Consider the following 129,332-nt stretch of genomic DNA (forward strand, 5'->3'; position numbering starts at 1 on the left):
ATTTCTGAAGTTAAGGTATTATGGAGCCAATACATTCTAATACTGTATGGAGTGCTTGCTCCGTACAGTATGGAAACAAAGTTTTATGCGAATCGACTTCAGATGTTTCATCCGAAGTCGATTTGCTCATCCCCAACTATGATCCTTTTGTATGTGTGATAAAGGAAGACGCACAACTTTTTTTTTTTTTACTAATAACTTTATTTAAATAAAGACACAAGAACTTCTATACTGAAAAAAATACAAAACAAAAGCCACACTCTTCATTTTTGTTTCGAAGCAATATTGTGTGGTAACAGGAATACTGTAAAGCACGTCGGCTAAAAATAACAGAACGACTATGTACAAATCTTTCATTGATATTTAACCAAAAAATAATAATTCTACGTTTTAGAATAGACCAAACGGGAGGATTGCTAGGACATGTGCGGAAAGTCGGGATAGATTTTTCTATAACCTTGATTTAATGAGGTCAAAAAAGAAAGGGACGAAAAAGAAAAAAAAAATGAAAAATTTGTAAAAGTTTGCATCTCGAAGGTGCATAAATGAGCGTTATTCTGCGCGAGTGACATTCATAACATGCAATGGTGTGATGGTTCTCATTGGGAAGCGCAGATAACTAAACATGAGCTTGGGAGGACAACAAAAAAAAATTTTTTTTTTAAATTGCAATTCGAGAATATAAATAATTATCTATCCACAGTCATGTTCACACATTCCATGTAATTTTATTTTAGTTTTTTTTTTGTAAAGACCTGAGATTAATTGCAATAAGTGCCATTCCTTTCTGCAGTGTTTTTATCTAAATACTGTAAGAACTGGCTTTAGCAACAAAAGAAAAAAAAAAACCCTGCTACTTAGGCTTAAACAAGTATAAAAATATAAATAGAAAAAATTAAATATCTCAATTGTCCACCTATGGTCATTAAGCTGAAAGTTTTTGTATTTTTTTTACAATCATTCATTCAGAAACAACGGCAACAAGGAATCATTGAGAACAGACAAAGGCAACATTGTACAGAAGGATCGAACAGAAGAGAACACATTAAAAAAAATGGAATAAAGTTTACGTTAAAAGTGTGCAAAACAAAACAGTACTACTTCTAGGAATTTTGGTACGGGACGTGGCGTGCTGGGCCACGTGTTACAAACATTGGCAATGCACAGGGTGTGTGGAAAGTACAGACAAAAAAAAATTAATTACTGATCCGATTGTAGGAAAAAGTTAATCATGAGCAATCAAAACTAGAAAAATAGATCTCACCTCTGGGGTGGGCTTTAGACTTTTTGATTTTCAGTGTATTGCTTGTGCTAGGTTTCAAAAAGGAGTTTTGTTTTCTTTGTGCAGTTATTTTGTTCTACAGAAAAACAAAAAACATTCTAATATTTTTTAATTTCAGTTGAGAATTTATTTTTATTTATTTTTTTAAACAAAAAGGTGATGATAAAAGTGGATGATCTTGAAAGTAAAAGGGGCACTCCGAAAATGAACACATGGCTCCTATTAGGTCTTGGTAAAAAAGGGTCTTTAGTTGGTCTGTAAAGCCTAATATATAGTTTGACGCTGCACCGTTATCCTGGTTCCAGTGCCGATCCAGGAAGCGCCATATTTGCATCTGTTCCGACACAGGCATGGAGCTCTCTGCTGCATTGGAGGCTTGCTTGAAAAAGGGGGGGGGGGGGCCCTGACAAACTACCGCAGTTATTTAAAGAGGATGGTCCATCTGAGACATTGATGGCACATCGCTAGGATATGCCAACAATGTCCAAAAGGTGAGGGTCCCAGATGTAGGACCCTCAACTATCTTCAAAATGGAGAACAACCGCCTTCCATTCACCACGATGGGAGTTTGGCTATTTCTGGCAGTCCCACAGCGGTGGCAAGAGTGCCCTCTTAATCCACAGTTATGGGACTTCCAAAAACAGTCAGGAGCGCTTGGATAACTTTAATCTAATAATACGTTTAACTAATATCTGCAAAGGAACCAAACAACTTTTTATGTCCACTTAACGCTAGCATCGCTGCTCTGGTTTTTTCACAACTACAGTAAGGAGAGAATTTTTGGGGTTGAAAAAATAATAATAATTACACAACAAAACCATGACTTTGGATATGTGATGGATCTTCTCTGTTAATGGGTTTGCAACAGATCAAAGGGTTTTTTCTGGAATTTTCATACCGATGACCCATCTTCAGGATAGGACATCAATGTCAGATTGGCGGGAGGTCCAACTCCCGCAGATTAGCTATATGAAAAAGTGGCAGCGCTCCATCAGCGCTTAGGACATGTGACCACACGGCTTCCTAAAAGAGCTGATCGGCATGAGTCGGATCTCTGAAGGTAGGCCATAAATATGAAAATCCAGAAAAAAAAATACAAAAAAAACACCCTAATACATCTGTTCCATGAGGACCTCCTTGTTAAAAAAACTAACAAAAAATAAAATAAAAAAAAACCATCAAGTAAAAAAAAAATTCTTAAACGAATTGCCCAATCCCACATTTTATTTTATATAAAAAATAAATAAAAATATATATAATTTTTTTTCAGCATATGCCGTTTAGCGCAGGTCCACATGCCCATGCCTTCTCTCAACGTTCAATTTGCTGCAAAAGACCCGAACAGGTCCCAGCGGTCAATGCATGAGCCCTTACCCTCTAGGACTCCTGGATGGGGATACACGGACCCCTATGGCAGTACTACTCTACATCTAAGGCCTCTTGCACACGAACGTTGTGTGCCAGTGGCCCACGGACGGATCACGGAACCATTCAAGTTGAATGGGTCTCGATCCAAATTGCGGCCCCCAATGCACGGAACGGATGCACAAAGTTCATGTGCAAGAGGCCTAAGGCAGAGCAGCAAGATTGTATTAATCCAGTTTAATTTCAAGGCTCATATTAGAAAATATGGCTCAACAATGGACAAAAACATTTTTTTTTTATAAAAAAAACATTTCCTATTTCCAAAGAAACCCTTTTAAGGCAACATAGATTTTTATTATTTTATTTTACTAGGAACCAGTAATCATCAGGTATGAACCATGACGGGCCCCACATTTTTATAACTCAATCCTGGTCAATAAATAGACCAGGCACTGGAGTGAATACAGATTTAACCAACACATGGCCCACCTTTTTGGTCATGAAGCCGATGGGTTTTAGCCTTCGGAACGGCTGTTAGAGATAAAAAAAATAATAATCTGTCAACGGGAAAGAAGGTCACGCGTTACAAAGACCCATCTTTGAAATACCTACCAAAAATTAGAATTGTGTGGGACAACATTCTAACAGTCTATAAGACCGCTCTGTATAAATGGTAGTGGTGCTGGGCGGTAGGGGTTGGGTCACGAGGCTTGACTTACACCACTGTACATTGATTCTACAAGGCTTGCTGGTTCTTCTGGTGACCCATGTCCTGGACATTCACAGTTTTGGAAACCAATCCAAGAGGGAATGTCACAAAAGGAAAAAAAAAAAATATTATAATAATCACGTTTTAAGATGTGGTTTACATTCCAAGTTACCTGAGTTTTAGACTTCAGCTGAAGTACCTGAAAAATAAGCCTTGGGACGGGCATCGTGCAACTGATGTGGCTTCTGGGGTATCTCTGCCATCATATGTTCTATTAACGTCTCCATGAGGAATTAGGGGTGTGTGGGGGGGGGGGGGGGGGGGAGGGGAGTGGGTCACATCCTACACATCAACCCTCCTCCCGCCTTATCTGATGTACATCTGCCAAAATTTGGCGGAATTGTAAACCTAATCCTCTAGTACAGCATTCCTCATAGGATACACCAAAAATAATAAAAATTATAGTGGATTTGTTAGAATATACAAAGCTTATTTCAGGTTTCGAGCGCAGAAAGCTGATGTTTTACCAGCTGTGACACTAAGTGCAGAGTCCACAGTGTTCTCCTTCGAAGAGATGGCTAGATTTGTGCTAATTACCAGTCTTCAGTTCGAGACAGAAAAGGGGGTCAGGGGACAGGTTTAAAGAAAAACAAACATTTCGGTCCCAATCCTGGATAAACATTGGCAGATATGCGAATTTAAGCGAAGCAGTAGTTTTTCTTCTTTAATTTTGAATTCTTAATATTGATCAGACAGCGTTAACCAAACCACATGCAGAAGTTGTAAATCTGGCTTCAAGTTCAGCGTGACGGTCACAGAGGCCAGCTCTGCCCCGGGTTAGATTACAACATGGTTGTGAGGAGAATGGGGAGGCGACAGCTGGTCTTCGGACAGCCGCTCCACCCCATTTTGCTGCTCTTGCGAGGTTGCATGTCCGTTGGTTTCAGTGTTGTCTACTTTGCTGGTGGCATTGTCGGTCAGGGAAGAAGAAGAGACCTGAGATGAGAGGTGCTCGACAGTCACTGCGCTCACAGCAGAACTCGGAGCGGAGTTTGGAGGGGTCTTCAAGGTTAGGTCTGGAGCTATGAGCAAAGAGCCCAATAATTTTACAGGACAGAATGCTGTTCCCGTGGGAATGAAGTTAACTTTGTTTTTGTCAGGGCATGAAAGGAGAGCTGTAGGGGGCGGCTGACGAGACCTGCAGAGCAAACATTACAGTACATAAGGTGATCGCCAGAAAAGACAGAACATTTCATGAAACCACCAAGATAAAACACAACTTCAATGTTCACAAAAACCTGATTAATAATGCCAGAACATGACACCTCCTGGCCTCAGCGCAGTGATAATACAGCATCCAACTGTAGAGAAGACGGTAGCGTCCAGGCCTTGCCAATCTCCAGCTAGGCACAATTAATCAGATTTTTCCATAAATTCAGATGAAAAAAAAAACAAAAAAAACACACCTCATGGCTTTTAATGTCAGTGAGATGAGAAGACTAGCCTGGTGGGTAACATCTTCAATATTTGCTAACTTAGTCCTTATTGAGGGCAGGAAGAAGCTGCACAATAAACTGGCGGCCATTAATACAATGGGATTACGCAACAAGTAATAGGAACCTAAGGCTGGTTTCACACGGGCGTTGCGGAAAAATGTGCGGGTGCGTTGCGGAAACACCCGCGATTTTTCCGCGCGAGTGCAAAACATTGTAATGCGTTTTGCACTCGCGTGAGAAAAATCGCGCATGTTTGGTACCCAAACCCGAACTTCTTCACAGAAGTTCGGGCTTGGGATTGATGTTCTGAAGATTGTATTATTTTCCCTTATAACATGGTTATAAGGGAAAATAATAGCATTCTGAATACAGAATGCTTAGTATAATAGTGCTGGAGGGGTTAAAAAAATAAAAAAGTTAACTCACCTTATCCCCATGATCGTGTAGATCCCGGTCTGTTCTTTAGCTGTCTGCTGAATGACCTTTGGTGATGTCAGATCACATGCTCCAATCACATGGTCCATCACCATGGTGATGGAGCATGTGATCTGACATCACCACAGGTCCTTTAGCCACAGCTAAAGAACAGACCGACCGGGAACTAGGCGATCATGGGGATAAGGTGAGTTAACTTTTTTTTATTTTTTTTAACCCTCCCAGGAGTATTATACTATGCATTCTGTAGTCAGAATGCTATTATTTTCCCTTATAACCATGTTATAAGGGAAAATAATACAGTGAATAGACTGTCACCTAGAACCCATGCGTGGAAATCGCACCGCCTCCGCACTTGCTTGCGGATGCTTGCGATTTTCACGCAACCCCATTCATTTCTATGGGGCCTGCGTTACGTGAAAAACGCTGAATATAGAACATGCTGCGATTTTCACGCAACGCATAAGTGATGCGTGAAAATCACCGCTCATGTGAACAGCCCCATAGAAATGAATGGGTCAGGATTCAGTGCGGGTGCAATGCGTTCAACTCACGCATCGCACCCGCGCGGAAATCTCGCCCGTGTGAAAGGGGCCTAACAAGGTCCGACCTGGGAAAGGGACCCTGTACAGAGCCCTAAACCACAAAGCAAAAGGGCAATTCGAGGTTCCCCGTGATGAAATGGAGACAGAACTTCTATTGCTACACTCAAGTGATCAAATAGTCATGAAATTTAGAATAGTCAATAAAAAACAAGGTCATCTATTATAATTTCTCAAAAACAGGCATCTTAAGGGTGGTTTATTTTTTATTTTTGATGCTTTAAACAATGTATTTTTTACAATTTGTGCAGGTATAGACTGGTCTTTCAGTTGGTACCAAAGCAAGATCAATATCTGCCCCACTACCATCTGCAATAAATGTGTCCGACTTTATACAAAAAAAAATAAAAAAAATTAACAATGCCCGCACTCTCTACCGCACTGAAGAACACCAAATATCATTGCTGTAATTCCAGAGAATGTATTTTGGGCTCGCTCTCGGTGCCAAGGAAATTTGCCTTTGTAAGTGGTGGCGCATTAAGATCACGTGCAATTTTGTTCACTTTCATTTGCGTCATAAATGGAAAAAAAAAATAAAAAATAAAAAAAAATTTCAAGAACTATTAAAATTAAAAGGGTTGTCCAGGGTTCTTAAGCGATAGCTTATCCTGAAGATGGGCCATCACTAACTGACCGGCAGAGGCCCGCTACTCCACACCCCACCGATCAGCCGGTCTGTGTAGCTCCACTGATGTAAGTCAGCGCCGGAGCTACACAGCAGCAGCGCGAGATCTCTACTACAGCGCTGCTCTCATTGACGTCAATAGAACACCACAGCTGGTTACACTGAAGTGAATGGCAGCAGTGCTGCAATAACCAGCTCTGTCTGCAACACAATGGACAGAGCCGTCTAGATCTGGAACCGCTCCTGAACAGCTGATCAGTGGGGTTGCCAGGCGCTGGACCCCCACGCATCAGTACAATTTAAAACAAAAACAGTTTAGTGCTTTTTAGGATAGGCCATCAATATCGGAGTTTTTATTACAGTAAACAAAAAAATTAAGAAAAAATACACCAAATTAGATTTTCTACAATAAATTTGTTCACTTTGAAAAAAATTTAAATGTAAAACGTTAAAAAGGACTGAACAAATTTCCTAGCATAGTCATAATTTAGGGTGATACAACATAATGTAGGCTTATTACCAAATGTTACTAGCTCACGCTATCTTAGGCCCTTGTATATATCTGGGACATCCCCTTCCTTGAGGTGGGGAAGAAAATACAAAACCGTAAAAAGCATTAAAAAAAACACTGAATAAATCATTAGGAATTAAATAATTAAAACAAAGTAAAAAAGGACAATTTTATTTATTTTTTCTAAAAAAAAAATTGTAATAAATACGAACGGAGAGTCAAAAATTACCCGCACTCTGGCTGTAGAATTTCCATTAAACAACTTTTAAGGACGGACGAATCCAGCATATTTTTTTGACATAACCTGCTTTTCAATACAGTTGGTCTGAACAAGCTTTCGTATTCCCTCAATATAAAAAATATATTAGGCTGAGCTGTGAGCCATGAATGCACCGCTGTGTTCGCCTCTTCATCGGATGTGAATCTTCGTCCTCGTAGGGCCACATAATCCACTGGCACTCATACATCCAACAGAATCGGTTCAGGTGTACGCTCAGTGTAGTCAGTCGTGGATGGGTGTCTGTCTTCTCCATGGCAGACTCTTGTGTGACCTTCCTTGTTCTTCTCTATCCATTCATACACACTTCACAATATAACATTCTTCATACTGTGCACAGAGTCCTCGATAAATATCGGCACCGGACAAACCTTCAGACCACAGAACTAATCACTGCACGCTGCTCTTTCATGTTACTCACAAGAGGGGCAGCCACTGTCAAATGTTAAAACCTGCACAGTAGAGACTGGCAACAGCATGTCGAAAAATGGATTTGTATTTTTTGAAAGTTGATTAAAATAAGTTCTACAGCCGGAGTGCGGATATTTTTTGACTCACTGATTTATTGTATGAGGACGATTCTAATGGTCACACTATGACCAAAAGTAAAATAAACTAAGAGGCCAGAAAGAAAAAAAAAATATTATACCAATAGTAAAAACATAACAGACCACTGAGTGCAAATAACAAATGATCACATTACTATAATTAATAGTAATATACTACAAAATATAAAAAATATATAACTAAAATATAAAAATAGAATAATCACATAAAATACTAATAAAAATAATCATAATACTTCAGAGGAAATCAGTCAAGTCGTATTTACAGCTGTACTACTGAAGCTGCAGGTCTGAACAAAGCAGTCGATAATGGAATAATTTAATTTCCAGCTACACTAAAGGGAATCGGTCACCTGTTTTACCATATGTAACCCGACAATGCGCTGTAGTTCCCTCAAACATCATTCAGACCGTAGCTCCGTTAGTTTTCTATGGAGTGGCTAAAGCTAACTTTAACCGATATACAAACGAGGCAGTGAGTGCCCAGCAGGGCATCAATTGTACAAAGACCTCCTCTCCTAAGCGTCAGATACCACCTCTCCAGTCGCTGCCAGTACCTCCTCTTTCTCCACTAGCGCTTACAACCCTGTCCCCTCTGCTGCAATGTCACTAGTTCCATCTCCCTCTGTCCTTCGCATCTTCTCTTGACCAGGAATATGACTGCACTTGCGCGCTGCCTTACCTGCAGTGGGGATCTGTACTCACTGTAGGTATAGCGCGTTCAGAGATCACTTTCTGGGGGGGGGGGAGAAACGTGGAGAACACTAACAAAGATATGGTCTGAACGATGTTTGAGGGAACTACATTGTCACAGGTTACAAATGGTAGAGATAGGTGACTGGTGAAGCAGTGGCGATGTCCTAGCATCTCATCAGCCGGGTTCCCTTTATGCATTTTTTAGATTTGCGGTTGAACATACAGGAAAAGAAAACAAAAAAAAACACAAAACTTTGCTGCAGAGGTAGGTAGGCCGCCCGCGGTTGTCCAGTGGATGGTTAGCACCAAGTGCGCGTAACCCCGCCCCCTGGACAGCCGCAGGGAACCTAAAACCCACCTTCACTTCTAAGGCAGCCGCCAGCTGACAAAAAGGCATTACTTACGAAATCTCCTCAAAGACCTTGACCCGCTCACATCCCTCTGGGGGCTCTCGTTTGAACATGTAGCTGTTGTTTGGTTTGGGAGAGGAGGCATACTTGGGCAGCGGTGAGCTATTCCCACTGTCTGAAAATTTAAACAGGGATATTACCAGTGATTGGAGGGCACCAGGAAGGGGAAAAAAATAAAAATCCAACTTGCAAACAATAATGAATGCCCTTTATTTAGAAAGATGGGGCGGCAGGGTATTTATATTTTTTGTAGCCCAGGATGAAAAGCAGAGGCAAAAAACAAGCAGAAGCAAAAAGCAGACGAATAACTGTATACAGTATAATTAGCAGAGTAATGATTAGTACAGGACATGCAGACGCCAGGGAGGTTACGGACATTTTATTAGTAGGTGGAAAATTTGGGGTAAATGTGTTCAGAACAGTTAAAACTTGAAACGCTTTACTAAGAAATGGAGTATCCCAGCAGCAGACCGGTCTTCCAATAGGGGATTTACAGAGTGACGAAAATCCATTCTGAAACATGGGTTAAAAAGTGGAAGATACAAGAACTTTTTTCATGTCATCGCCCCTCTTACTGCTATCTAGCGCCCTGCAAAGCCTCCAGTGACCCTAGGGAGGGAGAGCATGGATTTTTCTTCTTGTTAGCACCCCCTTTAAAAGCCTGTTAATGCCATATCTTTCTGTAACCACCTCCACAGGGGAGACAGGATACAGAAACTTTTCTTCATGTTATCACCACTTTGTCAGGGAGGATGTCTGCCCTCTAAGATCACCAGTTTCACATCTAATCACTCCCTAATCAGGACATAGGTTGACAAAAGACATGTAACTGCCTGGAGGGCCGAAACCCCGTCCATGGCGGACAACAGCCAGACGATTGTACTGCAAAATACAATGGACATTGGCTACCTGTGCGGCTGGGTGTGACTTGACTGCTCATAGCCAGATGCACAGTGTAGTCTCACCCTAGACCAGGGTTTCTCAACTCCGGTCCTGGGCACCCACCTACCGGTCAGGATTTGAGAGTATACCACAGAATGAATACCTGTGGTGAGTCCTGATGCATGGGCACTGATTATATCGCCTGCTCAATACTAAAGGAAATCCTGAAAACATGACTGGTAGGTGGTCCCGAGGATCAGAGTCGAGAAACCCTGCCCTAAACCCTTACTGAGCGGCCTGGACTCACTCATACTGATTAACAGGGATCGGTTTCAGTTGTGGAAGCAGGACCAGAATTTATGTCAGCAAGCACAGCTCTTGAAAACTACAAGCAATTTAACCACAAAGCATTTTATACATTGTCTCCCGCTGACGCTACCCATTCTGTAACTCACATAGAATTGAATGGACAGTACTGTGAACATGAGCGGCCACCAGGTGGGATGGGGATGGGCAATATAGAGATAGCCTCTCTATAGACCCGCATCTATCAGACATTTATGGCAAATACTGTAGATACACCACAAATGTCTAATGTGTGAATACCCCTTTACCTTTTATGCCTCCTAATAATGAAATGACTCTGCTCACCCTGTCCCAGCCTACATAACAAAGCTGACAAGCTACAGAAAATAATAATCCCCAACCACTGTGTCTGCACTACTGGTCAGTATAAAACTACAATATTTCAGACAGATTTGATTTTTGGGAAAAGGGACCTAAAAAAAAAAAATGATGGTAACAAAACAAAAACCCAGGTTAAAATAAAAAGTCATTTTCTAATTTAAAAAAACCCTTTCGCAGTCCACAAAAGACCGGGCAATATTCTATGGGGGAGCTCTTGGAGAAATATTTATGGTAGTTAAAGGGTTTTCCAGGATTAGAAACACCTGTCTTTGGGTTGCGTCCACAAGTGCTGCAATATCATACTTAGGCCTCTTTCACACGACCGTATGGCTTTTTCAGTGTTTTGCAGGCCGTTTTTTCCCGGATCCGTTATTCCATTTTTTGTTTCCATTTCGGTTCCGTTTCTCCGTATGGCATATACAGTATACAGTAGTTACATAGAAAAAAATTGGGCTGGGCATAACATTTTCAATAGATGGTTCAGTTGTTTTTTTTTGCCGACCCATTGACTTGAATGGAGCCACGGAACGTGATTTGCGGACAATTAAAGAACAAGATTTAAAATGTAGCGGAACGGAAATGCGGACATACGGAAACGGAATGCTCACGGAGTACATTCCGTTTTTTTGGGCAGACCCACTGAAATTAATGGTTCCGTATACGGAACGCAATAAACAGCCCGTATAAAATGTTTGTGTGAACGAGCCCTTAACCTGTGGTCAGGGGTTGAACTGTTTTTGGAAGAAAGCAGCCATGTTCTAATCCTGGATAATCCCTTCAGGCTGGGTTCATACGTGACGTGGAAAAATAAATAAAAATAAACAGTCACGTGTCAACCTGACCTTAAAAGGGGTTTCCGAGATATTATTAATGATGACCTATCCTCTGGATCAGTGGGAATTTGACAAACTGGACCCCACCGACGAGCTGCTTGAAAAAGCAGACGCTCGCTGTAGCACCGCTGTCTTCTCCAGCTTTTTCCTAGCCATGTGATGTCACAGTCATGACCTAGGCGCCGCTCAGCCTCATAGAAGTGAATGGGGTTGCGCTGCAATACCACGCACAACCACTAGTCAATGCATGGCGCTGTGCTTGGTGAGCTAAGAAGGACTCCCACCAATCAGATACCGATGACCTATCCAGTATAGATCATCAGTAAAAATATCTCAGAAAACCTCATTAAAGTAGCAGGAAATAAATCAGAAGCCACAACACTGAGAAACCAGGTGCCTAATGATTATCCAAAGTTGGGCCCTGGTTCTCCTCAGTCATTGCCCACAGTAAAGGACCTTGTGGGTGTGTAATTTGTTAAAACACACTAAAGGTACCTTTCCACACAGACTAATTATGGCATTCAACATTTGTGGTGAGCGCCCCCTAGTCTTCAGAGACACTCCAAAAATGTAGGTAAAGGCAGGGAGAGTCTTCCTCACCCGTCTGGTTTCCCTCTGCTCCAGTGTTCCCCCATGGTCTTTGTTTCCGATGCTGCAGCCACGATTTTCCAGACTACCCCAAGTGATCACTGCAGCCAATCACTGGCCTCAGCAGACACATGGGGTAGTCAAGGAGCACTACAACGGCCGGTATCAGGCAGATGAGTAAAGATTCTGAATAAGCACTGAGTTTAGACCTTACATTACAGTGGTTGTGGGAATGTATGGAGCAGGTTGCTGCAGAGACCTAGCTCTATATGCCGGCTATATCCCACAGCAGACACCCGGCCGCAATGACAGGGGATGATGATCACACCTGCAAGGATGCAGCTCCCTCTAACTTCCAGTCAGAGCCTCCACAGTCATATCGTGGGACTCCGATTGGTTACCATGGCAGCCTGGACGCTGTTGAAGCATTCCAGGGCTGTCAGGTAAGCACCCGCTGTGCAGGTGGCATAGCTCAGCAAGGAGTGTGGTATAATGCCATTCACCTTAACACATCTGTATTAGGGGGAATAGGCCAAGGGATGAAAAGATCCCAGCTTCCTAAGGGGGCTAATAATGATCAGAAAAAAAAAAAATATATAATATAAGGCCTGCACAATATATTGCCAAAGCAATCGCAATAAATCGCCAGTTGGCCGAACCCAAAATGCTGCAATTGTATTACCATATTTTTCGCTTTATAAGATGAACTTTTTCCCCCCAAAAGTGGGGGAAAAATGGCAGTGCGCCTTATAAAGCGATGGTTGACTTTTTACGTGGCTGACACGGATGTATCGCCAGCTGCTATGTTGCACAGCGCGGCCGGCGATGCATCAGTTACAGTGCGGGGAGGGAGGAGGGGCTGGAGGCAAGTCGTTATTTTAATGAACAAATGTTCTTCTATTTATCTGTTCTGTGCAGCGCTATTAAGAAAATGGCAAGTTTTGTATTTTGTAATTTTGCAGTAATGCAAATATGTTATTTAATTTAGTAAAAGATGTTTTATTTTGAAAAACACTGTGCATTTCAGTTCTTGAGTTAAGCATAACTACATTTATGCATTATCAGTAATTTCTGTGTGGTTTTGCCTTGAAAATCCAAGCAAATAGACCTCTAGCAAAATTCCATTAAAATATTGCATCGCATATTGTTATCGCAATTTTTAGAGCCCTAATCGTACAAAATTCCCATATCGTGCAGTGTGTGTATATATATATATATATATATATATATATATATATATATATATATATATATATATATATATATATATATATATATATATATATTGAAAATTTGGCAGCACTCCCTTCAATAGTAACCCAGGGTGCCCACGGTGGTCCCTCGACTCAGGACAGGAAACAAATGAAGAAAGTCTGCAGCACTCCTTGAAGAATAAAATGTGGTCTTTATTCACACATATCAAAAATCGACAACGTTTCGGTTCTCTCACAGAACACTCGTACACTCAGTCGGCTTCAGTTTCGCTACTGCGCATGCGCCCGGCATCTTCTGTAACTGCGCTAGTATGTAAGGCTGGCGGGCGCATGCACAGTAGCGAAACTGAAGCCGGCTGAGTGTACGAGCCGGAGCCGGGATCGCGCTACAGCAGCCCTTTACTGCGCATACGGGCTGGGAGCGCGGTCCCAGCACTGAGATCCGGCATGTCAATAAAGGCGGCGGGAGGCGGGGAGAGCAGGATTGGAGACGCCTAGGCCGCTGCCCCCTTGACTTCAAACCTGACTTGAAGCACGGGGCAGCGGCTGAATAAAACAGATTTCTCAAGGAGGCTAGATGCGGCTAAACGAAGAAAAAGTGCATTAGGACACTACTATGCAGCACTCACGATAAGGTACTATTAACAGCTCAGTAAGCGATTTTTTGGTGACAGGTTCCCTTTAAGTACCTGAAAAGTGAATCAGATTTTAATAAATCTCACCCAAAAGCTACAGAAAAGAAACTAATCTGACAGGGGGTACGGATTTTAAAAATCACATCCTGTCTATTTAAAGGTGTTCTCATGAATAGTGTAAAAATTTTTAATCAGACATCATATAGGACATGACAATATCTTTCCAACAAAGCTAGAACCAGCCCCGTACCTCACATGGATCCAGAGATCTCCCCATTAATTGCTCTAGTAGATTTATATCATACCGACAGCTCAGGGGAGTGTCTTTTCTGCTGCAGCTAAGGGGGAGTGTCTCAGCTCTACCTATCACAGCTCAGGGGAGTGTCTTTTCTGCTGCAGCTAAGGGGGAGTGTCTCAGCTCTACCTATCACAGCTCAGGGGAGTGTCTTTACTGCTGCAGCTCAGGAGGCGTGTCCATGCTCTGCCCATCACAGCTCAGGAGGCAGTTGAATGATGAAACTGAGCATGTGCGGCCATCTTAGTGAGCAGGTCAAAGAAATAAGAAATTAAAGGGATTCTGTCACCAGTTTTTGACCCCCACATTTAAAAATATGGTTATGTGCATGGAGCCCTTGTGATTCCTAATGTGGTCTTATAAGCTAAATCTGTAGGCTCACTTAGTGTAAAAAACGTTTTATCTAACCTGCCATTCATCTCAGTAAGGTGCCCAGGAGGATGCTCATGTCTCCAAGATGCCGCCCGCCGCCGCTCGTGCCCAGCTCCTCCTTTGCTGTCATCAGCGATGTGCCCAGCTCAGTAAGGTGCCCAGGGGGATGCTCATGTCTCCAAGATGACTTCATTGAGCGAAGTGCGCATGCGCCGGCACTTCGCTCAACCTCCCGATGACCTGAAGGCTGGCGCCAGCCTTCAGGTCATCGGGAGGTTGAGCGAAGTGCCGGCGCATGCGCACTTCGCTCAATGAAGCTGAACGGAGAAGTCCGCACGGGCGCATCAGGCACAGGCCTGTGCGCACGCGCGGGATGTTAGAGAAGAAGGAGGAGGGAGTGCCGGAGGCGTTGAAAAGGATTCTAAGGCGGCGCTGATGACAGCAAAGGAGGAGCTGGGCACATTGCTGATGACAGCAAAGGAGGAGCTGGGCACATTGCTGATGACAGCAAAGGAGGAGCTGGGCACATTGCTGATGACAGCAAAGGAGGAGCTGGGCACATTGCTGATGACAGCAAAGGAGGAGCTGGGCACATTGCTGATGACAGCAAAGGAGGAGCTGGGCACATTGCTGATGACAGCAAAGGAGGAGCTGGGCACATTGCTGATGACAGCAAAGGAGGAGCTGGGCACATTGCTGATGACAGCAAAGGAGGAGCTGGGCACATTGCTGATGACAGCAAAGGAGGAGCTGGGCACATTGCTGATGACAGCAAAGGAGGAGCTGGGCACATTGCTGATGACAGCAAAGGAGGAGCTGGGCACATTGCTGATGACAGCAAAGGAGGAGCTGGGCACGAACGACGGCGGCGGCGGGCGGCATCTTGGAGACATGAGCATCCTCCTGGGCACCTTAATCTGATGAATGACAGGTTAGATAAAACGTTTTTTTACACTAAATGAGCGTACAGATTTAGCTTATAAGACCACATTAGGAATCACAAGGGCTCCATGCACATAACCATATTTTTGAATGTGGGGGTCAAAAACTGGTGACAGAATCCCTTTAAGTGGCACTATACAGATACATTTTATTGAATGACAGGCTATGCAAAATTATTAATTTCATACAATTACAAAAGTATACAGATCCAGGTGCTGGTTTGATTTGGATTTCCATCTGCAACAAATCCTCCTGCGGATTTTTCTACTGCAAATTACATCCTGTGTGGATGTGCCCGTAAAAGAACCGTGCTCAAAGCCGAGGATGCTCCTTATAATGGGATTTCTACTGTATTACATTATTCTAGTAATGTTAGAAGGGGAAGACACTACAAGGCCTTCAAACTCTGCAAACAGATAAACCCACCCAACGTCAGGTTCACACAGGGCAGTTTGGCGCAGTTTTTTATGCATCTCCCCCTTAGCTCTTTATACGGCAAGTAAAAAAAATTAAAAATCCGTTTTAATTAATTACTTAATATATACTACAAGATACAGAGCTCCAAATCCCCTGCGTGGACATAAATATGAAAATATAAAGAGATAACCTTTCAACTACCTGCAGCCGCCACTAGGGGGAGCTAACCGCATACTGGGTGATCATGGAGTTTTGTGAGTGGGAGCGCAAAGCACGTTAAAACAAGGAAGATCCTCACCAAGATTCAATACAATCAATGTTCCTGATCTCTGGGGAAAATGACAGAACCTCGACATCTGCCACATGCACTCCCCAACCAGGTGTGATCTAGCACTGGAATGGAACTGGCACCAGAATACAGCTGGAAACCAATTACGAACAGTGCAGAGACAAGGAACGACACAATCCAAAATGTAGTTGACCACCACAAAGGCTGAAAACTACTTAAAGAATAACTATCAGCAGGGTCGACCCTAACAAAACCTAACATACTGCCAGTTGGGTTGATCCTGCTGGTTAAATCGATAACTGCATGGTCAAAATCCGTTGCACTGCTGACCAGGAATACAAAAGCATGGCTGCCTTCTTACAGAAAAGCGTCACTACCTGTCCATGGGTTGTATGTTCCTGCAGCTCTACTCCCAGGAAATGAATTGGGATGAACTGCATGCAATACCATGCACAACCTGTGGGGTAGTGTGGTGCACGTTCCCATGTTTCTCCAGTTCTGGACAACTGGTGGCTTCCTTTTTATAAGAGGATTGTGAGATATTAGAAAACAGCATCTCTGTTTAGCAGCTCCGCTCTGTTCACTTAAATTCTGCGATACCAAACGCCAACACTGGACAAGGGGGCGCTGTTTCAAACACAACCTCTTTAACAGACACCCGACTACAAATCATACATACAGCCTTGTGATGCATTAGGCCTCTAATGCCCTTAGCCTTCGAACTAAAAAACTAAAATCTGAGCTTTTAATTTCCAACGCTATTGTAGTGTGCAAGGTCTGAGGCTGCTTTCAGACCGCCAAAATATGGGTAAATGGGTTCGGTTAAAATATTAGGGGACCCACATTTTGGCGGTCTGAAACTGCAGACAGAAGGATTTCCAGCAGCAGAATGGATGGTTGGTTCAGGCGCTGCTGGGACCTCACGCTAAGAAAGGAGCGGAGAGCTGCTTCACTCACCGTCAGGACACAGAACAGTCATGTTTATACATTGTAGCTACAGTCTGACTTCCCCATCACGCACGCTTCCGTTGCTACTGACTGTCAACTAATTGCTGGGACTCTACAGAAGATGTTCTACAGGAAGCGATGGTAACAAAATGCAGAGGTGGAACAGACACAGAAGTGACAAAATGACAAACACCCTCCCACCCTGTACCTTGGCATCTAGGCACTTACCTTTATCCCGGTCGAAGAGCAGGTCGTCAGTGGAGCACGGGCTGCCTTCCTGCGACTCGGGGGGACATGAAGGGGATGCACAGGGTGAATGACTGCTGCTGCGCTCCTGGACTGATGGGGTCTGGGTGTCGATGCTGCGATTGCTGCTGCTACGGTAGGTGGAAGGTAACGGTGCTCTGCGCCCATCTGGGATCTCCAAAGGCTAGATAGGAGGAGAGAAAAAAAACGACATGTAAGTATATACCCTCATTTTGGGGCTGTACCCCGGCCCATTCACAGCACAAAAGAAACTGACGCAGCACCTGTTTTCAATGGGTGTTGCACAAAAATACTGGGTGGATGGAGGAGGCGAGGTTCTGCTATTTCCCTTTATCACAATGAGGAGGAGCACTAGGACACAAGGGTGTAGAAAGGGCTTGTCCACTTTAAGTACAGCGCCACTTTTTCCACAGGCAGTTTATGGTACTGCAACTCATTGTGCTATAAGAGGCAGAGCAGAATTAACAGAGAACCGCTGCTTCTCCTGCACCAATGTCCACTTAGCAAAATCTGGAAGCCTTACAACTGGCACCTGTGTAGTTTTTAAAAATATTTGCTTGTTATAAAATACTAGGGAGGAGGGGACAGCAGCGTCATAGGAGGAGGGGACAGCAGCGTCATAGGAGGAGGGGACAGCAGCGACTAGAGCGTCATAGGAGGAGGGGACAGCAGCGACTAGCGTCATAGGAGGGGACAGCAGCGACTAGAGCGTCATAGGAGGAGGGGACAGCAGCGACTAGAGCGTCATAGGAGGAGGGGACAGCAGCGACTAGAGCGTCATAGGAGGAGGGGACAGCAGCGACTAGAGCGTCATAGGAGGAGGGGACAGCAGCGACTAGAGCGTCATAGGAGGAGGGGACAGCAGCGACTAGAGCGTCATAGGAGGAGGGGACAGCAGCGACTAGAGCGTCATAGGAGGAGGGGACAGCAGCGACTAGAGCGTCATAGGAGGAGGGGACAGCAGCGACTACAGAGTCATAGGAGGAGGGGACAGCAGCGACTAGAGCGTCATAGGAGGAGGGGACAGCAGCGACTAGAGCGTCATAGGAGGAGGGGACAGCAGCGACTAGAGCGTCATAGGAGGAGGGGACAGCAGCGACTAGAGCGTCATAGGAGGAGGGGACAGCAGCGACTAGAGCGTCATAGGAGGAGGGGACAGCAGCGACTAGAGCGTCATAGGAGGAGGGGACAGCAGCGACTACAGAGTCATAGGAGGAGGGGACAGCAGCGACTAGAGCGTCATAGGAGGAGGGGACAGCAGCGACTAGAGCGTCATAGGAGGAGGGGACAGCAGCGACTACAGAGTCATAGGAGGAGGGGACTGCTGTGACAAAGAAGGAGGGAAACAGCGGCGACTAGTGTCGTAGGAGGAGGGGACAGCTGGGACAACTGGAGCAAAAAAGGAGGGGACAGCAGTGACTACGGCATCATAGGAGTAGGGGACTGAGGTGAATACTGAGGCAGAAGGAGTATGGGACTGCTGTGACTACGGAGGCAAAAGACGAAGGCAACTACAGAGCAGAGAAGGAGGGGACAGCTGTGATTAATGGGTCATAGGAGGGGGACCGTGGTGATTACAGGAGCAAAGGAGAAAGGGAATGCCGTGACTGCAAAGGGGAATGATTAGGACATAGTTTTTACTACTAGAGACGAGAGTGACTGATTTAAGTGGAACTCCGTTGGGGTTGCTGCAGGCTACCAATCTTTAACTCTGCCTCCTAAACATTTTGATATTTACAGTATACAATATATCTTCTCCAGTGAACTTATTTTCACCCCATCATTATAAAGTGGTGTCCATCCCCCGTAACGATACCAGATGGAGGCTCCACGTTCCATAAAGACAAGCAGCCGGTACAATGAGCAGATAAAGCGAGCGCTAAAATAAGGCGACTCAGCTGCAGTTTATATATAGAGCTGCTGTTTGCTTTATGTGGAATATTCTGCTTTAACAACAGTTAGGGAAAAGCTGTGCCGGCGGGCGGTATTTTTAGCCTGTACCAAGATACCGAGCACAATTTACTGCAGAAAGGAAAACTCCTACACTGAACCCAAGAGAAAAATCCCCGAGATCCCTCTCAGGATGTGCGGCCAATAGGGAGGGGGAACTGGCTTTAGAGAGTCTATGCAGGTTTAAAGGGTCTCTGCAGCATGTCCACAAGCACCCGAGTGGAGGCCATTTTGCTGCTCTCAGCCAGTCAGATTCTTCAGTTCAGGCGCGTGCACAGTAGGCAGACCTATTAAAGTGGTTTAACATATAGCTGTATAGCCAAATATCCCCCTCTAGCTGCCTGCAGCCTCCACTAGAGGGAGCTCAGGAGCTTACTGCGTACTCTTATTATTGAGTTCTAATCAGTATGCAGTAGGCTCCTAGGCTCCCTCTAGTGGAGGCTGCAGACAGCCAGGCTTGTACTATTTTACTCGGTTTCCATGCAGGTGTTTTAAAGGTCCAGATAAGAAAAATAAGACTCCAAACACTAAAGAAACCCAGTAAAATCAAGAAATTAAATAAATCAGAAGAAAAAAAAGAAACGTGTGCTGCAATCCTCCTCCCTACAGCAGCACTGCACGTGCTGAACTCCCCACATACAGCTGCTGAATGCACACTGTTAGGAACAGATCGTCTGCAGTTCACTATTCTCTGTATCTGTCAGAAGAGGAAGACTTGACCCAAAATTCAATACAATCAATGTTCCTGATATCTGGGGAAAATGACAGAACCTCGACATCTGCCACATGCACTCCCCAACCAGGTGTGATCTAGCACTGGAATGGAACTGGCACCAGAATACAGCTGGAAACCAATTACGAACAGTGCAGAGACAAGGAACGACACAATCCATAACCTAGCCGACAACTACAAGTGCAGAGGGGTACTAAAGAGCAGGTTCACCTTTACATTCTGTATTATACTCCAGAGCTGCACTCACTATTCTGCTGGTGCAGTCACTGTGAACATACATTACTTATCCTGTACTGATACTGAGTTACATCCTGTATTATACTCCAGAGCTGCACTCACTATTCTGCTGGTGGAATCACTGTGTACATACATTACATATCCTGTACTGATCCTGATTAACATCCTGTATTATACTCCAGAGCTGCACTCACTATTCTGACTGCCATTAATGGAAACAATCAGCAAGCTTATCAAAAGTCAAATGCCCAACTGTTTTTGCCGATTTTCGACAATACTCATCACTATGATGAAGAAAAGTCTGGGATCAGCAACCTCCAGCACTCACTGCTATGGTAGTTCTAAGAACAGCCGGGCAAGTCTGTATGCTGGGTGTTGTAGTTGCACAACTAACAGTAGACTATAAAGGACTAATGATAAGCAAGAATCTGTCAGAGTAATCCAGCGACTGCACATACAGACGATACCTTGACTCCGTCCTTCTCATTCGTTTCTTTTATAAAGACTTTTTCGAGTTCAGGACTTATCCCTTCAACATTATACGGGACTCTGGAGCCTAGGGATTTTGGTACCAGGATACTTGCTGTGGGCATAGGGATGGATCGGGACGTCGAAGCCTATAAAAAAAAAAAAAAAAAAAGAGAAGAATTATTACAAGTACATAATAGCCCACTCATAATTAGAATCTTCTAGGCTGAGGTATGAACACTGAGGCTGCACTACTGAGAGATTCTGAAGACACTCCCTTCTGAATTGTGCAGTACTGTCATGAAGACCTTCTGTGGGTTCAAGTCACCATCACAACATCTACACCCTACACCAGAGGAGTATCTTAAGTATGACCTATCAACTGTTAGATTGATAGGGGGCTGACCACAGGGACCCCCGCCAATTACACGAACAGGAGTCCAGTGAGCCTCACTGAACTGATGACGGAGCACAATCGCTCCATTTGTTTCTATGGAAACGCCGAGGATGGCCGCATACAGTGCTGATGAATGCCAAAGGATATAGAGAACTGTAATGGGGCAATTAATAGCACGTCTAGGGCACGGAGCCTCAAGTTTAGTTTAAAGGAGGCCAAGAGAAAAGTGTCAGAGGTTGCATCTGTGTCACTCAAAGCCGGTGCTAGCCAATAGGAAGGTGTCGCCTACTGATAAGACACAGGGCAAGTTCACACAAGGACACGGGTTCTGACGAGTGATACATGACTGTTAACTGCAGATTTTGAAGATCCTCCCCTCCCACAAATTTGTTAACTACTGCCCCCCCCCCCCGCGCTCATATCCTTCTATAGTTAGGAGGTTCGATTTATGTACCTCTACTACTGACCTAAGCACGAGCAATAGTAGTGGAAAAAGCAAACAGAAAAAAAATTTAAATAAAATGCTCTATGCTAATAATACTACATAAAAAAAAAAAACACAGGAGGGTCTTCTGTGATGTTTGGTCCTATGGTTAAGGTCCACAGTTTAGAGCAGGACTTGAATGCAAAAGCAATGACCAGCCGGGTCATCTTCTTGGTTTAAAAGCCCAAACAGAGTGGGACATGTCCAACTAGGTATTTTTGTTGGCCTAGGAGCTAGATGGTAGAGCAGGTAAAACTTCCAACTAAAATCATTTTGGGGGCCTAGAAGCTGGACCATAAAGAGAAGGAAATGTCCAAATGGATCTTCTTGTTTGCCTACAAGTCAAAATGCAGAGTGTGGACACTCCTGCGGGTGTATGGCCTTCTTAAGATTCAATTGGACATTTTCCACACGCTATGGTCCAGCTTACAGGCCAACAAGAAGATCCAGTTGGACATTTCCCACGCTATATGGTACCACTTGCAGACCCCAAAAAATCCAGTTGAACATTTTACACTCTATAACGGTATGACTTGTAGGCCAACAAGAAGATCCAGGAGGATATTTTCAGTGCCCAGAGACTAACTTCTCAATACATGTTCCCATTCAAGTTAGGACAACCACGGTCCTAGTTCTGGGTGGCTGCTGTGAAACAACCAATCAGCAGATACCACCTAAGTATCTGTTCAAAATCCAATCAGGAACCTCATCCAGAGATTCCATGCTATGTGATGGGAAAACTACCACAGCACGCAGCACTATTCTTTCCATCAAAATGACGGACATGGTGGAGGCACCCGACAGAGCCAACAGTAACAATAGAAGTAACGACACTCAGCGGTGGCAAAAGTATTAAGTAAGGAAATGTTGATTAGCTCTGGGAAAACCTCGGAGAAGCCGAACTACTGTAATGCCAACGCAAAATCAGCCGCAGCAGGGGAAGAAGGGGTGGGGAGCCGACGGGCTAAAAATGCCAGGCATGGCTTATTTAGGAGATTTACCAAGTGTGTTCAAACAGAGCGAGGTTTCCATACACATTACAGACTCCAACCCCCCGTCCTAGTGGAAATTATTCCTTCATTATTCATAGCTACCAGGCTGAGCAGCGCAGGGATTACATGCATTATTCATGTCGAATATATACACGCACGCTCCGGTATATGTATGTATGTAAACCTAACTTATATTCTGCCTCCACAGAACTACACTACTCAGACATGCAGGTAGGTACAAGCTGGGGGACATTGCCAGTTGGAGTAGCAGCATCAGCCATGCCGGATGTCACCCAGCTTTTACAGAAGGATAAACGCTTGTACTGTAGAAGTATTTAAGCAGCAGATTAGGAGGGCTGCACCCAGCTTCCTCAACCATAAACGTTAAAAAGGTGGAGTTGTTTATGAATATACTCTATGCACGTATGTATATCTACATGCAGGCAGCTATCATTTGAAGCGTCTGTAAAAGGGGAGAGGAATCATGGGAATTGTAGTTCTTCACATGATAATGCTGCCCACAGCAAGCCCTGGCGGCATAAAAACAAAGGTGGGCAACACAAGAAAAATGACTACTTCTGATTGATGGTGACATCACCCAGTACTTTTATTTATTTTTAAAGGCTATGTACACCTTCGGGGGCAATTTTTTTTTTTTAGGATTGCATTTTACTCATTTTGGGTTAAAATTTTTTTTTCAATTGGTCTTTATTAAAAATAATCAGACCTTCTGTCACAAAGGGTTAACGGTTTGTCTAGCTGTGCGAGTCGTACTTTCACTTTCTGCTGGTCATCTGATAAATCTCACCTCTAAATTACTAGTTCGTTAACACTTATTTAAGCCACATTCTTATCACCAAGATAAAAATTAAGCTATAAAATGAGTGAGTATTTAGGTGGTCAGAGATTCAGAGCAGTCAGCTGAGCTTCCTGACGGAAAGAGTAAAATTACAGAGCCGACAACTACAAGTGCAGAGGGTTACTAAAGAGCAGGTTCACCTTTACATCCTGTATTATGCTCCAGAGCTGCACTCACTATTCTGCTGGTGCAGTCACTGTGTACATACATTACATTACTTATCCTGTACTGATCCTGAGTTACATCCTGTATTATACTCCAGAGCTGCACTCACTATTCTGCTGGTGCAGTCACTGTGTACATACATTACATTACTTATCCTGTACTGATCCTGAGTTACATCCTGTATTATACCCCAGAGCTGCACTCCCTATTCTGACTGCCCTAAATGGAAACAATCAGCAAGCTTATTGAAAGTCAAATGCCCAACAGTTTTTGCTGATTTTCGACACTACTTATCACTATAATAAAAGACAAGTCTGGGATCAGCAACCTCCAGCACTCACCGCTATGGTAGTTATAAGAACAGCCAAAATTTAATGAAAATTTAACATTTGCCATTTTCTGAATTTGTATTTCATTGCTTTTATCACAGGTACTCATAGCTGACAAAATAATTAATATTTACCATATGTCCACTTTATACTGTCATTTTTTTGGAGAGGTTAAAAGGCTTACAAGTCTAGCAATTTAACCCATTTTCTAATTATTATTATTTTCTTAGACCAACTCCGTTATAAAGTGGCTTTGAGAGGCCCATATACTAGAACCTACCTTCCAATAACTCACCCCCTCCAAGGTACAGCTCAGAAGGGAAGAAGCTACATCTGGAAACATGGAATTTGCTAAAATAGTTTTTAAAGCCCAAACTTTATTTTTTGTTGACCGAGCAATGTGAGGGCTCGTTTATTTGCGAGACAAGCTGTAGTTATTATTGGTACCATTTTGGGATACATCTGACTTTGATTGCCTTCTATTTAATATTTTTGGAGGCAAGATGTGCAAAATTGCAATTCTATCAGCGCTATTTCTCTTTGGGATTCACCATGCAGTATAATAAAAAAATAAATAAAAAAAATCACCTGTATTTTGCATTGCCATCATATATGTTATATACTAACATCCATAATATTTTTTATTTTTCTGTCAATGTTTCGGTGCGACAGCATTTCTTTTTGCGGGACAGGCTGTAATTTTTATTGGTATTTTGGGAAACAATACCTTTTGATCTTTTTTTTATTGGGAGGCGAGGAGGGAAAAAACTTGCAATTCTGTACATTTTTTTGATGGGGTTCACCATACAGTATACATATGACATGATACATTTTTTCTGTGAGTTTATATACACTGCCTGTCCAAAAAAAAAAAAAAGCCGTCACCTGGATGTAACTAAGCAAATGGTTCTGAGCCTCCTATTGGATAACTACTGCATGGGCGATTATCTTTCAGCTGCAATAAGTTATTTAACCCCGACTGGTGCAATGAGTTGCTTCTCATTTCCTAAACAGCCATGTCGAAAGACACAACTCGTGGTCGTGGAAAAGATGTTAGTCTGTTTGAGAAGGGTCTAATCATTGGCCTGCATCAAGCAGAGAAAACATCTAAGGAGATTGCAGAAACTACTAAAATCGGGTTAAGAACTGTCCAATGCATTAGTAAAAACTGAAAGGATAGTGGGGACCCATCGTATTCGAGTAAGAAGAAATGTGGCGGGAACAAAAATCCTGAATGATCATGATCGGCGATCACTTAAACTGTGAAATCAAATCGAAGTAAAACCACAGTAGAACTCGGGGCTATGTTTAATAGTGAAAGTAAGAGCATTTCCACACGCACAATGTGAAGGGAACTCAAGGGATTGGGACTGAACAGCTGTGTAGCCGTAAGAAAACCACTAATCAGTGAGGCAAACCAGAATAAAAAGCTTCAATTTGCTCGGGAGCATAAAGATTGGACTCTGGAGCAATGGAAGAAGGTCATGTGGTCTGATGAGTCCAGATTTACCCTGTTCCAGAGTGATGGGCGCATCAGGGTAAGAAGAGAGGCAGATGAAGTGATGCCCCCATCATGCCCAGTGCCCAAAATGTGAAAGAGTGGTTCAGGGAGCAGGAGACATCATTGTCACACATGGATTGGCCACCACAGAGTCCAGACCTTTACCTCATTAAGACTTTTTGGACAGGCAGTGTATATTTCATGTTTTATGACATGCATCAAAATCACTTTTTTTTATTAAAATTCGTTTTGCATACTTTTGTCAACGTAGCAGTGTGAGCTTTTCTTCTGGATGGGCTGTAGTTTTTACTGGTACCATTTTGGGGTACATATGACGTTTTGATCACTTTTTAATGTCATTTTTTGGGGAAGTGAGGTGGGCAAAAATTGCAATTCAGCTTTTTATTTTTTGCATTTTAATATTTTTATATTTATATTTTTATAACTTTATTCTGCAGGTTGATACGAATACCTTTTTCTTATTTTTATGATGAGGTAGCTGTGTGAGGGCTTGTTTTATGTGGGATAGGCTGCAGTTTTTACCAGTTTCACATTGGGTGCTTATGATTTTTTTTTATTATTGCTTTTTATACCATTTTTATTGGTGGAGAGGTGAAAAAAATAAAAATAACCAGCAACTGTCATTGTTAGGGTCCATTCACACATCTGCAAAATGGGTCCACATCTGTTCCGCAGATTTGCGGAACAGGTGCGAACCCATCCATTTTCAATGGGGCCGGAATGTGCTGTCCCGATCCGCACTTCCATTCCGCACCAAAAAAAAATAAAAATAGAACATGTCCTAATCTTGTCCGCAATTGCGGACAAGAAAAGGCATTTTCTATTAAAGTGCCGGTGATGTGCATTCCGCAAAATACAGAACGCACATTGCCAGTGTCCGTGTTTTGCGGAATGGACCCTTAAGAGTTTTTCACCAGAAGGATAAGTAACGTTACCTTTTTATAGGTCAGGTAGTTACGGATGCGGAGGTACCAATTATGTGCAGTTTATTTTATTTTAACCAATTATAATTTAGGTTATATGAGAAAAGGCAATTTTTTAAAGGTCCCTCTAAGGGACTTGAACAATGGTCTGGTGGCTGGTACAATACACTGTAATAGTCATCTATTGCAGTGCATTATAGGTGTCTGTTTTACACCGACACTTGGCCCTACCAGACACTGCCTCTGGCAGGGCCTGACAGGCTTCTGTACATGGCAACCGATGGCACCCTGTGAGCCCAATGACTCTGTAAACCCCTTAGGTGCAAAAGTTGCTACTGACTGCAGCATCTAAAGGTTTAAACGGCTTAGATCAGCACTAGCACAGATCTCTGCTATTGCAGCAGGGCGTCAGCTGTACGTTACAGCTGACAGCCGCTGCCATTACTTTGCCATAGAGCATGATGCATTTTGGTAATAACTGCCATGCCATACAATTATGGTATGGTGCGCGATGGGATTAATGGATTTTCCCCCACTGGACAACCCCTTTAACGTGCATAAATTCAAGGACACTTAAATGCCTTACTGATAGTACGGTTAGATTTTTCCATTGGACTACTACTCTCAGCGCTATACTTTGACACAGGAAACAGTCATCCCACATGATCATTTAAAGGGTCTGACCATGATTAGAAAAACATGGCTGCTTTATTTCAGAAACAGCGCCACACCCCTCCATGGGTTATGTCCGATAGCTCAGTCCCAGTACAGGCGTGGAGCTGTTTCTGGAAGAAAACAGCCCCGATTATCTACACCGTGTACAATCCCTTTTAAGAGCTGCTCGTTCTTGACGAGTCAGTGGGCGTAAGAGGTATTCGTTTTAGTTTGACCCCCTTCCTCTTGTCGATACATCTTTGCCATGATGTGTACAGGGCACAATATAAGAGCAAGAGGTCTGTCAACGGCCGCTTGCCGATGGTTTCCATCTATTTCACTTTTAAATGGTGCACAAAACTAAAAATGGAAAAGGAAGTGGCGAAACAATCCACAACGCCTGCACTGCCACATGGAGCTTAGAGCATGGTCCGAGGCAAATGTGAAGGGAAACAAAAGCGCAATAAAAATAGTTTCTTAGGAGATTGAAATAAAAATATCCGACCGGTTAAACAGAAGAGGAATGCCAAGTATTGTCCTGGCTCCGCTCGGTACGCCAGGCATGTACCAACCGGTCTGGTGTAACTCAGTCAAGCGCAAAGCAATCGATTACACGGCATCAGCAAACATTCAGACAATCGGGCTGACTGGTCTACAGCTTCACAAACACGTTACCCCTACCACAAGCTTCTGATAACACGGCATGTGCCAGAACTCTGCTGTGTCTGTAGGAAAGGTGGGAAACCACACACACACACCGGCAGCACTAAGACAGGATCAGCAACCTCCAGCTGTGCTGAAACTACAACTCCCAGAATCCTCCTTTCACTTCCATTGGAGTTATAAGAACAGCCAAGAAAGTTTGCATGCTGAGAGTTGTAGTTTCACAGCAGCTGGAGTGGAAAAGGTTGCAGATCCCTGCACCAAAAAGAGTTAAGTCAGAGATAAGCCGCAGCTGGCGGGGGGATCGTCCCGGATACTGGCAGGCGAGGCCGCCATCAACCAGGCATTTACCCTACAGCGGCCTCTGCTGCAGAAATGTAGTATTTCACGGGGCCCATTCAGATTGTCCATGTATTACATGAAATGCAAAACGCAGGCGCAACCCGCACCGGTTCTGGGGTTAAACAGCTGGGATTAAAGTTTTCTTGGACTCCGGATGCTAGTGCAGGAGGTGCAGCTGCCCGACCACTCGATCGTGGATGGTGCACACGTACAGGACGTTAAATGGTAGCCTACCTGTATGACGGCAGGTCCACGTGGAGCCGTGCGTTACGTTGGGGGCACATTAGCTGTACAAGCAGCAGTGCATCGTGGGAGGAGCGGGCTCACCTGAGAATGACTGATTGCTATATGGTTTCCTGGGAGAGGCGATGAACTGTCCTTCTCCTTGATATGTCGACTGCTGTTCTTGGTTCGCTGGAGTTGTTGTCGCAGCTTGGCGATCTGCTGACACAAAAGTGCGGGCACAGTCAGCCAGGGCTTACAGGGCATGTCCATGGAATACCATTTTATACTTTACACACAAAAAACCAAAACACACAAATTGGAGTCACTTTATACAGTAAAAACATTGAATCATTTATTTTGCTGTTTATGTTCCTGATATCTGGGGAAAATGACAGAACCTCGACATCTGCCACATGCACTCCCCAACCAGGTGTGATCTAGCACTGGAATGGAACTGGCACCAGAATACAGCTGGAAACCAATTACGAACAGTGCAGAGACAAGGAACGACAACACATAACCTAGCCGACAACTACAAGTGCAGAGGGTTACTAAAGAGCAGGTTCACCTTTACATCCTGTATTATTCTCCAGAGCTGCACTCACTATTCTGCTGGTGCAGTCACCGTGTACATACATTACATTACTTATCCTGTACTGATCCTGAGTTATATCCTGTATTATATTCCAGAGCTGCACTCACTATTCTGCTGGTGCAGTCACTGTGTACATACATTACTTATCCTGTACTGATCCTGAGTTACATCCTGCATTATACTCCAGAGCTGCACTCACTATTCTGCTGGTGCAGTCACCGTGTACATACATTACTTATCCTGTACTGATCCTGAGTTACATCCTGCATTATACTCCAGAGCTGCACTCACTATGCTGCAGAGCTGAAATCCCACATCATGTCTTGCTCTAGTGATCTGCATTCAGAGAAGAAGTGTCACCTTTACATCAGACACTAAGTGGCTCCGTCCTTGCATTACAACAATTCAGCCAAGTTATTCAAGGCGTTTTATTTATTTATTTTGACCGGCTTGTTGACAAGTTTCCATTAACAACCAGAATAATAGTGAATGCAGCTCTGGAGAATGATACAGGACTGCGGTATGGACACCAGCTGACTCCAGGTCCTGTTATACTGTGGTGCTGTGCTGGGAGACCCACGTCTGACATTGCGCAGTGATGGTATGAGGGACGTTCTGCAGCCAAGTCCACGCCATTCTACGGGCCTCTAGTGCGAGAAGAGGATCGCTCAGCCTCCGATATTCTGGAAGAGTGAAGCCATTTTGGCCACAGATCTGTAGTTACCAGCTGGCTATTCTAGAATCCCTCCATATGGGCGTCTTAGACGGACGTGCCAGCGCTTCACAATATTGCTGTTCTGCGCAGCACGGGAAATGAAAACATTTGGTTTATGGAGAATGACGCTCGCTTCCACCAGTCACCCTCAAGATTTCCACAATTAGACTCTGGATGGGCACAGAGCCATCAAGTATCGGTTCCTGAGAAAGCTGGGTGATGACAGATCTGCCTCCACTCCATACAGATAACTACAACGAAACAGGGCGACACAGGCCGCGGCAGACATGTTGGCTTCTAGCACACAGCTTTGTAAATGTAAACTCCATTAGCGATCCATTGGGGGTTAAAAATACTACTTCACAGGTAAGGCTCCGCAATGGAAACGAGTAATGGGGCCCCCGGAGGCCTGGACCGCCCAATGCCGGATTAATAGTATGTAAAAAATAAATAAAATAAAAATAATCTCATATAAATTTTGACGGATTTTACAATCTTCTGGATTACCAGATGGCATGAAGATTGCACGGAACATTGTGGGGTACGGGTTCTGCACCCTCTAACTTCACCCAGCGCATAGAGCGGAATGCTCGAACCGACGCCATCTTTCGCGGCAGATACCGTCACTCATTTCCACAGACTTCTGATCGGTGGGATTCCTGATGCAGAGACCACCGCCTATCACTAAAATGAGGAGGCAGAAGTGCCCAGTAGAGTGCTGTGCCAATTGGTTGCTGTTCAGCTTGGCCCTGTAAGCACGTGGCGCCGGGGGGGGGGTCTAGCCTGCAGAGAGAAGCAAGAAAGAGTGTGCGTGGGGGGGCCTAGCCTGCAGAGAAAAGCAAGAAAGTGCGTGTGCGCGTGTGTGTAGCCTGCAGAGAAAAGTGAGGAGGTGGAGCCTGCTGTGAGTACTGGGAAAAGGGAGATGGGGCAGGGACACAATTTTAACTACTGCAGTACCCACCGTGGGGTACTCTGACTAATGACGGGCAAACCCTCAAGTGAAGTGTGAGGCCAAGCATGCAAGTCAATGTTGCAGTTTTCAGCATGCGTGTGGACCCAAACGCACGCGTTGTCCTAGGCTAAAATTTGCAGTTCCAAACTGGAGAATTAGAATTCCCGGCCTAGGGGACGGACCTGCACTCCACGACGATCCTCCCTTCTCAACCAGCATAAATAGACTGCGACAAGTGATAGAAGAAACCCTCATTAACGAGACCCCATCAGGCCCTTCCAGTGACGCGGAGGTGACATGGTGAAGACGCGCACATGCTCTTTGTAATTAAACCCCCTAGAACAATGGCAATGTCTAGGTTACCACGAGTGGGCGTCAAGTGAGTAGCGAGAAGTGTAAATCTTCGGGCGTGGGTGCGTTATGACACATAGTAATTTGCAACCTGTGCTTTTATTCAGACTGAGCAGCTCTTAGCGGAGATGACAGATTGGGGTTATTCTGGATTTTAATAGCTGCTGACCTGAAATAACATTCCCCATTAAGGAACATATCCGTAAAACTTTTTTTTTAATTTTTTTTCTGGGAGAACGGCAACTTTTCTCAGAAGACGTCGTAACTGTCAAGGAAGAAAATAAATGTCCTCAGACGTTCCCCCGATCAGCATCATATACTGAATGGAAAAGCAAGACTCAATCGATGGTGATAATATGTACTCTGCTCCAGTCACAACCAAAGCTGTATTCAAAATTTTCCTCCCCGTCACCAGGAATCAATCACTACTGGGCGGATGGATACATCACTAAGTGCAAGATTTCAGAACCAAAATGAAAGCAGTGAGTTTATAAAAACACTTGGATCGTGCCCAAACAGAAGACCAGGGAAGGCTGGATAACATCCAGGGAGGATTTTCCCGAGGTGCCGCGTACAGTTATTTTGCAGTCATGAGTTATTCCTTGTGTCTTTAAGCTGGAAAGGAGAAGAGTCATAGGAAAAATAGAGGAAAATATAACTGGATCAGACTACGCAGGGTTTGTTTGTAGTCTGTCACCATGGAAACACACAGGGCTGCATGAAAATAATGACACTAAATGGTAACAATTTAACCAAGGCTTTGTTGACATGAAATCTTTTGGAAAGGATGATATCTGGAAGTTTTCTGGTCTCTGTTGTAGACATGACACCACAAAAAGAGCGCGTACCTCTTTAAGCTGGTCGGCGCTGCCCCAGGACGCCGAGCGCTGATGGCTTATTTTCTTCTCGGTGCTCTCTTCTCCCCAGCAGCTCGGTGTCTACAGAAAAAGACAAGTAAAACAAATGGTTTTGTCTGTGAGTTTGTATTAACTTTTGAGTGGTCTCTAAAGGGATTGCCCAGTTAATAGAGGGGGGTCCTCATCTCTTGGAGAGAGGTTGTAGAGTCTCTCGCTCTAGAGGACATGTCCCGTATTACACAGACAATCCACTGATCTGAATGGCCAGTGTGTAATACTTCATATCCCCCTGTGGTGGCGCTGCAGGGGAACTCGACACTTACTTCCAGATTTCCCCACAGATCACAGCCTGGCTATGAGCTGTGCGCTGCGATTGGCCAGCAGTGCAGCAAGAGACACGCCTCCTACAAGAAATCAGTCAGAGGGAGCGCAGACAGCGGAGCCTATACCGGGCGAACGGAGCGGCGCCCAGACTTACTAGTAAGTGCAGGGGGGACCCTGGGCGCCGCTCTGCCCACTGATCTAGTTTTTAGTTTGTAGAGTAGTGAAAGGTCCTCTTTAAGCTCCATAGAAGTGAATGGAGCGGTGGCCACGCTTGCGCTGTGCGCTTCCCATTAATTTCAATGGGCCCTCCGAAAATAGTGTAGAGCCCTGCACGGATATTCCCCCCCCCCCCCCAATAGGAATGAACAGAGGGTGGCTGCGCATGGCGGTATCCTAGCGATATGCCCTCAATGTCTAAGATGGGAATACCTGTTAACGCTAAAATACGGCCACCCAGGAAGCACTTTCCCCTCAGATTTGCCGGGGATTTCACCCTATGCACTGCAACGGAAATTCGCAAAAAAAACTTTCCATGTCGGGGATTTACAATCTGTACTGGTACTGTAATATGCTCTGGATTTCCTGCATGCAAATCTGTGGTGGAAAATGCAGGGTATGTGACACTTGTGGACATTCCCTTACCCCCACCAACCCCAAGAATGGGGGGGGCTGAACCGTGGCCTAGCGCTATGTCACTTTTTGAATGGCTGCAACCAGGCACCTGGCTGTGCAAAACCAGTTGAAAAGAGGCAGCACTGTGGCCCCTATATTCTGAGGATCGTGGGAGTCCAAGAGGTATATTGTAGGTATATTATATCATTTATCTCCTTATGCTCCCATTACTATAGCTGGGCGGAGCTTGACTAAATGGGGTGCGGCTTCGCACTACTCTACTACAGACTCTTTGGCAGAAGGCTGCCTCTTAGCCAATGGTGAGGCCCAGGCATCGTCTTTATTCGGACTGGGGAGGAATCAACTGAAAAATATGGAAAAACCTTGGTCTAAACTGCAGCGCCTCGCATTGCGCCCGTTCAGGATGAGACATCCTTTGCAGCGCCTCGCATTGCGCCCGTTCAGGATGAGACATCCTTTGCAGCGCCTCGCATTGCGCCCATTCAGAATGAGACATCCTTTGCAGCGCCTCGCATTGCGCCCGTTCAGGATGAGACATCCTTTGCAGCGCCTCACATTGCGCCCGTTCAGGATGAGACATCCTTTGCAGCGTCTCACATTGCGCCCGTTCAGGATGAGACATCCTTTGCAGCGTCTCACATTGCGCCCGTTCAGGATGAGACATCCTTTGCAGCGTCTCACATTGCGCCCGTTCAGGATGAGACATCCTTTGCAGCGTCTCACATTGCGCCCGTTCAGGATGAGACATCCTTTGCAGCGCCTCGCATTGCGCCCATTCAGGATGAGACATCCTTTGCAGCGCCTCGCATTGCGCCCGTTCAGGATGAGACATCCTTTGCAGCGTCTCACATTGCGCCCGTTCAGGATGAGACATCCTTTGCAGCGTCTCGCATTGCGCCCATTCAGGATGAGACATCCTTTGCAGCGCCTCGCATTGCGCCCATTCAGGATGAGACATCCTTTGCAGCGCCTCGCATTGCGCCCATTTAGGATGAGACATCCTTTGCAGCGCCTCGCATTGCGCCCATTCAGGATGAGACATCCTTTGCAGCGCCTCACATTGCGCCCATTCAGGATGAGACATCCTTTGCAGCGTCTCGCATTGCGCCCGTTCAGGATGAGACAACCTAGCTGCGGCGGCGGCACATTAAAGATGTATCAATGTAGACTGGGCGCACTGTGAAGGTGCTCGGAGCGGCGACTGCTATTCTATTACTAATTGCGAGTCAGAGTGAAATATTAAAGAAGCCTCTCAAGTCACTAAAACATTAGCACCGCCGCGGGAAGCAACACCGGCCGCTGAGCCCGAGAGGACAACCCGCGGGGGCTACTAGTGATATGCTGCCTATACTAAGAGAAGCAACTGCTCTGTGACATGAAACTCCTGGGTTTGAAGGGTTAATCAAACCAGCAGAATATACTTTTGCGGCACTGTAGGGGATTGCACTTCTAGCAATTTTCTTATAGGCAGAGCAGAGGAGGAAGATGACCGCTCTGTTCAGCCTATCGTGGTGGCGCCTGTCCTCTCACCGCTCCCAGATGTGGCCATGTAGACGGCATCTTGAGATGCTACTTCGCTGTCTACACCACCCCTTTAATGAAGTTTGGCTGCAATCAGCTCGGCAGGGTATCACCAAATTCTGGCGAGCAGGGCGCGATAAATTCTCCCCGTAGCATTTTTTGGACTTTGCAAAGGTCCCTTGTAGAGAAGGATCTGGGCGTACTTTTAGATGGACAACATCAATCAGCTGCGTCTAAGGCCAGCAGGATATGGTCATGTATTAAAAGGGATTTTAAGAGTGTTTAACAGTGATGACCGTGGGGTCTGACACCCGGCACGCCCTGCCGATCAGCTGCTTGAAGAGGCCACAGCGCTCCGGTGTAGCACATACAGAATGCACTCTCTCGTCATTGCTGAGTACTGAATCGAGACGGGCCCTAGACTTGTAAGGATGCCGTTTCATGCAGCAAGGCGGGGGACCCGGTGAGCTCCTTGCAGCTTAATAAGCACAGCGCCGTACATTGTATAGTGGCTGAGCTTGGTATTGCAGCTCACAACCATTCACTTGAATGGGACGGAGCTGAGCTTCAACCATGTGACAAATTTTTGTGACATCACTGGCCTAGGAAGAGATCGCAGTACTCACCGGGGGCCTCTTCAAATGACTGATTATCAGGGGTGCTGGGAGTCGGACCCCCACCAGATACCGATGACTTATCCTGAGTTTAGGTCATCAGTATTAGCCTACATGCACACGAATGTTTGTGTTTTGCGGTTCACAAATTGCGGATGACGTCCGTATGGCATCTTTTTTTGTTTGTTGAGGATCCATTGTAACAATGCCTATCCTTGTCCGCAAAACAAAGAATAGGACAAGTTCTAATTTTTTTGCAGGGCTACGGAACGGAGCAACGGATGCAGCAGCGCACGGAGTGCTGTCTGCATCTTTGCGGCCCCATTTACGTAAATAGGTCCGCACCCGAGCCGGAAAAAAAAATAAAAAATGCGTGCATGTAGGCTTAAAGGGTCACTAACTTATAGAAAAACTTTTGGTATGTCGCATGCACACATTAAAAGTTTAGATCAGTGGGGGGCTGAGTGCAGAGACCCCCTAGAACGAGGGGAGGGAAGCACAGGCAGAGTGCGCACTCTCTCCTCGGAATCGAGACGGACCCCTAGACTTCTAAGAAGATGGTCTCATGCAGCGAGGAGAGGGAGCGCTATGTGCGTGCTTTTCTCTCCTCGTTCTAGGGGCTGTCTCTACGACATATCAAAAGTTTTCTGACAAGTTAAAAACACTTGCAACACCCCTTTAAACGAGGCATGGACTCGCAGGGCAGGGATGTAATACTTCCACTTTACAAAGCGTTGTTGCGGCCTCATCTGGAATATGAAGTTCAGCTCTGGGCACCAGTACATAGAAAGGATTCCCTGGAGCTGGAGAGAGTACAGAGGAGAGCGACTAAACTGATAAGGGGCCTGGAGGGTCTTAGTCATCAGGAGTGATTTATGAATGGCTAGCAGTTTGCAATGATGGTCCAGCTGGGTGCTACTGGTTTGGAGGGGGGTGTCCTTGCACAGTCTGACACTGGCAGCACTGATTGGATAGTGTAAGACTTGTGCAGGAACAACCCCACAACTGGTTACACCCTGCTGGAAAATCATTGGAAACTGCTAGGAATTCAGTCATAACTTATATCAGGCATAAGAAAGGCATAATAGAGGAATAATAACAGCACAGAGCATATTCTCCAAAATTACAACATGGGGAACGTCAGTAGTTACTAAAACAGATCTGTCAGGACAAGTCAGCTTTGTAACCACTGGAAGTAAACTACAAAGGTGATTTCGAAATGACAGCAAGCAGAGCTCTTGAAAATCATGAGGAATTTGATACGGAAACCAACCCAGAAAAATTGCACAACTTAAATCATACAAAGAATAACATTTGATAAAACCGGAACAAAAATGTTCATCCGTGCGTTGTTAAAGATGGCCCGCCGCCACTCCCGGACTCGCTGTTTCAGCAAATAATTGCATTCTATATGAAATTACAATTCTGAAGCATCTATTCTATCTCGTGCCACTCCTCCATTATTCCCACTAAATGTTTATGAATGAACTGCCAACTGGGCGATACCAGATGGGGGTTTGTCCTGCTGCTAGTGTCAGACTGTGCAGGCGCGCCCCCCCCCCAATTGGTTACACCAAGTTTGCCATTCACTTGTAAACTTCTAGCAGGAACAACAGAGGAATGACCAAATAGAATCATAAGAATAGATGCTCCAGGATGGTTATTACATGGGAAATGTAAGTAGTTACTAGACATGATAGGAGAGGCGACAGGTCTTCTTTAGGAGGGCAGCCCAACATTTGACAAAGTCGACCTAAAAGGGTGAAACGGTATAAAATAAAATTCTTACCCGTTAAATCTCCCACCAATCCCGCAAAACCACTCCGGTGGTTCCTGCAGTGAGGCCATCACATACATCATTCACGTGACCAATACATGTGATGGCATCGCTATAGGACCCTCAGGGCCCACCTGGAAGGATGACCGCTCAGTAATGGTTAATTTAATTTTATTGCCATATCTTGCACTTTGGTCAAATTTCTTAAAATCCCAGGTAAACCCTTTAAAAATTCTTGACACTACCTGATACGGTTAGATATTTCAGCAGCAAAGAAGTATTGTACGCCCGCCATACTGCACAGATGTAAAATCAAGGACATGCCCCCCGGGGGACAAATACCCTCTAGGGGCAGCTACTAACCCCACGACTGTACTGACACGAGGCACACAAGCCGGTACCTGAGTGGCTTTATCGTTCATACATGAGGGGTAGTGAACATGAGGGTCCCGAGGCCAATGGCCGCTCAGGTAGGGTCCAGTTATGGTGTCCAAGGAGGAAGTCCGCCTGATGGTGCTGGATGTTCGGAGGTGATGGGAATTTGACCGGTCAGCTGTGGAATTAAAGCAGAGATAAAAAGAACATTAGGTCATATTCGTAGATTTAAAAGGAACGTTCTATATTTCGTGGAGGCGGCACACGTCTAGCAAGATGCGCCAAACACATCAGACACCGGGATCAACTCCGCAACGTAGGACGATATTACTAGACCTGCCCCAGTGCAGTATACGTGCTGGTACCCACCATGTGAACACACCCTCGCACATACAATGGCAGCGGGTCGTCACCCAGCTTTCCCAGAAACAGGTCAGTACTTGTCCATGATGGGCATGGATACTGGTCTGAAGATATATCAAAGCAAAAGTTTTAAAAAAATAAAATAATGCTCCGCAATGTGCTGGGAGCAGTGACTCTGCGGATACTGGCGGAAATATCTGCAGCAGACAGAGGCGGCGCGCGGGCGAGATAAAGGAGCCAAACGACAGTATCCACATAGAGGAGGCTCAAGGGCTCGAAGAAAAACGCCCCCGAGCTGGTGCCAATCCTTTTGGGCTTGAAAGTGATTCCTATGGAAGTTCCTACCATTTGTTTTGTTAAATATAAAATAACTTTTTGTACAACTACAACTCCTGACCTCCTGCATGCTGGGAGCTGTAGTTACTTAATGGCTGGAGAACCCGGGAGCGCTACCCATAAGATGTCTTAGGAGCTCAGCTGCAGTTTGTGATCCAAGCTTTCTGGACTCCAGTTAAGGCCTCATGCACACAAACGTATTTTCTTTCCGTGTCCATTCCATTTTATTTTTTTGCGGACCATATACGAAACCATTCATTTCAATGGGTACGCAAAAAAAAAAAAAAAAAAGGAAGGTACTCCGTGTGCATTCAGTTTCCATATGTCCGTTCCGCCAAAAAAATAGAACATGTCCTATTCTTTTCAGCATTATGGACAAGGATAGGACTGTTCTATTCGGGACCAGCTGTTCCGTTCTGCAAAATACAGAATGCACACAGAAGTCATGCATATTTTTTGCGGACCGAAAAATACATATGGTCGTGTGAACAAACCCTAACCCTAAGTTCACACCTGAGCGTTTTTAGGAGGTCAGAGAGCAGAGATGAGGAGCCGTCAGCTGAGCTGCCTGACAGAACAGAGAGAGAAGACTCAGATCCTGCTACTAGCGAAACTCAGCCCTGTACAGAGAAAAGGGCTAAGCATTTTTAATAAAGGCCAATTTAAAGAATGATTTTAACTCAAAATGAGTACAATGCAATAAAAAATAAAAATTGCCCTCAAAAAAGGTGTCCATAGCCTTTTACATTTCCTACCGATTTGTGTGTACAGCTCCTCGGCAGACAAACAAATTCTGTCACCCGGCAGTATCAAACCTCCTTCCATTTGTCCCTACTTTGTACTAATGTTCATTTGGTGCAGGAGACATAGAAGGGACTGCAGCATCAGACTACACAGGCTCTTGTTAGAAGTCTGTTACCATGGAGATGCATTGTCTGAACTTGAGCTGTGCACAGAAACCAATAGATTTTTAAGGCTACTTTCGCACTTGCGGCAGAGTGATCCAGACACGGAAAGGCAATCTGCATGCAAACGGACAGCATTTGCCGTCCAAAACGCCGTTCAGTGACTGAACTGAAGACATCCTGAACGGATTTCTCTCCATTCAGAATGCATGAGGATATAACTGATCAGTTATTTTCCGGTAACTATTGAGCCCCTAGGACGGAACTCTGTGCCGGAAAAGAAAAACGCAAGTGTGAAAGTAGCCTAACACCTGTTGCAAGGTTGTTTCATTTTACATGCAATCAGATTCATTAAATATTAAAGGGGTTGTCCCATTACAAAAACTTTAAGGGTAGGGTATAAGTGACCACTGGGACGCCCGCCGATTACTAGAACGGGGGCTGCGTTCCACTGCTGTAACGGAGCTGCCGACACGTCTCCGCCATTCCATTTAGCTCCATGGGGTGGGTGGAGTTAGCCAAGCACAAGCCGATGCCTAGGTGCCTGGAAAAGCTGGGTGGCAACCCACAAGGGCCATCACCGCTTTCCTAGAAAGAAATGACCAAGTACTCTACCAAGACCATGGTCACATCTGCATACCAAAGTCCACTAACCAGGTGAGGTACGTTCACCTTACATAGAGGCTCCACAAAAAAAATCTGATTACTACAGCAGCCAGAGATATACAGAGTCTGTTATCTGTTCCGCCGTATAATTTATGAAATTTACAAATTTCTACAGATGCAAAAAAAAAAAAAAAGTTGCAAGCGAGCCGCAGAACAGGAAGGAAAGCGGGATTAGTCACTAGTCGAGCAGTATTTCTTAAATGCACCCACGACATGCAAAAAAATAAATAAAAAATATAGATAAAAATAAGTGTATGTGACATTTAAACGCCAAAACATTATACTGACTCATCCCATGCGTTAAAGGGCCGGCGCACCTTAATAGTGATATGTCTGGAGTAATCGGGGGGCAGGAAGGTTCCAAGTGCGCTACAGCTAGTCTGAGCCCAAACTGGGAAAGGCTGATAACAGGGACCAATAGACTGCATTCAAGGCACAAGGGTTTAGCGTCCCTTTAAGAATTCCAAGACTGCGTTTAGAAGAAAGCGCATGGATGAGGATCGCTAACTGCCATCTGCAATTAGCGGTGTGGAAAGCTGAAGGAGATCCACTGTGGCGGAGGTTACGGCTCCCACCCAACTTTCCCGGCCTTTTTATTGGAGTCCTGCAACTTTCTTAATTTACTTTGTGTATCAATTATTCACCATTCTTAGGATCTCTGCTTGCAGTCAGGGAATGGAAACATTCTAGACAACAAGGCAGAAAAAAAAATGCAAAGTCTGCAAAGAATTTCCTTCAGTTTACACGTCAGGGTGTAGTCCAGGATGTTTAAAGGGCGAGGAACTGGAACGCATTAAACTAGAAGCTACACAACTTTTCAGACTCTTCCCGGACCCGCAGCCGTAAACTGGATGCAACGACGCTGCGTCGGCCAGGCATGTCCGCCATTCAGGGGCCGGACAAGGAACCGCGAGGGAGCTGTAACGCCAGCCATAATGCTCTTCACCCAGCTTTCCCAGAAACAGGTGGAACACATTAAAGGGGCTCGGAGAGGCAAAGGAGTAATGTCCATGGGCACCGTTGGTCCGGAAGTGTGAGGCACCATCTACTGTGACCCCCGCCAGCCATTCAATGGCCTGATTGGTGATGCCCCAGGAACGGCACGTGACCGCTGATCCTCCTGCATAGGTCACTGCTGAGGCCGCTGACTGGCCAGCAGCAGTGATGGCACAGTTGGATGCTGGATCAGATACGCTTTAAAGCAATTTTTTAAGTCGCACCCACCGATTGATGACCTATCCTGATGATAGGCCATCATTAGGAAAATCCCGGGGAGCCCCTTTAAAGCATGGACATTAGTGCCCGATCTCGGAGAACCCCTTCAAGGGCACGGTCACACAGCGGAAATACTGACCTGCACCAGAAATCCAAACCAGAACTGACCCAGAATCCACTAAACGGGACCAATACACAGAGGCCACCCACAGCAGTTTCCATACATGCGAAGCAGTCCCATGTCAATACTTTCCTGTAATGTACAATTCCATTTTCCACGTGGAGAAGAAATAAAATACACAGAAATGGAGCATTTTCCTACTGAAAACAATTGGAAGCACGTCAAAATCCACGTCTATCAAATTACGGAAATGCCAGGCGATCCCACGGGAAAATCCGCACGCTGACGCAGATTTTGCTGGAGACTGTAGGTGGGATTTTATAGAATGCCATCCACTTTGCTGGCACTCTAACGCAAGGCGTAATATCCGCCACATGTGAACCTTAACCTTCACATCACTGAAGGACATTTTCGGGGGGTAACACTTGCAGCACATGCCGGCCACAGAGAGGCCGCGGACAGCCCGCTGGGATTATCAGGTGGCATCTGCCGACTTGCAAGCCTCGTGGTCCCTCTGCCATCTGCTCGACAGACAGGACCTAATCCTGTCTCTACTTACAGACGTAGCAGAGAAGAGTTTGCAAACTGCAAACACGACTCAGCTCTGCTACACCGGCCGACGTAGGCCAGAACCGCTCAGACCCACCTTCTGCATTCAGGCGCGGGCCTCCACGACGCTCCTAACGATTTTTCTCAAGGGCGGGTTCACTTTCTCTCTCGCTGGCGAGCTCTCTGCGAGTATTTCTTTACACACAGACCTTGGGATCGTTTTCCACCCGAGAGGTGCCCCCTATTATCCCAAGCAGACATGCGCGGGGCTGTCTGAGGCATGCCCTTGTAAAAAAAAAAAAATTCAAGCTGAAGCACGTGCGGCCCTTTCAGGATAAAGACGTAGAACATTCACCGGTGCGTACAGTCACCCTCTTAAAGGCTATCATCTCTTCCTAGGAAAGCTGGGTGGCAATGATCAGACTCCTGCATGCAGGGAGCATCCCAGGGGCCAAACAGCCTCCACACTCTCCTGCACAACCTCAGCCATGTGTATTAGGCTTGCAATCAGAGTCCACCACTTTGCCTGAAAAACATTGCTGCACGCTGGCAAATTCGACTGCATCTGCAAAGGAAGCCGCAAACGGAACCTGCGACGCGGATGTGAGCAGAAACATCTATATTTAATTCATTCATTTATATAGCGCCGACATTTTGCGGTGCTGTCGTCACTCACATCGGTCCCTGCGGGGGTCGCAAGCCAAATTTAAATGTTGTCCAAACCCCCCACCAACTCCAGGGGATCACAAGTGGGGTGGCATGTTCCGGAGCAAAACGTGACCGCTGAGACTCAGTGAATGGATGCAACGGTCAACCTGACCATGGATGGGTTGTCACCACTTCTGGTCTATCGGGGACTGGGGGAACCGGGACAGGAACCTCAGAGCTGGAACAAAGGTCTCATGAAAATAAGAGCTGGTGGTCAGCAATTTTAATTTTTAGGGACGACAACCCTTTTAATCCAGAAGGATAAAAAAAAAAAAAAAAAAAAAAAAAAAAAAAAACACTCACAAGGTGGGGAGAACATCCAAACTCCAGGCAGAGGTTGTGCCATGGTTGGGATTTGAACCCAAGACCCCAGAGCTAACCACAGATATAGTGGAATGTGCAAATAAAAAAAATAAAAAGATACGTACACATTTACTATTGAAAACTGGTAAAAATAACAGAATAAAAGGAGTAAAAAAATAAAATAAATATATATATATATATAAAAAAAAAATAAGTGTAAAGAAAAAAAACAGTCTTCACTTCGGACAGTGCTGGAATAAAAGTGCCGGCGTGCCAACCGGGGGCCCGGCCATTATCACTGACACCGGTGACAACCTCAAACATCGGCACTGCCACAGCAACTGCATAAAGGACAAACGGGGACAAAGAGGAAATGTGCAACCACCACATAATGCAAGCCCAGAAAGACCTGCGGAGGATTGCACAAGCTCGCGTCTCGTACACAAAAGATCGCCAGCACTTCAAAAACGTGTCCAGTGTGTTGTGGAGAGCGGGAGGAGCGACTGGTGCCGATGCCAGGACAGCAGTATGGCGGCCTTCCTCCTACACATGCCACATAGCACGGAAAATATGAAGCGTGCCCTGTGGTGCTTGGTGCCAAGTGTAGGCCAGAATGACAGTATTTACTAGTGAGAGGTGAATTTCATTAAGTCACGTGTCGCAAAAGTGTGGTGACCGCGCTATAACGAACGGGGGTTTACTGCGGGTCTAAGGCTCAGTGGAAAATGTTAATCATGGCTGCACTTAAAGGTAGAGACAACTCACCCTGCAGCCGTCAAGATGGAGGAAGCCCGTGCAAACCAGTACAGCTCCCTCTGCAGCCGTCAAGATGGAGGAAGCCCGTGCAAACCAGTACAGCTCCCCCTGTAGCCGTCAAGATGGAGGAAGCCCGTGCAAACCAGTACAGCTCTCCCTGCAGCCGCCAAGATGGAGGAAGCCCGTGCAAACCAGTACAGCTCCCCCTGCAGCCGCCAAGATGGAGGAAGCCCGTGCAAACCAGTACAGCTCCCCCTGCAGCCGTCAAGATGGAGGAAGCCCGCGCAAACCAATAGAGCTCCCCATTCAGCCGCCAAGATGGAGGAAGCCCGTGCAAACCAGTAGAGCTCCCCATTCAGTCGCCAAGATGGAGGAAGCCCGTGCAAACCAGTAGAGCTCCCTTTGCAGCCGCCAAGATGGAGGAAGCCCGTGCAAACCAGTATAGCTCCCCCAATAGGCACGTGCTCTACTACTTTGCAAGATGCTGGAATTCGAACCAGAACAAAACCCCTTGCGGCTGCCAGGATGGAAGACACTTATGCAAATCAGACCAGTACCCGCTGCAGCCACCAAGACAGGGGAAGCCTTTGCAAACCAGCAGCACCCCCCTGCAGCCGCCAAGATGGAGGCGGCCTATGCAGACAGGCAGCATTCCCCCTGCAACCGCCAAGACACAGGAGGCCTATGCAGACAAGCATGCAGGTATATGGAAGGATCCACCAGAAAACATCTATCAGATCTCCGAGCAGCAGATGGGGAACTTTAGAGACAGGTTTTCATCTGATGCCCCCGACGTCGTTACTCTATGGATACTAGGAGTTTCTGGAATATTTTTGAATCTTTCAGCTACTGGGCAGCGTGTGCGTTTCATGTCTTGACCAATTTCCGGCTCTGTGCTGCAAGTCACCACTTGGGGAGGGGTCAGACAGAAGACTGTCCGTGATGGTCACAACCAGCGAAACATTGGTGGGGACTAACTGCGCACCCCTTCTCTCCAGGCACATGAGATTACATTCATCAGAATGGCTGGCATGTAATACCACATTTCCCCTGTAGTGGCCGCTGCAGGGAGAATGCCTGCTTGGCTACAGCAGCTGATCGAGGAGCGATGGATCGGCCAATCACCAGGCCAAATCCATCACAAGAAGGAGCTGAAACAAACCTTGAATTTCTGGTCCTTTTAGATTGATCGGCAAGGGTCCAACAGGCCGCACCCTCGCCGATCAGCAGCTCTATAGCCGGAACGGCACAGCCCCATCCATGTGTGCAGCCCTGCAGTAAACGGCTACGGCCACTACACACAAAGGACGGCGCTGTTATTATAGAGCGGGGGTGTGGGGTGTCAGACCCTCAACGATCAGGTACTGACAGCCTATCCTGAGGACAGGCCATCAATATAAAGGATTGGAGAACTCCTTTAACAGTAAAAAAAAGTCTGCTGAAGGTGGGGTAAACACATCAACCACCTACCACTGCAGAGCTGAAGTCACCACCTACCTCTAACCTTGGCAACTAACCCTCACCTAAAGCTCAGTGGTGATAACTGGCTGTCAGGGCATGCTGGGAGTTGTAGTTTTGCAACCACAAGAGATTCACAGGTTGGAGAACACTGCACTACACAGATGTCCATTCTGATTCTATGCTGAAAAATATGAAAAAATATATAATAATGAAAAAAGAATTATAATAAAATTAAAGAAAAATTAAACAGAATCTAAAAAAATATATAAAATGTATAATAAAAATATATAATACATAATTAAAAGATAATATATTTGTATTTTTTTAAATTATATAGTGTCTTTATTTACCAGTATATACGGTATTTTTAATTTACATAACTATAAAAAAAATACATAATAGAAAAATAAAATAGTAATCAAATATTCAACAGAAAAGTAAAACCAGCAAAACCCAATACCAGCCACTAAATATGGCATCAGTACGGTGCACACCCCGGACCTGCAGACGCTCAGGCGACGTTACAGACCAATTAAGTAGTGTGGGGGGGTTCTAATTACGCAGCGCTCTCTGCTTTCACCTTGGTAAATAGGTCCCTGGGGTTTTATGAATGATGTCACCACAGAGCTGCACGGCGGCGGCGTTATTAGAGCCCGGGTCATCTGGGACTGACGTCAGAGCCGCGGCGGCAAATTAAAGAGACAAACCCAAGACAACATACTAATATGCAGCAGAGCCGAGCTGGTCAGCTGTTTATTCTACGCCCTGCGATACAGTGGGTACAGCTGCAGTCCTATGTCTACTTTCACACTGGCGTTTTGGTTTCCGTTTGTGAGATCCGTTCAGGGCTCTGCGGTCCAAAACGGACCAGTTTTGCCCTAATGCATTCTGAATGGAAAAGGATCCGCTCAGAATGCATCCGTTCCGCCACCATTCCGCTCTGGAGGCTGCTTGCAGCGTTTTGCTGGCCGCCTGACTATGCGGAGTCAAACGGATCCGTCCTGGCACACGATGTAAGTCAATGGGGACAGATCCGTTTTCTATGGCACGATCTGGCACAACAGAAAACGGATCCGCCCTCTATTGACTTTCAATGGTGTTCAAGACGGATCATACAAACGGATCCGTTCTGAACGGATCCGTACAAAACGCGAGTGTAAAGGAAACCTAAAGCCACAGAACACACTCTGGAAATGACACCACACTGCATCATCCGTCAGACCTGTGGGAAAGCACAGCATGAACTCGTAGCATACTCAGATGTAGCAGAGGCGGGTTTGTGCTGCAGCAGGCCTCGGTGAAACCACAAGTAATATTATACCACCGAGTGCTCAGATGTAGCAGGGTTGAGTTTGTGCTGCAGACCTAGGTGATAAAACCATGGATAATTTTGTGCAGAGTGCACAGATGTAGCAGAGCCGAATTTGTGTTGCAGTCCCAGGAGAGACCAGAAGTAATATTTTATCAGAGTGCACAGATGAAGCAGTGCCAAGTTTGTGCTGCAGCCCTAGATGAAACCATGGATAATATTGTAGAGTCTGTCAATTGTTTTCTATGTCTACCATGTTAACTCACCAGGGAGTCCCTGCAGTCCTATGTAAATCCACCTAACGTACATAGCAGAGCTGAATCGGCACAATACACTGGCAATGTCATGATTTCTCTTAGCACTGTAGGGCATGCAAAAAAATATAAAAAAAATGCAGTTTCAAAGAGTTAAATGACAAATTCAGCTCTTCTACATCAGTACAAACACAACTTTTACATGGCTGCCATCCTTCCGAATTCTCAGACGCGCCTGTAGCGAGACGAAAACGAGAAGAATCGCCCTGAACGAGGCCGGCTCTAATCTGGTGTCATCACCTCAAGGGCCTTCAACAGAGTCTTAAAGGGACAGGGCCGGCAGGAGAGAGGAAGCCTGTATAGCAGAGGCCGGATATGAAGAGTTCCTACTCTGCTGCTCCCAGCACCGCCTGCAGGTCTCGGGTCCAGGAACCTGAGATAGGAGGAGCTGCTGGGCGAGGTTCTCACCTTGTAGAGCTGCTGGAGCCGTAACACGGAGGGGCCAGGTGGTCACCAGGAACGGACCCCAACAAACAGCTCCTCATATCTCAGCTTCCTGGACCCGAGGGGTATTAGGGTTATACGTTAAGACATTAACATAAGCACAAAGCAGCTGCAGACCACCACAGTGGATGATGGGAGTGCTCTCAGCTCTGTTCTGGAACTGAAGTTCTCAACCTGCCTGGACAAAGATGGCTCTAGAACTTCAGAACTCCACCTGCTCTGGAACTAGCAACTGATGTTCAACTGCGAGGCCTAGCACCATCATATCCCTAGATCTAAAGTGCTGAGTTCTAGAGTCAATCTAGAACCACAAGAGCTCAACATGTATGCATTACTCCTGACTTATACATAAAGGGTGGCAACACCTACTCCAGATCACCGTACAAGTTCTAGAATGTATTTTAGACTAGTGGTCCCCAACATGTCCCAAAAAAAAAAAAAAAATAAAGAAGCAGCTCGCCACAGCCTTCTATGACAGCTGCTGCAGGATCTCGTTACATGTTGGGCATAGTAGTTTTAGAACGGTTGGAAACCACAGAGGTTAGGGACCTCCATATCCCAGCACAGTTCCGCAACACAAATGGCAGAACAGCTCTAGAACTACACGTTCCTGACCAAGAGGTGGCAAGCATCTACTCCAGACCATCAATGCTCTAGAGCTGCAAGTGTATGCACTGCTCTCCAGATCACCAGGCCAATTCTAGAATTTAGAACGTAAGCTGTGCCCAAAAATACTGCGCAGAATAGATTCTAGACCCAGCTATCTGAGGTTCTACGACCAGGCGAGGGATCGGATGACCCAGATCTGTTAAAAAATTGCTACTCCCAGTATTCTCAGACAGCGGCATGCTCAGTCTAGTCCTCCATATCCTGAACACAACTGTCCAAGAACTACAAGTTCCTAATCTGCCCTTCAAGCCCCAAGCATCTACCCCCCCCAGATCTTATCACATTCTAAGGTTGTTCTAGAGCTGCAGACGCAACACCTGCTCTGAAACCAAGTTATAGCACCAGATTTTACTTTTTAAGCTTCAGAGTAGTGGAATCCCCAGCTCTAAAGTGCATGCGCTGCTGCAGAACCACAAGTGCAAGCGCTGCAAGAGAACCTCACATGCCAGCGCTGCTCCACAAGAGTCAGTTCATGCATTGCTCCAGAATGCCACCTGCATGCATTGCTCTCTAGACCACGAGGTCAGTTCTAGACCAGCAATGCTCAGTCTGTGCATACTCTAGGGCAGGCCCTCCTACCCGAGGTTCTAGAACAGGGCTGGGGATCTCAGTATACTCTAGGCATACCTACCCGAGGTTCTAGAACAGGGCTGGGGATCTCAGTATACTCTAGGCATACCTACCCGAGGTTCTAGAACAGGGCTGGGGATCTCAGTATACTCTAGGCATACCTACCCGAGGTTCTAGAACAGGGCTGGGGATCTCAGTATACTCTAGGCATACCTACCCGAGGTTCTAGAACAGGACTGGGGATCTCAGTATACTCTAGGCCTTCCTACCCGAGGTTCTAGAACAGGACTGGGGATCTCAGTATACTCTAGGCATACCTACCCGAGGTTCTAGAACAGGACTGGGGATCTCAGTATACTCTAGGCATACCTACCCGAGGTTCTAGAACAGGACTGGGGATCTCAGTATACTCTAGGCATACCTACCCGAGGTTCTAGAACAGGACTGGGGATCTCAGTATACTCTAGGCATACCTACCCGAGGTTCTAGAACAGGACTGGGGATCTCAGTATACTCTAGGCATACCTACCCGAGGTTCTAGAACAGGACTGGGGATCTCAGTATACTCTAGGCATACCTACCCGAGGTTCTAGAACAGGACTGGGGATCTCAGTATACTCTAGGCATACCTACCCGAGGTTCTAGAACAGGACTGGGGATCTCAGTATACTCTAGGCATACCTACCCGAGGTTCTAGAACAGGACTGGGGATCTCAGTATACTCTAGGCCTTCCTACCCGAGGTTCTAGAACAGGACTGGGGATCTCAGTATACTCTAGGCATACCTACCCGAGGTTCTAGAACAGGACTGGGGATCTCAGTATACTCTAGGCCTTCCTACCCGAGGTTCTAGAACAGGACTGGGGATCTCAGTATACTCTAGGCCTTCCTACCTGAGGTTCTAGAGTAGGGCTGGGGATCTGAAGATCTAGAGCAGTGCTCCCCACCCTGAGGCTTCCAGCTGTTGCAAAACTGCTACTCCCAGCATGCTCTGACTGATCCTGTGTCTTAGGGCACGCTGGGAGTTGGAGAGCCCCGGGTTCCAGCCCCGCTCTAGAGCCGGAGGGGCAGCCCGCAGGCTCGGCAGATGGGGCGCTGCATACGTGTGCTCGGCGCCATGCTGCCCTCACCTCTGCTCCCAGGGGACGCGGCGTTCCTCCTGTCCGGGGACGTGCTCCTCCTCCTCCGGGTTCTGGCCGCCTCCGGGCTGCTGTGAGGCTGTGGGAGCAGCGGAGAAGGTGGGGAAGGACTCGGGGGGCCCGGCTCGGTGTTACTCCCCACAGAGGCGGACGGGGAGCGGCTGGGGCTGCCGTGCAGGAGCTGGTAGGGCACGGTGGCCCGGATGGGCTGAAGGAGGCGTGCTGAGCCGTTCGGAGGGGAGCCGGAGCCGCGCTTCACTCGGGGATGAGTGGAAGACATGACGGCGGCTAGATGCACGGTCTCCCCCGCCACAGCCCGTGACGCAGCTCCTCCGCGCGGCCCCCGAATGGCCGGCGACTGACACACAGCGGTGAGGAGGTAAGGGGGCGGCGCTCACGGCGGCAGGCGGTGCGCCATGGCCAATCAGAAGGCGGATTCAAATCCTGACGCAGGAGCCCCGACCAATGAGAGGGAGGCGGGGACGAGTGGAGATTGTAGCGTAAAATAGTTTAATGACGTCAGCAACGTAAGCAGGAGGTTATATCCACAAAGTATACACGTCCTGCCCATACTGTATCCACATGTCCTGCCCATACTATATCCACGTGTCCTACCCTACACATACTATATCCACATGTACTGCCCATACTATATCCACATGTACTGCCCATACTATATCCACATGTACTGCCCATACTATATCCACGTGTCCTACACATACTATATCCACATGTACTGCCCATACTGTATCTATGTGTCCTGCCCATACTATATCCACGTGTACTACACATACTATATCCACATGTCCTGCCCATACTATATCCACATGTTATACACATGCCTTATCCACATGTACTGCCCATACTATATCCACGTGTCCTACACATACTATATCTACATGTCCTGCCCATATTATATCCACATGTCCTACACATACTATATCCACATGTACTGCCCATACTGTATCTATGTGTCCTACACATACTATATCCACATGTACTGCCCATACTATATCCATGTACTGCCCATACTGTATCTATGTGTCCTACACATACTATATCCACATGTACTGGCCATACTATATCCATGTACTGCCCATACTATATCCACGTGTCCTACACATGCTATATTCACATGTACTGCCCATACTATATCCATGTACTGCCCATACTATATCCACGTGTCCTACACATACTATATCCACATGTACTGCCCATACTATATCCACGTGTCCTACACATACTATATCCACATGTACTGCCCATACTATATCCATGTACTGCCCATACTATATCCACGTGTCCTACACATACAATATCCTCATGTACTGCCCATACTATATCCACATGTCCTGCCCATACTATATCCACATGTCCTGCCCATACTATATCCACATGTCCTGCCCATACTATATCCACATGTCCTGCCCATACTATATCCACGTGTCCTACACATACTATATCCACATGTCCTGCCCATACTATATCCACATGTACTGCCCATACTATATCCACATGTACTGCCCATACTATATCCACATGTACTGCCCATACTATATCCACGTGTCCTACACATACTATATCCACGTGTACTGCCCATACTATATCCATGTACTGCCCATACTGTATCTATGTGTACTGCCCATACTATATCTATGTGTACTGCCCATACTGTATCTATGTGTCCTACACATACTATATCCACATGTACTGCCCATACTATATCCATGTACTGCCCATACTATATCCACGTGTCCTACACATACTATATCCACATGTACTGCCCATACTATATCCATGTACTGCCCATACTATATCCACGTGTCCTACACATACTATATCCACATGTACTGCCCATACTATATCCACGTGTCCTACACATACTATATCCACATGTACTGCCCATACTATATCCATGTACTGCCCATACTATATCCACGTGTCCTACACATACAATATCCTCATGTACTGCCCATACTATATCCACATGTACTGCCCATACTATATCCACATGTCCTGCCCATACTATATCCACATGTCCTGCCCATACTATATCCACATGTCCTGCCCATACTATATCCACATGTCCTGCCCATACTATATCCACATGTCCTGCCCATACTATATCCACGTGTCCTACACATACTATATCCACATGTACTGCCCATATTATATTCACGTGTCCTACACATACTATATCCATGTACTGCCCATACTATATCCATGTGTCCTACACATACTATATCTACATGTCCTGCCCATACTGTATCTATGTGTACTGCCCATACTATAGCCACGTGTCCTACACATACTATATCCTCATGTACTGCCCATACTATATCCACATGTACTGCCCATACTGTATTTACATGTACTGCCCATACTATATCCACATGTACTGCCCATACTATATCCACATGTACTGCCCATACTATATCCACATGTCCTGCCCATACTATATCCACGTGTCCTGCCCATACTATATCCACGTGTCCTGCCCATACTATATCCACGTGTCCTGCCCATGCTGTTGAGGATGCACTCAAGTTGTGCTGCTCTATTGACTGTCTGCTCCAAATTACAAGCTGTTAGCTTGTCGTACACGGAAGAACCACACTGACACTTTGTAGCATCAAAGCAGAATTCATTTATTTAGGAAGTTAAGCAGTATATATATATACACATCAGAGAGGGCACTCCTCTGCTGAGGCTCATGTCATTGTTCCATTGGTTACAATACTAAAATAAAGCTTTGCACCTTAGGTGTGGCTCATGATGTCATCGCCATATTGCAATGGCTTCACATTACTATAATGACATCCACAACAGTCCCCCCTTTTGAAGCCATTTCATGTGGCCTGACGTTATCCCTGATCTCTACAAAACCTGAAATCTGTTCCATTGTACCTGCTGGTTGCTTCACCACTTTGGAGACAAACTATCCCTAGTAGATAGACTCCCTGTTAATGGACTTGCATAATGGAAAGTCAGATTCTCTTCTGTCCCTAATATGGAATATATGTATATGGAGTGCTACTAAGTGATAGGACTCTTGTTGGGTTCTAGACTTCGAGTCTTTTGGTTTCTTCGTCCTCCAATAGTGGGAAATCAGCATACATAGTTGGAGTGGCCTCTTCAATAGTTCTCGTCTAGATTTTTCAAACACAAGGAACCACACAGCACACAATTAAGGCAAGGATTATAAGAATACACAATATAGCCATACCTTTTGGTTTGAGGGCCATTTGCCAGTCACCCAGCCACCCAAACACAGAGTCCCATGGGTTCTTTAGCCCAGAGTTCTTGGCTAATTCATCTGACAATTCAGTGAGGCCTTTTAGGCCCCATCTAGCGCGGTATTTTTACAACAGGAGGATCCTATCATTTTGCATACACCTCCCTTCTCTGCTAGAGTCATATCTAGGGCCATGCAATCCTGGAAGGCCATAGCAGAAGTGGGGCCTAGCTGTTCCACTATTCCCTTGAGGGCATCTCTGGTATAACTCACAAATCTCTGCTGGTTATAGTAAAGATAATTGATCCAATTTACGTTCTTATTGACGGTAATAATAGGAATTAGGGACTCAAATCCCGCTGCTACCTGATCTCGGGCCTTAAACTCATCAGCGACTCCTCGTGGGACACCTATTAATCGAGTGGCTCTCACAGCTTGTTCCCATCTTGGTTGGTCAAAAATGTGGAATGGTATCAGAACTTTGATGTGGGCACATTGTCCCTTCCATGCTATCTGTAACCTAGGTCTCACGTTCATGTCTTCACACAACCAGTAGACATCTGGGAGTTGTTCTGTCTGGTTTTTGAACAAGGCGTCATTGTATGGTGGGGTGTTGACCTCTATCAAGTATTTACAATATTCCTTTGGGAGACTACCCAACTCCACTGGCTATGGGGTAATCCCATAGCTTACTGGGTCTCCTTTCTTTACTGAGGGATATAATTGTTTGAGGTATTTACACCTGTCAGACATTTTCAGTATACATTGAAAGTATACATCTGAGACCTGTGTTGTTATCCATGGGGAAAGGAACTGTGCCCAGACGAGGTCTGTCTGTCACACAAACTATGCAAGAGGAGCAGTTCTGGGTGGACGCCGTGTATCTCATCTATTCCACCCACAGATTGGAGTCTGAAAATCCTGTCTCTAAAGCTAATTTGTCCTCATATCTTAAATTGGCCAAATATTTGACTCCAATTATAGGGAGAGGGCTAGGAGCCACCGATGTAATGGGACTCTGAGGTTTATTTTCTTACCATTATTTTAAATTTGCCATTTATCCATGCTCCTAATATATATATTCCCAAATCTTGTCGAACTGGATTTTAGATGGACAGGAAAAGGGGATTACACTAATTAATTTTACAATTCTTTGGTGGTGTTCCCTTTAGGATAGTCATTCTTTGCAACAAATTTTCACCTTTGCTGGTTCTAGAAGTGGCCTCCACTGGCATATATATCCCCAGTCCTTGGGACTAGTGTTCCATCCCACCTTCTCCCAATGTCCACAGTCTGTATGGTCATATCTAAAAACAGCGTGGTTACCATAGTCTGGGTCAGTTCCTGTCACACAGATGTATTTATCAGACCAGAGCTAAGGGTCTTGTCTATCATCTGTCCAACGGTCCACTACACTGCAAAAGTCAAATTTAACAGTTCCTGGTTCATCTTGATGAAACAACACAGTTGGACTTGACTGTGTTTTACTGCCTTCAAAACTGAGGAAAGGGATATATACAGTACAGACCAAAAGTTTGGGCACACCTTCTCATTCAAAGAGTTTTCTTTATTTTCATGACTAGGAAAATTGTAGATTCACACTGAAGGCATCAAAACTATGAATTAACACATGTGGAATTATATACATAACAAAAAAGTGTGAAACAACTGAAAATATGTCATATTCTAGGTTTTTCAAAGTAGCCACCTTTTGCTTTGATTACTGCTTTGCACTCTCTTGGCATTCTCTTGATGAGCTTCAAGAGGTAGTTACCTGAAATGGTCTTCCAACAGTCTTGAAGGAGTTCCCAGAGATGCTTAGCACTTGTTGTCCCTTTTGCCTTCACTCTGCGGTCCAGCTCACCCCAAACCATCTCGATTGGGTTCAGGTCCGGTGACTGTGGAGGCCAGGTCATCTGGCGCAGCACCCCATCACTCTCCTTCATGGTCAAATAGCCCTTACACAGCCTGGAGGTGTGTTTTGGGTCATTGTCCTGTTGAAAAATAAATGATGGTCCAACTAAGCGCAAACCGGATGGAATAGCATGCCGCTGCAAGATGCTGTTTCAGTATGCCTTCAATTTTGAATAAATCCCCAACAGTGTCACCAGCAAAGTACCCCCACACCATCACACCTCCTCCTCCATGCTTCACGGTGGGAACCAGGCATGTAGAGTCCATCCGTTCACCTTTTCTGCGTCGCACAAAAACACGGTGGTTGGAACCAAAGATCTCAAATTTGGACTCATCAGACCAAAGCACAGATTTCCACTGGTCTAATGTCCATTCCTTGTGTTCTTTAGCCCAAAAAAGTCTCTTCTGCTTGTTGCCTGTCCTTAGCAGTGGTTTCCCAGCAGATATTCTACCATGAAGGCCTGATTCACACAGTCTCCTCTTAACAGTTGTTCTAGAGATGTGTCTGCTGCTAGAACTCTGTGTGGCATTGACCTGGTCTCTAATCTGAGCTGCTGTTAACCTGCGATTTCTGAGGCTGGTGACTCGGATGAACTTATCCTCCGCAGAGGAGGTGACTCTTGGTCTTCCTTTCCTGGGGCGGTCCGCATGTGAGCCAGTTTCTTTGTAGCGCTTGATGATTTTTGTGACTGCACTTGGGGACACTTTCAAAGTTTTCCCAATTTTTCGGACTGACTGACCTTCATTTCTTAAAGTAATGATGGCCACTCGTTTTTCTTTACTTAGCTGCTTTTTTCTTGCCATAATACAAATTCTAACAGTCTATTCAGTAGGACTATCAGCTGTGTATCCACCTGACTTCTCCACAACGCAACTGATGGTCCCAACCCCATTTATAAGGCAAGAAATCCCACTTATTAAACCTGACAGGGCACACCTGTGAAGTGAAAACCATTTCAGGTGGCTACCTCTTGAAGCTCATCAAGAGAATGCCAAGAGTGTGCAAAGCAGTAATCAAAGCAAAAGGTCGCTACTTTGAAGAACCTAGAATATGACATATTTTCAGTTGTTTCACACTTTTTTGTTATGTATATAATTCCACACGTGTTAATTCATAGTTTTGATGCCTTCAGTGTGAATCTACAATTTTCATAGTCATGAAAATAAAGAAAACTCTTTGAATGAGAAGGTGTGTCCAAACTTTTGGTCTGTACTGTATATATTATCAATATCAGGTCCCTTCTTCGGGTTCTTGGGCCTTCTTGCAGTAGGAGGTGTGGATCTATGTAGGCTTCCCTTCCGACTTGACTGAGAAGTCTGTAGTCAACAGAACTTAGTAGGGTCCATCACACTTCGGCTCCAATGGCTTCATTCTGTCGAACTTTTTTACCAGCACCAAATCACCAGGCTGTATGGTGTGCCGGCCTGGACGTTCCCCAGGATCTGAGAGAGGAAAAGACTCAAGAATGTATTTTAGTCAATTGTTTGCACAACTCAATAACATAGACAGGGTATCATACTGCATATTCAGGTGTTGGGGAAAGTACAGTCCCAGTCTTGGGACTAGTGATGGACAAACATCGGCCGGGACACTTCGAGAACGCGCGTTCGCGATCAAATGTCCGCCAACCTCGCGTTCGCATCGCGCTCATTGACTTTAATAGGAGGCGAACCTGAAAAACCTTCAGGTCATATTTGCAGCCACCAAATACAAACTACGAGTGCACAAATAGTCCCACAACATGGACAGTGACATACCAGGCGGGGATCATTGGCAAAAATTCCCACAACAAATATGTATTTTAATCAGGGGCCATTTTTATGCGTCTTAAAGGGAAACTCTCAAAAATGTGCCCTGCTGGAGCCTAGACATTTTTTATTTCTTGTCGGTTTGATGTACACAAATGTGCAGCACTCCACATTTTTGTATCCTGCAGAGTCCATTAAAAAAATGCATATGTTATCGTAAATTCTACCATGGAACTGTATGGTGAACGGACGCCACTGTAGGGCATCAGTCTGAGGCATCTGTTAACGCATACATTTTTCTTATGCATTAAATGGATGGCAAAAATGTTATGTGAACCCAGCCCTAGTGTCAGAATAAGCCCCAGTACATAGCAGAGCAGCGTGGGAGAGAGGGGAGGTCGCCATGTACTGACAGAGCGCTACCTGGTCCTGGTGGTCAGTGATGAGGACTGTATTTCCCAAGGATCATTTTCTACTGGGAAATACAGGGCACAGAATAATACACAAGAATATACACTCACCTAAAGAATTATTAGGAACACCATACTAATACGGTGTTGGACCCCCTTTTGCCTTCAGAACTGCCTTACTTCTACGTGGCATTGATTCAACAAGGTGCTGATAGGATTCTTTAGAAATGTTGGCCCATATTGATAGGATAGCATCTTACAGTTGATGGAGATTTGAGGGATGCACATCCAGGGCACGAAGCTCCCGTTACACCACATCCCAAAGATGCTCTATTGGGTTGAGATCTGGTGACTGTGGGGCCATTTTAGTACAGTGAACTCATTGTCATGTTCAAGAAACCAATTTGAAATGATTTGAGCTTTGTGACATGGTGCATTATCCTGCTGGAAGTAGCCATCAGAGGATGGGTACATGGTGGTCATGAAGGGATGGACATGGTCAGAAACAATGCTCAGGTAGCCCGTGGCATTTAAACGATGGCCAATTGGCACTAAGGGGCCTAAAGTGTGCCCAGAAAACATCCCCCACACCATTACACCACCACCAGCAGCCTGCACAGTGGTAACAAGGCATGATGGATACATGTTCTCATTCTGTTTACGCCAAATTCGGACTCTACCATTTGAATGTCTCAACAAAAATCGAGACTCATCAGACCAGGCAACATTTTTCCAGTCTTCAACAGTCCAATTTTGGGTTAGCTTGTGCACATTGTAGCCTCTTTTTCCTATTTGTAGCGGAGATGAGTGGTCCCCGGTGGGGTCTTCTGCTGTTGTAGCCCATCTGCCTCAAGGTTGTGCGTGTTGTGGCTTCACAAATGCTTTGCTGCAGACCTCGGTTGTAACGAGTGGTTATTTCAGTCACCCTGCTTTCACACCTGAGCGTTTCCCAAACGCGCGTCAAACGCGCGTTTTTGACGCGCGTTTCTGACGCGCGTTTTTTGTAATAGTAAACGCGCGTTTGACGCGCGTTTGTGTCATTGACTGCAGTGTCCTATGGCCACAAACGCGCATCAAAACGCCCCAAAGAAGCTCAAGTACTTGTTTGAGCGTCGGGCGTTTTACAGCGCGATCGTACGCGCTGTAAAACGCCCAGATGAGAACCATTCCCATAGGGAAGCATTGCTTTTCATGTGTTGAGCGTTTTACAGCGCGTTTGAACGCGCTGTAAAACGCTCAGGTGTGAACTTAGGGTCAACGTTGCTCTTCTATCAGCTTGAATCAGTCGGCCCATTCTCCTCTGACCTCTAGCATCAACAAGGCATTTTCGCCCACAGGACGGCCGCATACTGGATGTTTTTCCCTTTTCACACCATTCTGTGTAAACCCTAGAAATGGTTGTGCGTGAAAATCCCAGTAACTGAGCAGATTGTGAAATACTCAGACCGGCCCGTCTGGCACCAACAACCATGCCACGCTCAAAATTGCTTAAAGAGGACCTTTCACTACTCTACAAACTAAAAACTAACTATACCTGTGGGCAGAGCGGCGCCCAGGGGTCCCCCTGCACTTACTATTAAGTCTGGGCGCCGCTCCGTTCGCCCGGTATAGGCTCCGGTGTCTGCGCTCCCTCTGACTGATTTCTTGTAGGAGGCGTCTCCCTTGCTGCACTGCTGGCCAATCGCAGCGCACAGCTCATAGCCTAGCTATGAGCTGTGCGCTGCGATTGGCCAGCAGTGCAGCAAGGGAGACGCCTCCTACAAGAAATCAGTCAGAGGGAGCGCAGACACCGGAGCCTATACCGGGCGAACGGAGCGGCGCCCAGACTTAATAGTAAGTGCAGGGGGACCCCTGGGCGCCGCTCTGCCCACAGGTATAGTAAGTTTTTAGTTTGTAGAGTAGTGAAAGGTCCTCTTTAAATCCCCTTTCTTTCTGATTCTGACATTCAGTTTGGAGTTCAGGAGATTGTCTTGACCAGGACACAACCCTACATGCATCGAAGCAACTGCCATGTGATTGGTTGACTAGATAATCGCATTAATGAGAAATAGAACAGGTGTTCCTAATAATTCTTTAGGTGAGTGTATATAATATAAAGATATTAGCCCTACCCCCGAATAATAATACAATTAGGGGGTCATTTATTATATAGAAATACGTCTATGTTAGGTGTATTTCTGACACATATAAGGTCCTCAGCACCGCAATCTGCAAATTTTTCCTACTCATGCCAGGTCTAAAAAAGAATGGCGTGGGCAGGGAAAGGGATACAGTTATGGCCATCCTGTTATTGGATACCACCGCCATACATTGACCGGATAACACCTCTGTACAGTGACAGGATAACACCGCCATACCGTGACTGGATAAAAGGGTATAAGAGGGCACAGTACAGGGAATGACAAGAGGGCACAATGCAGGGTATAAGGGGGCACAGTCACATAACCCTGTGACATTAGAAGGTTCTTATGGTGAATGCGGTTCATACGCCACCATAATGAGTGAGACAGGGGTGTGATTATGTGGCTAGAGATGAAAAATTTTACTGTCGGCCAGTACAGGCCCCTAAAATTAGGCATTCACCTGACATAAAAGGCCTTTATGCCACTGTATATATAAGGCAAGGACCATTATTTGTTCTGGGTGGTGGCAGATATGTGTGGGCTGGCATGAGGAAATTCAATTACACGTGGTCGTCCTCTGAGATCTATGTCTCGATCCCCCCTGCTGCGCTGAACGTCCTTTCAGACAGGACACTCGATGAGGGGCAAGCCAAGAGTTCCATGGCAAATTGTGCCAGCTCTGGCCACAGGTCAAGGCTGCACACCCAGTAGTCCAGGGGTTCCTTGCTTCTCAGAGCGTCCACATTGGCCGTTAACCCGATGTAGTCGGACACCTGTTGGTCTAGGCGTTCCCTGAGGCTGGATACAGAGGGCGGCTGTCGATCGGTTGGCTGCAAGAATGATCTCATATTCTAAGTGACCAATACATCTTTAAACTGCCCTCTTCTTGCAGGCGCGGTAGGATTGGTACCCGCACTTGTTTCGCTGTGGGTGGAAATTCCTCTGCCAGCACCCGCAACAGCAGAATGCAGCATCTCTCGTAGCAAGGCCTGGAAATGCTGCATTCTGACAGCCCTCTGTGATGCTGGTAACATGTCTGCCATTTTGTTTGTCCAATTACGTTGCCACCCAGTACTGGTCCTTTCCCTTTATGCTTTTTATACGGGGGTCCCTCTTTCAAACACTGGAGCATGAAGGCCCCCATTTGCACTAAATTTGAAGCGGTGGAGCGGCCTCGACGGTGTCGTCCTCGTTCTCCTCATCCACGGACAACACCAGGGATCCCTGAAAAGTTTAAAGCCAGCTCTTCTTGCTCCCCCTCCTCCTCCCCCCAGCCACCATCCTCCTCTGACTCCTCTTCAGACTACTTCTGACTTGTCTCAGATGGAGTAGCCCCCCCAGGGAATTCATCCAGCATTGCGACTTCCTCATCTTCCAGCTCCTGCTCCTCGATGGCTTGATCAATGACACAACGCAATGCACGCTCCAGAAAGAAGGTGTAAGGTACAATGTCACTGATGGTGCCCTGGCTGCGACTGACCAGTTTGGTGATCTCCTCTAATGGCCGCAGAAGTCTGCATGCGTCGCTCATGAGCAGCCACTGGCGCGGTGAAAAGAAACCAAGCTCTCCAGAACCTGTCCTGCTGCAAAGTTCGTACAGGTAGTCATTAACGGCACGTTGCTGCTGGAGCAGCCTATCAAGCATATACAAGGTGGAGTTCCATCGCGTCGGGCTGTCACAAATCAGACATCTGACGGGCAGGTGGTGTCGCCGCTCAACGTCAGCAAGGCGAGACATGGCCATGTAAGATCTTCTAAAATGGCCAGAGATTTTCCTGGCCTGCCGCAAGACGTCCTGGACCCTGGGGTATTTGGCAATGAATCGCTGCACGACTAAGTTCAGGACGTGTGCCATGCATGGCACGTGTGTCATTTTGCCCTGTTTCAGAGCACTCAGCAGATTGGCACCGTTGTCGCACACCACTTTACCAACTGTCAAATTGAGTGGGGTTAGCCACTGATCGACTTGTGACCGCAAAGCTGAAAGGATAGCAGGACCGGTGTGGCTCTTGGCTTCCAGGCACAACAGCCGCAGCACAGCATGGCAACATCTCACCTGGCACGTCGAATAGGTTCTGGGGAGCTTGAGGGGCGCAGTGGAAAAGGAGGAGTCAGCCGAGGAGGAGACGGAGGATGGAGTAGGAGGAGGAGAAGAAGAGGCAGGCCTGCATGCAATCCATGGCGGTAACACCAAATCCACATGGGTGCCACGGGTTACATGCTTGACGGCCGTCAGAAGGTTCACCCAGTGGGCAGTAAAAGTTATGTACCTTCCCTGCCCGTGTTTGCTAGACCACGTGTCTGTGGTCAGATGTAGAGATGGCCTTGCGGTTCGCCCTGCGGTGGTTTTGCGGCGAACTTTGCGTGTTTACGATTCGCCGAACATATGGCGATATTCGCATTCGCCATATTCTTTTGCATTGCGCTGAACCTTGACCCATGAGACATCCATCAGGTAAGACAGGACAGCCAATTGAGACGTTTCAGCACATGGACATACCCCCAACCCTATAACAGAACCCGATCAGGCAGCCATTTTACATTATGTGTTTTGAGGTTGCTGTGCTGGCGTGGGCATGTATGGCTGCCAATGGAACTGGTTCTCTTGTATTTATTGATGATGTGACTGCTGACAAAAGCAGCAGGATGAATTCTGAAGTGTTTCCGGGAATATTATCTGCTCATAATCAGCCAAATGCTTCAGAACTCATTGGACGGCGCTTCACAGTGCAGATGGACAATGACCCAAAGCATACTGCAAAAGCAAGCAAAGAGTTTTTTAAGGGAAAGAAGTGGAATGTTCTGCAATGGCCAAGTCAATCCCCGGACCTGAATCCGATTGAGCTGCATTTCACTTGCTGAAGACAAAACTGAAGGGAAAATGCCCCAAGAACAAGCAGGAATTGAAGACCGTTGCAGTAGAGGCCTGGCAGAGCATCACCAGGGATGAGACCCAGTGTCTGGTGATGTCTATGCGTTCCAGACTTCAGGTTGTAATTGACTGCAAAGGATTTGCAACCAAGTATTAATAAGTGAAAGTTTGATTTATAACTATTATTCTGTCCCATTACTTTTGGTCCCTTAACAAGTGGGAGGCACATCTGCAAACTGCTGTAATTCCTGCACCGTTCACCAGATTTTTGCATAAGAAAAGGGATGAAAACTATGTATAGCCTTAGGTGTGGTTCAGGATGTCAGCGCCACATTGCAATAGCTTCACATTATAATCATGACATCCTTAACAATACTATATCCACATGTTCTGCCCATACTGTATCCACATGTAGTGCCCATACTATATGCACGTCCTACACATACTATATCCACATCTACTACACATACTATATACACACATGTCCTGCCTATATTATATCCATATGTCATATACAAAACATATCCACATGTCCTGCCCTTACTATATCCACATGTCCTGCCCATACTATATCCACATGTCCTGCCCATGCTGTATCCACATGTCCTGCCCTTACTATATCCACATGTCCTGCCCATGCTGTATCCACATGTCCTGCCCTTACTATATCCACATGTTATACGCATACCTTATCCACATGTCCTGTCCTTACTATATTCATATGTCCTGCACATACTTTATTTTTTTCTTCATATTGTTGCTCTTGAAGAGGCCCATGGAGGGAGGGTCAGTGTCGGGGCTACTTATGTTCCCTTACCAGTGCAAAAAGACCTGAAAAGGGACCCTTTAGTCTGCGGCCACACTACGCTTTTTGGGGGTGCCATTTTCAAAGACACCTGTGCCCCGCATACAGCTTTTTTTCTTCCTAGGACATGTTAGGATAAATGATGGTGAGAGGAAGGTCATGACGATCAAAATCGTTTACTAAATTACCCTATGTCTTGAAATAAATGATATTGAAAAGAATATCGAGACTGCTGGATGTCATTTATGCTGAGATGTAATTTAGGCCTAAAGCCTGAGGCTGCACTGCTGAGAGACTCTGATGACAACATGTCCCCTTCTGATTTCTGTGCCGCGTTGCCATGGAGACCTTGTGTGGATATAACTCAGTGTCCACATCGGTGTCCCCTCCTATACACACCTCTGCCCCCGGTAAAGCCAGGTAGTACGTACATACCAATGTAGATGGTGAAAAACAACACTGCACCTGTCAGATTTAGAAGAAGACACCATCTTACGGTAGTGGAGTCTCAGGCTTCAGGCCTGCAACTTCATCCGATTATAACTCGACCTAGAAACATGGTATTAGAAAACTGTTTTCTTATTTTTTCTATTCAGTGAAGGAAGTTTTTATACCGTTCTAGGTCTTCTCCTTTAAAGGGAATCTGTCACCTACTTCTACTATATGTAGCGGATGGAGCACAGGAGCAGTACCCCAGACCTGGGGGTATCTGCAAAGTTTTGGTTTGTTATGTAATTTTTGTAATGTTAATGCTGTGTACTGCACACTCCGTTGTTCCAGCATGAGCAGGGCATGGCCAGAGTTAACAATCCTGTGTGTGGGCTGGCTCCACCACCTTGCTCCAGAAGATTCCAGTGAGCAACTGTAGAGAGAGAGAGATAGAAGCAGGAGACCTTCATGTGCTTTTCTCCTCCAAACCCTGGGGCCTTGTCACCTCCACGGGCTCCAAGAGATGCAAGCAAGCAAGAACTAAAGGAGAAGGATTTGATGCTACAGTGAGAGAGAGAGAGAGAGAGAGAGAGAGAGAGACAGCTTAAGGCGATCCAGACCCTGCTGCTGCAGAGGTAGGGTGGCCAGACGTCCGGTTTTAGGCCGGACAGTCCGGTTTTTAGACTTCTGGTCCTCCGTCCGGCGCAAGGCCAGGGCGGACGGCCAGAAGTCCTCCTTTTTTGTGGTTATCGGCGAATCTGGACTCGGCGAGTATGGGGCACTTTAAGTATCACTCACATGATCACTCACAGCGTCATGTCACACGTCGGCAGCGCCTGCATCGCGCCAGTCAATTCTGGTTTGTGCAGGCGCAGCTGCACTGGGAGTGGAGGAACAGACTCTGAGGAGCGCAGCTGCGCTGAGGTACTCACTGGTCTGTGCTGTGGGCCGCAAGGGATTGCTGAAAGTGGGGAAGGGCAGGCGCTGCTGATTTTAAAAGGGGTTAATAATAACTACTGTGTGGGTCCTAGGAGCAGCTGAAAGGGGGCAATAAATAAGTGTAAAGAGGGGACTGAAAGGGGTTAATAAATACTGTGAAATGGGGACTGCTGAGGGGTTAATAACTTCTGTGAAAGGCCCTTCACAGTAGTTATTAAGCCCTTTCAGCAGTCCCCCTTTCACAGTATTTATTAACCCCTCGGGGACTGTTGAAAGGGGTTAATAACTACTGTGAAGAGGGGACTGGCTGGCTTCAGTACACCCCCTGGCCCCTCCACAAGTTCTTCTTCTCCTCCCCCCGTTTTTTTCCCCAGCCGGCGATGGGGGCGTGGCATGTGAGGTTCTGCTTTCTGAGGTGAAGTCAGTGGCCACCCTATGCAGAGGGATAACAAGTTAAGACACCCTGTGTACCCCAGACTAGTGGACTCTAGAGCCGCGGTGGACAGATTGCAGTTGCTAGCCAGAGATCCTAGTAACAGAGACTTTAACATGAGAAGGAGTAACCAGAGTCTGCCTAACTCATGCTTGGACATATGGGAGGGTTTTGCACTGTGTACAGATAACTGCTGGATGTACTACAACTCCTATTGAGCACATAGTAAAGAGAGACTGTTGTTAAGGTTAATCTGGCCTGGTCTCTGACTCTCCTTACACCATACTTTGGTCATTGCATTTGTTTCAGGTGCCCTTACCTAGCCCCTACATGGACATTAACACCATGGGCACCCCCGAACTACCATCGGGCAGGAAGCCCATAGCTACAGGGAGTACCACTAGGGAACACAGGGTGCTTCTCCTTCACTGCACGGAGTCCAGGAAATAATAGCCTGAGGGAGTACACCCTGACACATCATCATCAGGGCCACTATCACTCCCATCCTCTCCTCCGGGCTTGCTGCAATTCTTTGTATTGATGTCTAGCATAATAAAACTATAAAAAACTATATTGTCTGAGTTATCGATCTCTCAGAACACCCCAAAAATTTGCGGTTCAAGGAGCCCAAACCCACCTCCTTCAAGAACTCAAGCCCACTTCCTTCACTTGTTCCCAGTACCACCACTTGCCCCTTCCATTCCACCCCATCCTCTGCCACGTCTTTGCCACTTCTCATACTTCTTTTGAACTCTGCCCATGTAGTTAGCATTTGCCTCGACAAAATCTCGCAGAATCGCAGTCTTCCCTGTTGTAGGCATCAGACTTGGTGCATGTGCACTACCTACAGCGAGTCCATGCCCACTGCAGGAAAGTCACTGCGCATGCGCAAGATTTCACTGACACAAATGCTAAGGACACAGGCGGAGTTCAAAAGACTTTGCAGAGGAAGGAGCAGACTGGAAGGCGCAAGGGGGAGGTACTGGGAACAAGTGAAGGAGTGGTCTTTGGCTCTGGGGAGGGGTGGGGTCCTTGAACTGTCGGTGATGCCCCGCTGGGCACTTTGGATCTCGTTTGCGTACCGAACAAAGTTCATTTTCTAGGGTTCTGAAAGATGGATGACTCGGAGAAAGGCATAGTTTTAATCCTGTAGACAGCACTACATGGCATAGCCATCACGGCGGAGTTAGGTGACAGATTCCCTTTAAGTACAAGTCACTGAAGCCACACATCTTAATGCTGGTTCATGATCTTTTCCAGGAGACAACTTCTAAAACGGTTGTGACGCATTTTTAATCAGCACTTTCCGAGTGCACATCCCATCACATCTACGGGCCTGTCACCGCCAGATGTGGGATAATAATCTCGGCAGGGAAAGCGGCGCAGGCTGGCGTTATATATCATCCATATAATTATTATTAGTCATCGTCTAAAGGAAGTCAACAGGTGCAAAAGCTGCAAAACCTTCTGCTTTACATATATATATAGGGCGTAGCTATAGGGGGTGCAGAGGCGGCAGAGGCACCTGAGTCTTGGTGCCTCGCATAAGAAGACAGGAGCATTATGAGTGGTGCATGGTGGGTTGCATACTTACCAACATTGCAGTTGGTAAATTAGGGAACGCCCCCAAACCATGTATGACTACTCATTTATAGGTTGGGGTTACACAAGCCCCACCTATTTTCAGCCCAAATTTGCAGGGAATTTCTCTGAAAATTTGGGACCGACCCTGCAACCCGTGGGCAACTATGGTAGGTGGAAAGTATGGGGGAAGTTATATGTTTAGCATTAGAACTCGGGGGCTTCAAGTTACCCCTCTCATATGCAGTGGGCGTCCGAACCCTTAGACCCTCACCAATCACGTGAATGGGGGTCCAGTGCCCCCAGTTTAAATGCAGTGGAATACGAAATGACGCTTTATTCAGTCTATGGGACTGACCAAGATAGTCAGGTGCAGCTACCTCCAGCAGTCCCATAGCGTTTGAATGGGCATGCTCGACCACCACTCCATTGAAACAGGGAACCCGAACCCCCCTTCTCATGATAGGTGGAGGTCCAAGAGTCAGACCCTCAACGATCACTTATCACCTATTCTGGGAATAGATCATTAGTTAACTATTTATATACAAATTTCCATGGCCTGCCACAGTTCCTAACGCTACAGAAGTCTCATATTAGAAGCTATAGCACAGTTCATCCAGGGCCTCCTGGTCCATGAACATAAAACTAAATTGCACTAAAGGTGGACAAGCAGAATAGAAGGAGGAAGTGAGATGAGGATGTAACTACGCATTATAGTCAAGATCAGTGATGGCTAAACTTCTGCACTCCAGTTGTGGTGAAACTACGACTCCCATCATGTTCCATTCTTTTCTATGGAGTTCTGAGAATAGCCATTCAAGTGTACATCTTGGGAGTCATAGTTTTACCACAGCTGGAGTGCCGGAGGTTAGCCATCACAGGTCTAGAATTATATGCTATTCAGGCAGATACTTATCCATCATGTAATACCATCAGGGAGGCGTCTGATTGGCTCAAATTTATTATGCAGCATGACTACCACCTCAAGCGTTTTACTTGCCCCAGGCTCAGTGAGGTAATGATGTGGTGAGAGGTGCAGGATGATGGTGTTTGGAGATCCTTTCCCCCCCCACTTTCTTGCCCTTTCTGCTTTAAGTTACAACAGCCCGATCTTTTTACCGGCTGTTGTAACTTTGTCCAAAGCAGCTTTGTTGAGAGTGACAGAAGAGGGAAACGGAATGCAGAGAGAACAGCTAAGCCATAAAGCAGGCTGCAAGGTACCCACCATGGGTCCTCTATGTCCCATTCACTGGAAAGAGGCTGTGTTGTAGCTCCCTGCACAGCGGGTGGACAGGAAGCTGCTGTGGAGAAAGATTTCACAAAAAGGGACTCAGCACTATATGAAAGCTGCATTTTTTTTTTACTCTCAGGACCATTTGGGGGTCCCAAAGGTCAGAGCACCACTGTCACGATCAGTGTGGGGGAAAAACTCCACACTAAACACAGGAGGGAAGGGGAACAGTAACTGGGCCTGGAAACTAGGGAAGGAACAGGTCACCTCCTAAACAACCCTAATCCGGGCCCTAACTATCTATTAATATGAATAGACCTTGAAGGTAGGAATATTCATATGCAGGATACCTAGGCCCTTATATCCCTATAAGGCCCTGGAATGAGGTTAGGACCAGAGACAACCCATTCCTCCCTTAGATGAATGGAAGTCTCTGTCTCGGGCCCAGATACAAACTGTTTGTATCTGGGCCCGAGACAGAGACTTCCATTCATCTGGGGGAGGAATGGGTTGTCTCTGGTCCTAACCTCATTCCAGGGCCTTATAGGGATATAAGGGCCTAGGTATCCTGCATATGAATATTCCTACCTTCAAGGTATATTCATATTAATAGATAGTTAGGGCCCGGATTAGGGTTGTTTAGGAGGTGACCTGTACCTTCCCTAGTTTCCAGGCCCAGTTACACAAAACAATAAGAAAAGACCAGACTTATCTGAAAGTAGAAAACTGGCAACTCCAGAAGCACCACAGAGTACAGCTGACCAGCTAGTAAGAAGGCAGGAAGAAAATCTATAAACCGCACCTCCAAGAGTGAGAAGCGTCTACTTATGGGAAAGGTAAATTACCAACAAGCAACACCTCAATCAAGGGGTGCGGCATTCACCCAAACACAGACACAATAAGATCCACAGGGAACTTGTCAATTTAACCTACGAGTTGCCAGTCTCTCCGATCTCCTGGTACCTGCACCTGTGTGGTCTGCACATTGCCTGTTATGCCGTTGGTGTGAATAAAGTCACAGTGTATCACAAAGACTGTCTATGATTGCCTCAATACTGCCGCCGCTACCGTAGCCTACCACGAGCACATCCCCACAGTAGATCAGTGATAAAGTCCATGGATACATGAGTCCATGGTCTGGACGGAATGGGTAACGGAAGTAAAGATCCAGAAGGTCTAGTATGTGTCACCTTGGCACGTGCACAGGTAGTACAGGCTGACACATAGTCCTTCACACACTTACACCACCCCGGCCACCAGAATCTACGAGATATGAGGTTGGCAGTGGACCTACTCCCAGGATGTCCTGTAAGAACCGTACAATGATGTTCTTCCAACACCTTGTGACGCAATTCTGGTGGCACAAATAGTTTCCCAGAGGAACACGAGTCCGGTGCGTCTCCCTGAGCCTCTAACACCTTCACCTCAAGGTCAGTATGGGACATGGGTTTTCAAAATCACCATCTCCAGGGAAACTATGTGACAAGGCGTCCGCCTTGACATTCTTAAAGGGGTATTCTCAACACGCCGTTTCATGCTTACCTGCTCCCGGCACGCTGTCCACTTCCTGGTTTCGGCACTCAGCAGGGGGCGGGCTCCATTTTGATTGAAGTCTTCACCCGGCCGGACCGCACGCTGGACTGAACGCCACTCTGAGGCCACGCATGCGCCCTGGTGACTTCTTCCTGGCAATTATTCTATACTGGCCAGGAAGAAATTACCATAGCGCAAGCGCGGCCTCGTCGTGCGCTTTCAGGACTGCGCGCGGCCGGGAGAAGAGAAGAAGTAGTCTGCGCAAGCGCGGCCACCGCGGTACCTGAGAAGAGCGGTGGCCGTAACCAGGGGAGATGGAAGACAACAGTCAGGTAAGTATATGTTTATTTTCTTCTAAGGGGTGAGAATTAGTTAATTAAATATATTTAGAAAAATGATCACTGTTAAATCATTAACAGATTTAACAGTGATCATTAAGATGAGAATACCCCTTTAATCCCAGGACGATAGGTGACAGTAAAATTGAATCTGGTGAAAAACAGGGCCCATCTGGCTTGTCTTGGGTTTAGTCGTTTCGCCAACTCCAGATAAGCCAGATTTTTGTGATCAGTGAATACCGTGATCGGATGAATCGCCCCTTCCAACCAATGACGCCATTCCTCAAAAGCCAATTTAATGGCCAGCAACTCTGTTACCCACATCATAATTTTTCTCAGCGGGGGATAATTTTTTTTTGAAAAATGCACATAGTCGCCATTTACCAGGTGATGGGCCCTGTGACAAACTGCACTACCCCCACCACGGATGCGTCCACTTCCACAATAAACGGTTGTGAGACATCTGGCTGCACCAATATGGGAGCAGAAGAGGCTTGCATCGCCGAATCAGACCATACAGAGACATCCGTCCCTTTCTTAGTCATGTCCGTTAGGGGTTTTACTATTGTCGAATAATTCTTAATAACTTTTCGGTAATAGTTGGTGAATCCTAAAAATAGCATAAGAGCCTTCAGATTTTCGGGTTGATCCCAGTCCAATACAGCACGGACTTTCTCAGGATCCATTCGAAAACCCAAAGATGACAGCAGGTAGCCCAAGAACTGCACCTCATGTACAGCAAAAACACATTTTGTGAACAACTTATCCCTTAGGATCTCTAACACCTGTCTCACATAATTCTGATGTGTTTCCATGTCAGGAGAATAAATAGGAATGTCATCCAAATACACGACCACAAACCTCCCCACACCAGGTGATGAAAGATGTCATTCACAAAATGTTGGAAGACCGCCGGGGCATTGGTCAACCCGAAAGGCATGACCAGGTTCTCAAAGTGCCCCTCAGGAGTATTAAAAGCTGTATTCCATTCATCCCCTTCCTTGATCCTAACCAGATTATATGCCCCCCTTAAATCCGAATTAGGAATCAAAGGAAGAGGGTAAGGATCGAGTTCACGAACATCCAGACATGGCCAAAGACCATCATCTTTTTTTTTTATACGAAAAAAACCTCTGCAGCCACTGAAGACTTGGAAGGTCTTATGTGCCCTTTCTTCAAACTCTCGGCAATATATTCTCTCATGGCCTGCCTTTTGGGTTCAGAAAGATTATACTGTACAACCTAAATTTAGGCAATTTAGCCCCGGGAATAAGATTGACAGGGCAATCATATTCCCGATCGGAAGGTAAATCCTGACATCCACTCTCAGAAAACACATCGACAAAGTCGGATACAAAAGAGGGTACAGCCTTAGTAGTTACCACAGAAAAGTATGTATTGAGACAATTAATGCAATACTCTCCCCAATCCAGAATCTGCCTAGCTGGCCAATCGATAGTTGGATTATGCTTGGTAAACCCAGAACCATAAGTGCAGGGAGACCTTCCAAGACAAAACACAAGATAACTTCTTGATAAAAGTCACCCACTCTTAATCTGACTGATATCATGCAAAACTTGCGACAAGCACCTCTGAGTAAGAGGGGCAGAATCAATAGGAAATACAGGAATGTCTTTTTTTAATGTACTTGGTAATAACCCGTGCATACGGACGAACTGAGCATCAATCAGGTTCACCGCAGCCCTGCTGTCGATAAATACTTCATTTCCCACAGTTTTTGACTCTAGCGCAGTCAGGAGAAATTGGGTACTACCAGCAAAGGACGAATGCACATTCTCCGACTCCCCACTCACACCTCCGATATCAGATGGGATTTAGACGCCCCTTTTTGTTTCTCTTTTTGCAGCTGAATGCTTGGACATATATTGACAAAATGTCCCCTTTGACCGCAGAAAAAACATACTCCCTGCTTGAGACTTCTACTTTTGCAAGCAGATCCAGAGTTGCTCCCCCTAATTGCATGGGTTCATCCTCAGGTATAAGCTCAGGAGTCTCTTCACCCAAAGAGTCAAAGGAATACGGTACGTTATGTAATAGAACGCCCTGAGAGAGCGGGCCCTTAGATCTCTCTCTCTCAGGCGTCTATCAATACGTACAGCCAAAGACATAGCGGCTTCCAAAGACTCAGGATTCTTATGAAAGGCCAAAGCGTCCTTCAGCCTCTCAGATAATCCCTGACAAAACTGGCTACGGAGAGCTGGATCGTTACACTCAGTATCCGTAGCCCACCTCCTAAATTTGGAACAATGGATCTCCGCTGAACGCTCTCCCTGACGCAGGCCGCGTAATTTTGTCTCGGCCAGGGAGGTTTGGTCCGGGTCATCATAGATGAGACCTAAAGCTCCAAAAAATGCATCTACTGATAGGAGAGACTGAGAAAAAGTCCAAAACTGGGAGTCCCCTTTACGCAAAGATATAATCACACCCACTCTCTGGCTCTCGTCCCCAGATGAGTGTGGACGCAACTTAAAGTACCATTTGCACTCTTCCCTGAACCGAATGAAATTACCCCCCCCCCCTTCCTCCGAGAATCTATCCAGGGGAGCAACTTTAGGTTCAGGACAGGTCAGGTAACCACTACTAGGATCAGCCAACAGTGGTCTCTGCATCTGTGAGACGGTCGTGTGGAGGTCATCCACCTCCAGAGACAGCCCCTATAGCTGTCCGGTCAGTGCAGCGATAACATCCATGGCTGAACTGATACAGAGCAACAGAATGACGGTTATTCGACGGTTTATAATGTCACGATGAGTGGGGGGGGGGGGGGGAGATCCACATTGAACCCAGGAAGGAAGGAGAACAGTAACTGAACCTGGAAACTAAGGAAGGAACAGGTCACCTCCTAAACAATCCTAATCCGGGTCCTAACTACCTATCAATATGAATAGACCTTGAAGTTAGAAATATTCATATACTGTATACCTAGGCCCTTATTTCCCTATAAGGCCCTGGAATGAGGTTAGGACCAGAGACAACCCATTCCTACCCAGATGGACGAATGGAAGTCTCTGTCTTAGGCCCAGATACAAACAACAGGGAAAATAACAAACACAAAACAATAATAAAAGACAAGACTTATCTGAAAGTAGAAAACTGGCAACTCCAGAAGCACCACAGAGTACAACCAACCAGCTAGTTAGAAGGCAGAAAGAAAATCTATAAACCGCACTTACAAGAGTGAGAAGCGGCTACTTATGGGAGAGGTAAATTACCAACAAGCAACACCTGAAGCATCCACCAAAACACAGACACAATAAGATCCACAGTGAACTTGTCAATTTAACCCACGAGTTGCCAGTCTCTCCGATCTGGTACCTGCCCCGGGAATGTCCGTGACAACCACCAACCATAAAAGTGATGGCATGTCCACGCAAGATGGCATCACATTACAAGATTTAAATGCCCCATTAAATACAAATATTTATTCTCCTCTATAAATCCGCCTCGTACTGCACAGAGAATCCTCACTGTGCTGCTCCCCTCTGACGCACCGCCATCTTTACTGCTCTGAGTCGCCCCCATATCAGTCTATTTCTGGGTTTCACTTGACACTGTGAGAAGACTTTGATGTGTACAGTGCGCACTGACAGATTAACTTTTAATTAAAACGGATGGAAATCACTGCACCATTACAAAACCTTATCCCGAGAGAAGAGCTGCCTCCTCGAGTGTAAAATCAGAACCCAGCAAGAGGTGTTCTCTTTTTATAGAAGAGGTGCTACAAAATAGCACAAAAAGACTTAAAATAACCTAAAAAACCCTACCGGATTTGCAAGCAGAATCATTACCATTAAAGGAGTTTTCCAGTTAATTCTGTTAGTAGTTATATCCTTGTACATAGGAGCAGTATTATAGTAGTTATATTCTTGTACATAGGAGCAGTATTATAGTAGTTATATTCTTGTACATAGGAGCAGTAGTATAGTAGTTATATTCTTGTACATAGGAGGCAGTATTATAGTAGTTATATTCTTGTACATAGGAGCAGTATTATAGTAGTTATATTCTTGTACATAGGAGCAGTATTATAGTAGTTATATTCTTGTACATAGAAGGCAGTATTATAGTAGTTATATTCTTGTACATAGGAGCAGTATTATAGTATTTATATTCTTGTACATAGGAGCAGTATTATAGTAGTTATATTCTTGTACATAGGAGCAGTATTATAGTAGCTATATTCTTGTACATAGGAGCAGTATTATAGTAGTTATATTCTTGTACATAGAAGGCAGTATTATAGTAGTTATATTCTTGTACATAGGAGGCAGTATTATAGTAGGTATATTCTTGTACATAGGAGGCAGTATTATAGTAGTTATATTCTTGTACATAGGAGCAGTATTATAGTAGTTATGTTCTTGTACATAGGAGCAGTATTATAGTAGTTATATTCTTGTACATAGGAGCAGTATTATAGTAGCTATATTCTTGTACATAGGAGCAGTATTATAGTAGTTATATTCTTGTACATAGGAGGCAGTATTATAGTAGTTATATTCCTGTACATAGGAGCAGTATTATAGTAGTTATATTCTTGTACATAGGAGCAGTATTATAGTAGTTATATTCTTGTACATAGGAGCAGTATTATAGTAGTTATATTATAGTACATAGGGGCAGTATTATAGTAGTTATATTCTTGTGCATAGGAGGCAGTATTATAGTAGTTATATTCTTGTACATAGGGGGCAGTATTATAGTAGTTATATTCTAGTACATAGGGGCAGTATTATAGTAGTTATATTCTTGTACATAGGAGGCAGTATTATAGTAGTTATATTCTTGTACATAGGAGGCAGTATTATAGTAGTTATATTCTTGTACATAGGGGGCAGTATTATAGTAGTTATATTCTAGTACATAGGGGCAGTATTATAGTAGTTATATTCTAGTACATAGGGGCAGTATTATAGTCGTTATATTCTTGTACATAGGAGGCAGTATTATAGTAGTTATATTCTTGTACATAAGGAGCAGTATTATAGTAGTTATATTCTTTGCCAATTTTCTTTTTATTCAAGTAGTAGCAAAGTATTACAAAAGGTACTAAAATCTCATAACATTAACAAGTAGTACAAGGATAATCATATTTTCATACAATATGTAGGTTCACATACACTGTAGCTGGAAACCACATTTGAAATACATTTATGGTGTAATCATGTTTATAGGAACCTGAGATTGGGTGAGTGCCTAATATAGCATATAGATGACCCAGGGGATCACATTTACACAAAGACAAGGGTAACAATAAGACAACTGATGGATCGGTAGGTGGGTAACATGTAAGGAGGGAGGGAGGAGAGGGGGGGTAGGATTACTGTAGGAATGACGATGAGTTTGGAGAATCAAGCAAAGCGAAAAAGCCTCCATGGATGCCATATCTTCAGAAATTTCTGGCGGTTTCCCGCTTCCCATGCTGCTAACTCTTCTAAGCGCTATAGCTGATCTGCTTTATCTAACCATTCCATTTGTGATGGAGGCCTATCAGATTTCCATTTCAGCAGGATAAGTAGCCTGGCAGCAGTAAGAAGGGCCGTAGGTAGATTCGTTTTGACGGGGTGAAGGATTGGTTTGGGCACCAGAGTAGTACCAGTTTAGGGTCTAGTATCATTGGGCATCGTGGGGAGCACACCTGGTTGATAGTAGCTTCAACTTGAAGCCAAAAGGAACGTATTTTGTGGCAGTTCCACCAAATGTGGGATAGTGATCCCGATTCAGTGCCGCATCTCCAACACATATCCGAGATGGTTGGGTTTAATTTATGGAGAAATACAGGTGTTTTATACCATCTGGTTGTAAGTTTGAAGGAGTTTTCCTGTACTATTACACAGCGTGAAAAGCCATGAGAGTTGGCCATTATAGATGCTCTCTCAGGGGTTGAGAATTTGGTGGAAAGTTCCGTCTCCCACGCAGAGATATGGGACACAGCCGGGGGGGCGTCTGACAGGAGGAGCTTGTACATTTTGGATAAGAGCTTTTGAAGCGGGAAAGGGTGTCCCCACTTGCTCTTCAAGCAAAGTTAACGGGGTATCATGGGGGGGGAGGTATCTTAAGTTTCTTAATGTCCTTACGGAAACTTAATATTTGTAGGAAGGAGGTCCCCTTCACCAGTGGCATGTCTAGTATGGACGACCAATCCAGCTCTCCGTTTTGGCATCTAATAGTTTCTAGTGGATGATTATGAAGAGCCCAGATGCCTGAGGCGTCAAGCGTATCTCTGTGGATGTATGCTTGTAGCAAAGACAATGGGAGGCGAGCGTGTGGGAATCTTAGCTCTTTAATGGCAAACAGCTTAGACCATTCCGCTAGTACCGCTTTCCACATATATTAAATATTTGTGAAGTTATGCAGGCAGGGGCAGACCCCCCCATAAGGCGAGTTTTTCTCTGTAAGCAAGGGTGGTGGCCTCCAGATAGGCGCACATCGACGCTGGTTTGCCCGCCATTAAATCTAAACCTCTGATCACTTGGGTGGCCTTGTAGTAAAGGCGGATAGCCGGTAGCCCGAATCCACCAAACCTCCTTTCCCTTGTTAGGGTTTAGTAGGCTACTCTAGCTTTCTTACTCTTCCAAATGAAAGATGAGAAGATTCTTTTGATGTCATTGAAATAGGAATTGGGCAGCCAGATAGGTAGTGTTTGTAAAAGGTAAATTAATTTGGGGACAATGTAGGTCTTTAAGTAGTTCTTCCTGCCCATCCAAGAAATAAATGGGAGCTTTACTGTCTGTAGGTGCTGTCGTATGTCTTTCAGAAGCGGGGCGTAGTTTAAGCCGAATAAGTCAGTTGGATTGGCCGAGACGTGAATGCCAAGATACTGGATAGAGTGCGGGGCCCATGTGAATGGGATGGTACGTTGGAGTTCTAGGACCGTGTTCCGTGGGCAGGTTATGTTTAGCGCTTGTGACTTACTGTAGTTTATTTTGAAATTAGATAGTAACCCAAATTCTTCAAAGATTTTGACGAGTTCAGGGAAGGAGGTCATGGGGTTAGAGGTTAGAATAAGTAGGTCATCCGCAAAAGCCGCCGCGACATGGGAATGGTTACTAATGTTAAGTCCAGATATCCTGGGGCTTTTCTCGGATTTTGCATAAGTAGGGTCTCCATTACAATAATGAACAACGCCGGGGATAGCGGGCACCCCTGTCTGGTCCCGTTGGTGATTAAAAAGGAGGGGGACAAAGAGCCATTGACCCGGACCCTGGCAGAAGGGGCCGAGTAAAGAGTCAGTACTGCACTGATTAACTGGGGAGAGAAGCCAAACTTCGACATGGCGGCGGACATGTAATGCCAGCTAACTCTGTCAAAGGCTTTCTCCGCATCAGTGCTTAAAAGAGCTAATGGTCGGTTTTTCGATCTCGCCCAGTCAATCAGATGCAGCAAGCGCTTGGTGTTCTCATTACCCTGTCTGCCATGTACGAATCCCACTTGCTCCCTGTTGATGATGTCTGGAAGAACCGATTGGAGTCGGGTAGCCAATATCTTTGCCCACCATTTGATGTCTGTGTTCAAAAGGGAGATTGGCCTGTAATTCCCGCATGACGTGGGATCCTTGTTCGGTTTTGCAATTATGGTTATGTGTGCTTCCAAGTGTTTGGGGAGGGAGAGTCCCCCCTGTTAGAAGGTGATTACACATGTCCCTAAAGTGCGGTAATAAAATATCCTTGAATGTCTCATAGTAGATAATGGGATATCCATCGGGACCGGGGCTTTTGCCCACGGGGATCGAGGCGAGCACCTCCCGTGCCTCCGCATCTGTGACTGGTGCTGTCAAGGCTGTCGCTTTGTCACTAGGGATTACTGGAAGTGACAGTGTATCTAGAAATTTCAGTGTCGCATCCTTAATATCCTTAGTGGACATTTGGCTTGGGGTATGGAGGTTGTAAAGCTCGGCATAAAAGTCACGAAACGCCTTGGCTATTTCTGGTGTGGTTTTAAGTTGCTTGCCATTTGAGGTTTTAATGCAGGAAACACGGGAGGAGTCCAGTTGTTTTTTGGCTCAAGCTGTCATTAATCTGTTCCCCTTATTGCCGTGTGCGTAAGTACGGAATTTGGAGCGCATATGGAGTTTAGCGGATGTCATGTTTAGCAGATTTTTTAGATTTGAGCGAGCTTCAGAGAGTTGTTCTAGGACAGCTTGAGCTTGGCTTCTTTTGTGGGAGAGTTCTAGCTTAGAAATGCGTTCAAGCAGGGTAGATAGCGCTAGGGAGCGCTGCTTTTTAACAAAAGCTCCTAAAGATATCAGGTCGCCTCTAATTTTGAGGGAGTCGTTGAACCCGTAGTATTAATGGTGAAGTATTCGGAGATGGCTTCAGCGATTCTAGCTTTGTGGGCTGTATCAGTAAGGAGGGTTTTATTTAACCTCCAAGTTCGCTCCTTAGAGGGGGGGTCTGAGATATGTAGGTGCAGAAAGATCGGGGCATGGTCAGAGATAGTGATACTGCCTATGGAAGCCTTCAAGACTCTTTGCATGTGCGCCGAGGATAAAAACAGGTAGTCAAGTCTTCGATAGGAGGCTTGTGCAGAGGAATAGAAGGTGTAATCCTTCTCTAGAGGGTTTAGTGTGCACCAGACATCAACTACTCCTGTTCTTTTTAAGTGTTATTTAAGTTGTTTCAGAAGCTTATGTGAAATGGCTGATCTACCAGTGGAGGAGTCAAGGGCTGGCTCCAAGGTGGCATTGAAATCTCCGCCAAGGACTGTAAATCCCTCTTGAAAAGAGGATAGCTGAGACAAAGTCTGAGTGAGCCATGGGACTTGTCCTCTGTTTGGGGCATATAGATTCGCAAGTGTCACTAGATTATCTGCTAGCAGGCCTTTCACGAAAATGTAACGCCCATCTGGATCCACCACCGTCGCCAAGTGTTTAAAGGGTAGCTGTTTATGGATTGCCACGCTCACTCCTCTACTAGCAGTGGAAAAGGGGCAATGGAACCAATGTGAGAATTTAGTAGTGGGGAGATTGGGTATCTTACCAGATTTAAAATGTGTTTCTTGCAGGAATACAATAGATGCCCTTTCTTTCTGCAGAAGAGACAATGTCTGGGCCCTCTTGCAGGGTTCGTTGCAGCCTTTTACGTTAAACGATGCAAATACCGCGGTAGCCATGATACACGCGTTCGGCTCTCAATTGGAAGACAGTCAGTGCGGTTGTACTCGAATCCTCTGATGCTGCGGGAAAGGGAAAGACAAGGAGGAGGGGGGGGGGGAGATAACACAAAGACACACAAGACAATTGACACACAAAAGGCACTTACAAGGCTTTTCAAGCTCTGGAAAACTGGAATAAGCCCCAAAAGTTAAGAATGCAATTGGCAAGCCAGTTAATCCCTTATATAGAAGGGAGAACTATACAAGATGTGTGTCTTGATCTGCTGAGGACACACTAACAATGGGGATAAATTTCCTTTAGTTTTAGGGAAAAGGGGGGGGGGGAATAACACAGAAGTGCCTAGTCATGACGTGCACCTCGGCACCACCCAGTAAAATACAATCATAAGATATCTTTACTGTAACAGAACTAATATTAGACAAACTCAGTGTTTACATATGGGAAAAGGAAGGCCGGGAAAAGACCAGATGCATAAGGACAGGATAACAGTATCACATAGGATTTTTCGAGTTGTCCCATCAGGTTAATAACAACTCCCGCAACGGCGGGTAGTAAAATATACTGAAATAACACACCTAGGGAACCCCACCCCACCCCTCCCCCACCACCCAGGATGGGAGGGGAGGGGCAGAGACCCCAGGGGTACGCATTTGCCATAGCAGGATCCCTACCCATGAAATAACACACCTAGGGAACCCCCCGCCCGCCCCACCCCCACGGGATAGGGGAGGGGGAGGGGCAGAGACCCCAGGGGTACGCATTTATTATAGCAGGATCCAAACCCATGAAATAACACACCTAGGGAACCCCCCCACCACCACCAGTACGTGGGGGGGGGGGGAGGGGCAGAGACCCCAGGGGTATGCACTTACTATAGCAGGATCCCTACCCATGAAATAACACACCTAGGGATGGAATGCACACGGAGTAACTTTCGTTTTATTTTTTGCGGACCCATTGAAATGAATGGTTCTGCATACGGTCCGCAAAAGAAAATGGAACGGACACGGTAACAAAATACGTTTGTGTGCATGAGGCCTAAGTCTGTGCTCCATCTTGAGGCATAAAAGATAATGAAATGAAATACGGTATTTAACAGAATCCTCCTTTTTCTTTCCCATATACGTTCCCCCCCCCCCCCCCCATGTTTGTTGTCATCTGTTATAACTGGATTTGCTCACTGAAGTCATTTGCACCGGGCTGAGGAAATCTCACATGTGATTGGCCGGTGAGGGTGCCATTATCTGGCCCCGGTAGTGATGGGATAAACATTGCCCTCCTGTGGGTCTTATTTTTGCACAAGAGCATTCTTGCAATACTGAATCGAATCTGTTCCGCCGGTGACCTTACATCGAGCTTGTTTGTACATGCCGAATACGTCAGAAGGAATCGGCAACAGCAAGTGTTTACAGTTTTCATGCTGGTGCCATACCATCTGTCTTTGTGTAAAAACCAGCAAACTCTCATGACTAATGTTCCAGCTATTTTAGGCGATAAGCTGAGAGGTTGCTTTGGCAAAACGAACAAGTATCCTTTCCATGGAATGCAAACTGTGTAAAGTCAATAGTCACAGTCCTGGGTGGAACTGTCCTGACTGCAGCTTCTCAATGGCACTTATATAAGTATGAACGTGGAGATAAGGAACTGTGTGCACCATGGCCTAGGAAAACACACTGAGCACGTGCAGGGCAATATGGGCCTGAAACGTGCCGTCCCTCTGTTATTCCTCCTAGAAATGTAGGAATAAACTGGGTTTACCATTCCCCCTGTCAAAGAGAAGAGGCGTGTCTCTACACAGTCGAGCAGGGCTGATTGGTTGCTGCCAGACGTGAGGGTGATGCCTGAGGAAAGGTCTAGTTCAGCCCCGAAACGCAAATAGGCAGATGTATCAAGGCTATCCAGTTGTAAGTTCTTTCAGCAGGCGGCGGCAGGTGAGATCTTTAATTTTCTCTCTGTTTCTGTCACGGGTAGAGTCACGGGAATCAAGATAGAGAGCGGAGGTGCACCCCCTGAGCTGCCACCCGGTCCCCTGTCCCTGCCTACTTGCACCACCCGCCCTAGGTGACGGGGCACAACTGGCGACAGTCCCTGACCTACTAAGTGCAAGCAGAGAGAAAGAGACAGCAGGGAAGAGGACAGCCACTGAGAAGTTACAATAAGCGGACAAGAGGTAGAACAAAAACGGAAGGCGAGGCGGGTCAACTAGCCGAGGTCAGTCCAGAAGGTCACGTCAGAACAAGGGAAGAGGCAAAGACAAATCCGTAAACAAGCCGAGGTCAAAATCCGAGAGGTAGCGTCAAGGTACAGGGACCAGGCGGAAGAGGTGTCAAGAGGCGGATTGAGGTTCAATTCCAGAGGTAGCTTAATAATACTAAAGTACACAGCCTATGGGACGAAAATCACAGGCAACCTGTAGCCAGCAGGCCGCCTGTATTTATAGTGGGGAATGAGGGTCATGTGACGTAGCCAGCGTCACATGACCGACAGACAGACAAGTCGAGCACCGAGTGATCAGCTTGGCGCTCAAGGCCTCCCAGCTAGCAAGGCCGCCCTGGGAACGAGGCCAAACACAGATCCTCGCTCCCGAAGTTAAGCAGCAGGTCTGCGGCGGATGGGAGGCCGAGTGCGCCTTACAGTTTCTGTTGAGACTACGTGAGGGTATATCCACTCCCAGTTGTCAATTTAGTCAGACACTTCCTGGGGGAATAGCAGAGGAATGGCTCAACGCAGAATTATAAGAAGAGATGCTCCAGAATCGCCATTTTAAAAAGAATCCAAATATTTGCTAAAACAGCCCTCTTTTAACAAGCCATGACATTTAGGACGGTGACTCTCATTCGTCAATGTATTAATGTATTTCCAGGAGGAATAACACAACTAATTTTGTGGTCCTGTGTCCGCTAGTTTTCCTCTTTTTCCTCTAGTAACTGAAGTAAGGAAGCAGAGGTGTTACAGCAGCCAAGGCTTCATAGACTTGCATCGCCCCTCCTGTCCTCTCCCCGTACTTTCTCTGTGGCTCCTAATGTAAAAAAAAGCCTGGAAGCGCAAAATCAATTTAAATCGGATTATGAGGACATTTGTTTTTCACACATTTTCTAATACCGTGATCCAATTTACATATTTTTGTAAGATTTTTGTTGTACGATCCATGATCTGCTATGAATTATTACGATTGTTACATGCAGCGCAGGTAGGTACAGGACATGGTCCCCCTTTCTGCTAGTGACCGTCCTGGGGCTCCATGATGTGGGCCAGACCTGTACAGTAATGGAGACAGCGGAGATGAAACTCATTTTCCAATAGGATTGTTCTCTTGTTTTCATAGGATTCATTGATTTCATTATTGAATGGGATCATTCTCTTTCTTTTATATAGTTATTTCCTTTATTCTCATCATATTCTGGGGCCATTCTCATTACTTCATAGGATTATTAGTTTCCATTGGTAGAGTATTATTTCACAGCACCATTATAGTGTCTTTCTCATTACACATTATTATGGAGTCATTCTCATTGCTTTATCCGGTCCTTTTCCTTATTTCATAGGATGGTTCTCATTTGTTGATAGTGTCATTCTCATTATATTATGGGGTTGTTCTTACTCTTTTATATAGTCAGTCTCATTATGTCATAAGATAGATTCCATCAGGTCATTCTCATTCCTTTACAGGTGAAACTCGAAAATTTAGAATATTGTGCAAAAGTTCATTTATTTCAGTAATGCAACTTAAAAGGTGAAACTAACACATGAGACTCATTACAGGCAAAGCGAGATATTTCAAGCCTTTATTTATTATAATTTGGATGATTATGGCTTACCGCTTATGAAAGCCCCAAAGTCACAATTAAAGAAAATTAGAATTTTGTGAAAAGGTTCAATATTAAGTGTCACACTCTAGTCAGCTAATTAATCCATACCCCATGAGCAAAGGGTTCCTGAGCCTTTACATTGTCTCTGTCTGGTTCCGTAGGAATCACAATCATGGGACAGACTGCTGACCGGACAGTTGTGCAGAAAACCATCATCCATAAGGATGGATAACCTCAAAAGTAGTGTTGAACTGAACCCCAACTGTAAAGTTTGGGTTTGTACCGAACTTTAGGATTTCTGGACCCCGAACCCGAACTTTTCAGTAAAAATTCAGGTTCGAGTTCGGTGATTTAATGGCGCTTTTTGAAAGGCTGCAGAGCAGCCAATCAACAAGCGTTTAACTCTGTGCCCTTAGAAGCCATCACAGCCATGCCTACTAATGGCATGGCTGTGATTGGCCAGAGCAGCATGTGACCTAGGCTCTATATAAGCTGGAGTCACGTAGCGCCGCACCTCACTCTGCTGTTACTAGTGTAGGGAGAGGATGCTGCTGCTGTGAGGGAGAGAATAGCAAAAAATGTTATCAGAAGTACTTGTTAACTCAGCGATTTACAGGGATTTTGCTTTGTGGACCGTTTTTGTGCACCGTTTTTTTCCCCTGCCCTGAGCCCAGTGACAGAGAAAAATAACTTTTATCCGTCTGTTAGTTAGGTGGGCGTTGGCGGCCATTTTGTGCAAGTTCAATGCACCAGCACTGCATCTGTGCATTTGTGACAGTCAAATAGAAGGTTTAAATACTGCAGTTATATTCAGGGTTTAAAAAAACACAAATTTTTTGCAAGATAATACATTTTGGGTGATTTGCTGAATTTATGACAGTCAAATACAAGCTGTAAATACTGCTGTTATATTCTGGGTTTAAAAAAACACCCATTTTGTGCAAGACCCTACATCTGGGGCCTTTGCTACATTGTTGGTTGACAAATTAAAATTTTTTGTGACCGTGAAGTAATTGTATTAAATTCACCTGTCATACCGTTGTGTGACCTCAAGACATTTTCCTCTTTATGACACCGTCACAGCCTTACTCTCAGTGAACTTAATTGTTGACTTTGGCGGTTACATTGTCGCCTGACATAAACCATCTGTTAGTTTGGTGGGGGAACGCAAAGAATGAGGAGAGCGTGAAATAAAGGACGTGGCCCAGGTCGTGGTGCTGCTGGTGGAGCTCCTGTTGCAGGGAGAGGACGGGTCGATCTGTGCCAGCTACACACACAAGTGAAACCCCTTCCTCAGGTGCGAGTAGGCGACAGAACCTGCAGCGGTATTTGGTCGGGCCTAATGCTGCTCTACGAATGTTGAGGCCAGAACAAGTACAGGCGATAGTAGATTGGGTTGCTGGCAGTGCCTACAGTTCCTTTGCATTGTCTCCCACCCAGTCTCCTGCTGAAAGACCACAGTTGTCACCTGCTGCCGATGTCCATCAGACTTTCACCTCACCCCCTTGCAAATCAGCCAAGCAGTCTGAGCCCCAAGTCATGCAGCAGTCTCTTCTGCTTTTTGATGACTCTGTTAGCAGTGTTTTCCAGGGCCATCCACCTAGCCCTGCCCCAGAAGTGGAAGAGATTGGGTGCACCGATGCCCAACCACTTATGTTTCAAGATGAGTACATGGGAGGACCATCGCAGCACGTCTCGGATGATGACAAAACACAGGAGTCAACTGCTGGGGCTTTCTGCAGTGTGCAGACCAACAAGGAAGGCAGGGGTGAAGACTGGGTGGAAGATGATGTGAAAGATCGACCCTACATGGAATCAAGGTCATGCGAGTGACCGATGTAGTTCGGAGGAAGAGGCGGTGGTCGCACAGAGCCACCAGCACAGCAAAAGAGGGAGCAGGGTGCAAAAGCAGAGCGGCCGTCCTCTAGACAGTACGCCTGCTACTGCCCACCGCAGCAAGGAACCGAGCACACCAAACCCAGCTCCAAGGAGTTCCCTGGCGTGGCAGTTCTTCAGACAATGTGCTGACGACAAGACACGAGTGGTTTGCACGCTGTGCAATCAGATCCTGAAGCGAGGCATAAACGTTCTCAACCTGAGCACAACCTGCATGACCAGGCATCTAAGTGCAAAGCACGAGCTGTAATGGAGTAGACACCTCAAAAACCAAGAAAGGTCTCTGGCTCCTCCTGCTTCCTCTTCTGCTGCAGTCGCGGCCTCTTTATCCACCTCTGAAGTGACAGTGCCACCTGGCACCCCACAAACAGAAGATCTGCCAGCAACACCACCACCTGGGTCACCAAGCATCTCCACAATGTCCCACGTAAGCGTTCAGCTCTCCATCTCCCAAACACTGGAGCGGAAGAGGAAGTACCCCCCTACCCACCCGCGATCCCTAGCCCTGAATGCCAGCATTTCTAAATTACCGGCCTTTGAAATGCTGTCATTCCGTCTGGTGGAGACTGAGAGTTTTAAAGGCCTTATGGCGGTGGCTGTCACACAGTACGTCGTGCCCAGCCGCCACTACTTTTCCAGGCGAGCCGTCCCTTCCCTGCACAACCAAGTGGGGGACAAAATCAGGTGTGCACTGCGCAACGCCATCTGTGGCAAGGTGCACCTCACTACGGATACGTGGACCAGTAAGCACGGTCAGGGACGTTATATCTCCATAACAGCACACTGGGTAAATGCAGTGGCGGCTGGGCCTGAGGCGGATAGCAGTTTGGCGCATGTCCTTCCACCACCGAGGATTGCAAGGCGCTTCAGTTTGCCTCCTGTTGCTTCCTCCTCTTACTCTGCTTCCTCATCCTCTACCAGCTCCTCATCCGGTCAGCGTAACACCTTCACCACCAACTTCAGCACAGCCCGGGGGAAACGACAGCAGGCAGTTTTAAACGTATCTGTTTGGGGGACAAACCCCACATCGCGCAGGAGCTTAGAACAACAGACCGACGAGTGGTTGGTGCCAGTGAGCCTCAAGCCCAGCCTGGTGACGCACATCCCTTGCCTGGCGCATGTGCCCGATTTGGTGGTGCACAAGTTCCTTAAAATTACCCCGATATATCAGAGCTGCTGCGGAAAGTGCGGGCCGTCTGTGCGTGCTTTCGGCGTCCTCACCCTGCTGCTGCTCGCCTGTCTGCGCTACAGACAGGCGAGCTATCCCACTTCTATGCCTCCTTGAAAAAACGCTTCGGGCAATGATGGAAGAGGATGTGGCACAGGAGGAGGAAGAGGGATAATTTCCAATGGTTTCAGGCCAGTCATTCACAAGTGGTTCTGAGGGTGGGTTCCTGCACCCACAAACGCCAGGTACACAATTGTCGAGCCAGAGCACAGTTCTGGAGGATGACAAGGTGGAGGATGAGGATGAACCGTGTTCACAGCAGGGTGGCACCCAGACCAGCTCATGGCCATTACTGGTGCGTGGCTGGGGGGATACAGAGGACACAGACGATACACCTCCCACAGAGGACAGCTTTTCGTTGCCTCTGGGCAGCCTGGCACACATGAGTGATTACCTGCTGCAGTGTCTCCGCAACGACCGCCGAGTTGCCCACATTCTAACTTGTGCTGATTACTGGGTGGCCACCCTGCTGGATCCCCATTACAAGGACAACGTACCGTCCTTAATTCTGTCACTGGAGCGTGATCGTAAGATGCGCGAATACAAGCGCACGCTGGTAGAGGCGCTGCTGGTGGCATTCCCACCTGACAGCGGGGGCACAGTGGAAGCACAAGGCAGAGGAAGAGGTCGCTAACGCAGCTGGGGCACCGCCAGCACCTCAGAAGGCAGGGTTAGCATGGCCGAAATGTGGAAAAGCTTTGTCAGCACGTCACAACAACCAGCACCACCAGCTGATATGGAACGTCTTAGCAGGAGGCAGCTTTTCACCAACATGGTGGAGCAGTATGTGTGCACACGCCTACACATACTAAATGACGGGTCTGCCCCCTTCAACCTCTGGGTCTCCAAATTGGGCACATGGCCTGAGCTTGGCCTTTACGCCTTGGAGGTGCTGGCCTGCCCTGCAGCCAGTGTATTATCTGAACGTGTGTTTAGCACGGCAGGGGGCGTCATCACAGACAAGCGCAGCCGCCTGTCTACAGCCAATGTGAACAAGCTGACGTTCATTAAAATGAACCAGGCATGGATCCCTCAGGCCTTGTCCGCACCTTGTGCAGAATAGACATGTATACCGGCACTAAGCAGCCATTGTTATACTGCAGCGCAATTGCTCATTGTTGTATTTTTTTTTGTATTTCCCACTCTTTTGGGGTGTACCCTAATAAAATAATAATAATAATAAATTTTTAACCAAAAAACAGTGTTGGCTACCTCCTCCTCCTACACTGTTACGTTCACCGCCTCCTCAAACTCCTACTCCATATGGACCTCCACCTCATAGATCAAGATTATGATTTTTAATTTTTACGTATTTTATTTTATTTTAAGTCATTTCACAAATTTGTCTGATATATTGTTGGGTGACATATCCCAATTTTTGGGCTGTGATATACCCCTGCTCTACATTGTGGACAGGTAAATACCTTTCACAAATTCATCTGTTACATTGTTGGGTGACATTCCCAAGTTTTTGGCTGTGATTCACCCCTGCTCTACCTAGTAGACAGGGAAATACATTTCACTAATTCGTCTGTTACGTTGTTGGGTGACATTCCAAAATTTTTGGCTGTGATATACCCCTGCTCTACATTGTGGACAGGGAAATAGATTTCACTAATTAGTCTGTTACATTGTTGGGTGACAAATGCTCATCTTTTGCGCTAGAAAGTACATTTGCGGCTTACAGTGCATTTTGGACAGTACGAGTGGTGAGGCCAGAACAAGTACAGACTATAGTAGATTGGGTGGCTGACATTGCCTTCAGTTCCTTCACATTGTATCCCACCCAGTCTCCTGCTGAAAGATCAGAGTTGGCACCTGCAGCCGATGTCCATCTGTCTTTCAACTCACCCCCTTGCAAATCAGGCAAGCAGTCTGGCCCCAAGTCATGCAGCAGTCTGTTATTCTTTTTGATGACTCTGCCGTTAGGGTTTCTGTGGGCCATCCACATAGCCCTGCACCAGAAGTGGAAGAGATTGAGTGCACCGATGCCCAACCACTTATGTTTCAGGATGAGGACATGGGAGGACCACCGCAGCACGTCTCTGATGATGACAAAACACAGGTGCCAACTGCTGCGGCTTTCTGGAGTCTGCAGACCGACAAGGAGAACAGGGGTAAAAAGTGGGTGGAGGCAGTGGCGTTGCGGGCCGCATCGGGTAACACCAGCAGGGCCAGCCGGCAGCGCCCTGCCTGTGTCACTACTTGCACACTTCTCATTTACGAATCCCAGGTATAGTCATCTGTATTGCCATCCTCAGGAGAGGATGTGTCTGGCAAAGCACTTACCCACACAGCCATAAGAGCTGCATTGCCACCAACTGAAAAAATATGAGACTTCTACTATTATGGCTGGCTAAGTGTACATCTATACACATGACAGCTGCCCCAACACACCCAGCACTGCTATATCTCTATATGACAGCTGTCCCAGCACACTCAGCTCTGCTATATCTCTATATATGATAGCTGCCCCAGCACACCCAGCTCTGCTACATCTAATACACATAACAGCTGCACCAGCACACTCAGCTCTACTATATCTCTATATATGACAGCTGCCCCAGCAAACCCAGCTTTGCTACATCTATACACATGACAGCTGCCCAAGCACACCCAGTTCTGCTACATCTATACACATGACAGCTGCCCCAGCACACTCAGCTCTGCTATATCTCTATGTATCTATCTACTGTATAGCAATACTTAGAGATATATAGGTATAGCAGAGCTGAGTGTGCACGGGCAGCTGTCATGTGTATAGATGTAGAAGAGCTGGGTGTGCTGGGGCAGCTGTCATATACAGAGATATAGTAGAGCTGAATGTGCTGGTACATGGGGGGAGGGTGGCACTTGATACTGACACATGGGGAGGTTTGGCACTAAGATACTAGCACATGGGGGGTGGGAAGGAGAGAGGCACTTGATACTGGCACTTTTATTGGGGGGGGGGGAGATGGCACTATGATACTGGCACATGGGGGGGGGGGAGGCACTTGATACTGGCACTTTTTTTTGTGCCCCACAATATACAGTATACCTCTACACTGTGCCCCACAATATACAGTATACCTCTACACTGTGCCACACAGTATACAGTATACCTCTACACTGTGCCCCACACTATACAGTATACCTCTACACTGTGCCCCACAATATACAGTATACCGCTACACTGTGCCCCACAACATACAATATACCGCTACACTGTGCCACACAATATACAGTATACCTCTACACTGTGCCACACAATATACAGTATACCTCTACACTGTGCCACACAATATACAGTATACCTCTACACTGTGCCACACAATATACAGTATACCTCTACACTGTGCCACACAATATACAGTATACCTCTACACTGTGCCCCACACTATACAGTATACCGCTATACTGTGCCACACAATATACAGTATACATCTACACTGTGCCACACAATATACAGTATACCTCTACACTGTGCCACACAATATACAGTATACCGCTACACTGTGCCACACAATATACAGTATACCGCTACACTGTGCCACACAATATACAGTATACCTCTACACTGTGCCCCACAATATACAGTATACCGCTACACTGTGCCCCACAATATACAGTATACCGCTACACTGTGCCACACAATATACCTCTACACTGTGCCACACAATATACAGTATACCGCTACACTGTGCCACACAATATACCGCTACACTGTGCCCCACAATATACAGTATACCGCTACACTGTGCCCCACAATATACAGTATACCGCTACACTGTGCCACACAATATACAGTATACCTCTACACTGTGCCACACAATATACAGTATACCTCTACACTGTGCCCCACAATATACAGTATACCTCTACACTGTGCCCCACAATATACAGTATACCGCTACACTGTGCCACACAATATACAGTATACCTCTACACTGTGCCACACAATATACAGTATACCTCTACACTGTGCCACACAATATACAGTATACCTCTACACTGTGCCACACAATATACAGTATACCGCTATACTGTGCCCCACAATATACAGTATACCGCTACACTGTGCCACACAATATACAGTATACCTCTACACTGTGCCACACAATATACAGTATACCTCTACACTGTGCCACACAATATACAGTATACCTCTACATTGTGCCCCACAATATACAGTATACCGCTACACTGTGCCACACAATATACAGTATACCGCTACACTGTGCCACACGATATACAGTATACCTCTACACTGTGCCACACGATATACAGTATACCGCTACACTGTGCCACACAATATACAGTATACCTCTACACTGTGCCACACAATATACAGTATACCTCTATACTGTGCCACACAATATACAGTATACCTCTACACTGTGCCCCACAATATACAGTATACCTCTACACTGTGCCACACAATATACAGTATACCGCTACACTGTGCCACACAATATACAGTATACCGCTACACTGTGCCCCACAATATACAGTATACCTCTACACTGTGCCCCACAATATACAGTATACCTCTACACTGTGCCACACAATATACAGTATACCGCTACACTGTGCCACACAATATACAGTATACCGCTACACTGTGCCCCACAATATACAGTATACCGCTACTCTGTGCCACACAATATACAGTATACCGCTACACTGTGCCACACAATATACAGTATACCGCTACACTGTGCCACACAATATACAGTATACCTCTACACTGTGCCACACAATATACAGTATACCTCTACACTGTGCCACACAATATATAGTATACCTCTACACTGTGCCACACAATATACAGTATACCTCTACACTGTGCCACACAATATACAGTATACCGCTACACTGTGCCCCACAATATACAGTATACCGCTACTCTGTGCCACACAATATACAGTATACCGCTATACTGTGCCACACAATATACAGTATACCGCTACACTGTGCCACACAATATACAGTATACCTCTACACCGTGCCACACAATATACAGTATACCTCTACACTGTGCCACACAATATACAGTATACCTCTACACTGTGCCACACAATATACAGTATACCTCTACACTGTGCCACCAATATACAGTATACCGCTACACTGTGCCACACAATGTACAGTATACCTCTACACTGTGCCACACAATATACAGTATACCTCTACACTGTGCCACACAATATACAGTATACCTCTACACTGTGCCACACAATATACAGTATACCTCTACACTGTGCGACACAATATACAGTATACCGCTACACTGTGCCACACAATATACAGTATACCTCTACACTGTGCCACACAATATACAGTATACCTCTACACTGTGCCCCACAATATACAGTATACCGCTACACTGTGCCACACAATGTACAGTATACCCCTACACTGTGCCCCACAATATACAGTATACCTCTACACTGTGCCACACAATATACAGTATACCTCTACACTGTGCCACACAATATACAGTATACCGCTACACTGTGCCACACAATATACAGTATACCTCTACACTGTGCCACACAATATACAGTATACCTCTACACTGTGCCACACAATATACAGTATACCTCTACACTGTGCCACACAATATACAGTATACCTCTACACTGTGCCACACAATATACAGTATACCTCTACACTGTGCGACACAATATACAGTATACCGCTACACTGTGCCACACAATATACAGTATACCGCTACACTGTGCCACACAATATACAGTATACCGATAACACTGTGTAGTCTGTTCTATAAGCGCCATTGTTTTGTGGCGGCAGACAGAAAATAATCTGGAAGTGCCGCTCCCGAGACCAGGCTCTGACTGCTAGGGGGGGTCTGCTGAGCTAACGGATGCCCCCCTATGGCAGTAGCACCACCATAGCCCCCATATATGGCTAAAAAATTATTGCTTCTTTGACACCATTTTCTACAGCACCGGGTGACATCAGCCCTAGCAACGCCACTGGGTGGAAGATGATGTGGAGGATGATGAGGTACTAGACCCCACATGGAATCAAGGTCATGCGAGTGACCTGTCTAGTTCGGAGGAAGAGGCGGTGGTCGCACAGAGGCACCAGGTCATCAAAAAAGGGAGCAGGGTGCAAAAGCGTCTGTTACATTCTTGGGTGACATTTTACCAATTTTGCCGTCTACAAACCCCTGCTCTGCATAGGTGACAGGGAACTAATTTTTGTTAAATAGTCTGCTCAATTGGTGGGTGACATGAACCCAGTTTTGCCGTGAATAAACCCCTGCTCTGCATAGTTGACAGGGATCGAAATTTTTAAAAATCATCTGTTCCATTGGTGGGTGACATTAACCCATTTTTGCCAATGAAAAACCCTGCTCTGCATAGGTGACAGGGACTTAAATTTCCAAAATTCGTCTGGAGGAAGAATGGAGAGGCACACAATGCAAGATGCTTCAAGTCCAGTGTGAAGTTTCCACAGTCTGTGTTTATTTGGGGAGCCATGTCATCTGCTGGTGTTGGTCCGTCTACCAGGAGATTTTGGAGCACTTCATGCTTCCTTCCGCAGACGAGCTTTATGGAGATGGTGACTTCATTTTCCAGTAGGACTTGGCACCTGCCCACACTGCCAAAAGTACCAAAACCTGGTTCAATGACCATGGGATTACTGTGCTTGATTGGCCAGCAAACTCGTCTGACCTGAACCCCATATAGACTCTATGGGGCATTGCCAAGAGAAAGATGAGAGACATGAGACCGAACAATGCAGAAGAGCTGAAGCATCCTGGTCTTCCATAACACCTCAGCAGTGCCATAGGCTGATAGCATCCATGCCACGCCGCATTGAGGGGCCCAAACCAAGTACTGAGGACATATAGTTAAGGCTGCATGCAGCCTGTTGTTGTGGGAGGGGCCAGGTCCCCCTACTTAAACCCCCCTGCACAGCTCACCTTCACCGCGTCCGCCACCGCACTTCATGTGATCGTCACTTCCGGTGCCAGTAGCGTTCGTGGTTCCCATCGTACCTTATTCCGACTTTCCCGACGTCAGGTTAGGTCCTGCAGGAAATCGCTGTCGGCCGCTCGCGGGAAAACTCATACCTGAGGGTTCAGGTAGGTAATCGGGGGCTGCTTCTGGCAGTCCCTCCTCCCGACATCCCGGGTTGCCTCCCAGGAGGCACACGGGGATGTGTTCTCGCTCTCAACCCGAGACGTCCAGGTGTCTCCTCTGTCCTGCTTAGCCTGAGGCGTTCAGGTGTCTTCTCTTTCCAGGTACCCTGAAACGTTCAGGTGTTCTTTCTGTCCATCTTGGCCTGAGGCGTTCAGGTGTCTTCTCTCTCCAGGTTCCCTGAAGCGTTCAGGGGCCTCTCGGTCCATCTTTGCCTGAGGTGTGCCGGTGGCTTCTCTGTATAGGTACCCTGAAGCGTTCATGGGTCTTCTCTGTCCATCTTTTCCCAAGGCGTCCAGGTGTCTGCTCCATCCAGGTACCCTGAAGCGTTCTGGTATCTTTTCTGTCCTTCCTTGCCTAAGGCACTTAGGTGTCTTCTCTGTCCAGCTACCCTGAAGCGTTCAGGTGTCTTCTCTGTCCATCCTTGCCTGAGGCATTCAGGTGTCTTCTCTGTCCAGATACCCTGAAGCGTTCAGGTGTCTTCTCTGTCCATCCTTGCCTGAGGCATTCAGGTGTCTTCTCTGTCCAGATACCCTGAAGCGTTCAGGTGTCTTCTCTGTCCATCCTTGCCTGAGGCATTCAGGTGTCTTCTCTGTCCAGGTACCCTGAAGCGTTCAGGTGTCTTCTCGGTCCATCCTTGCCTGAGGCGTTCAGGTGTCTTCTCTGTCCAGGCACCCTGAAGCGTTCAGGTGTCTTCTCCGTCCAGGTACCCTCAGCGTTCTGGTATCTTCTCTGTCCTTCCTTGCCTGAGGCGTTCAGGTGTCTTCTCTGTCCAGGCGCCCTGAAGCGTTCAGGTGTCCTCTCTGTCCTTCCTTGCCTGAGGCGTTCAGGTGTCTTCTCTGTCCAGGCACCCTGAAGCGTTCAGGTGTCTTCTTCGTCCAGGTACCCTGAAGCGGTCAGGTGTCTTCACTGTCCATCCTTGCCTGAGGCGTTCAGGTGTCTTCTCTGTCACGGTGTCCATGCGCACCCACAATAGTTCCAGTCTCGCGCGGCTTTTTTCTCATGTCACTCCCAACTTTCCAGTTCCCAGGTCCAGCCGGTTCGTTCCCGTCCATCCTCTGACGGTAAGACAAGGGTGTTGACCCAACGCTCCCAGGTACGTCATCTTTTACGTTCATCCACGACCTTTTTTAGTCGGGGTGCACGGCCCCACGACCTCTCCAGCGGCCGTATTGTTGTCTTTAATTCCAGGTGTTGCAAGGTCTCTGCCATCATTGAAGCCATGTCACAGGTCTCTGACGTCGACGACATGTTGTCCCTCCCGGGTACGTCAGTCTCCAGCCAAGGCGGCCCAGTTGCCCTCCGAAGATGGACTGTGCCGAGGCTCATTGCGGAATTGGCCAAGAGAGGCATCAGACACCCAGCGTCAGCCAGGAAGGCCGAGTTATACCGCCTGTTGATGACCCAGTCCAGCGCTCCTGAAGGGGAAGATCCACCTCCAGCCATCCAGCAGTCCCTGGTGCTGTTGCAGGCCTCCTTGGATTCCCTCATCTCGTCCGTTGCTGACATCAGGACCAGGGTGGTGGACTTGGAGTCCAGAACACCGGCATCTTCCCAGGCGGTGGTCCCCGTCTCCGATCCCCCTCTGTTGCAGCTTCCGGCTCCAGGTACGTTCCCGGCTGCTCCGGTGGTGGCTCCTGCGCACTTGGTACCCGACCACATCAGGAAGGACATCTTGGCGGGCAAGGACGTGAATCTCGCGTCCATCCTGATTGCGTCCCACGATGCCGCAGACAGCAAGACTTTTGACTGCGGGGAGGTCTCGGTGGTCCTTCGGGCCAAGGATGGGCGTCTTAACCGCAAGCTCTCTGTCGTCGAGTTTGTTTTGGCCTTCGGCCTGTTTAGAGACGTGCTCTGCTCCGCTTCCCCGGCCCGCCGGGAGGAGCTGGACACGTATCTACACAGGGTCACTGGACTGGGGCACAAGTACGGCGGCACGGCTTTTTATGACTACCACCGCTCCTTCTCAGCCAAGGCCGCCGCCGCGCTTGCCCAGTTCCAGTTCTCCGTCAACTGGGCCACGCTGGACATGGAGTTGTTCTGCCAGCATTTCGCCGGCCTCCGGGCCCCCGCTTGTTCGACCTGCCAGTCGATTTTCCATTCTACTGAGTGGTGTCCTCAAACGGCCACGGCCCAACCAGACAAGGCCATTCCTGGCCCCTCTGGGGTCTCCCGCAGTCCCTCCACCACCGATAAGCTGGGCAGACCCATTGTCTACCTTGGCAACAGCCAAGTTTGCAACAACTTTAACTTTGGTGCATGTGTTTTTAGCGGTTGCAGGGCCCTGCACATCTGCTCCATCTGCTTCAGGGCCCACCCCAGGTCCACATGTCCCAAGAAGGGGTACAAGCGCCTATGACTAGCCGACTGCGACATCGACCTCCTGGCTCTCCTGTTACGGGACCATCCGGTGCCAGGGTTCGTGGACTTCCTGATCACTGGCCTCTGCTCCGGGTTTGACACAGGGTTGGTGGCACTACCCCATTCCACCTGGGAGTGCGACAACCTGCAGTCGGCCAGGTCAGATCCCACCGCTGTACAGGAACTCCTGAATTCGGAGGTGGAGAAAGGGTTCCTCCTGGGCCCCTTCAACCAGGTTCCTTTCTCTCGCTGGCGGATCAGTCCCATAGGCATCGTGGCCAAAAAAGATTCAAATAAAAAACGTTTGATTTATGATCTCTCCGCCCCCCATGATTCTGTCATCCCCAGCATCAATTCGCTCATCCCTTCGGAAGAATTTTCCATGACCTACGCGTCCATAGACGAGGCCATTGCCCTCATCCTTAGCGCCGGGAAAGGCGCCTGGTTGTCTAAAACTGACATTGCGGACGCCTTCAAACTGCTGCCCATTGCCCCTCACCTTTGGCAGTTCTATGGCATCAGGTGGGAAGGCAGGTTCTATTTTGCCAACAGGTTGACCTTCGGCTCAAAAAGCAGCCCGTGGTTATTCGACCAATTGGCGCAGGCCCTGCACTGGATCCTGATCCACCACGGCAGCGCCCCAGCGGTCATCCATTACCTGGATGACTTCCTCCTCATTGAACCTCCGCTAGGTCGACCATCAGGGCTGCTCTCACTCCTGGAGATCTTTGCCGCCCTTTCCATCCCAATTTCGCAGGGGAAGACCGCGGGGCCGGTCACTTCCATCACCTTCCTGGGCATTGTCCTGGACTCAGACAAAATGGAAGCCAGGCTTCCAGAGGCAAAGCTGTCCCAGATACGGGAAGTCGTGGCCAGGGCCATCACCTCGTCCCAGGTGACCAAGGTCGAGCTACAGTCCATCCTGGGTCGGCTGAACTTTGCCTTAAGGGTCATGCCCCAGGGCAGGGCTTTCATTTCCCGGCTGCTCTCGCTCCTTCCCTCAGCCTCCGAACCCAGCAGCATTGTCCACTTGGACAGGGCTGCCATGGCAGACTTACGCATGTGGGACAGCTTTCTGTTATCTTGGAACGGTGTCAGCCTGTTTGTCCCCTCATGGTCCCAGTCATCCACCAGGGTGTTTGCCGATGCCGCAGCATCCCGGGGTTTCGCGGCCATATTCGGGTCCCAGTGGCTGGCTGGCCCATGGCCTCCTCAGGTCAGTTCCGACCCTCAGTCCCTCAGCTCATCACCATTCCTGGAATGTTACCCCATCGTGGCGGCCGCTTCTGTCTGGGGTCACCTCTGGGCGAATTCCAGCGTCATGTTTGTGTCTGACAGCCAGGACCTCGTGGACATCATCTCCAAAGGCCGAGCTAAGTCGGCCAGGGTCATGTCCCTGTTGCGCAAACTGGTCTGGCTGGCCATGACCCATAACTTTCATTTTTCATGTTCCCATATCCCAGGTACCAGCAACACGGCGGCCGATGCCTTATCGAGGTTCAATTTTCACACCTTCTTTCAGGTATGTCCAGAAGCAGACCGGACCGGGGCCCGAATTCCCGGTTTCAGCGACCTGATGTTGGACTAAGGTCTCTGCTGGCAACCGCCGAGGACCTCAGGCACCGATCCCTTTCGGTCAACACGGCTCGCAACTACGGCACTGGTTGGAACCACTTCCAGGCGTTTTCCAGGGTCCATCCCCAACAGGGGATGTCCTTCATTGCGTACATCATGGCTTTCATGGCCCATTGCCATGTCAACCTCAAGCTGGCACCCAGCACCATACGTTTGTACCTGGCCGGGGCGCAGCACTTCTTAGCCCTTCAGAACCCAGAAGTACGCGCAGCGTTCACAGTCCCAAGCCGTCAAGGCCACGCTCAGAGGCATTGAGAAAAACAGTAAAGACTCCAACCCGTCCCGTCGGCCGGTCTCCGGTGAGCTGTTTAGGCAGCTGTCTGCAGCCCTAGATGGCAATCCTTTTGGCCATTTCACTAGCCTGGTCATCAAAGCCGCGATGTACCTAAGCTTCTACGGCTTCCTTCGTCCAGGAGAATTTTCAGTTCCTTCCCGGAAAACGGTCTTCCTGAAAAAGAAACAGCTATCCTGGAGCCAGGATCATCTGGTACTAAGCCTGCCTTCCACCAAGACGTCCCAGACCGGTCCTCCCGTACTGATCCGTTTCTTCAAGTCCGGGAACGCCTGGTGTCCGGTGGTGGTACTCCAACATCTCCTGGGTTACACACCATCTCCAGATCCAGAGTCTCCGTTGCTGCCATTCCAGGGGAAACCCCTTTCCACGCCACAGTTTGTCTCCCACATCAGATCCCTGGTCGCAGGGTTGGGGGTGGACCCCAAAACCATATCAGGACATTCATTCCGCATCGGAGCAGCTTCAGCGGCTTCCAAGCACGGGACGCCTCCGCACGTCATCCGTCACATGGGTAGGTGGAGATCTGCCTGTTTTTCTCGATACATCCCGGATCCGCTGACTGAAACCCGACAGGTATTCCGTTCCTTGGCTTTGTAACCCTGTTCCACACGCATTAAACAGCAGCACTTCTCCTACCTGGTGTCTCTTTGGCCCTCTTTTAGGCAGGCCCACGTCCCGTGGCTCCAGGCACACACCAGCCACTGTCTAGCCCCCTCCCGTCACCTTACTGACCGTGGCCGCGGCCACAAATAGTTAAGGCTGCATGCAGCCTGTTGTTGTGGGAGGGGCCAGGTCCCCCTACTTAAACCCCCCTGCACAGCTCACCTTCACCGCGTCCGCCACCGCACTTCACCCACCCTTTCCCCCCCCTTTTCTTCCACTCTCCCTAGGGTTGGCCCTCTTTTAGGCAGGCCCACGTCCCGTGGCTCCAGGCACACACCAGCCACTGTCTAGCCCCCTCCCGTCACCTTACTGACCGTGGCCGCGGCCACAAATGCATGATTATAATTTTCAGAGGTCCTACATTTTTTTATTGATTTCATGTAATATTTTAATTTTCTGAGATTGTGACTTTGGGGTTTCATAAGCTGTAAGCCATAATCATCCAAATTATAACGAATAAAGGCTTGAAATATCTCGCTTTGCCTGTAATGAGTCTCATATGTTAGTTTCACCTTTTAAGTTGCATTACTGAAATAAATGAACTTTTGCACGATATTCTAATTTTTCGAGTTTCACCTGTATATGGTGATTTTTGTTATTTCATGGGATCAATCTCGTCCATTGGTCGGTTCATTATTTCATAATATAATTCTTGTCCATTGGTAGGTATTCTCATTCCATTATATCAGGCATCCTCAAACTGCGGCCCTCCAGCTGTTGTAAAACTACAACTCCCACAATGCCCTGCTGTAGGCTGATACCTGTAGGCTGTTCGGGCATGCTGGGAGTTGTAGTTTTGCAACAGCTGGAGGGCCGCAGTTTGAGGATGCCTGCATTATATGGTCATTCTCGGTAGTTCATAAGCTCATTCTCTTCCATTGATAAGGTAATTCTCATACTATTTTGTGGTCATTCTCATTATTTCATAAAATCCCTCTTCCATTGATAGGGTCATTTTTATTCCTTTATATGGTAATTCTTGTCATTTCATAAGGATTATTAGGTCCCATGTATAGCATTATTCTCATTATTTCATGGAGTCATTCTCATTTTGTAGACTTCTCATCCTTTGATTGGTCCATTCTCATTCTTTCATTAGATAATTCTAATGCATTGATATAGTCATTCTCGTATTATGGGGCCAGTCTCATTATTTCATGGGGTCATTCTCATTTCTTTATATGGTCATTCTCAATGTTCCATAGGTTAATGTTCATTATTGTCAGGGTTTATTTTTTGTTGACTAATTCTGATTTGGAAGATGACCACATTTTTACCCTTTATTGTCAGCCACGTTTATGCTTTATTAGTCTTACCCCTTTAAAGGGATATTCCCATCATAGACATTTATGCCATAAACGTCTTATAGGTGCAGGTCAAAGAAAGGTGGTTCTCCAACCCACCTGGTGAGACGGCCAGCAGCCTGCATGTCCAGATGAGGCATTAAGCGTGGCCAGCTCTTTCCATAACTCCTAAATAAATGGGACAGCTGTGATATGTGGCCACTTTTCCATGGATTCCCCAATTTCGGATCCAGGGTCAGTGGCTGCCTCAACACATTTTGTATGTGTGCGTTTACTCCCAAGTTGTCTGCATAGTGATGCCGCCCCTGTAGATCATGTTGACAGGCCTGGAGTATGACAGCGGTCCTCCTGGGTGGGCACGTCCACCATTACAGTAGTTGAGACACATACTCCCTGATGCCATATTAGTACATGCATGCTGTTTCATGTACCTAAGCATAGCGGCCTATATTTTGCTGGTGAGCAGGAAGCTAATACACGACTGTGAGAGCAGAACAGATGTTTATAAGAATTCTGCAGATCTCATTCTGCTACCGGGACGATTTCCTTTATATCGCCATCCATCAACATCTGCAGTGGCGCTGTTCTCTGACCTGCTTTCTTCTTGAAATTCACATGGTAAAAACCACAAATGAAAAAATAAAATAAAAAATGCAAATTTTCCAAAAGCCACTTGCAGGTGCAGAGTAATAGACCGAGTGCTTAACGGTAAACGTATCTGTGTACTTATTTATGGGGAGGAGGATATGGAGAGATCGAGCTCTCATGCAAAAAGCTTCATACAAGATCAAACACACATACATATAAAACCACAATACACTATTAGGTACAATGTTGCGAGCTGCTTATATACACGCCCTAGGACCCTGTTCCTGCACTCCCATATTCTGTGCCATTAGATATTTGGTAGATACATTTATTCACCAAGCTGTGGCTATAGACGTGTGGCAAGTAGGGCTCAGAAGCGGCAAGAAGGCCCCATGTAATTCTGCAAAACCACAGGGAGTCCGGGTCTCGCAACCCTAATGATCATAGCCGTAAAGTGACACTTTGAGGGGTTGTAATGGGGTCTAGCTCCAGGCATAGTCTCTAGACTCTATTGGTCTGGCACCACAATCCGGTTCAACGCAGATGGCTTCCTAACCTGCAGGCTTGCTCATATCTGGTTACAACAGCAAAAGGTGTGGCCCGCGTCACCCCTTCAGCCCACAGCAAACCTCAGGTTAATGACCCCCGACCGCTCGCAGTATTGCAATTGTTTCAAGCTTCGCTACGTCCTCACCTTTGCACCTGCCTTGCCCTTTGCATATATACCTGTTACCTTCTCTATTAAACTCTTGGTTGTCAACCTGTTTTGCTACATCGCAGATCATTCCTGGAACTTCTGCCCGAAATCTTTAGCGGTGTACCTGCTGACAAATGGTGACTACTACTGGGACTGTGGCCTAGGGACCGTCCACCTATTTAAGAGGATGAAGGGTTAACAATGAGGACTCTGGTCAACCTCAAGGTTATGGTACAAGAGGTTTCATACACTGGTGAATTCCATAACACCACATAATGAACCCATCACGGGTAGCTAATTATAATTAGTGAGGGCCTGATGTCAGACCCCATGGCAGTACCCATCATCCAGATATGCCCTACTGAACTCAAGATTGCTTGGAGGCCCACACACACACACACAGACTACCAGTTCTGTATGAGAGTGGGGATATACCACTGCACAGTAAGGCCAAATTGCCATTAAAGAGTCACGTAAAACTGGGTGACAGCGCCTGGGAGTTTACCTTATTGGTTGTCACCCAGCTTTTCCAGGATCCAAGCAAAACAGAAAATTACAATTTTGACCATCCTGACAGAGGACTTGATCTACTGGAGTCGTCTTAGGGGAGGATGAAATGCTGTTTAACGTCTGACTGCACCTTCATCCTCCTTCAGCCTAGTGCATTGATCTCAATCTACATAATGCTATCTGATTGCACGAGATAACGCTTGGCACACAGGGACATAGTACATGTTTATGCTCAGAAGCAAGAACCGTGGCACTTCTACAGACACAGATGAAGAGTGAGCTTCCTCACAGCACTTCCTTGCATATCTGCAGACCAGAGGCCGAATGGTGGCCCCACCGCATATTCATTTATTAGTGCTGTACCTTCTTCTGGAGATGATTGGGGTTTCTAGAGATCGGACACCCACTTATGCCATCAATAATCGAAAAAACAGAACCCAAGCCCCTTAAAAATACAAAATTCTGTCTCCCTGCAGCCACCACCAGGGGGAGCTACTATATAGATGTATTATTGCGTTCAAAGAGGGAGATCTGTGGGTAACAAGAATATTAGCAAGCAAAAAAAAAAAAAAGCAGATGGAACGGAGTGAGAGGTGACTTAAAGGGGAATTCCAGTTATATAAAGTTATGGGAATAACTATTAGATCGTGGGGATCCCCACCAATCACAAGAACGGAGACCCCGTATCCCATGGAGCCCCTAAAAATAAACGGCGCAGCTGTTAGGCCTGCATGTGGCTGCTTAATTTATTTCTATTAGAGTCCCGGAGATAGTTGAACGCTGTACTCGGCTATCTTTTCCGCTCATTTTGTGGGCTCCCCAGGGAGGATCGGTGGGGTTCCCAGCAGTAGGCCCCCCCACAGATATAATATTTATTCTCCATCCTGTGAATAGGGGCTAGAACCAGAATACCCCTTTAAGTTTAAGACTACATACAGGGTGTTTGTAGTCTGTTACCATGGAAACAAGTGGTGCTCTAGACACAAAATGATATATATATTTTTTTTATAGACTAACTTTTTTTTTAAACGAATATACATGGGTGATGTGTTGATTGCTGGAGTTCCATCTCCGGGACCCCTGCCGATAATATTAAAAGGGTCCTTCTTATATAAAATAATAAGAAAAGGGATAATGATATACTTTATTTATATAGTATTGACATATTCTGTAGTGCATAAAATCGTGACAACCTGTAAACATATGAAATATTAGGGACGATGAAAGGCCCATCTCCGAAAGAGCCACCAGGACACGCTGCCATATACAGAATGGCCGACATGTAAGTGGATGGTAACGGAGGATGATACAGTGCATTCAGAAAGTCTTCAGACCCTGTCACTTTCTTTTTTCACCTTTTCTCATATTGCTCCTTATGCTAAAATACAAAAAGTTCTCATTTCCCCCCCATCTTTCTGCACTCAATCCCCCATAGTGAGAAAGTGAAAACAGAATGTGAGAATCTCTGCTAATTTACTGAAAAGGAAAACCTAAAATCTCACATTGACATAAGTATTCAGCCCCTTCAGCAGTGATTCCAGCCTCCAGTCTTCTTGGGGATGATGCCACAAGGTGTACACCTGGATTTGGGGATTTTCTGCCTTTTTTCTCTGCAGATCCCCTCAATCTCTGTCAGGTTGGATGGGGGCCGCTGGTGGACAGCCATCTTCAGGTCTCTCCAGAGTTGTTCCCCTTGGGTTCAGGGCTCTGTCTGGGCCGCTCAAGGACATTCACAGAGTTGTCCATAACCCGCTCCGGTGTTGTCTTGGCCATGTGCTTAGGGTCATTGTCTTGTTGGAAGGTGAACCCTTGGCCCAGTCTCAGGTCCAGAACACTCTGGCTCAGGTTTTCATTAAGAATATCTCTGTACTTTATCCCCTTCATCTTTCCCTCCACACTGACCGGTCTCCCTATCCCATGCTTCACTGTAGAGATGGTATTGGACAGGTGATGAGCAGGGCCAATCTTGGTTTCATCAGACCAGAGAACCTTGTTTCTTACAGTCTGAGAGTCCATGAGGTGCTTTTTTTTCTGTTTGCAAACTACAGGCGATTTACATTGATCTTTTACTGAGGAGAGGCTTCTTTCTGGTCAGATTGGTGGATTACTGCAATGATGGTTGACCTTCTGGAAGTTTCTCCCATCTGTACACTGGATCTTTGGCGTTCAGCCAGTGTGACCACTAGGTTATTTGTCACCTCTCTTACCAAGGCCTTTCTTCCCCGATTACTAAGCTGGTGGCCGCCCTCTAGGAAGGGACCTGGTGGCTCCAAACTTCTTCCATTTGCACAAGCAGAATAGTGAGTGCAGCTCTGGAGTATAACACAGGATGTAACTCAGGATCAGTACAGGATAAGTAATGTAATGTACACAGTGACTCCACCAGCAGAATAGTGAGTGCAGCTCTGTAGTATAATACCGGATGTAACTCAGGATCAGTACTGGATAAGTAATGTAATGTATGTACACAGTGACTGCACCAGCAGAATAGTGAGTGCAGCTCTGGAGTATAATACAGGATGTAACTCAGGATCAGTACAGGATAAGTAATGTATGTACACAGTGACTGCTCCAGCAGAATAGTGAGTGCAGCTCTGGAGTATAATACAGGATCAGTAACACATGCACACAGTGACTGCACTATTTATGTAGATGAATTCTATATTGAATAAATAACGATTGCTGTTTCAGTTCCGCAGACAGCAAGAAATAACATGATCCAGTCCATTACCACTGAAACTCCTATAAAGACGCTGTCCACCGCCTCTGTCACTTACACCATAGTCTAATGAAAACATAACATTTATCACTGTTGGTGAAGACTCGTGTAGCGAGTCCGTGATGGCGGTGCTATTAGGCTGTTAGTGGGTAGTAATATTTCTTCAATAGCAGCATCACTAACGTGAAAAGAAGCGATCACAATCTAGAATGTGAGCCCCAGTAGAGAGCAGGGCCGATGTGAGTGATGACCCTCTCTGTACTGCGCTGCAGCATGTGTCTGCGCCATACAAGTGAATAAAATACATTTTTTTTAAAAAAATCTTAAAGTGCCCGAACGGGTGTGAATGGCAGGCAGCGAGGGCTCAGAGTCCACACAGCACAGAGTTCTCCAGGGTGAAGTCATAATGGAATCTGGCGAACGTCTCATCCAGGCTGTATACGGTGACCGGCTCCGGAAGTTCATGGCAGATGTTCTGTACCTCCTGAACCTGGGGGGCCAGGATAAAGGGGATGTCGTTCAGCAAGTCAGGACATGGTCGAGTTCCCTTCTGAGATCTGACTGGCCACCTTGGCAGAAGCAGAGTCATTGCTGTTCACTTGTGAGAAGTTTCCTGGCGGCATCTAAAAAGAAAGGTAGAATCAGGTGAGGAACGCACTAAATGCTGCACCAACTGCGCATCCTGATACAGAAGTATTCACACCAGCGTCCGTGAGATCAGCTACGGCCCGATTATAGGAAATCTACTAAATATTACCCCATCATTTATCTAATATCTCTGTCCAAACCATCGAGTGCTGGAGTCTCTGCATTTTACGGTAAAAATAATTTCACCGGAACAAAGACAGCGACTATTATATGCACCATCCCCGCGAACAACCGGGATGCAGAACCAAATTTATTACTGGGAACAGTTTTGGTTTCCTATTCATGACAGCTGAAGGAAATTCTGTCAAGTGGAGATAAATGGCTTCCCTCTCCGCACATGGAAGTAAACTACACACATCACACCCATCAGATACACACATTGTATCGCTGTAAACTGCGGGTAACAGTGACACCAAACATAACGTCCACAACGTGACTGATGCTCCAACTGCAGGGCACTCCCAACATGCCTTAGAGAAGGTGCATACTTCATACCTCGTCCTGATAGAGAACATTTCTATTGTGCTCATTGTAGCCTCCTGCTGTACAGAAATGTAAACCAGCTATAAGAGTGGGGAAGGGAAGTGACACGATATATCTGTCACACAAACAACTATAATACTGCTTACTCTGTACAAGAATACAACTACTATAATACTGCCTCCTCTGTACAAGAATACAACTACTATAATACTGCCTCCTCTGTACAAGAATACAACTACTATAATACTGCCTCCTCTGTACAAGAATACAACTACTATAATACTGCCTCCTCTGTACAAGAATACAACTACTATAATACTGCCTCCTCTGTACAAGAATACAACTACTATAATACTGCTCCTATCTACAAGAATATAACTACTATAATACTGCTCCTATGTACAAGAATATAACTACTATAATACTGCCCCTCTGTACAAGAATACAACTACTATAATACTGCCTCCTATGTACAAGAATACAACTACTATAATACTGCCTCCTATGTACAAGAATATAACTACTATATTACTGCTCCTATGTACAAGAATATAACTGCTATAATACTGCTCCTACAAACAAGAATATAACACTATAATACTGCCTCCTATGTACAAGAATATAACTACTATATTACTGCTCCTATGTACAAGAATACAACTACTATAATACTGCCTCCTCTGTACAAGAATATAACTACTATATTACTGCTCCTATGTACAAGAATACAACTACTATAATACTGCCTCCTATGTACAAGAATATAACTACTATAATACTGCCTCCTCTGTACAAGAATACAACTACTATAATACTGCCCCTACAAACAAGAATATAACACTATAATACTGCCTCCTATGTACAAGAATATAACTACTATAATACTGCTCCTATGTACAAGAATATAACTACTATAATACTGCTCCTATGTACAAGAATACAACTACTATAATACTGCCTCCTATGTACAAGAATATAACTACTATAATACTGCCTCCTATGTACAAGAATATAACTACTATATTACTGCTCCTATGTACAAGAATACAACTACTATAATACTGCCTCCTCTGTACAAGAATATAACTACTATATTACTGCTCCTATGTACAAGAATACAACTACTATAATACTGCCTCCTATGTACAAGAATATAACTACTATAATACTGCCTCCTCTGTACAAGAATACAACTACTATAATACTGCCCCTACAAACAAGAATATAACACTATAATACTGCCTCCTATGTACAAGAATATAACTACTATAATACTGCCTCCTATGTACAAGAATATTACTACTATAATACTGCCTCCTATGTACTGATCCTGTATAATACTCAAGAGCTGCACTCACTAATCTGCACATACTCATTCTGTACTGCCCCTGCTTTGCATCCACTTCACCAGCAGAATAGTGAGTGCAGCTCTGGAGTATAATACAGGATGTAACTCAGGATCAGTACAGGATAAATAATGTAATTTATGTACACAGTGACTCCACCAGCAGAATAGTGAGTGCAGCTCTGGAGTATAATACAGGATGTAACTCAGGATCAGTACAGGATAAGTAATGTACACAGTGACACTTTCTGTAAACAAACTTTATAATATAATAAATAAATGGACATACCCTTTAATTTGATAGAACAGAGAAGTATTCTCAGAATGGACAGTCACTGCACTCTCTCATGTGATCTGCAGGCTGCACTACATGTTTACTCCTCTATGCCATATGCACACCAGAACACTATGCAGAGCCCTCTCTACATAAGATTTCCGGGCGCCGCTGCTCTCTCGAACCTCACACTTTTCTAAGGGTACTTTCACACTAGCGTTAGTGTGATCCGGCAGACAGTTCCGTCGTCGGAGCTGCCTGCCGGATCCTCCGATCAGTGTGCCAACTGACAGCATTTGTAGACTGATCCGGGTGCGTATCCATCTACAAATGCATTGCAAGAACGGATCAGTCTCTCTGCTTGTCATGCGGATGGACGGATCCGTCTTGCAGTCTTTTTCACAGTTTTCCCGGTCTGCGATCCGTCCTTCAGCTTGTTTTGCAATACTGTATCCGGCACTAATGCAAGTCAATGGGAATGAATGCCGGATCCCGCATTCCGGCGACTGATCAGGCATTTTAGACGGACATAATACCGCAGCATGCTGCGGTATTATGTCCAGCCAAAACGCCTGACAGTGACTGAACGGAAGGCATACTGATGCAAACTGAATGAATTTCTATCCATTCAGAACGCATGGGGATATACCTGATCAGTTCTTTTCCGGCATTGAGCCCTTTTGACGGAACTCTATGCCGGAAAAGAATAACGCTAGTGTGAAAGTACCCTAATACTCATTTACCTTTCTAGGATTCCAGTGCTTGAGTGAAAGGCTCTGGGAAGTTGGCAGCCAACCAAAGCATCGCTGGAGACCCCGAGTATGAGCTCTGGGGCTACATTACCTGGTAGGGCAGATTGTAGGGTAGATCGCTGCTAGGAAATGGGGGTGTGGAGTCCCTCCGCTCAGCCGGGGTCTGTCCTGTACAAAAAATAACACAAAGAGACGTTCTCAGGGTAAATGCAAAATCTGATGTACAAGACGACTCCTGTAATCTGACAGGGGCAGGATTCAGAGATATTCTGGATTACTAGGAGGTATATACTGGTCACTTTAGAAAATGGGAATACCCGCTTAAAGGGGCATTAGATCAGTTAGCATTCTTCACGTATCTACAGAATAGAAGATGAAGGTTAGGTCGGGGGTCCTAACGCTGGGGCCTCTGCCTAAACCCCGGTGACGGTGCTTGGCTCTTTCTGCACACCCTGAGATAAGGATTCATACTCATTACAAATACGTGTGTGCACGGCCCCCCATGTACTGAATGAAACTTAAAAAAAGAAAATATTAAAGGGATTTGAGATCTCTCTTTTCAAAATGCAGCCCCCGAGGAGATCGTCCAAGTCCTGCTACTGGGAATCAGAATCGGGGAAGCTGCGCCAGTCAGGCTCTCTCTACAGAAGAATACATGCTGGCCACTCAGATGGGGTCCGCAGTCTAAATCGTCCACATACCCTAATAGGACATTGAGAGACAACCCCTTTAACTGGCGATTCAGACTGGTGGGCGTACGGGAGGTATGACCCCCCCCTGCACTCCCACAATCTGCTGAAAGAAGGGTTCTCCTCCAAGTGGCTGCACTGGGTACTGCAGGCAATAGATAGCGGTCATTTTAGCTTGAGTGTGGAAATAAGGAGCGGTGCCTTTAAATGAGGGTTTTTTTGGGGTTGATCTATATCATATTGAGTAAAGTAATACAACTCTGATATACCATTTGGCTTCAGGAGAAGTATATAGTGGGCTCAGCATGCATGTTGGTACTTGCATCCCTGGATCCGATGAAAGCTGTAATGGCACCGGACTGGGTTAAAAGCAGAGTGTGCTTGGCGTGCAAGCTGTGCCTGCGCTCCCTGGACTTTGTGTGGCTGTCATGGCCCATAACAGGTAGGAACTAGTGTTAGGGACCACTCATAGAGGCGACCTTGACGTGGTGAGTGGCTTATTACGCTTTGGCCAAAATGTACACCAATGCCTTATCCAACATCCAGCATAAAGGCAGGGCAGAGTGCTGGTTACAGAGTGCGATTGCATTTTGTGTTTTTGTATCTGTATTTCGCCATAGCAATCTGCACCTGCTAGGGGTTGTGCGGGCTGAAACCCCCCACAACTCTGATATAGTTTGTGTTTCGGTTCCTCACCATTTTAAAACCTCTGCTCGCTGTCAGTGAATGGCCATTCATAGGCTGGACAGAATCGACACGAGGGCAGGGCTCATTATAACGTATCAGAGCCCGCTCTAGTAATGAGCCCCGCAGCTCCGTGAGCGGCACTGCCTGCTGCGGGAGGATGCCAGCTTGTTAGCCTGCTCGCTCAGGGACTGTAATGTCTGCTCCTCCTGACAGTGGCCCTTTAAGTATAGTCTCATGTATACATTCCATAATAAGCCCTGCCCTCGGGTCTGACGCAGGTTGGGCAGTTAGCAGACAAAACCGTGACCCCGACACATACAATGCAACGCAAACACAGATGCCCCGCCATCCCGCTCCAGCAGGACTGTTCTGGTGTCGCCTGTCAGCACCAACCCTATATACACAGTCACAGATTTCACCTCTTAGGCTCCAGATTTAAGTGCAATTCAAGTGCAAAATCTCCTCTACGAGCTGAGAAAATTTCCCGCACGGATTTTGACTTTAAATTTAAAAATTTTCCCCGTTGACTTCATCCGCAAGTAATCCGTGGTAGCGGAATCCATAACGGAATTCTTAGATAATCCGAACCTAGTACACCGAACTTGAAACCAAAAGTTCGCTCAGCACTAATTACTAGCAGTTTGCAATGAAGGTCCACATGGGTGTTACCAGTTTGGGGGGGGGTGCTCTTGCCCAGTCCGACACTGGCAGGAATGATTGGATAGTGTTAGACTGTGCAGTATTGCCCAACCAACTGTAAAACACCCAGTTGGACCTTTATTCATTTGCTTCTAGCAGGAATAACAGAGGAACGGCACAACAGAGTGAAAAGAAGAGATGCTCCAGAATTATCACATGGGGAATGCAAGTAGGTACTAAAAGAGACTTGCCAGGAACATTTTTACAAGATAAATGCTTGGTTACTTGCAGCCACCACTAGGGGGAGCTCACTGCATACTATTTTATTAGTAAGTTTAATGTATAAATAGTGAGCTCCTCAGCTCCCTCTAATGGTGGCTGCATGTAGATAAGAGTTTATCACTCAGGGGTTATCCTATTTGGAAAAGCCATTTTCTAAAAGATAACCAACTAGTGATAACCCCGATTTCTGAACCAAACGACGGCCACTGCAGGAGAAGTGCGGTATTACAAGGCGCTCATCCTAGAGAAGGATCTAGTACACCGACTAAACAATGGCTGGGCAGGGTTCCCTGCATTATTACATCCATGCTCCCTAATAAAGTACATGGATAGGGGGCGTATTATGGGAGAAGCCCCTTTAAATCTGTCTATGCAGAGGATCTGGAGCTCTGTCTCAGTGGAAAACAGGGAGCAAATAGAAATAACGCCCCTTTAAGCTTGACGTGACCATAAAGTCATTGGGTTTCAATGCTGAAGAAAGAAACGGCCTCTGCCTGGGATTATACTATAGGTAAATCCGCCAACTACTTCAAATTCTTCACACACAAAAAAAAAAAAAAAAAAACACATTCACATCGGAAAGTGGACAAATAATCTGCAGCTCATCGGAACGGTTAATCTCCGGATCAGACGTCTCCGAAAGAATTTATTTAACATTAGGCACATTTGTTTGCAATCTGCGTTGATTAGCTGGGATTAGTTTATACTGTATCTGCCATGCTGGGGGAGCACATATGGGGCGGCATTATTCATATATCCTGGGACTATTATAGGGGATCATTTCGGCCCATGGGTGACCAAGTAATATCCGGTCCTGCGGAGTCCTGAAAAACGGGGGCAGCTCTCCTCCCAGACTAACAGACTGGGCTCCGATAAACCATACATCATCAAAAGGGGTAATCTAAAGCTTTCTACCAACATTTCAGCTTCAATTTTCATAGAGTGCCTCTAGACTTTACTTATTGTAAGGTAAGTGCCCACAGGTAGCAAAATAAACAGGCACTGGCATCCATAGAATTTCCAAGATAGCAGTTCTGCCCTCTCCTGCGCATGTTCTCCAAGTGGTCAGCGCAGGCGCAGATGCAGGATATCCAGGGAGGCGAGAGACACCCCGCATGTGCGCTGACAAGTGCATGCAGAGTAGAGGGCAGAAGTCCTATCTGGGAAATTCTATGGATGCCGGTGTCCACCACTGCCATATTGGAAAGGCTATGGATGCTACTTTACACCGCTACCCATGGGGATCGGGGAAGTGGGGGGGGGGGGTTGACAACCATATGTGGATAGTTTGGAAGCGATTTAGCAGCTTCTCATACCTTTACACACTAGTGTAAGGCCTCATGCACACGACCGTTGTTTGGGTCCGCATCCAAGCCGCAGTTTTTGCGGCTCGGGTGCGGACCCATTCACTTCAATGGGGCTGCAAAAGATGCAGACAGCACTCCATGTGCTGTCCGCATCCGTTGCTCCGTTCCGTGGCCCCGCAAAAAAAAAAATAGACATTTCTGTGGACAAGAATAGACATTTCTACAATGGGCCGCCTGTTCCGCAAATTGCAGAAGGCACGTGGGCGGCTTCCGTGTTTTGCGGATATGCAATTTGCAGACCGCAAAAAACGGAATGGTCGTATGCATGAGGCCTAAAGCTCATGCTGCGAGAGGGAGGAGGAAGGGGAAGGTCAGGTTACAATCTGTGTATCCGAGACTCTGCTGTGAGAGGGGAGAAAGAGCAGCCAAGAGGACATCTAATACACTGCTGGTGGATCTCATAGAAATCAATGGACATTCATGTAATGCACGTATGATTCGGGTGGCTCTCCGTCTGAATACAGTAATAAAGGAGGCTCCCGACCCCTCCATGCAGACAGTACCACATCCAAAACCACAAATCTGTTTTTCTCTCAATGACATCAGTAAGGAAAGCTTCAGGAAAACTGTGTGGCGACGTCCTTCATGCACGTCTCAGTGTCTACACGTACGGGCCCGGGGGCCGCTGCCTGCCGTACGGGTCTATAACGTGCCGGGTTAGAGGACGTCTACATTTCTGAGTTTATGTTATTACAGAAACGCGTTAAGGGGTGAAGCAGATGATAAAAAGTTAATATGTCCAATTATTTCAGCTATTTCACATGGTTCAGCTTAGTACGCTGCGGTACGTTTCCAGTGACAGTGTCATCGGATCCTTAATCACAGGGCGGTATTTCAAGAATGTCATTCCAATTTAAGGTGAAAGGTTTGTGACCTTCGGTAAAACGGCCTTGGTGTACGCTGCTCTGGCTGCACACATTAAAGGGGCTTTCCGATCGGTGGGGGTCCGACACCAGGCACGGTATTCTCCCTCCACATCAAGCACAGCGCCGTGCACTGTACAGTGACTGTGCTTGGTATCGCAGCTCAGCCCCGCTCACTTCAATGGGGCCGAGCTGCGTGTAGGCCATGTCACCGATAAATGTGACATCACATGGACTAGGCAAAGCTACTGCGAGCGCCAGTGCCTTCTCAAACAGCTGATCGGTAGGGGTCCCGGGTGTCGGACCCCCACCAATCAGATACCGATCACCTATCATCAGTATCAAAGTCTCAGAAAAAAACCTTTAAAAGGTGTATTCTTCATCACATACAATGGGGGCATATCGCTAGGATATGCTCCTATTGTCTGATAGGTGCGGGTCCCACCTGTGGAACCCGCACCTACAAAGAGAACGGAGCGGGGAGAGCTGTGGCTGGAGAACCCTGGGTTTCCCGGGGTCTGCCCACCACCAAGTGTTGCTCCCATACAAGTGAATGGGAGCGCCCTGCGCACGCGCGGCCCCCTGCTCCCATTCATTTCTATGAGGCAGATGAAAATAGGCTCGTCTATTTTCGGCGGCTCCATTGAAATTAATGGAGGGCGGCTGCACATGCGCAGTGCGCGCTCCATTCATTTTCCCTGCTCCTTTCTTGTTGTAGGTGAAGATCCCAGAGGTGGGACCCGCACCTATCAGACAATGGGGGGGCATATCCTAGCGATATGCCCCCATTGTATCGTATTAAAAGGGTATATATCCATCTTGGACAGTTATGGAATATCCATCTCCAGAACGGGGCTTCCCAACCACCGCCCCGGACGGAGCCACTGCGAATGGAGGGGTGGACGCACATGCGCTGCTTTCATTCCTATAGGAGTTCTGAAGAAAATAGCCGAGCATATCTAATAGGGGGGGTCCTCCTTTAGTAGGGGCATTGACAACTCAATCATTTATCTCGATAGAGAGGGTGGGTCATGATACTAAATAATAGGAGCAGCTGCTACTGTACCAAAATCACACACAAAAAAAAAAAAAAAGAGGAATTGTGGATTTAAAGGCTGAGTTCATACATAATAAATAACAATAATAAATATTATATATACTTATATTATTCTGATCAGTTTGGGTGCATTCAGACGACCGTGCCATGTTTTGTGGTTGGCATGGATACATGGATATGCCCATTCACTTGAATGAAGTCTACAATCCGCACTGCAAAAAAGTAGTGCACCTTCTAGATTGCAGATCAAGTGAATGGGGTCTGCACCCATGATGCGGTGCACAGACGGTGCCTGTATAATTCCCTTAATAAACCGTAGCCAGTAATCTAGCCGCCCTTTCTCCTTCCTCATAATACGTCTGTTTCCTTTTATTTCTTGCCTTCATTCAGCCCCCGTTGTGCTCCTCGCCATTCTTCCTCTTGCTCATTAGATGGGTTTACAATATACCCGGCTTCAGCCCTCGCTACATCTAGTAGGAGGCCTTTTACTTTGGCCCTAGTCTCGTTTACCTCTGTAATTAGCACCCCCCTGTAGTAAAGCCTTCATAGTGTCCCAAACTACGAGCTGGGGTGCCGAGGGGAGACTATGCATAAAGAACTCCTTCAGTTTGCCCCCTATACCCGCCACATCCGCCAGCACATTAAGCCATACCATGCATCCCCGCAATACAGGAGGAAGGAAGCTGGCTGTGATGAGCACAGGGGAATGGTCCGATATTCTACAGGGAAGATATTGCATGTCCGGAATTAGTCATCCCATCGCGGTGTTGCCCAGTATTAACTCTATCCGGGATAGTGACCCATAAGTACTTGGGTAGCAAGAGTACTGTTTTATCTACAGGTTCCTCAACCTCCAATAATCCAGCAGGAGGGCCTCCTGCAATAATCTCCCAAATAGGGTAATTTCCCCAGTCGTTGGTTGGATATTAGGGCAGAATCTATCTAAAGCCGGGTGAATTACATTGTTAAAAGTCCCCAAGTAATATTACCGGGATGTCTGGTAATATGTCCTATATACTCCCCGCTGCAGTCTGTTCTAGCCATACTCTCCCTTTACAGGACCCTGTCAGCATACCATGTTAACCCTACACAACAATCCCCCGCACAATCATGCCCACGTACACTCAGTCTCATTGTGTGTGATCGTGGTACTTGCGCTTGGATGCGAGTCTGTTTATTTAATCCTCCCGGTTCCTGTCTTCTCTCAACTGGCGTTCATGCCGATCCAGCCATCTCATCGCCTCTTGATTCTTCAAAAAAGCTGGTGGAACCTAGGGCATCCACCCTAAGTTTTGCTGCATTGAATATGGGATGTTGAGTGCCCTCAAGCGACGCTTTACGTCCAGAAATTCCCTTCTGTACCTCTAGGCAATAATCGGGAAAGAGCGACACCTTGTGACCATTGATGGAGAGTTCAGGCAAGTCTGTAGCTTTTCTAAGAATAATGTCTCGATCTCTATAGTGTAATATCTTCATTAGTACAGGCCGAGGTGGCGCGCCCGGTGGTAATGGGCGAGTTGGGACTCCGTGGGCTCTTTCAACAGCGAATAGTGGGGTCAAAGTCTCCGCTCCAAACTTTCCCTTCAGCCATGCTGCAAAGAATTCCGTGGGGTTCACCCCTCTACCTTCTCGGGCCCCCCCACCATCCGCACATTGTTCCGGCATAGACGGTTTTCTCAGTCATCTTGCTTGGCCGCCACTGAGTCCAACCTTCGTGCATGTTCCACTACACCTCTTGAGTGGTTGTATGGCGTCCTCTACCAGGGCTATTGTGCATTCAGAGAGTTTCTTTAAGTCGTGTCTAACAATGGTAATGTCCTCTTATTGCTCCCACCTGTACTGTAAGAGTGTTCAACGATTTGCCAGATTTGGCGATAGCATGCATTACATCTTTAAGGGTTGGCTACTCAGAGTCAGATTCCTGGGTCCCCAAATCCCACATCTGCGACACGTGTCTGCAAGACGCTGGATCAATTGGGGCTACATACTGCCTCATTATCGGAGTCCAGGCCTGACATCTTGTGGAGGCACCTGCTTCTTGCGAGCTCCTTTTGCAGCTAGTGTTGAAGTCGAGCGGGCATATTTTTTTCTAACTTTGCCGCGGCCTCTCATTGCTTCTCCACTGCGCGGCCCAGGAGTTGCCGATCCAGCGACATCTTGAATGTCCTTATCAGCACCTTTCGTCCCCTTTTTCTTAGTCATGGCAAGGTGGTATTGTACCAGGGGGATCCTTAAGAGGTCAGGTGCAGGGTAAGTACTTTTTCAGCGAGGGGATTCCGAAATTTCTGGATAAAACATCAGAAAGTGCACGGGAGCTCAGCAGACAAGCGGCCGCTCACATCCCTGGCCAGCCACGTGTAGTCTGATCCTGCGGTCATATCCTGCACGTCCTCTACTGTTGGCTAACCTATGAAGTGTGCGCGTTAGCACCAAGTAGAGTCTGTTCAGCTCCGTTCGGGTCAGTTATGTGCCCGCTCCAACACTTCCGTTATTTCTACTGTTCTGCTCACCTAATAGAGCAGAACAACAGAAATATTGGTATGCCTTAGGTGTAAAATGGTCTGAACGGGCATCCATGACGCTTGTATAGGCATTATTGCGACCTCTGGTTACCATGGAGATGCATAGTCCACACAGGAGCTGGAGAAAATGAAAATGACGGGAAATTTTCAAATTGAGATCTGTTAAAAGTTGCTTTGTTTAGGCTGCGAAGGTGGACATCGCCTTTAAGAAACCACTGAATGGATTAGGGTAAATGGACACTGTCCGGTCTGTGCCAGGGAAGATCAATGTGCAAAGCCATTCCTTTCCTGGACAAACAGGTTCTAACAATGTAATAGACTGCAACACAAACAGGAGCAAATCTCTGCCTCCACTTTCTTCGACTTGCACAATGCAAACTAGGGCCAGATGTCTGCCGCTTATAGTAGAGGGGGAGCGTTATATGACAGGCAGCCGGCACCAGTCACACAAGAGGGGCGGCCGGCACCAGTCACATATGTGGATGTAAACGTATCCAAAAGTTTCTCGGCACCAAGTAGTCAACATGGGGGGCTAGGATATGCCCCCATTGTCTTATAGGTGCGGGTCCAAGCCACCACCTTGCTGGGCTCCGTTCTCGATATAGGTGCGGGTCCCAGAGGTGGGACCCGCACCTATAAGACAATGAGGGCATACCCTAGCGATATGCCCCCATTGTCCATGATGAGACAACCCCTTTAACCACTTCAGCCCCGCTAGCTGAAACCCCCTTCATGACCATAGCACTTTTTACACTTCGGCACTACACTACTTTCACCGTTTATCGCTCGGTCATGCAACTTACCACCCAAATGAATTTTACCTCCTTTTCTTCTCACTAATAGAGCTTTCATTTGGTGATATTTCATTGCTGCTGACATTTTTACTTTTTTTGTTATTAATCAAAATGTAACGATTTTTTTGCAAAAAAATGACATTTTTCACTTTCAGCTGTAAAATTTTGCAAAAAAACGACATCCATATATAAATTTTTCGCCAAATTTATTGTTCTACATGTCTTTGATAAAAAAAAAAATGTTTGGGCAAAAAAAAAATGGTTTGGGTAAAAGTTATAGCATTTACAAACTATGGTACAAAAATGTGAATTTCCACTTTTTGAAGCAGCTCTGACTTTCTGAGCACCTGTCATGATTCCTGAGGTTCTACAATGCCCAAACAGTAGAAAACCCCCACAAATGACCCCATTTCGGAAAGTAGACACCCTAAGGTATTCGCTGATGAGCATAGTGAGTTCATAGAACTTTTTATTTTTTTCACAAGTTAGCGGAAAATGATGATTTTATTTTTTTTATTTTTTCTTACAAAGTCTCATATTCCACTAACTTGCGACAAAAAATAAAAAATTCTAGGAACTCGCCATGCCCCTCACGGAATACCTTGGGGTGTCTTCTTTCCAAAATGGGGTCACTTGTGGGGTAGTTATACTGCCCTGGCAATTTAGGGGCCCAAATGTGTGAGAAGAACTTTGCAATCAAAATGTGTAAAAAATGACCGGTGAAATCCGAAAGGTGCACTTTGGAATATGTGCCCCTTTGCCCACCTTGGCAGCAAAAAAGTGTCACACATCTGGTATCGCCGTACTCAGGAGAAGTTGGGGAATGTGTTTTGGGGTGTCATTTTACATATACCCATGCTGGGTGAGAGAAATATCTTGGCAAAAGACAACTTTTCCCATTTTTTTTTATACAAAGTTGGCATTTGACCAAGATATTTTTCTCACCCAGCATGGGTATATGTAAAATGACACCCCAAAACACATTCCCCAGCTTCTCCTGAGTACGGCGATACCAGATGTGTGACACTTTTTTGCAGCCTAGATGCGCAAAGGTGCCCAAATTCCTTTTAGGAGGGCATTTTTAGACATTTGGATCCCAGACTTCTTCTCACGCTTTAGGGCCCCTAAAAAGCCAGGGCAGTATAAATACCCCACATGTGACCCCACTTTGGAAAGAAGACACCCCAAGGTATCCAATGAGGGGCCTGGCAAGTTCATCTAAATTTTTTTTTTTCACAAAGTCTCACTTTCCGCTAACTTAGGACAAAAATTTAAATCTTTCATGGACTCAATATGCCCCTCAGCAAATACCTTGGGGTGTCTTCTTTCCAAAATGGGGTCAGTTGTGGGGTGTTTGTACTGCCCTGGCATTTGAGGGTCTCCGCAATCATTACATGTATGGTCAGCATTAGGAGTTTCTGCTATTCTCCTTATATTGAGCATACAGGTAATGAGATTTTTTTTTCCGTTCAGCCTCTGGGCTGAAAGAAAAAAAATGAACGGCACAGATTTCTTCATTCGCATCGATCAATGTGGATGAAAAAATCTCTGCCAAAAAAAAATAAAAAATGGAGGGGAAAGGCGTCTGCCAGGACATAGGAGCTCCGCCCTACATCCATACCCACTTAGCTCGTATGCCCTGGCAAACCAGATTTCTCCATTCACATCAATCGATGTGGATGAATAAATCATTGCCGGGATTATATATATTTTTTTTTTTATACAAAGTGTTTGCCAAAGCATAGGAACGCCGCCGCCTCCTCAGCTCGTATGCCTCGGCAAACATATCTGTTACTGCAGAGGAGAAATCTCGTCTTGCAGCGCCGCATACACCGACTTGCGTGTAATCTGACAGCAGCGCAATGCTTCTGTCAGAATGCACATCGGTGCTGCAGCTAGTCGATCGGTTGGTCCACCTGGAAGGTAAAAAAAAAATAAAATGAAAAAACCAGGCCGCAACGCAATAATTTTATTAACTTTGGAACAGAACATATAAACTTTAACTTTTTGAACTAAACATTAACCTTTTTGCTTACTGGTGTTTTTTTTTACCTTTATAGAACAAACCTCTCCTTCCCCATGGGTCAATGTGCAAAGCGCAAATCGCCCAAAGATGTGGCGAAGTGCGTTATGCACTTTGTCCCAGGTGAAAGGAGAGGTTTGCAGCAGCTGTGAGTGAATGGGCCCTAATAGCCCTGTGTGCCTGTCCTGTGAGATGTGATCCCTATGCTAGGTGTACCTGTGTGTGGTACTTCCGGAAACACTCCCCTAAGCATAGGGCAGGGTGGTCCGGACAGTCAGGACAGAAATAGCGGGTGTCACGCCTTATTCCACTCCTGCTACAGACACAACATCTTTTTCGGGGTGACGGTTGGGTTGAGGTACCAGGAACGACATTGGGGAAATGTCGCTCGTGTAGACGGCTAACTACACTGGTGGATGGGGCCACGGAACCTCCTGGGTACAGGAGGTTCTCGATGATCTCTTCCTGAAATTTGAGGAAGGATCCAGTTCTCCCAGCCTTACTGTAGAGAACAAAACTATTGTACAGAGCCAATTGAATAAAATATACAGACACCTTCTTATACCAGCGTCTGGTGCGTCGGGAAACTAAATACGGAGACAACATCTGGTCATTGAAGTCCACCCCTCCCATGTGAAGGTTATAGTCGTGGACTGAGAGGGGCTTTTCAATGACACGGGTTGCTCGCTCAATTTGGATTGTCGTGTCTGCGTGAATGGAGGAGAGCATGTAAACGTCACGCTTGTCTCTCCATTTCACCGCGAGCAGTTCTTCGTTACACAAGGCAGCCCTCTCCCCCCTTGCAAGACGGGTGGTAACGAGCCCGCGCGACTAGTTCGCGCGGTACCACAGGCGCCAATCCGTTCTAGAAACAAATGCCTAAAGAGGGCCACACTTGTGTAAAAATTGTCCACATAAAGATGGTACCCCTTGCTGAATAAGGGTGACACCAAGTCCCAAACTGTCTTCCCACTGCTCCCCAGGTAGTCAGGGCAACCGACCGGCTCCAGGGTCTGATCTTTTCCCTCATAGATCCGAAATTTGTGGGTATAGCCTGTGGCCCTTTCACAGAGCTTATACAATTTGACCCCATACCGGGCGCGCTTGCTTGGGATGTATTGTTTGAAGCCAAGGCGCCCGGTAAAATGTATCAGGGACTCGTCTACGCAGATGTTTTGCTCTGGGGTATACAAATCTGCAAATTTCTGGTTGAAATGGTCTATGAGGGGCCGAATTTTGTGGAGCCGGTCAAAAGCAGGGTGGCCCCTGGGACGGGAGGCGGTGTTGTCACTAAAGTGCAGGAAACGCAGGATGGCCTCAAAACGTGCCCTGGACATAGCAGCAGAGAACATGGGCATGTGATGAATCGGGTTCGTGGACCAATATGACCGCAATTCATGCTTTTTTGTCAGGCCCATGTTGAGGAGGAGGCCCAGAAAAGTTTTAAGTTCGGAAACTTGGACTGGTTTCCACCGGAAAGGCTGGGCATAAAAGCTTCCCGGGTTAGCGGTGATAAATTGTGTGGCATACCTGTTTGTTTCGGCCACAACTATGTCTAAAAGCTCCGCAGTCAAGAACAGCTCAAAAAATCCCAGGGCCGAACCGATCTGAGCTGTCTCAACCCGAACTCCAGACTGGGCGGTGAAAGGGAAAACTACAGGTGCGGCTGAAGTTGGGGACTGCCAATCAGGGTTTACCAGCACCTCTGGGATTCTAGGGGCTCTACGGGCACGTCTTTGCGGTGGCTGCGACGGGGTCACTACTGCTCGTGCCACCGTACCAGCTTCAACTGCCCTTCTGGTGCTCGCTACTTCACCATGTTCTACGGCAGTGCTGGTACTAGGTCCAGGGAGGGCTGGGCTGCTGGTGTATGCCTCACCACGTAATCCGACAGCACCAGCCCCACTCTGCTGCTCTTGAAGCGGATCCTGCGCAACCTGCGGTCTAGCGACACGGGGCCGGGTACGCCTGGTGCTATCAGGGACCTCAACCTCCTCGTCCGAACTTTGGGTCAGAGAGCCACTGCTTTCTACAGGTTCATATTCTGACCCGCTAGATTCATCAGATGAGGGTTCCCACTCCTCATCCGACTGGGTCAGAAGCCTGTAGGCCTCTTCAGAGGAATACCCCCTGTTTGACATTTTGGGCAACTAAATTTAGGGGTATTCCCTGAGACTACCCAAGAAAAAAAAAAGCAAGCCTGTCTTACAAAGGGGAGGCTAGCGAAGTACCGGAGGCCGGTGGGGCGGGTGTGGGCGAACGCACGTGTTGGCGACCGATCAGGCCTGATCGGGCAAACACTGCGTTTTGGGTGGAGGGCGAACTAAAGTGACACTAATACTATTATAGATCTGACCGTGATCAGTTTTGATCACTTCCAGATACTATAAAAGTACAAATGCTGATTAGCGATACGGAGAACAGCCTTAAAGCAATATGCTATAGCAGCAACACAGGCATCCTCAAACTGCAGCCCTCCAGCTGTTGTAAAACTCCCACAATGCCCTGCTGTAGGCTGTTTGGGCATGCTGGGAGTTGTAGTTTTGCAACAGCTGGAGGGACGCAGTTTAAGGATGCCTGCAGCAACTACATAAGGATTCTGCATGGCAATGCATGACATTAACAGATAAGGTATGTTCACACTGTGTATTCCGTGTCAGAAGCTGCTATGGTTTCTCACTTTGAATGCAGTGGACCCGCTCGCAGTTTAGCCCCGGCGTGGACACCCACCGTGGCGTCTGTCCAGACACTGCTGCTTGGCGAGGTCTTCGCTTTAAAAAACTGCTGGCTGCTCGAACGGCAGCGCTGCACACAACGGAAAGGCGGACATTACGTGACTACCCTGTGAACGGGAGCTTATGGTGGTGACGTGAAAACCTGCAGCATGTGCTAAAATCCGCGCAGCACTGGTTGCAAACTTTAACCCCTTAATGACCTGATATTTTTCCTTTATGCCTCTCTGCCCTTCAGCAGCCATAACTTTTTTTTCTCCAACATTTTTCATGGACGCTGCCGCGTCTTTTTTTTTTTTTTTTTTCGCAGTTTCGTTATTTTTCTCTGAGCCATAACTTTTTTAATTTTCTCCCTGTTTTTTAAAGGGACAAGTTGTATTTTCTAATGGCACCATATAAAATGTGGTGGGAAGCTCAAAAAAAAAAAAAAAATTCCAAATGGCGAAGTGGTTAAAAAATAAAATAAAACACTATTCCACCACAGTTTAATTTGTTTCATTTGTTTACTCCCAGTCTTCCTGGAGCCATAACCTTTTTATTTTTCTGTTCAAACACCCGTATGAGGGCCCCTGAAGTGCAGGGAGAACAGCTGCCCACCCTCTGTTCATTGCTTACCACATTGCTCTGAAAATGGCCGAGCGCTGGCTCTGCCATTTCCAGCAGTCCCATAGCAGTGAATGGAGAGCAAGAAGCGCATGCGCAGTGTGCTTTCCCTCAATTCATGGGCCCCGCACCCATCGGACATCTTTAGCATATCCTAGCGACATGCCATCAATGTCCCAGATAGGAAAACCACTTTAATGTACAGACAGCCAAGAGGACCTTAGTAGAAACCTGACAAATGGTCACACACTCAATATCTGACGGCTTAACCCTTTCGCTTCCAAGGGTTTCTAGACATTTTGCACCTCTGGGACAATGGGCTCATGCACACAAACGTATTTTCTTTCCTTGTCAGTTCCGTTTTTTTTTTTAGGACAGTATGTGAAACCATTCATTTTAATGGGTCCGCAATAAAATCTTAAGTTAATCTGTGTCCGTATGTCTGTTCAACAAAAAAATACAACATGTCCTATTATTGTCCACATTACGGACAAGGATAGGACTGTTCTATTATGGGCCAGCTGCTCCGTTCCGAAAAATATAGAATGCACATGTATGTTATCCGTATTTTTTGCGGATCTGTTTTTTGCGGACTGCAAAATACACATACGGTCGTGCGCATGAGCCCTTACCCATAACTTTTTTTTTTCTAAAAGCAGACATTCAGCACGCTACACACACACACACACACACACACACCTTCATGCAATTTTGATTCAAAATGTCATATTTATAAGAAAGAAAAAAAAAATGTGTAAAAGTGGGACTCAAACAAAAAATAAGACGCACAACACCTCCGAGAAATAGAATTTCAAGAGTTCACACACACCACTTATCACTATGTCTACATAAATAAATAAAAAATAAAATAAAATAAATCACCCAAATCTGGTACTAGGGCGCTTCCACACAGTTCTTTTTATTTGGGGGGGTTTGCTACTAAAAAAAAAAAACACTTGAAATTTTGGCACTTTACACGCTTTTTTTCAGTGGCGTTTTTTTTGTCACACAATGTGTTATTTGCAGATTTTTTATTTTTTCAAAACAAAAAAAACAAAACACCCAGAGCATGCTGCAATTACAAAAAACAAAACAAACACATGCCAAAGGAAAAGTCACAAAACTATTTGAAAGTGAAACTACAAAATGCAGTGTTTGCAGGGCGTTTTAGAACATCTGCATCTTTTGGTCCCCAAAATAAAAAAATAAAAAACTTGTGTATAATCACTGTTAGGCCTCATGCACACGACAATATTGCTTTTTCAGTGTTTTGCGGTCCGTTTTTTACGGATCCGTTGTTCCGTTTTTTGTTTCCGTTGTGTTTCCGTTTCCTTTCCGTTTTTCCGTTCCGTTTTTCCGTATGCCATATACAGTATACAGTAATTACATAGAAAAAATTGGGCTGGGCATAACATTTTCAATAGATGGTTCAGGAAAAAACGGAACGGAAACGGAAGACATACGGATGCATTTCCGTATGTGTTCCGTTTTTTTTGCGGACCCATTGACTTGAATGGAGCCAAGCACCGTGATTTGCGGACAAGTATAGGACATGTTCTATCTTTTCACGGCACGGAAATACTGAAATACTGAAACGGAATGCACACGGAGACACTTCAGTATTTTTTGCTGAACCATTGAAATGAATGGTTCAGTATATGTTCCGTATACTGAGCTCAAAAAACGTCCAGTATACTGAACGCAAAATACTGTCGTGTGCATGAGCCCTTAATGTGAGTATTCTGTGAAAAGTATTTGTATGCAATGAATGGGTCAAATGAAGGATTATTATAATATACTGACAATAAAAAAATAAAAGTTCATCACTTGTATAACTTCCTCTCTGGTAGCGCCCCCTGCTGTTCATCCAGGTCCACCTTCTCCTGCATTCAGAGGTGACATGCTCAGTTGCTTCTCTGTGCTCCCCCTCAGTGCTGGTGTAGTGATCTCCTAGTGAAGACCCCACTCATTCATTCACCCCTTCATTTAAATCCATAGCATTACATAGCTCCATCTCTCTCTAGACCGGACATCCTGTGCAGAGCTGCAGTAATGCTCAGCGGATAACCCCCTTGAACACCTTCAGGGATTTTCAATTTTTCCATTTTCATTTTTTACTCCCTGCCAGAGCCATAACTTTGAAATGTTTTATTCACATAGCCGTACAATGGCTTGTTCTTTGAGGGACAAGTTGTACACAAATCTGCCACAGTTTTTGTTAGGGCACATGCACACGACCGTATGCATTTTAGGGTCCGCAAAAAATATGGATGACGTCCGTGTGCATTCCGTATTTTGCGGAACAGAACAGCTGGCCCCTACTAGAACAGTACTATCCTTGTCCCTAATGCAGACAATAATAGGACATGTTCTATTTTTTTGCGGAATGGAAATACGGAAACGGAATGCACATGGAGTAACTTCTGTTTTTTTTTTTTGCAGACCCATTGAAATGAATGGTTCTGTATACAATCCGCAAAAAAAAAAACGGAGAGGACACGGAAAGAAATTTAAGATTACACTTACCGGTAATCACTTTTCCATAAGCCCATGACAGCACCCTTGAGAGACCGCCTCCATCCAGGACAGGAAACAGGAACTTTCGTGGAGAGCTCATAAGGAGGAGCATGGCCCCGAGACCACCAGTTAATCGCAAGAACTTGTCCTAGACCACACTCTTCTCCTTTTTTTTTTTTTTTTTTTTTTTGTGTATAATTATATATATATATATATATATATATATATATATATATATATATATATATATATATATATATATATATATTATATATATATATTTTTTTTTTTTTTTATTATATATATATATTATTTTTTTTTTTTTATTTATTATATATATATATATTTTTTTTACATTAATTCTATACAGGGTGGGAATAAACCCGGGTGCTGTCATGGGCTTATGGAAAAGTGATTACCGGTAAGTGTAATCTTAAATTTCCCTTTCGCCCATGACAGCACCCTTGAGAGACGATTAGAATAGAAATTCCTTTATTTCTTAGGGTGGGACTACCGCCTGGAGGACTTTCCTACCGAAGGCTAGCTGTTCTCTATTGCCTAGGTCCAATCTATAGTGACGAAAGAAGGTGCCAGGCGACTGCCATGTGGCTGCTCTACAAATCTGCTAAGGTAGCGTCAGCCCTTTCTGCCCAAGTGGTGGAGACTGATCTTGTGGAATGAGCACCAAAACCCCCCCGGGGGAGCCTTTCCAGCTGAAGAATAGGCCAAATTAATGGCTCTCACGATCCATCTGGAAAGGGTTTTAGAAGAGGCTGCGAGACCCTTATTTTTCCCACTAAACTGAATGAAGAGTTTTGAGGTTTTCCTCCACTGACTAGTAACCTCTAGATAATGAGATAGGCATCTTTTTACATCTAAACAGTGCAGTTTTTCCGCTTTTTCATTTCTCGGATTTTGGCACAGGGAAGGAAGGATAATGTCCTGCGTTCTATGAAACATAGAAACCACTTTCGGTAAGAAGGAAGGGTCTGGTTTAATGAGAACCCTATCATCTAAGATGTTAGTGTAAGGAGGCGAGGTAGAGAAGGCCGAAATCTCACCAACCCTCCTTGCTGAGGTAATTGCCACAAGAAACGCTGTTTTGAAAGACAAGATCTTTATAGGTAACTGTTTAAGTGGCTCAAAGGGAGGTTCTGTGAGGCTAGTGAGGACCAAGTTGAGGTCCCAGGGGGGAATAGAAGGTCCAGATATAGGCCTAAGCCTGCTGATGGCTTTAAAGAATCTTCGGACCCACAGGTGGCTAGCGATGGGAGAATCAAAGAATGCACTCAAAGCGGATACCTGTACTTTAAGAGTACTTGGCCTCAAATTTTTTTCATGTCCAGCTTGCAGAAAATCTAAAATCCTACACATAGGTGGGGGATTTAAAGGATTCACCGGATCCTTGGCAAACTTCTGGAAGGTGTTCCAAATCCTGAGATAAATAGAGGAGGTGACATCCTTTCTGCAGGATAGTAAAGTGGAAACTACATTCTTGGAGAGTCCTCTACTTTCTAGGATTTCCCCCTCAAGAGCCATGCTGTTAGGTGTAACTGCTTCACACTCGGATGATTGACTGGTCCTTGGGATAGAAGATCTTGCCTCTCCGGGAGAATCCAAGGGTCCGTCAAGGATAGCTTCCTCAACAAGGTGAACCAGGTTCTTCTGGGCTAGAAAGGAGCAATTAAGATCACTGTCGTTCTTTCTTGTCTCAACTTCTGTAAGAATCTTGGAAGAAGTCTTAATGGAGGAAAGGCGTAGAGGAGCTGGTTCGGCCAGGGAAGGGAGAAGGCATCTATCCCTGTTGGTGAATCTCTCGCGCTGAGGGAAAAGAAAAGATGACACTTTCTGTTTTCTCTGGTGGCAAATAAGTCCAGATGAGGGCGACCCCAAAGTCGAATTATTTGATCGAACACCATTTGGTTCAGACACCATTCCCCCTGGTCTAGTGTATTTCTGCTTAAGAAATCTGCCACCTTGTTTTCTGTACCTTTTAGATGTATTGCCATAAGGAACGGAACAGAAGGAATTATAAGGGAAAAGATATCCGTTGTTAACTGCATAAGATTTTCTGATCTGGTTCCTCCTTGTTTGTTCAGATAGGAGACAACTGTGGCGTTGTCTGAAAAAACCTTTATAGATTTTCCGTGTAGTAAAGGAAGAAACTCTTTTAAGGCGAAAAAGACCGCCCTCAGTTCCCTCATGTTTTGGGAGTCTAGACTCTGCTCTCTTTCCCAAACACCTTGTCTTAAGTACCCTTGGCAACAGGCCCCCCAACCGGAAGGACTTGCGTCGGTGGTAAGGGTAACAAAATTTTGTTGGATCCAAGGGAGCCCCTGGGACAGGTTTGCAGGATTCAGCCACCAGTGAAGGGACTGGATCACTTGGGGGGTGAGTGTGAAAGGTGTATCTAATGGGCGGAGGGAACCCTGCCACTCCTTCAGAATTTGCCACTGTAGGGGTCTGGAGTGAAGATGGCTCCAACTGACCGCTGGTATAGTGGAAGTCATTCTGCCCAAGACCGCCATTGCTTGTCTGATAGTAGGGTTCTCTGTCGATATCAGGCCGCAGTTGTATTAATCTCTGAATCTTGTCCTGGGGTAGAATACAGAGTAGTTTCTTTGAGTCCAGCATCATCCCCAGAAAGACACAAACTTGGGAAGGTATTAAATGGGATTTTTCTCCGTTTATTTGCCAGCCGAGGTCTTCTAGGATCTGCACTACTTTTTTGAGGTGTACTTCTAGAATGGATTTTGACTCTGCTACCACCAGGAGATCGTCTAGGTAAGGAATCACTAAAATGTCTTTTTCCCTTACATGAGCCATGACTTCTGCCATGACTTTCGTGAAAAGTCTAGGAGCTTGAGAAATCCCAAAGGGAAGGGCTGTATATTGTAGGTGCTGGATGTGACCTCCTATAGAAACAGCGACTGAGGAATTTTTGACAGTCTAGCCGAATAGGAATGTGGTAGTACGCATCTCTTACGTCTATCGTAGCCATGAAGCATCCCCTGAATAGATGTCTTACAACTGATTGGATCGACTCCATTCTGAATTTTTTGTAAGAGAGGAATTGATTTAAATCCTTTAGATTTATAATAGTTCTGAATGTTCCATCCGGTTTGGGGACCAGAAAAAGGGAGGAGTAAAAACCCTCGCCCTTCTCTGCCTCCGGCACCGGAATTAGAACATTTTTTCGAAGTAGGGATGCAATCTCTTGTTGTAAAGCTAGATTTTTTTCCCGGATTTCCTAGAAAATTCGTGATTTTGAATCTGTCCGGTGGGTGGGAGACAAACTCTAGACAAAACCCTTCCTTTATAACGCCTAAAATCCAGGGACTTGAGGAGATTTTTTCCCAGGCGTAGAGGAAGAGAGAAAGTCTGCCCCCCACGGGAGAGAAACCGTCATTGCTGTGATGGTTTAGAGGTTGAGGAGGATTGGGAACTGAAGAGGAACCCCTTGCTTTTCCTATTCTTGTTGTCAGCTCTGAAGTCTTTCCTCTGCCCCCTAAAAAAATCCTTCTTGTTTTTGCGAAAAAAACGTTGTTTTTTCGGGGGTCTGGAGACAGGGAATCCTTTTTTATTGTCCGAGGCTTTATCCAAAAGGTCGTCTAAGACGGATCCAAAAAGATAATCGCCCTGACAAGGAATTGCGCAAAGCTTATTTTTAGATCCAGTGTCTCCCGACCAACCTTTTAGCCAAATAGCTCGTCTGGCTGAATTTGAAAGAGCAGCTGACCTAGCATTTAATTTTAAAGCATCTGCCGATGCGTCAGAAATAAAATCTACTGCTTTAAGTAGAGTGGGGAAAACGGTTAACAATTGATCTCTCGGGGTCTTATTCTGGATGTGAGATTCTAATTCTTCTAGCCATAATTTCAGAGACCTAGCAGTGGATGTGGCGGCAATATTTGGTTTGAACGCTTGAGCTGAGGTCTCCCAAACTTTTTTTTAGGTAAACCTCTGCTCGCTTATCCATAGGGTCTTTAAGAGAACCCAAGTCCTCAAACGGAAGGGCCGTTTTTTTTTAGATTTTTGCAACAGGTGCGTCCAATTTAGGAGGTCTGTCCCAGTTTACTGAGTCTGCCTCGTCAAAGGGATATTTCCTTTTCACATTTTTTGGAACAAAAAATTTTTTATCGGGTCTTTTCCATTCCTTCTGTATTAAAAACTTTATATTCTCGTTTACGGGAAATACTCTAGATTTTTTTTCTGCCCGAGATCACCAAACATGATATCCTGAACGGATCTTGGGTCTTTGGGTTCGTCTACTTTCATAGTCGCACGAACTGCTTTTAGTAAAGCTTCCGTATCATCCGGGGAAAAAAGTGGCCTGCCCGTGGATTCTTCATCCTGGGACGAGTCTGGGCTATCTAGGATTTCTCCTGTATCACTATCCTCTAAAGGATCCGAGTCAGATTTATTAGCCGTGCTTGATCTGGTTCCCAGGGAGGTAGAGGCTACAGAGGGAAAGCTCTTTTTGAAATCTTTCAGGGAATCCGAGACCTCCGTCTTCACCATCTCCCTAATACTCTGCAGAAGGGATGGGGACTCCTCCTCCACTAGTTTCTCAATACAAGATTGACATAGTTTTTTCAACCAAGAGGGGGCCAGTTTCTTTTTACAGACGGCACACTCCTTCCCTCTGGTCTTTGAAATTGCCTTTCTAGGGCCCTCTTTTGTAGTCTAAATGCAGGAAGAAAAAAGAGGGAAAGGAGATTTAGCCTAACTAAAAAGGAAATAAATGGTGGGGAATGATCCCCCTTACCCCACCAGGAGTACCGGTCTGCTCTCATGACCCTCCTGTTGATCGGCGCGTTGGGCACTCTCCTCCTCCATACTGCTGTGGGATAGAGTGACTCCCCGGATCCAAGAAATCTGGCTTCCTTCAGGCTGGCTGGCTGGCTGGCTGGGCTGCTGCTGACCGTGCGCCTGTGGGTCCAATCTCCTCGGTCGGGTCCTGCTGGAAACCCTCTGCGGCCCAAGTAGGAGAAGGCACTTCCTACTTCCGGAACGCACGCCACGTGCGTTCCAAAAAACCGGAAGTCTCTACCGAGACCCGGATCTCGCTGGGATCGCGAGATTTTGGTTCCCCCTGCGCGAGGTGAGAAGGAGGCCCCGGCCCGCCTGAACACTGTCAGGAAGGACCGGCGTGCCGGACGCACCTCTCGGTGAGCCCGGGACTGCAGAGTAGCGGCCAGCGCAGCGTAAGCCAGACCCCAGCAGCAGACACCAGACTCCGGCCGGCGGCTCCTAGAGGAGACTTATGCCGGAACAGGTAACCCCACTTACATAAATTCCTCCGGGGCCCTGCAGCCTAGCTTTTCTCCTCTTCTCCACGAACCGCTTCTGTCTAGGACAGGAAACAGGAACTGGTGGTCTCGGGGCCATGCTCCTCCTTATGAGCTCTCCACGAAAGTTCCTGTTTCCTGTCCTGGATGGAGGCGGTCTCTCAAGGGTGCTGTCATGGGCGAAAGGGAAAATACGTTCATGTGCATGAGCCCTTATGCAGTAAAGCTGACCTGTTCCCTTCATTCTCTGGGTCAGAACAATTACAGCAATACCACATTTATACTGTTTTTACTGTGTTTTCATACTGGGGGAAAAAAAAAAACAGAAAATTTTTTTTTTTTCTTTTTAGCTCATGTTCTGACCCACATAACTTTTTTATATTTATGTCTAGCAGATGTATGAGGGCTGATTTTTGGATCTGTACTTTTCAGTCATATCATTTTGGATTGTGTATGACTTTGTTCACTTTGTATTATTTATTTTTTTGCAGAGGTTAAGTGGCAAAAAAATGTTGAATTGCCCATTTAGATTTTTTTCCCCTCCTTTACACCATTTGACGTATGGGATAAATATCTTTATATTTTAATAGTCCACTTTCACGTGTGGCGTTGCCTATGATTTTTTCTCTGGGCTATCGCTGGAATATAAACAGCTTCCCCGGTCTCAGCCGGGGGGAGCCTGCTACGGGCGCAGGAGCCCGCGGCTCCCCCATCTTCACCACTCAGATGAAGTGGTCACTTTTGACCTGAGTGGATATATATCTGTAATCGGCATTATCGCCAATCGCAGACATTAGCCCCGAGTCTATGCTGTGTAAAACAGCAGAAACCTCATGGCTATGCGAGAAGGTGCTATTTTTAAAGACGGGACATGATTTAAAGCCAGATTTTTTAACAAGCCTTGGGACATGATAAGGAAATACAGCCAAGCCAAATATCAATCCGCTATACGAGTATCTGCAAAGCTCATATATGCCACAAACATCTACATAAAAAAGAGCCTCCACACTCAAAAACGCTAAAACAGACGCTAAGCAATAATTAGCCTGGAGTGGGGCAGAGCTCCTGCTGCAGACAGTTGCCAACAGTCAGATGGCTTCATGGAGAGCAGAGTGGGTGATTTTTTATATTTTTTTTGCAGTGGTTACACTATTCAGCATCATAAAATAACCCGTCCAATACATAAGAAAATGACTCTCCTTGTGACGCACTGGCTCCATAGAAACCTATGGGAAGGTGACAGTATAGATTTCTATACTTCCTTTTAGGACACGGGTGAGTAGGGCCGACACATAACCAACCCTCCCATCACGTGACTGGAATTGTCACATTTTTCGTGGAAGATTTTG

General features: G+C 46.2%; 2 protein-coding genes across 3 annotated transcripts in view; both read right to left on the reverse strand.

Annotated features, from left to right (window-relative positions):
* Positions 1-262: 262 nt before the first annotated feature.
* On the reverse strand, positions 263-49,216 carry GLCCI1 (glucocorticoid induced 1). 2 transcript variants are annotated; one of them, XM_044295875.1, is made up of 8 exons: positions 48,820-49,216; positions 37,027-37,178; positions 31,748-31,837; positions 28,389-28,505; positions 20,731-20,880; positions 17,305-17,506; positions 8,969-9,089; positions 263-4,554 (listed from the first exon to the last, which is right to left on the reverse strand). In XM_044295875.1, the coding sequence occupies exons 1-8, from the start codon at positions 49,106-49,108 to the stop codon at positions 4,194-4,196; spliced, it is 1,482 nt and encodes a 493-aa protein (XP_044151810.1). In that variant the 5' UTR covers positions 49,109-49,216; the 3' UTR covers positions 263-4,193. The 2 variants fall into 2 exon arrangements, with proteins under 2 accessions (XP_044151810.1, XP_044151811.1); XM_044295876.1 differs by having other exon boundaries at positions 28,389-28,502; positions 48,820-49,214.
* Positions 49,217-102,323: 53,107 nt separating this feature from the next.
* The window catches only part of UMAD1 (UBAP1-MVB12-associated (UMA) domain containing 1), a 31,750-nt gene continuing 4,741 nt past the window's right edge, over positions 102,324-129,332 (reverse strand). Inside the window, 3 exon segments of the mRNA XM_044294357.1 lie at positions 102,324-102,944; positions 102,946-103,038; positions 106,009-106,085. Coding sequence (XP_044150292.1) covers positions 102,780-102,944; positions 102,946-103,038; positions 106,009-106,085 — 335 coding nt within the window. The 3' untranslated portion in view covers positions 102,324-102,779.

The sequence above is a fragment of the Bufo gargarizans genome, chromosome 5, assembly GCF_014858855.1.
Source record: "Bufo gargarizans isolate SCDJY-AF-19 chromosome 5, ASM1485885v1, whole genome shotgun sequence".
Classification (NCBI taxonomy): Eukaryota; Metazoa; Chordata; class Amphibia; order Anura; family Bufonidae; genus Bufo; species Bufo gargarizans.

Coding starts and splice junctions, on each gene's coding strand:
- GLCCI1 (XM_044295875.1), bottom strand. CDS start 49,108: ATGTCTTCCACTCATCCCCGAGTGAAGCGCGGCTCCGGCTCCCCTCCG. Junction 28,506..31,747: donor GCGCCGACCAGCTTAAAGAG/GTACGCGCTCTT, acceptor CTTTTGTGTCAG/CAGATCGCCAAGCTGCGACA. Junction 20,881..28,388: donor TAGCAATCAGTCATTCTCAG/GTGAGCCCGCTC, acceptor TTTTTTTTATAG/GCTTCGACGTCCCGATCCAT.